Source organism: Dama dama, chromosome 14, assembly GCF_033118175.1.
Source record: "Dama dama isolate Ldn47 chromosome 14, ASM3311817v1, whole genome shotgun sequence".
NCBI lineage: Eukaryota > Metazoa > Chordata > Mammalia > Artiodactyla > Cervidae > Dama > Dama dama.
In genome coordinates this window covers 27,302,495-27,445,041 of record NC_083694.1, presented here as the reverse complement: position 1 = coordinate 27,445,041, position 142,547 = coordinate 27,302,495, and the positions used below count along the sequence as shown (strand labels likewise).

The window sequence follows — 142,547 nt, the reverse complement described above, 5'->3', positions numbered from 1 at the left end:
CTCTATGGACATGAGTTTGAGTAAGCTCCGGGAGTTGGTGATGGATGGGGAAGCCTGGCATGCTGCAGTCCATGGGGTCACAAAGAGTCGGACACAACTTAGAGACTGAAGTGAACTAATCCTACTAGAACTTTGGTGCTTATAGAGTTGGATTGTGATTTTTTAAAAAAAATGTGGCTGAAGAGCTACATCCTTGCCGCGTTTGTATTTGGATGCCTCCAGGGCAAAACTCAGGTTGCCTCTATAATCCTTCTACAAGTGCTTTGTCCTGCCCCGGGTCTTGGCTTTCAACACTCTGCATATCACACAGGAGCACCAGAAATAAACGTGTCAAATCACATACAGATGGCTTTGTCACTGGGATCTGGTGCTCAATGTGAGTACAGCGAGGTAAGTAACCCTAAACTCCCACTCTATGTACTAACACCATCAGGCCCCCCCCAAAAAAATGCTTCTCTACATCTCTTGCCCCATATTTTCAAAACAGAAAGTGACTACTTCTGAATGCAATGAGGTCTGTGGGTTGCCACTATTGGAGATGGACACTGTCTTTGGAGTGTGAAATGGTTGGAGCAGTGGAAGAATTTAGATAAAAGACAAATTAATTTACGAGTTTAAGTCCTCAGCGCAAATGCAATGGATTCTTGTGCAATGAATTTCTCAGTGGGGTCAAACACGTATTGTCTTACCTATCATTGGTTTCTCACTTGTGGTCCGGGAGGCCTGCAATAGTGCCGTGTCTGTTACAGTAGATGGGCCATCCTTGGAATACTTTGCAATATTAAACATCACTCTTAGATTTGGATATATATAGTCAATTCTTATTTGAAGTAATGTTCTATAAAATCATCACACACACTGATTTAATGAATACTGAACCACTGTTCCTATGAGAAATATAGGATCAGGCTCCTGTGAATCTCTGGTCACAACATTTTTGTCAATTGATTTACACATAACCTTGCTTTCTGTGTGTTTCTGTTTAAAGACACCTTACTTAAAATATACTGTTGATTCATTCACATTGAACTTATAACCACCAGTGCTGTAACTCATGCCCAAAGGAAACTTACATAACACACGTATCTCCTTCATAGGCCCAGCACAGTTTCTCGGATTTAGGACACTAGACAGCACTATAGCACTATGCAGGGGGCCATTCTGAAAATCAAAGTCACCCCAAAGACCTCCAAAAATTCAAAAAGTGTGGCTCCAAATAAACTGCAAAAACAAACAATTATTTACAGTATGAAACAAGAAGAAAGGGTGTAGCTTGTTCAACCTCAGCTGGAAACATGTATGTCACATGGCTCAAATTTTTCATCATAGTACCCAAATGATCTTAGAAGTCTTGGAAAGATTGATTTGAGGGTTATAAGTAAATTCTAGCAAGTAGGTGAATTCTTAAATACAGAATCCATGCATAAAGAGAGACAACTCTTATGTGATCTAGCTACAACCTATATGAATTAAGATACTAATTTTTTATATTATATTAGCTGGTTAGGCATGGAATGCCAAAATACAGACACTGTTATTTTTATAAAAGGATATAAAAAGATTTAATGAAACCTTAAATAAATAAATTTAAATTTCATTTTTATTTAAATAATTTTGATCAAAATATTCATATTCATTAATTATAATTTACAATTTGACTTTTACTTATAATAGATAAGCTAAAATATTTTTAAAGAAAGCCTCTAAGAAAGCATAACTTTAATTTATTGCATTTTCTTTTTTTTTTTTACTTTTATTTGCATTTATTTTCTGCGGCATTTATTCCCGGGCCATAAGTTTTTGTTTCTTCAGTTTCTTCTGGGATATCTTTTTCTTCTGTGCAACCTCCTCCTCTGGTTTAGGAACAATCTGTTCTTTTTCAGTAAGGATCATCTCAATGTGGCAGGGAGAGCTCATGTAGGGGTTGATCCGACCGTGAGCTCTGTAAGTCCTGCGCCTCATCTTGGGGGCTTTGTTCACTTGGATGTGCTCAATGACCAGAGAATCTACATCTAAGCCCTTAAGTTCAGCATCACTCTGCATTTTTGAGCATGTGTAGTAAAAATTCAGCACTCTTTTTGGGCCACCGACCCTGCGTCCAGCCCCACTGTTTGGCCTGTGCACACCTACCAACTCCACCATTGTAACGACGGAATGGCACACATTGCTTCTTTAAAGTGACATCCTTCAGATACTTGGTGGCTTTTCGGATATGCATACCCTTTATGGCCTGGGCAGTCTCACGAGTGTTCTTAAAGTGAACACGAAGATTTGAACCTCTTGATTTGCATGATTTTGTGGGGTTTTCTGGGTCTAGTGAATAACGCACCATTTTTAAGGGTCAGCTCAGGCCGCTTACTGGAAAAGCTGCATTTTCTTTATATTTTTGTGAAAACATTTTGAAACATACTTTGAATATGATTGCTTTTATTAGTTAATTCTTTAGATGATTACTGTTAAAGGAAAGCAAATTATCCAAATATCTTTCTAACAATAACATAATTAACAGTGTTGCTAAAACAAAGATAAGAAAAAATAATGTTATGGAGCAAATAATATGATAATATGTGAATTCTGTATGTTTTTTATTTTGTTACTCATCAAGATATTGCCAGTCTGTCAACTGGAGACCACACATATCCTATCAATAAATTTACATTTATATATAATAATCAGTTCAGTCACTAAGTCATGTCTGACTCTTTGCAACCTCTTGGACTGCAGCATGCCAGACTTCCCTGTCCTTAACCATTTCCCAAAGTTTGCTCAAACTCATGTCCATAGAGTCAGTAATGCCATCCAACCATCTCATCCTCTGTCGTCCCCTTCTCCTCCCACCTTCAGTGATTTCCAGCATCAGGGTCTCTTCAAATGAGACCCTGTTTTTCACATCGGGTGGCCAAAGTATTGGAGTTTCAGCTTTAGCACCAGTCCTTTCAATGAATAATCAGGACTGATTTTCTTTAGGATAGACTGGTTGGATCTCCTTGCAGTCCAAGGAACTTTCAAGAGTCTTCTCCAACACCACAGTTCAAAAGCATCAATTCATCGGCACTCAGCTTTCTTTATAGTCCAACTTTCACATTCATACATGACTACTGGAGAAACCATAGCTTTGACTAGATGAACCTTTGTCAGAAAAGTAATGTCTCTGCTTTTTAATATGCTGTCTAGGTTGGTGATATTTTTTCTTCCAAGGAGCAAGCATCTTTTAATTTCCTGGCTGCAGTCACCATCTGCAGTGATTTTGGAGCCCAAAATAATAAAGTCTCTCACTGTTTCCATTGTTTCCTCATCTGTTTGCCATGAAATGATGGGACTGGATGCCATGATCTTAGTTTCTGAATGTTGAGTTTTAAGACAACTTTTTTACTCTCCTCTTTCACTTTCATCAAGAGGCTCTTTAGTTTCTCTTCCCTTTCTGCCATAAGGGTGGTGCCATCTACATATCTGAGGTTATTGATATTTCTCCCGGCAATCTTGATTCCAGCTTGTGCTTCATCCAGCCCGGCATTTCACATGATGTATTCTGCATATACGTTAAATAAGCAGGGTGACAGTACGCAGCCTTGATGTACTCCTTTCCCGATTTGGAACCAGTCTGTTGTTCCATGTCCAGTTCTAACTGCTCCTTCTTGATCTGTATGCAGATTTCTCAGGAGGCAGGTGAGGTGGTCTGGTATTCCCATCTCTTGAAAAATTTTCCATAGTTTGTTGTGATCCACACAGTCAAAGGCTTTGGCATAGTCAATAAAGCAGAAGTAGATGTTTTACTAGAACTCTTGTGCTTTTTCAATATACATTTATATTTATATAATAAAATTCAGATTTCTTTGATATTTTGTTTACTTGCAATCACATAAAAGTCATAACAACACATATTTTTAAATTTTGTTGTTAAAAAAGTTTTTCAAGGTAGGAGGATGGAATATGTTTTAACAGTTTAGGGGTTTGCTTTATCGCTTCTTACTATGTAGACAGTGTATGTGGAGATCCATACGCTTGCCCTGTGGCCTGTTCACACTAAGGTGGGCCTGTTTCTGTGGAGATTGATGGGGTTAGGGGTGTTTAGGAATCTGCATTCAAGAGGAGCAGCAGCTCCACCTAGCAGGTATACTGATGTTCTGATCAGGCTTCACTGGGAATATCAGAACAAGAGATAGCAACAGCATCAAATCAAGCTAGAAACTCCCTAATAATAGCGCTAAACATTGTCCCAGGGTTGAAAAAGTCCACCCTGGCAGCCTGGAAGCCGGAAGTGGAGGGGATCTGAAAATGCAGAGTCAAGATGGCCACAGCAGGACCCTCAGAAGGTTGTTAGTTCTGCTGATTGGAACAAGCAATCAGTGACGTGACTGTCTGGCCCTGGAAGGCTTCTCCAATGGGGCCAAGACCTGGTCCAGCCAGAGCATGGAAGGTTCCAGGCAACAGAATTGTGTGTTGGGGCTCCTACCTCAGATTAGCCCCAAACCAACACTCCTTCAGAGCACATTTACAAGATACTAAAGATAAAATGCCACCTGTCCAGGTTAAAAATATCACCTTCAAGTGTTACAGTTGGGGCTGTAAATCGTCTGAGGGAAGGTTCAGCATATGCGAAACTTTAGGGGGACACAGAAAGTGACCTGGACTCTGCTTCCAGTTTCTAGTTTCAATACTAAGTATCTGTGCGACCTTGGGCAATGTCTTTAACCTCAGCAGGCCTGTTTCCTCATCTTGAAAACAAAAGCACAGTCTTAGCTGATTTTTAAGGTTCCTCTTGCTTTGCCATGCCAGGATTTCTCTGCCAGAGGGAGTCCTTCTGTGTGTCTTGGATGACGTCCAGTATCAGGATTACTTATTCCAAAAGGCAGTTGTTCTTTTGTTTGCTGTCCCCAGGGGGAACCCAGATATTTTATGACGTTATGGGGGAGCGAGGGCGGCAGTGAGTGACTGGCGTGTTTCCCTATGCCGCAGGGCCCCGGTCATTGGCATTAGGCCCTGCCTCTTTGGTGGAGGCCATCCCACCCTGTTATGCAGTCAGACTGGCTACCTTCAGGGAAGTACCCACAAGACAACAGATCCCTTTGACAGCTCCATGTCCTTTCAATCCTGAGAGACAGCCCTTGATGCTCTCTAACGGGGTTCAATTAGTAACTTCTTTATACCATAACTTATCTTTATTATCTTATTCAATGAATATTTATTTGGGGAGTAATAATATCTACCTCATACCGTTACTGCAAAGAGTAAACAAATTCATACAGAATGTTGGACAGTGCCTAATACATAATACATTTCAGTAAACATTAGCTGTTGAGTATCTACTACGTGCCTGGCATGGACTAGGCGCTGGAATGCCAAGAGGAACGAGACCAGCTCCTGGAGGTGGGCACAGCGCAAATGGACATGCACAGAACAAGAGCACATGGTGAGAAGTAACGCAACAGGAAGAAATGAAAGTTAAGGGAGTACAGACAGGGAGGACTCATTCTTTCTGGGGCAGAAAAGAAGAAAGGAAGGACGGCTTCTGTATACCCAGCATCACATCCCTCCCTTCCTCAGATAGGAGAAACCTATCTTACTCATGGGGAATGCCTTCCATGTAGTCAGGTAGGACGATGAGGGCAGGTGACCCAAGACGGGCCAATCAGAATATCAGTGTCCCTGATGACAGTCCTTGCTCAACGATGAGCGTGTGGCACACACGGGGACAATCAACTACTGAGGACTTTCACCAAACCTATTAGAAAACATTCATTCTCTCTTTGTCTGGGATCCTGTGCTTTAGGGATAATGCGTGCCTGCCTGGAGTTCTCAGTGACCATCTTTAACTTCAGATGGAGAGAAACTGAGGGGCTCAGTGGTCAAGAATCTGCGTGAAATGCAGGAGAGGTGGGTTCCATCCCTTGGTGGGGAAGATCCCGTGGAAAAGGGCATGACAATCCACTCCAGTATTCTTGCCTGGAGAATCCCATGGACAGAGGAGCCTGGTGGGATACAGTCCATGGGGTCTCAAAGAGTTGGACACAACTGAAGTGATGCAGCTTGCACACGTGGAGAGAAACTGAACTTAAGTCAGAGGAAAAACTCAGAGAGTGGGAGAGAGAGAGACAGAGAAAGAGAGCAATCGTGGCATGTTGAACCTCTAGATCCAGTTGAGCCTGAAGCTACTCCATCACATGAGCTAGTAAAGTACCCTTTTGTCTAAGTGTATTGGATTTCTGATATTTAAAATCATCAGCCTGAGCTAGTACAGAAAGGTGTCTTTTCCCCCAGTTTAAAGAAGAGGGGATATATGAGCTGAATTTGAAGAACATGTAGGAGTTCATCAGGCAAAAAAAGTGATATCAGTTTTGGGGATTCAGTAACAAATCATAATTCCCAGGAATTCTTGAGATTTACCCCAAATTATAAATTATTCTATATTTTTATAACATTTTATGTAGTTCTTTTCAAATAATAATGGGTGACCACAGTAATAAACTATGAATCATGTTTCTGCAGTAGGATTATAATAAGCATTTCAGAGGTTTTCCATTTTTAAAAAGGTATAATAGTAAATGCATAATTTGCTATTTTTATGAGGAAATATATAGTGCTTGTACATTGTTTAGTTCAGTAAACACAAATAATCTCTACCTGATATAGACATTTGAGAACAGAAAACATGAAAAATTATACCAAAATAATAGCAAAGTCATTAAAATTGAAAGATACTATCATAAATACTGAAAGTTATTGTTATTAAAATGAAATGTTTAAACACAAAGAGCATCAGTTGCCCTGAACAACGGTCTTGATCTTTGTTTCATGACAAATATTCCAGATAGAAAAAGACCTTTCATTTTGTGTCCACACAGGTTGAATTGTTCAGAATGCATCCAAAACCATCTTCAAGTTGGGCGGGAGAGTCCATATTGCTTCATGTAAACTCATTTCCTGTGTAATGAGGAAAACATTTTATCTCTCCGTCTTGATTTTGATTTTGTCTTTAGAATAAGCATCTCTTTTGCTAGTGCAGACTTTAGGCTGTGCCTGAATTTGTGTCGGAGGGGGGCTCCATAACCCCATCATCTTCTCATGGCGTTTCTTCTTTTCTAGCTGGGTACCCCCAGCTACTCAGCAGGGCTCGTCCATTCTGGCTCTGGGGAAGGCCAGCTGCTGGTGGTACTGCTTGGCTTCTGGGTCTTCAGGTAGTTTTCAGCCCTTTGTCCAGTCCTTGGCCAAGGACCACCACACTCAGAGCCCTGGGCTCCCTTCTCTCTGTTTAACCTCCCCACAAATTCCAGGGGCTTCAGCAAGACCACCTCTCTCTGCATCACCTTGCTGTTGTTCAGAGAATGCCCCCCAGAGCAGGAAGCTGGCTTGGATGCGGGGCCATCCGTGTGTATCTCAGTTCTGAAGGGTCACAGCCCTGAGTTGCTCACAGTCCAGTTCCTGGAAATAATTGTCTCTATTTTGCTCATTTTTCTAATCATTTTAGCAGGTGAGTATATCCAGTACCAGTTACTCCAATGTGGTCAGAAATGAAAGCTCATCCCTGATTTTCAATAGAAATTATGACTATGCTTATGATTATTATTACATCATCCAAGTTTATAGCATGTCCTGGTTTTGTGACCATAATTCCACTCCTTTCTTTTCTTTTTAGCTATAAAATTATATTTAAATAGATCCAATACTCTAATTCCCTAGTGTAATTTTTATAATTCTCTTTTAATTCTTGAGCTTTTCATTTGATTCATTCCCTTAAAGGTTTGATTTTAAAACAAAATAGGTGTTTCGGTTTTTTTGCTCAAAAAAAATAAAAACTTATAGGTGTTACATTCCTGAGCTCTTTCAAGTTTGGGAATGTCTGCTTTTTGTCTTTATAATGAAATAACATCTTATCTGGGCATCATTTTCCCAGCCATGCTTTCTTTATAGTGCTACATATTTGTCTTTATAGTGCTCTATTTTCTTCCTTAATTATTTTCCTAGTGAGTAAAAAGGTCTTTAAAAACGTCAAACAACAATAAGATATCATCCCACAACTGTGAGAGTGGCTACCATCAGGAAGCCTACAGATAACAAATGGTGAGGATGCAGAAAAAAGGGAGCCCTTGAACATTGTTGATGGGAATGTAAATTGGTGTAGCTACTATGGAAATCAGTATGGAGGGTTCTCAAAAAAGCTAAAAATAGAGCTACCATATGATCCAGCAATCCTACTCCTGGGTATATAGCGGGAAAAAATTGAAAACACTGATTTTAAAAAGGTACATGCAGCCCAGTGTTCATAATAGCACTATTTATTAATATAATACCTAAAATGTGAAAGCAACCCAAGTGCCCATCAACATAAGAATGGATAAAGATGTTGTGTATCTATCTATCTATCCATCTATCTATATGTATGTATGTGCCAAACAGAAACAGATTCACAGATATAGAAAATAAGCTAATGGTTAACAAAGGGAAGATGGAGAGGGGGAGAGACAGATTAGGGGTAGAGAGTTAAGAGATACAAACTGCTATGTATAAAATGGATAAGCCAACAAGGATATATCAGACAGTGCAAGGAATTATCCATTATCTTGTTATAACCTTTAATGGATATAATATAAATTCATTATATTAATCAATATTAATTAATTAACATTAATTTTTGAATGTCTAGAATTTTGTTTCCTTTTTACTTATGAAATACTGATACCTACTGTGGTGGTGGTTTAGTCTCTAAGTCCTGTCAGACTCTTTCGACCCCATGGACTGTAACCTGTCAGGCTACTCTGTCCATGAACTTTTCCAGGCAAGCATACTGGAGTGGGCTGCCATTTTCTTCTCCAGGGGATTTTCCCGACCTAGGGATTGAACCCAGGTCTCCTGCACTGCAGGTAGATTCTTTACTGGCTGAATTACCAGGAAAGCTCAATACCTACTAAAGAATGTTTATAACATTTATAACATTATAACCTATATATTAGAAATCATCATCATAAAATGAACATGTGTAAATTCATCAGCTAACCTCTTAATGGGTACATTATTGCTACTGGAAAAGCTTCCTTTAGGCACCTCCCCACACTGAGCTCTCCCCACAATCCCTCAGTTCGGTTCAGTTGCTCAGTCATGTCCGACTCTTTGCGACCCCATGGACTGCAGTATGCCAGCCTTCCCTGTCCGTCACCAACTACCGGAGCTACCTCAAACTCATGTCCATAGAGTCGATGATGCCATCTAACCATCTCATCCTCTGTTGTCCCCTTCTCCTCCCACCTTCAGTTATTCCCAGCATCAGGGTCTTTTCAGATGAGTCACTTCTTCAAATCAGGTGGCCAAAGTATTGGAGTTTCAGCTTCAGCGTCAGTCCTTCCAATGAAAATTCAGGACTGATGGCCTTTAGAATGGACTTGTTGAATCTCCTTGCTGTCCAAGGAACTCTCAAGAGTCTTTTCCAACACCACAGTTCAAAAGCATCAATTCTTTGGTGCTCAGCTTTCTTTATAGTCCAACTCTCACATTCATACATGACTACTGGAAAAACCATAGCTTTGGCTAGACGGACTTTGTTGGCAAAGTAACGTCTCTGCTTTTTAATATGCTGTCTAGGTTGGTGATATTTTTTCTTCCAAGGAGCAAGTATCTTCTAATTTCATGGCTGCAGTCAATATCTGCAGTGATTTTGGAGCCCAAAATATTAAAGTCTGTCACTGTTTCCATTGTTTTCCCATCTATTTGCCATGAAGTGATGGGACCAGATGCCATGATCTTAGTTTTCTGAATGTTGAGCTTTAGCCACCTTTTTCACTTTCCTCTTTCACTTTCATCAAGAGGCTCTTTAGTTCTTTTTCACTTTCTGCCATAAAGGTGGTGTCATTTGCATATCTGAGGTTATTGATATTTCTCCCGGCAATCTTGGTTCCAGCTTGTGCTTCCTCCAGCCCAGCATTTCTTATGATGTATTCTGCATATGAGTTAAATAAGCAGGGTGACAATATACAGCCTTGACGTACTCCTTTTCCTATTTGGAACCAGTCTGTTGTTCCATGTCCAGTTCTAACTGTTGCTTCCTGACCTATATACAGGTTTCTCAAGAGACAGGTCAGGCGGTCTGGTATTCCTGTCTCTTGAAGAATTTTCCACAGTTTGTTGTGATCCACATAGTCAAAGGCTTTGGCATAGTCAATAAAGCAGAAGTAGATATTTTTCTGGAACTCTCTTGCTTTTTCGATGATCCAACAGATGATGGCAATTTGATCTCTGGTTCCTCTGCCTATTCTAAATCCAACTTGAACATCTGGTTGGACAACAACCCTCAGAGGAAGTCATGATCCTAAATTTTCTATAAAGCTTATCAGGAAATTTTCCTTAAGTAATATAGTTTAACATGAAATATGCAGTCTGTTTCTTTTTTTTATTGGGGCAGTAGTTCTTGGGGTTGCAAAAGAGTTGGATGCAACTTAGTGACTAAACCAAAAAGAAGTTGCTTTACAGTCTGTTAGTTTCTGCTCTACAACAAAGTCAGTCGCTAGTTGTATACATATGTCCCCTCTCTCTGGAGCTACCCCCCTGCCCCTACCCACCATCTCACCTCTCTAGGCTATCACAGAGGGCTGAGCTGAGCTCCCTGTGCTAATAGTAACTTCCCACTAGCAATCTGCTTAACACATGATAATGTTTATAAGTTAAATATACTCTCACAAATTCATCCCACCTCCTCTCTCTCTCCTCCCTGTGTCCACACGCTTGTGCTCTACATCTGTGTCTCTATTTCTGTTCTGCAATAGGTTCATCTGTACCATTTTTCTAGATTACACATATATGTTAATGTATTTGTTTTTCTCTTTCAAACTTACTTCACTCTGGATAACAGACTCTAGGTCTATCCACAGCTCTGCAAGTGACCCATTCTCGTTCCTTTTTATGACAGGGGATCAAACCAGTCAATCCTAAAGGAAATCATCCCTGAATAGTCATTGGAAGGACTGATACTGAAGTCCTTCCAAATTCCAATACTTTGGCCACCTGATGCGAAGAACTGACTCGTTGGAGAAGACCCTGATGCTGGGAAAGATTGAAGGCCGGAGGAGAAGGGGATGACAGAGGATGAGATGGTTGGACGTCATCATTGACTGATGGACATGAGCTTGAGCAAGCTCTGGGAGTTGGTAATGGACAGGGAAGCCTGGCATGCTTCAGTCTATAGGGTTGCAAAGAGTCGGACACGACTGTGTGACTGAAGTGAACTGAAAATTCTATTGTATGTATACACCACATCTTCTTTATCCATTCATTTGTGGATGGACACAGGTTGTTTCCAGGTCTTGGCTATTGTAAATAGTGTGCAGTATGTTTCTTAAGATTTGGTCACATTAACATGTGTAGCTTCAGCTTGTTTATTATCACTGCAGGAAAGTATTCAATTTTATGAATATACTACAAGGTGTCTATTCTCTTGTCAATTGACTGGTTGTTTCTAGTTTTTTTTTTTTCTATTATGAGCAATACAGTTATGAACATTCTTGGGCTTGTCTCCTAGAATATTTACAGTAATTTTTGTAGGACATATGTTCAAGGGTGTAATGGGTATGATTATAGATGTGCATTTTCAGTTTTACAATCTAATGCCAAATAGAACAGTTAGACAAACATCCATGCCCACTGTCGGGGGCTGGTGCTGTCCTTGCCTGGTGGTTTGTCTCCACTCTCTCCAGCCCTTGAATGTCACTTGTGAAGAGGACTGAATCTTGCTGGTTTTTGCTCCTCTAGAATGATTTGCTTTTTCTGTCAAGATGCCTGAAGAATTTTTTTTCTTTATCATCAAAGTTCACTAGTTTAATTAGACTATATGTTGGTATGTAACACTCCACATCACGTTTTCTTGGAACATAGTGTATACTTCTTATTTATATGCTTCAGTCATGTTTGACTCTTTGAGACCCTATGGACTGTAGTTGGCCAGGCTTCTCTGTCCATGGGATTCTCCAGGCAGGAATACTAGAGTAGGTTGCCATGCCCTCCTCCAGGGAATCTTCTCCACCCAGGGATTGAACCTGAATCTCCTGCATCGGCAGGAGGATTCTTTATCACTGAGCCACCGGGGAAGATAGTTGGGCCCTCTACCTAAGGGCTTTGAGTAATCTTTATGTTCAATCATTATTTTTCTCTATTCCACATCCATTTCTCAGTCTCTCTCTTCCATACCTATTTCTTTCTCATTTACATTCACATGACTATCTTAAGCTTTTCTCCTGCATCATAATTCAAATTTCAACAGTATCTATTGAGTTTCTTCTTATTTTGTTCTTATTTTTAATCTATATTTTCATTCTGTAATAACATTGCCCTCTGTTTCCTTAAATCTGAAATCTTCCTTTTCTTCTCATTTCTGTTGTTTTACCATCTTCTTTGAGTTCTTTCACCAGATTCATGCTCTAATTAAACCATATAATGTGAAATTGGGAGGAATGTCCTTCTGTTGCTTGAGTTAAGATTTCGTCTCTTTCACAAGTTGCTTCTTCCCAACCCTCGCGCTGCAGTATGGTTTTATAGTTCTCATGCTTATGCTTTCATTTTGCTCACACATAGGGAACTATGTCTGTTTGGTTTACTTGCTCTGATAGAGTGTGGATGACTTGTGGACCCTCCCTGTTGTATCTGAGATCAGTTGATCTGAGATCACTATTTCATTGTGAGGATGGAGACAATTGTGGGGTGGTGGTGCCATCAGGGAAGCTCAGTGGGCAGAGTGTTGGTGGTTGGAATTCCTGAGCTCTGCTCTTTTTGCTGTGATCTTGGAACAGCATCAGGATTTAATCCTCAGGGTTGGCGTTGGATAGTACACACCATTTCTTGAGGGGGGCAGAACCTCAGGATTTCACTGTTGCCCAAATTCGGTTTGCTGCCCTGAAGCCTTTACTGAGGTCAGAATCAGTCCCGTTTTTCACTCCCGCTATTTTACCCATTTCTCCCCAAGAGCCGTTTCTACTACTTTTCAGTCAGTGGGGAAGTGGAAGTGGACACCTACATGCTTGACTTCTCTCGGCTTTGGGGATATTAGTGAGAATTCTCAGGACTTGGCAGATTCTCCACTGCAGCTCTCAGGACCCCAGGGACCAGGTTAGGAGTCAAGACCTGCTGGTTCTTCTCTATTCTACCCCAGCATCTTGTTTTCTTGGTTAATGGTTTTTGAAGATTATTGTACTGGGCGTGCCTCTTTCCTTATTTGTTTTTGGTGGATTTCTTCTGTTTATTTTCATATGGACCGTTTTTAAAGTCTTTACTGAACTGCTGCAATATTACTTCTGTTTCTTTCTGTTTTTTTGACCACAAAGCATGTGGGATCTTAGCTCCCCACCAGGAATCAAACCTGCACCCCCTGCATTGAAAGGTGAAGTCTTGATCACTGGACAGTCAGGAAAGTCCCTATTCTGTTTTTATTTCTTTATTCTTTTGGCTATTTTTGAGATATTGGCAGAACAAAGCTTTGAGAAAGTTTCAGTCTGCCATCTTAGTCTAGAAGTCCTTTATTTGTTGTGTGTTATCCGGTGACCCCATTGGAATGTAAATTCCAGAAAAACAGGGATCTTGTTAGGTTTATTCTTGTGTTCCCAAGTCCGAAACAGTGCTTGGCTTATAGTAGGGGATCAGTAAAAATTTATGTGCAGAATGGACAGACTAATGGAGGGATGGAGGGATGGAGAAACAAATCAACCAGAAGGCTATCACCTTAGTTTCATGCAGGGGTGAAGAGTGCCTGAGCAGTGGAGGCAGACATGGAATGGAAGGGGTGGATTTGAGTCACAAGTTGGAGTAGAATTGATCATGAAGGTGTGATCACTCCCACTCATCTAGAGCCGGATATCCTGGAATGTAAAGTCAGGTGGGCCTTAGGAAGCATCACTACGAACAAAGCTAGTGGAGGTGATAGAATTTCAGTTGAGCTATTTCAAATTCCAAAAGATGATGCTGTGAAAGTGCTGCACTCAATATGTCAGCAAATTTGGAAAACTCAACAGTCGCCACAGGACTGGAAAAGGTCAGTTTTCATTCCAATGCCAAGGAAAGGTAATGCCAAAGGATGCTCAAACTACCGCACAATTGCACTCATCTCACATGCTAGTAAAGTAATGCTCAAAATTCTCCAAGCCAAGCTTCAGCAATATGTGAACCGTGAACTTCCAGATGTTCAAGCTGGTTTTAGAAAAGGCAGAGGAACCAGAGATCAAATTGTCAACATCCACTGGATCATCGAAAAAGCAAGAGAGTTCCAGAAAAACATCTACTTCTGCATTATTGACTATGCCAAAGCCTTTCACTGTGTGGATCACAACAAACTGTGGAAAATTCTTCAAGAGATGGGAATACCAGACCACCTGTCCTGCCTCTTGAGAAACCTGTATGCAGGTCAGGAAGCAACAGTTAGAACTGGACATGGAACAACAGACTGGTTCCAAATAGGAAAAAGAGTACGTCAAGGCTGTATATTGTCACCCTGCTTATTTAACTCATATGCACAGTACATCATGAGAAATGCTGGGCTGGAGGAAGCACAAGCTGGAATCAAGATTGCTGGGACAAATATCAATAACCTCAAATATGTAGATGACACCACCCTTATGGCAGAAAGGGAAGAAGAACTAAAGAGCCTCTTGATGAAAGTGAAAGAGGAGAGTGAAAAAGTTGGTTTAAAGCTCAACATTCAGAAAACTAAGATCATGGCATCTGGTCCCATCACTTCATGGCAAACAGATGGGGAAACAATGGGAACAGTGGCTGACTTTATTCTTCCGGGCTCCAAAATCACTGCGGATGGTGATTGCAGCCATGAAATTAAAAGACGCTTGCTCCTTGGAAGGAAAGTTACGACCAACCTAGACAGCATATTAAAAAGCAGAGACATTACTTTGTCAACAAAGGTCTGTCTAGTCAAGGCTATGGTTTTTCCAGTAGTCATGTATGGATGTGAGAGTTGGACTATAAAGAAAGCTGAGTGCAGAAGAATTGATGCTTTTGAACTGTGGTGTTGGAGAAGACTTTTGAGAGTCCCTCGGACTGCAAGGAGATCCAACCAGTCCATCCTAAAGGAGATCAGTCCTGGGTGTTCATTGGAAGGACTGATGTTGAAGCTGAAACTCCAATACTTTAGCCACCTGATGCGAAGAGCTGAGTCATTTGAAAAGACCCTGATGCTGGGAAAGATTGAGGGCAGGAGGAGAAGAGGATGACAGAGGATGAGATGGTTGGATGGCATCACCGACACAATAGACATGGGTTTGGGTGGATTCCGGGAGTTGGTGATGGACAGGGAGGCCTGGTGTGCTGCGGTTCATGGGGTCGCAAGGAGTCGGACACGACTGAGTGACTGAACTGAACTGAACTCAGGTGGGATGAGGGGCAGTGAGTAAGAAGCCCTGTCAACCCCTTAAGGTAAACTGAAGACTCCAGGGTTTCTAGCTTGGATGGTGACATCATAGGTCCTTAACTGAGAGAGGAAGAACCAAAGGAGCAGAAGATACTGCTCACTGTGAGTTTAATTCCATCTGGCTTCCTTGGATACGAGGCTGATGTTGGGGAGAACACAGGGCTGAGCAGTCTGAGGTGTAATCAGCAGAGGTGGAGTTAGAGAAGGGAGCAGAGGAGAGAACAGCTTATCTTTATTTAAGGTGGGGGAGGGATGAGAGGCAAAGAAATCCAATTCATTAAGCTCCAGATCCTAGACAATGTTTCTAGAAATAGAAAAAATGATTATGCAGATGTATATCACATTTGTGCCCAATCTGACTTCCTCCAGAGTCTGCCTTCTCCCCCATTCTACCATCCTTCCGCCTCCATCAAGTGTTTCCAAGGTACCAAAAGAAGATGTAGATTTATATAATCTCAACAAGAGTGAAATCAGTGCATTTGGAACAGAAATGGTTTGCTTCTTTTTGCATTCACTGAAGGGCACAGTATGATGCATTTGAGATTCTGAAAATTCAGCAGAAACTGTGCATTTTAATAGTGTAATCAGTGGGGTGAAGAGGGATGGGGGTAGACAAACATCAGACAGGAGAGGCTGAAGGTCAGACCAGGGAAGATCCCAAGAAGGTTTACCTCTGGTGATGCCTCTGGGTCTGGAAACAGTGACGTCAGCACAAATAGCAGTGCTGTGATGGCGCCAGCTTGCCTCTGGCTTAGGTCGAGGACGCAGGGCTGGGGACACTTCCCATCGTCTCCTAGCCTACCTCGTCTCCCCTGTCCCTTCCCCCTTTATCCTACAGTGTATTTAGGGCTGGGGTGATGAGCCCAATCTCTGTGAGCTACGCCCAAAGCCATCCTGAGCAGTGTCATTCCTGACGCTCACAGAAATTGGATGCTGGGGATGTGGGTTGAAATGGAGTCTCCCTGGCTTCCCAGGGCTTTAGTTACTGAATTGCCACGTGCAGATCTGAGCCAGAAGGCATTGCTCTGTCAGGTAGAGAGGAGTTCCTGTTTTGCAAGTTTTCATCTTTCTTCCATCAAGTAGCTGAGACTTCAGAGTAGGGTTTATTGCCAACTGTCACAAAAATAAAATTATAATCATTAGTAATATAATTGGCTAGTTATTGCTAAATTAATATAATTTCCTATAGCTAATAATTATTCTCATTTATTATGGACTTAAAATGCTAGACTAATTAACTTCTATACATAAGCTCATCTACACTTCCTAACGACTTCTGAAGTACACATTACCAATTCTGTTTTATTACCGAGGAAACACATTCATTCATTTATTCGTTCAGCCAATGGTCAGGGATGCAAGGTGAATGTAACAAATGCTATTGATGGCTCACCGAGATCCCTTCACTGGGCCAGTGGGCCAGTCCCCAGTAGCTGTGTCCATTGGCTGCTAACGCCTCTCAGAATTGCCGTTGACAAAAAGGGAGACGCTTCACCTGGGAAGGTCTGCTCTCTCCTCTGCAGCCCATAGCCAATGACCCACCGGCACCAGAGGAACAAAAAGTTGGTTGTCTTCTTGGCTCAAGTCGTCTTCTTGGCTCAATTACACTTGGCTCCTCTGGATCTCTCAGGCAAGAATACTGGAATGTGTTGCTATTTCCTTCTCCAAGGGGTCTTTCTGATCCAGGGATCAAAACTGTCTCCTGCATTGCAGGAGTGGTAAGGGTGAATTCTTTACCGCTGAGCCACCAGGGAAGTCCAAGGAATTGGAGAATGTGCTAATTAATTCTTAGCTGTTATTCCTTGAATGCTCATATGTGCTCCTGCGTCAAACCCTTTGCTCAACCTGACTTCTGCGTCAGTGATCCTCCCCCCCAAGGAGCCTCCTGACTCTCCCCCTTCCTCCCTTCAGCTCTTTGCTCAGACGTCACCTTAGCAAGGCAGTCTTCCCTGATCTGGAGTCAGAAATGGCAACCCACTCCAGTATTCTTGCCTGGAAAATCCCATGGACAGATGAACCTGGTAGGTTACAGCCCAAGGGGCCACAAAGAGTCAGACATGACTGAGTACAAACACGTGCTTCTCTGATCAGTTCAGAAAGCAATATCTCTGACACTCTATGCCCCTCTTACCACTCTTGTTCTCCGAAGTACTTTGCAATACCACAAACACAGTCACACACTCAATACGTGCTTGTTACACTTGTATCTGACAAAAGTGTCATCTTTCCAAGGTCAGGGATTGTGTCTGTTCTGTCCTCACAGTCTAGAATTTGCCTGCTCAACAACATGGTTGGGAATAAATTTGTCTTCTCCTTTTTTTTACAGGTAACTGCTTTTTAATTATTTAAAGAGAGAAGGTTTTACGAGACCTGAAATAAACCCTGGGACTCCAGTGGACATGGACTAATTTTAGCTGCCCAGCCTCTGAGCCCCACATTCCAGCCTCCCTGCAGTAGGCACAGATCTTGACCAGGCTCAGCCTATCAGACACACCCACCAGATATGGACACAGAGAAGCAGGGCCCTGGCAGGGCCACCTTGGTGGTGATGGGGAAGCTGTGGTGGTTGCACCCAGGAGAAACCCACTGCACCACTCGCTGTGGACACGGCCGTGCCTGGCACTGGGCTAGCTCTCGGGCTCAGCACCTCCCCCTTTCCTGCCCCACTTCCTAAGCCTGATTTTCCAGCATTCTTAGTGATTTTATGAGCTCCCTAATATCCTTTACTATAAATTTATCTTCTGCTTATAAAGGTTAAACTCAAATTTCTGTTGCTTGCCATTAAGAACTCTGACTACTATGGGGCTCTGCCCTGTGCACCAGCATGAACAGAGGATGGGGACGTTCAGTGACCACAGAGAGCGGGGGGACCACTGGAAAAGCAGTAGCCTTGTACAAGCTTTCCTAACCTCTCACAATCTACCTGCTCAAATGTGAGCAATTTAGTATTCTTTGCATCTCACAGTTCACCTCTATCCTTTTTCAGAGTACCTGTGGTCTTTGCAACAGATGTCTATATTTGAAGTTCTTATGCATCTGGGCATTCTGGAGTCTTCATATGGATTTCCTGCACATGATGTGAGCTATCCAACTTGGTGGCAACTGCACCACATGGAGATGGAATTTAGATGGGAAGCTTTCAACCTGAACATTCATGCCCCAGGATTCCTCTGGGGAATATTCTTCTAGAGCCCCATTTCCAGGATATTTAATCACTGAAGCTGTCTCAGGAGTCCTGATGGAGGACAAGGCTCCCAGCCTATCCCCAGCTCCATCTTCTGAGCTCTGCCTTAGTTGGGAGCCACCCCACCCCACCCTGTTTACCCCAGCTTTCCTTCTTTAATCATGTGTCTTAGTTGAATTAGGTGCCTTCAGTTCAGTTCAGTTCAGTTCAGTCACTCAGTCGTGTCCGACTCTTTGCGGCCCCATGAATCGCAGCACGCCAGGCCTCCCTGTCCATCACCAAGTCCCGGAGTTAACTCAAACTCGTGTCCATTGAGTCGGTGATGCCACCCAGCCATCTCATCCTCTGTCGTCCCCTTCTCCTCCTGCCCCCAATCCCTCCCAGCATCAGGGTCTTTTCCAATGAGTTAGGTGCCTTAGCTAGGCACATAATAAGTAAAACTGAGGGATGCATGGAAGTCAAGTTCAATGTTGGAGGCTGTGGACTGTAGAACCTGAGATGGGGCAGTAGGCACTCATCAGTCATTTTGGTTACTATTATTTTGGGAAAGAAAGATGTAATTACCTTGAGGGATTTCTGCTGTCTCTTAAGTCCACCATATTGGACTTGGCTTCACATCCCAGTGAAGTGCCATGCCATCGAATGAATGCTGAACCTTAAGGGTGGAAGGAACTTGCCCATTTTAGGCTGGCAGAGCATCTGGAGAGGACATGGCCCGGGAGCCCACATCCTAGAGGGCAGTCAGCAAGTATTGATCAGGCAGTTATCAAATGGATGGAGTGTCCCTACTACCAGATGCAAGGGCCTCCTACTTTTACCACCAAGGTGACCTTGATGTTGGGTGTGTCTGTGACAGTCTTGATCACAGTCCTCTCAGGAGAAGCCTGGAGCCCAGGCTCTCTCATAGCTGGGGCTTGCTTTGTGCATGACCTTGAACAGGCCAAATGTCCGTCTGGTTCTGTGCTAGTGACCTTAGTTACTGGCTTAGCCTGGATGTGGCAGGGCCCGAGGTAGGTTCTTCTGTAGACGCCATCTCATTTAACCCCTCAAGAGCCTTGCAGGGTAAGCAACAGTATTCCTATTTTGTAAATTCGGAAGCTGATGCTCGGAGAAGATACCTAACTTCCAGATTCACACAGCTCTAAATGTCAGAGCAGGAATCCCAAACTGTGACCATTACAGATTTTTAAAACAAAGAATAAGAATAGAACAACAGGAAAAGATCAGATATTTGACATCTTATAGGCCCACAGCATTGGCTTCCTAATCAAGCTTCTCAAGGAAGCATCACCAGAGGAGCCAGACTGGTCCAGATAACCTCCCTTTGGATGCACACCCCCCCCCACCCCCCCACCCCCCCGGCCAAGAATACTCCTACCTTATTTTCTCCTGAATATTCTGAAATAGCTTAAGGTCTGTCTCCCTCCCTAGGTAGACTCTAAAATGACCCCAAAGTATTTCTGCCTGTCAGTGTTCATGCCCCTGTGTAATCCCCTCCCCTTGAGTGTAGGTGGGATCTGGAACTTGCTTCTAAGCAATAGAACATGAAGAAGATGATGAGCTGTGACTTCTGTGATATCTTAAGATCACCACTTCTGTCTTGCTAGCAGACTCGCTCTATTGTCTTCTCGGATCATGTGTTTTGATGAAGCCAGTGGCCATGCTGAGGGGGTCCACATGGCAAAGAATTGAGGGCTGCCACTGACCAAAGCCAGCAAGAAGCTGAATCCCACCATTGGCAACGTAAGCTTGGAAGCAGGTCCTTCCTCAGTTGAGCCTCAGATCAAACCTCAGCCCCGACAAACACCTTAACCGTGGCCTGAAGCAGAGGACCCAGGTAAGCCACATTGCATCTCACACAAACTCTGGGATAATAAATACCTGTTACAATAACTGTAAAGCAACTATCCTTCTATTAAAAATAAATAAATTTCAAAAAATAAAATAAATAAAATGAAAAATATGTGTTGTTTTAAGGCACTATGTTTCTGGTAATATTTTTTGAAATGTTTATTTGGCTGTGTCATATCTTAACTGTGGCACACAGGATCTTCCTTGCATCATGAAGGATCTTTTGTTGTGGTGCATGGACTTTCTAGCTGTGGTAAGCAGGCTTAGTTGCTCCTTGGAATGTGGGATCTTCGTTCCCCAACCAGGGATTGAATCCATGTCCCCTGCATTGGAATGCTGATTCTTTACCACTGAACCACCAGGGAAGTCCCCATTTCTGGTAATATTTATGGTGATAGATAATTGGTATACGCCCTCACTTGCAAGCTCCTGAAAGTCAGGGATGTCATTCTATTCATCTTTGAAGTCCTAGCACCCAGCACAGGTGCTCTGAGAACGTGGCCCCACTGCACTGGCCTCTGCCTCCCCTCTAATATATCCTCCACATTGCCTCAAGGAGATGGTTCTAAAATGCTAATGTAACTGTGTCACTTTCTGCTTCAAACTCCTCAGAGCCCCTTATTATTTTTAATAGAAATCCAAACTATTAGCATAGCAAACAGGGAACTTCACTGCATGTCCCCAAAGTGCTGTTTCAGGCTCTTCTCCCCCACTATTGACCCTCTCCCACACTATGCTCCAGCCACACCCACTTACCACTCTTTCACCTGCTCGTCGACGGCCCAGAGCCCTTATATGTGCTGGGCCTCTGCCTACAACACTCTTTCTTCTTTGCCCAGTGAGTTTCTGTGCTGTGCTTAGTCGCTCAGTCGTGTCTGACTCTTTGCGACCCCATGGACTATAGCCCACCAGGGTCCTCTATCTGTGGGATTCTCCAGGCAAGAGTACTAGAGTGGGTTGCCATGCCCTTCTCCAGGGAATCTTCGCAACCCAGGGATTGAACCCCGGTCTCCTGCATTGCAGTTGGTTTCTTTACCAGCTGAGCCACCAGGGAAGCCCTCCATACTTAGTCTTCATGACCCAGTTCAAACAGTGCCCTTTTCTAGGGCCTTCCCACCTCCTCCCCCAGCCCAAGGGCAGCCTGCCACTGTGCTCTCCAGGTGTTTGATTGCTGGGATTTTTGTTTTTGTTTTTGGCTGCACCATGCAACACATGGAATCTTACTTTCCTGACCATGGGATCGAACCTGAGCCTGCATTGGAAGAGCAGAGTCTTAACCGCTGGACCCCCAGGAAAGTCCCTGAATGCTGTTATAACACATATGGCAAGGAGTCATCATTGTTTTCAAGCTCGACTCCCCTTCTAGTCTGAGAGTTCTCTGAGGAATTTCCTAGACTTCTAGTCTTCTTCATATACCTCCTCTTGTCCTTCTCTCCCGGCCGCCATGCCCCCCAGCTCTGGCCTGGAAAACCTGAGAATGGTTTGATGAGTGAACAAATGACTTTAATTTGAATAATAATACCCAAGGCTGAAACAAGGTGCCCTGAGTCAAACAAGAGCTAAACAGGTTGTGTCCATGGGTCTACAGGGGAAGCTCTAGACACCTACAGTGTTGATGGTTTGCAAGCACTAGAGATATGATCTCATGTTGCTAATACTGTTCCTTTATTGTGAGGGACAGGAGAAATGGGAGGCCTAAGAAACTTCCTCTTTTTGCTGGAGATAGTTGTCTATTTTGTATTAGTACATTACACAGTGACCTTTTCTGAGACTCTGTCCTTAAAGACTCTGCGTGTAAACTTTACACTTCCTTCCTCTTCGTAAAATATTAGTTAAGGGGACAGGTTTGACTCAAAGGCCCTCTCTGGCCCTCTTGGGTTTGCCTGTTGAGATCACTCAAGCCCAAGGTAGACTATATCATAACTTCAAAGAAAATGTCTTATAAATGTCATGTAACTTACATGTCCTCCATGCTCTTTCTCATCACTTCTTTTTGTCCTGCGGGGTCCACAGATATCACACAAATCCAGTTATCTAGAGAAGTTGTCATGTAGATGCTGAGGCTGCTCCTCATTCCTTCACTTTTTAAACTTTACATTAAGAGCAGCCTCTTCAGTGACAAGCAGGCCCAGTGATGGGAGGGGATGCCTGGAGAGGGGGTGTTTGTGGTGCAGAACCATAGAGCCAGTATCTTAAACTGATAACAAACAACTTGGTCGAAATTTGAGTGAAGTCTTGGCACTGCATTTCAACTTGAATGTTTAAGTTGGCTAAGTTCGCAATTAGGTACGAAAAGCAGGAGCCCATCTTTTCAGTCCATCTCTTATGAGGTCATGGTTGCTTGCAGACAATGAAGAAAATGCATTTGTATATCTAAACCACTGACTCAGGTCATGGCAGATCCACGGCTTTTGCATGTCTGTGCCTGAATCAGATCTGCAACACAGCCAATGCAACTGTGCAGAAATCTGCTTTTCACGTGGGCGAAAATTCTATTTGAAATGAGGTAAGTGTTCCCCATGTAAATATAGGGTCTACCTTTGGATGCTTTGCTGCAGGAATAGATCCAACCAGCTTTGTTTTTCCCTTTCTAGCACCACCTCAAAACAGAAGGTCGAAAAATCCTTCTGTTTCTTGCCCATGCCTGGGGTGGAGATACTGATCATGCAACAAACATTGATCAAGAAAGTTTTCTCCATCAGGTCCTGCAGGTGTTGATGGAATGAAGCATTATAATTTCTTGCCTCAAAGAGAAGGAGACAAAGGGAGCCAATTACAACGGGTGTGTAGTGAGGGGTGTTTAGTAAATGATTGATGAATGACTGGAAGAAATGAAGAGTAAGCTCTCATAACACAAGGAAGAACTGATGCTGAGGGCTGGACCCAGGAAGACAAGGGGCCTGGGGGGACGGTCAAGAGGAAATTTTTCTTCTTCGTCTCAACCTAGAATCACAATCTGCACAATTTGCATTTTTCTCCTCCAGATTCTATCACCTACTACTAGTGGCAGAGGGCAGCAAGACTGTGTGTGTGTCTTTTTTAAAATAGCTTTTGTTTTTTTAGGCTAAGGAATTAATCATGAATAAATATTTATGTGTAAGGTAAGGTATTAGGTATCTGGGGGAGGGAGGGGTCATTCACAGAAATGCCACAGCTGATCACAAATCTAAGGGCAGACAGAATGTGCCAGCCTCTTCTCATGCTGCCAGCTGGTAAGCCAACTCCCTGCCTTTCTCTCTCCCTGGCTTTCATCAGGTGCTGTGGTTTCTCTTATCTCTGTACCTGTTCTGCACTCCCCACTCACCCAGGAACCCTTCCCTCATTCCTGGTTTCTCACCTACAGCTCTTGTATGTGCTACACTAGTCCCAAGTTTACCACATGAGCCTTCTGCTCGTTCCTGTAATAAGGATTCCTAAGTCCTGTGAGAGCAATCTGACTGACTACTTCACATTTTCATGCCAGGTCATTAGGCAGCCTGTGGATTTGCTGTCTTTGGGAGCTTTGTCCATCTTGGTCTAATTAGCTGTGGGTCCAGTGTGGCCCTTTGATAACCCAGCATTTCTAAGCCGGATCAGGCAGCCAGATTCACTTAGAAGGGGATGTGGGCTGGGAACAGGCATCTCTCATGTAGTTTCATGTGCCTGAATGTGAGCATAGGCAGCTAGATGTCATTAGACCTCAGAATTTCTCAAAATAGAGCAAAGAGAAACTGCCCAAACCTCTCCACCCTTAGTGCTGTCACCAGGAGTATGATCAGAGTAGTTGATCATAGGAAGGAAGGGTCTCTGGGTACTGAAGAATCTTATACTAGAAACAACTATTTACTATTGAGTACCTGCCATATATAAGGCAGATTCTTAGATCCACTAAGTCTTGGATCTTTCAGGTGCGATGGGCTAAAGGATTGAGAGGTACTTTTTAAGAAGGCATATCTTTTGGAGTGTTTCTCTGTGCATTATCCAATAGATCTTTACAAGAACACCATGGAGGAGGGTATTATAATGCTTTCAGTTTTATGGAGCTCAAAACTGAGGCTCAGAGAGTTTCAGTTACTTGCCTAAGGACACACAGCTATGGTAAATGAAGGAGCCTATAAGAACCTCAGATCTAACTGAGTTGTGTCTCCCTCCTACCCTCCTTGGCAGCGGCTGAAAGAAGCACACAGCCTGTTCTGGATGCCTTACTGGTCTCCCCCTAGACTCAGTGGCAGGGCTTATCTTCATCATCTTGGGTCTAGTAGCTGCTGCAGGCTTGATGCACAAGCTCCCACTCAGTAGTTCAATACCTGAAGGAAGGAGTGAGTTATCTACTGCCTTACCCAGATCAGGGAAGGTGAAGGAAACCAGTGAAGAAGGGACCAGAGGGTCCAGGGCGGAGGTGAAAGGCAACAGGAAACTGCTTCTTTGTGGCCTTGTTCTGTGCTGGGCAGGAGAGGAGCCTCAGCCATGCCTTGGGCTAATGGTGTTTTGGAAAATTTGTAACTAAGATTTCAAGGAAGGAGTGTAGGAGGAGGGGAAAAACTGATGGAGACCTCCATCATCACCCCCTCTATTGCCTGCTGGCAGCAGCCAAGTATGGCAGTGGGAAGTACTTCCTTCTGTCTGGGAAATAGGAGTGGGCAGCTTTCCTGATGTGCTGATTCCTTGGCCCTTTTGCATAGTGATATGATTGCTTAATTCCTCTATTTTTTAAAAAAATTTAAAAACATATAAGACTGGCACAACATTGCAAGTTAACTAAACTCAATTTAAAAAAAAAACATTAAAAATAAATAAATAAAAATGTAAAGATCCATTCTGTGTAGGGCTAAAACCTAAGGCTAGGAAAATAAATAAATCAGGGTCTTTTCCTTGAAGGGGCTTCCCTGGTGGCTCAGCTGGTAAAGAACCTGCCTGCAATGCAGGAGACCTGGGTTCGATCCCTGGGTTGGGAAGATCCCCTGGAGAAGGGAACAGTTACCCACTCCAGTATTCTGGCCTGGAGAATTCCATGGACTGTATAGTCCATAGGGTCACAAAGAGTCGAACGCAGTTGAGTGACTTTCACTTCCTTAAAGAGCTCACTATCTGGTAGGGAACAAAGAAAGGAAGACTGAAGATTTTTACAGTGTAGCCAATAACTTAACAAGAGGTATATATGATGGGAGGAGGGGGCACAGAGTTATTCCATGAAGTTCCTGAGTGAATTACCAAATGAATGATTTCATATTTTACCCGGAGATGATATTATGTGTCACGCACTGTGGCTGGTACTAGGATGGGGACCCATAACAGCCTTGTCAAAAGCTATATCTGTCCATAGCTATTTTTTAAAAAAATATTTATTAAGTTATAACTGATATGCAGTCCACTAAAGTGCACATATGTAACATTTTATAATTTGATGTAAACATTTCCTTACAATCAAGACAGTGAAAGTATCCATTACCTTCAAAAATTACCTCATGACCCTTTGTCTTCCATATCTCCCATACCTCCCCACAGCTCCCCATTTTTAGGCAGCAACCAATCTGCTTTTTGTTATTATAGATTAAGTTGTGTTTCCTAGAATTTTATGGAAAAGGAATTGTACAGTAAATATTCTTTTTAGTCTAGCTTCTTACACTCAGCATGATTACGCTGAGACTCATCCATGTTGTATGTATAGCAAGAGTTCATTTTTTTTTGTTGATGAATAGTGTTCAATTGTATAGACATAGCACAATTTGTTCATTCATATGTTGATGAACATTTGGGTTGTTTGCTGTTTATGGCTAATTCAAATAACGCTGCTGTGAACACTAGTGTATGTATATTGTATAGGCATATGCTTTCATTTCTTTAGGGTAAATACCTAGGAGTGGACTGCTTGGGTCTTACGATTTGTATGTTTAACTTTTTAAGAAACTGTTAAACTGTTTTCCAAAGTGGTTATATCATTTTACATTTCTACCAGCAGTGTATGAGAGCTTGGTTCCCCAACAACTTTTTCAACTAAGTTTTTATATTTGTAACCATTCTAAAAGGTGTTTAATGGTATTTAATTTGGTTTAGTTTGCGCTTCCCTACTGATGAATGATGTTGAACATCTTTTCATATACATATTTGTCACTCATACCTCCTTCAATGCCCATTTTTTATTGAGTTGTTCCCTTATTATTGAAGTTTAAGAGCTCTTTATCTCTTCTAGATACAAGTCCTTAATAAAATATACACTTTGCATGCATTTTCTTCTAGTCTGTAACTTGTCTTTTTATGCTTTTCAGAAGAGCAGAAGTTTTACATTTTAATATAGTTCAATTTGTCAAAATTTTTGTGGATCATGCTTTCAGTACTGTATCTAAGAAATAGCTGCTTAACCAAAGCCCCCAAAGATTTTCCCTTATGTTTTTGTATAAAAGTTTTATGGTTTTAGCTTCTACAATTAGACCTATTAGCCATAATGAGTTAGTTTTTTATATATGGTGTAAGATATGGGTTGAAATTCTTTTTTTTTATATGGATAGCCAATTGTTACAGGGCTATTTGTCAAAAACATTCCTTTCTCCACTTTTCTGCACCTGTATCAAAAATCAAATGTCCACACGTATATAATGGATCTATTCGTCTAACTTTATGCTAATACCACACATTCTTGATTATGATAGCTTTATGATAAAGATTTATCTTGAAATCGGATAGTGTCAGTCCTTTTACTTTGTTCTTTTTCAAAGCTGTTTTGGCTTTTCTAGATCTTTTATAGTTTCAAGTGAATTTAAAATGAGCTTGTCAACTTCTATAAAAATGAAAACTTGCTTTGATATTGATTTTGATTACATTGGCTCTACAGATACATTTGGGGAGAATTGACATCATAACAATATTGAGTCCTCCAATTCATGAACATGGTATATCTCTCCATTTATTTAGATCTTCTTTAATTTTTCTTAGTAGTGTTTTGTAGTTTTTATTCTGATTGTGTACATCTTTTGTTATGCTTATCCCTATGCATTTCATAGTTTTTGATGCTATTAAAATTTTCTACATGACTCAGGGAACTCAAACCAGGGCTCTGTAACCACCTAGAGGGGTGGGGTGGGGAGGGTGGTGGGAGAGATGTTCAAGAAGGAGGGGGCATAGGTATACCTCTGGCTGATTCATGCTGATGCCTGGCAGAGACAGACACAATACTGTAAAGCAATAATCTTTTGATTAAAAGTAAATAAATTTTTTAAATGTTATTTTTAAAGTTTTGATTTCTGACTATTCATTGCTAATATGTAGAAACTCAATTGATTATGGTATACTGGTATCCAGCAATCTTGTTGTTACGGCTGAATTGTGTACCCCAATATTTACATGTTGAAGTCTTAATTCCTAGTACCTCCAAATGACCATATTTTGAGATAGGGTCCTTAAAGAGATAATTTAGTTAAAATTAGGTGGGTCCTAATCCAATATGACTGATGTTTTTACAAGAGGAGGAAATTAGAACACAGATACACAGACAGAAGAACATGTGAAGGCATACAGGAAAACAGCCATCTAAAAGCCAAGGAGAGAGGCCTTATAAGAAACAAAACCTACTGACACTTTGATCTCAGACTTCTTTCCTCCTGAATTATGAGAAAATAAATTTCTATTGTCTAAGCCACTCAATCTATGGCACTTTGTTACAATAGTCCTAGCAACTAATACACTAAAAAGTTAAATTCACTTATTAGTTTTAGTAGCTTCTTTGTAGCCTCCATAGGATAGTCTACATAGGCAATCATGTTGTCAGTCAATACAGTTTTACTCCTTTCTTTCAAATCTGGATGCCTTTTACTTCTTTTTCTCATCTAATTGCACTGACTAAGACCTCCAGTACAATATTGAATAGATGTGGTAAATTGCTTACCACTTTGTGCTTTAATTTCTTCACATATAAAATGAGGATAATAATAGTATGTACCTCATAGGATTGTTATAAGGATTGAAATGTGTAAATATGTATAATGTACTTAAAACAGTTCCTGGATAATAATAAGTACTAAGTGCTATATAACTTTTTTTCTTTGTTCATGTAAAATCAAGGGAGGCTACTAGATTCTGCTTCAAGATGCAAGCCAACCACGCTGGCTTCCAGATACGGCTTTTGCTCCATCTTTCCCCTCATCTCTGTCACCCTTAGTGGCACAGTTAGAATTTTGGACTGGTAGAACGATCATTTAGTTCTACTGCCAGCCCGAGGCAGGAATTTCTTCAGCATGCCACACCTAACCAGTTGCTAGCTGCGTTTTAAGCAAGAACTCTTCAGGCTCATTGAACATTTAGGAAGCCCGGATTTCTCAATTCTAGGGAAGGTCAGTGAGATCTGGTGTGTGAGGTGACAGTGAGAGTTCCCAGAGGCTGGAAAGCTAAGATTTTGTGTTCACTGAATGCATTGTTAGGTCCTCCAGCTGTTTCCACCATAACACCTGACTGACATGGGTGTTTGCATCTCCCATGATAGAAATAAACTCCATGGAATGGGTCTCCTGAGAACTGGAAGCTCTTGTTTCTTGCCACTAGGGAACCGAATTAGGGACAAGGGTAGGGCTGACTTCTATGCCTTAGCAACTGCCCAAGTCCTGAGTCAACACCTGAATAAACTCTGGGATCTTTTTATTTAGCCCCATAGGGGATGTGGGCTTTCCTGCTGACTCAGATGGTAAAGCATCTGCCTGTAATGTGGGAGACCCAGGTTCAATCCCTGGGTTGGGAAGATCCCCTGGAGAAGGAAATGGCAACCCACTCCAGTACTCTTGCCTGGTAAATTCCATGGACTGGGGAGCCTGGTAGGCTACAGTCCATGGGGTTGCAAAGAGCCGGACACAACTGAGCAACTTCACTTCTTACTTCTATAGGGGATGGGACCTGGAAAAGGAAAAGGCTACCTACTATAGTATTCTGGCCTGGAGAATTCCATGGACTGTATAGTCCCTGGAGTCGCAAAGAGTCGGACTGGACTGAGTGACTTTCACTTCACCTCACTTCACACAGGGGATGAGAAAGGACTCAGGCTCTCAACACAACAACAAGTGGACTCATATTTCCCTGGTGGTCTAGTGGTTAAGAATCTGCCTTCCAATGCACGTGACACAAGTTCATTCCCTGGTCTGGGAAGATTTTACATGCCCCTGGGCAACTAAGCCATGCCACAATTATTGAAGCTCACTCGCCCTGGAGACCACACTCTGCAACAAGAGAAGTCACTGCAATGAGAAGCCTGCACACAGCAACTGGAGAAAGCCTGCTCACAGCCACTAAGACCCAGCACAGCAAAAAATCAATCAATCAATAAATTTAACCAAAAACAAGTAGAACTCAACATTGTCTCATTCCTGGGAATTCTTAGCTAGAAGATCTCTTGGTTTCAGATTTAAGATGAGTCCTTTCCTGATGGAGCAGCAGGCTGCTTTTGTAATAATCAAGAGACAGGTTTGCCACAAGCAAAGTCAAAATTTCTGTCTAAATTATAACTAATAGGAATATTAGGACTGATTCAGGCTTTAGTGTTTTACATTTCCTGAATCTGGCAGCCTGGTTTTTCCTCTTTCCACTAAATGCTATAGTTTAGGATTTAGGGAATTATGCAAAACACCCTTGCAGCACCAGAGCTTAAATGGGTAATATCCCTGGTGGGTAGTATTTGATAATGGTGGGGGAAAATGTCTTTGGAAAGTGATCCAGTTGCAGGAGACTGAGCAAGGGGTCCCAGGCCTTCTTAGTTCCAGGACTATCCTTCTTCTTAAAATAAGCTTGAGAATGAAATGCAAAAAATATGCCTATGTCACATTTGCTGAGTGCATTTAATAACAGAAAAATGTGCAATGCAAAGGCATGTTTATACAACTAGCAATTGCACTGCAAAACCATCAACAGCTCACAGCCCAACCAGTCTTCCAAAACACAACTGTGATGCATTTAAAATCTGCAACTCTGCAAGGAGGTGCCCACAAAGTACCTTCTTCGAATTTGCATATTTGTGTACAAGAACACAAACCGTTTACGTGAGGCTTTAGCCCGTTTAAAATGCTTAAAAAGGTCCTCATGATTTGCTCTGCTTAAAATGCACACTCAAACTTTATTAAGAACATTTTTCAAAAAAAAGTTTCATAAAGCTAGCCATCAGCGAGGCTCGATATAGGGGGTGGAAAATGGATCGTATATCTTTAACCCGCAGAAGTTAAAAGGTTTTTTTTTTGTTGTTAGCTAACAATGGAAACTTTTTTTTTTAAAGTGTTTCCCTCCCTCGGTCTTGCCAAGCAATAGAAAAAAAAAAAAAAAGAAGAAAAGAAAAACTTGTTCCGCTGAGTTCAACCCCAGACAGGCTCACAACTTCCTTCCTGCTTTCCTCCCCCAAGCCCCCGCCTTTCTCCCTCCTCCCTCCTCCACCCCCAATCCCCCACCCCCCCGCCCCAACTTTTTTTTTTAATCGCACATTGAACAAACACTGAAGTAGCCGGGAGCAGACACTGACAGGGTAGTATCTCCACGGCCCAGAAGGGCGTGCAGGGCCGGCTGGCGTCGCTACTGCCCGGATCTCCCACCCCTGCCGACCGGTTTCTCTTCTTTTCCCACTCCCCCCTTTTTTGTCTTCCAAACGAAGTGAGGAAATCGTTTCTGAGCTTTTTAAAAAAAAACTTTTAAAGTCATCTTTCACCTACGAGGTCTGCGTCCCTGGGTCATGTAGTCTGCACAGGACCCGGGAATCTGAGAAACTGCAGGTAAGCTTGGCGACTTTTTAATGGCTCTCGCCTCCTGAACCCTCTTTCCCCTCACTGTCTGGTCTGGAGCGAATCTGAGGAATCTGGGATCCGAAAAAGCGCGGAGAGGTGGGCCGGGGAGACGGGCAAGGGGAGGGCGGCGTGCAGAGGAGGGGGAGGCGAGTTTTCGCCGTCTCTTCTGCTCTTCCGGACCGCTGGCTCTCCGCCGCCTCCCCCGGCGCGCTGCAGGCATCCGCTGGCTCGGGCAGCCGGGCGGCCGGCTTGGCGCCGGGCGAGGGTGCCCTGGATGCGGAGAAGCCCTGCTCTCGGCCGCGCGGCCTCGAGGCTTAGAGCGGGACCCCGGGAGGTTTGCAGAGCCGGGGCTCCAGCCCTGCTGCAGCAACGCACACCCATCGGTGTGGGCGCGAGTCCCGAAGCCCGCAGAGGCAGCCGCGTCCTCGGGCACGGGATGAGTGTGGAGCGCGGACTCGTTGTCCCCACGCGTGCGCGCGCGTACACACACACACACGCCCCTCCACTGGGGAGACGGCGGGGTGGGGGTGGGGGGCGGCAGTATTGGTTCCGGTACAGGGGACGCGCAGCGCCTCGACACCGGGCGCGCGCAGACGCGCCCACACTCACAAAACACACTTGTTTGGGGACTGGCGACAAAGCCAGTGCTTAAAATGCCTCGGCTGCCGCCCTGCCGAGCGCCCAGGCCGTCGTAGGCCGAGGGACACAGCATCAAGGCCAGGGTCAGGAAGGTAAACGGCAGGCAAGCAGGGGTCGCCCCAGACCCGGGCACTAGCAGCGGCCGGGCAAAGCAGGTTCACATCAGCTTTCCTCCGAGTCGGTCCCTGATGGCCAGGAGAGGGTGGAGCGAGGACATCCTGAAGCCCAAGGTGGGGTGGGGGGGCGGGAGGGGGGGAGGGAGGAGGCGGAAAGCTGTCCCGTTATACCTGGTATAGCCAGTGTTTGCAAAGCCGAAGAGACCCCGAGACGGTGGAGAGGGTGTCCTCACTCTCAGAAAGCTCAGAATCTGCCGCGCCCCGCACATAGCATTCAAGTAGTTGTACATCGTTCCCCGCCCGTCCCGCGTGGCTCTGGAGACAACTCTTAGCGTTTGAAATTGGAAGGGACCTTCAAGCGTATCACACACAGCGCATCACATCACCACCGCGCTGGCGACCGAGGGGGGCCCTCCCCCAGGTTTGTGTCCTAGCCGTGCCGCACTGCCCCTGTAGATAAGACATCCAGTGGCACCGGATCCCCGACAGATTAGGGTTTCGCTGGCCGGGGACCGTCCTAATCCCCTAGCCGTCCCCCACACCCTCTTTCTGGGGTCCTGACTTGTTTCCTTGTATCTTCACAGCGGCGCTGTTGTTTATGGACCTCTGGGCGGGGGCTGAGCACGCTGTCTTGTCCCCCGCCCGCCGCCCAGGCCATGCCGCCCCATCTGCGCGCGGAGCCGCTGCCGCCGGGCCTCCGGGGCTGAGCCGGGAGCCGAGAGCCGCGGGAGGAGGAGACGCCGGCGGCAGAGCCGGAACGGGAGCGGCGGCGGCGGGCAGCGCGCAGGACCTAGTACTATGGCCATGTACTGCTATGCCCTCAACAGCCTGGTGATCATGAATAGCGCCAACCAGGTGAAGAGCGGCGGCGGCCCTCGGTCCAGCAGCAACGAGACGCCCCCGCCGCCAGGGAGGGCCGTGTTGAGCCCCGGCAGCGTTTTCAGCCCCGGGAGTGGCTCCTCTTTCCTCTTCCCCCCAGCTGAGTCGTTGTCACCGGAGGACCCCGGGAGCCCCCCGGGCTGGCGGAGTGGCCGGCGCAGGCTGAATAGCAGCAGCGGCAGCAGCGTGGGCAGTCCGGGCTGGGCCGGTCGTCGAAGAGGGGAAGGGCAGCAGGTGGTGACCGCCGGTACCCTCTCCCCGCCAGGGCCGGAGGAGGCCAAGAGGAAGCTTCGAATCCTGCAGCGTGAGCTGCAGAACGTGCAGGTGAACCAGAAAGTGGGCATGTTCGAGGCGCACATCCAGGCGCAAAGCTCCGCCACGCAGCCGCCCCGCAGCCCGCGTCTGGGCAGGGCTCGTTCGCCCTCCCCATGCCCCTTGCGCAGCGTCAGTCAGCCCCCAGGAAGGGTCCTGGTTCACAGTGAGGAGCGGAGGACCAAGTCCTGGGGGGAACAATGTCCGGAGACTTCCGAGCTCGAATCCGGGAGAAGAGGAGGCACGCCCAGCGTCCGCCTCTCCAGGGACATGCAGGGAGTAGTGGCACCTTTTCTCCGCCCTTCGGCGTCGTCAGGATCAGGGGCTCAGGGTCCCAGCGCTTCGGAGAGAATGGAGAAGGTGCTCCCCGCCAGACCCCACTGTGGCTCACCCACTGCCATGGAAGTTGATAAGAGGGGGTCTCCTCCGTTGGGAACTCAGAACTCCCAAGCTCCCTCGTTGGGACTGGTCAGAGTGAACTTAAGCGTGGACACAGATGTGGCAGCTCGAGCCACATCCACCGTTCCACAGCATCCACACGACCTTGCCCTCGTTGAGCCGTCTGAGAGGGCCCGTGAGCTTGGGGGTGCTCACCCCCTGGAGGCCCTGGCCCAGAGTCAGGGGCAGTCTCTTGGCAGTGAGACAAGCCTCGCCCCAGAGAGGGGCGGACCCCGCCGCGGAGAGCCCCCTGGGAAGGTGGGGAGAGGAACGCTGTCCGGTGGCATGCTGGGCTCCGGGGCGCCTGCAGCGGACCTGAGGCCGGAGGAGAGGGCTGGGAACGTGCAGTATCCGGCAGAGCTCTCTGAAGCTCCGACCTGGTTCAGGCAGGGCTCCAGAGGCTCTGAGGGGACACAGAGTGGGGCCCTAGTGGTCAGGGGGGCACCGCCGGCCTCTAACAGAGTGGATGAAGGGTTGGCGACGCTGGGCTTGCTTGGGGGCAGCTGCTCAGCACAACAAGGGACCCCGGAGGTGGAGGCTGGAGTTTCCTCTGGCGGAATGCTGGAGCCTTTGCCCCGCTGGGAAGCAGCAAAAGAACTGAAAGAACCCCAGTACTTTCCTGGGGACACGGTGGGCGTGCAGCCTGGGAGCTCCAGGGTTTGGCTGGGCCCCATGGAAGAAGCCTGTCTGGCCTGGACGTGTGGCACAGCGGTGCAATCCAAGGGGACTTGGGGAGGCCAGCCACAGGGCAGAGACGCCCACCTCAGCCCAGAGCGGCTCTCCCCAGCACAGAAGGACAAGCCTTCCCTGGGAGAGGCCTGCGGCCGAAACAGCATCCCTGCCGTCATCATCACAGACATGGGTACAGACGCCGATGCCCAGGAGGACAGGGCCTTGGAGGAGGCGCAGGGAAGCCCTCGGGGCAGCCTGCCACTGAGGAAACTCTCCTCTTCCTCTGCCTCCTCCACTGGCTTCTCCTCCTCCTATGAGGACTCGGAGGAGGACATCTCCAGTGACCCTGAGCGCTGCCTGGACCCCAACTCTGCCTTCCTGCATACCCTGGACCAGCAGAAGCCCAGAGTGGTATGTCTTGCCTTGAGATTTTTCTAGAACTTGTGCTGCTTTCATGCCCGTGTGTCCCTTTTTATTACTTTCTACTGAGTTGGGAAGACCCTGACCAGGGCCCTGGGGCACTCCCAACCTGTAATTCTCTCCAGGTGTATTTCCTGGGGAGGTGCCTAGGCCCTGGCCCTGCCCTTTGTAGCTTGGACAGCAAATTGGAGTCACTTCTGTTATTATTTCCATGTACATCTTAAAAGACATTTTTAAAGGTACCTCTGGTAGATCACCAGTCACTTCTTGGGAAGGTCATATTTATGAGTGTTCCCAAAGGCTTCCTGATTAATCTCCAGAGATAGAGAACAGAGCTGTAGCTTTTGTCTGATCAGGTGAAACACTTTAATTCTGTGATTCATTTAGGCAGAAGGGAAACTGACAAGGACGTCAGAAATTAACTCAGCCTGTACTAATAGGCCAGGAAAATGAGTGATGTGATTCTGTGACAGGTCCCTGAAACCTGTAGATAATGGCTGTGTCTATTGGGTGAAGAACCACCTCATCTCAGTAAATTGTCAGGATGTTGCAATATTTGTGGGGCCAACAGAAGTAAGATACAGTTTGCTGTATGATTTAAAATGAAAACCATGCTTTGAGGTAAGTTTGTTTAATGACAGAACATTACAGTAGGTTGAATTGTCTGAGATAAGCACCTGGGTGATACCCCCTAGGGTATATACCTCTTCATGGACATGCTTATTGTCTGATACAGGTACATTTCAAGTACAGTTCTAAGTGCATCTGTTGTGATTGAGCACACTGACATGTTCTGGCTATGGCGGTAGACAGGGGTTTATTTCTGTACACGGTTTATCTCAGTGCTAGGCTGTTTTCACTCTTAGGAGGATCAGAGCATCGTACGGAAGACGTAAGAGTTGAAGCTAGCGCTTCTGAAAAGGTCTGGACTTTCTCTAAGCTTTTCCAGAGTCTGGGGAATTTCCTAGTTCAGTGTGTGAGGGGGTTCTTGTGCTACCTTGGGGGAAAGTCTGCATTTTTATTTTAGTGGGTAGTCTTCCGACTTAATCTTAAATATCATGTACTATTCACTCAATATGTTAAGCCACAGCAGCTGAGAACTTTATATTTCTACGTTACATTCTTTTCTAAGGTATTTTGGACTCTGAAGCATATTTCTATCACACTCCCACTTCAGAAATCACAGTCTGAATCTTAGAAGACCAAGCGTTTCTTTTCATGAGACTCGGCTTTCTGCTGATGGTAGGGGGGCAAATGTATATGCAAAATGTGGTCCCCATCACCCTGGCATTTTGTGGCCAGCACAGGGCATCTGACATGGACACATTATTTAGAGGAGGGATGGTTCACCTGGAAGGGGATGGTGGTAAAGGGAAGGTGGAATATGCTTCTCATTGAAGGTATGGCCCAGATTTCTCTGCCCTCTTGCCCACAATTAAAGACCCATGAGATGGTCCTCTGTTCCTCTCCTCTCTCTGGCTTTTTAAACCCTGAAGCATAGCTGGCGCAGCCAAGTTTTTTTTCACTTGTTCTCCAACTTTCCATTTGCCCTTTCTAGTGGTGGATTAGCAGCTCCTATTGGCTGGCTCTCAAAGTATTTTGTGTGTCTTGATGTTTGAAAAGGGCTCTTGTCTGGAAGCGAGTTAAAGGGGAGATAAATAATGACAGGTGATCATTTTCTTTATTTTTTTTTTCATTTGCCAGAGGGATGCCAGCTGAGAAACCAGAGGGTTGAGTGGTGTCAAGTTAGCGAACAGGTCCAGAGGTGGAAATGAGGCCTGCCGGCTGTCCAGCTTACCTCCCTCCTTTAAATAAGGTTTCAGACACCCACAGAATAGGGCCAGGGAAAAAAAATCCCCCGCCAGCCTCGTTTTCTGAATCACATGAGGCTGAGGGTGAGTTGGGGGGGGGGCGGTGGAGGGAGGGAAGGGTGGGTAGCCAGCTGGAAATTATGGGATCCTAGGGACTTTTGAGTTTTCGGTTGAGTGATAAACTCAGTTTTCTTTTTTTGTACAGATTGTTATGGTGGAGCCTTATCAGTGACACCGCAACATCTGTTCCTTGGGTCAAAAATCACTTGATTACCTGAGATGGATATTTTGTCTACAGAAGGCCAGACAACTTGATTGACTGGGCCTCTCGGCTGGGCTGTTCAGTGTTTTACAGACAAAACCTGAGCTGGTGCTGTTTGAGGTTCAGTCAACACTCAGTCCCGTCTCTGGACTGTGCTGCTTCTGTCTACGCTGCTGCCCTTCACTCAGGGGCACACACATGCCCACACACACTCCCAACACCCGACTGGGACGCACAGGTGGGAAACTTGAGTGTTCAGCCTGGCGGTCACACAACCAACCCCTGACCCTCAGACCCATGCTGAGATCAATTTTTTTGTGCCACCCTGCCCTTCCACAGAGTTAAACCTTCTCATGCTTTTGTGGAGGGGTGACTGTGTGTGACGTTATATGTGAGGGGTGACTGTGTGTGATGTTGTGTGTGGGGGGGTGACTGTGTGTGACGTGTGTGGGGGTGACTCTGATGTGTGTGAGGGGTGACTGTGTGACATTGTGAGTGAGGGGTGACTCGGATGCGTGTGAGGGGTGACTGTGTGACATTGTGCATGAGGGGTGACTGTGTGTGACGTGTGTGAGGGTTGACTGACATTGTGCATGAGGGGTGACTGTGTGTGACGTGTGTGAGGGTTGACTGTGACATTGTGCATGAGGGATGACTGTGTGAGGGGTGACTGACATTGTGCGTGAGGGGTGACTGACGTGTGTGAGGGGTGAATGTGTGTGTCTCGTGTGAGGGGTGACTGTGACATTGTGCGTGAGGGGTTACTGTGTGTGATGTGTGTGAGGGGTGACTGTGACATTGTGCATGAGGGGTGACTGTGTGTGACGTGTGTGAGGGGTGACTGACATTGTGCGTGAGGGGTGATTGTGATGTGTGTGAGGGGTGACTGTGTGTGTCTCGTGTGAGGGGTGACTGTGACATTGTGCGTGAGGGGTGACTGTGTGTGACGCGTGTGAGGGGTGACTGTGTGTGACATGTCTGCCGGTGGAGGTGACAGTCCCGCAAAGCCTGGAGCCTGCCTGCCAGGTTAGCTCTCCTGCTCTCTGGCTTCTCTGCCTTCTCCCTGCCTGTGAGAAGCCCGAGCTTTCGGTTCAGGGGGATTCGAAGACGTCCTTGTACTTAAAAACAAAGTGAAAAGCAAGTCGTTTGGAAACACACTCTGAAACTTCTTTAGCCATTTAGATGATGCAAATTAGCAGAGGCCTTTTTACTGAACGGGTGTGTGGTGAGAACCTTCTCTGCTCATTTGCTTCCCTGGGTAGGAGCTGTAAAGACACCCTCAGAAACATGCAAAGTGCTTGAGGCCTTTCCTGGGCTTCAGGCTTCAGAGGAGCCTGACAGATATGCTTGTCTCGGAAATAGAATGTTCCATATTTTTGCACCTGTGTGTCTGTTTAGAAAGGATCAGACGCTTGAAATTTGCTCAGAAGTAGTTGTCGTACGTACTCTGTGTTCAATGGCTTAAATTCAGGCATGTTCGCATTTACTGTTTTCTGAGATCTGAAGAGAAGTGAATTGCCCTGAGGAAGAATGGTGTTCTCGCTTGTTCTTTAAGGCAACTAGAAATTAATCAACAGTTCTTGACTTCCTTCTGTTAATCCATTTAAAAGTAAGTGGGCCATTGAAATGCCAGGTTTAAAGCACTAAATTAAGAAAGCATGCTTTTTACTTTAAAAAATAGTTTTTTATTGATTTATTCCAAAATCGTACTATCAGTCATGTGCACAATAACGAAAACGAAATGTTGGTCTGATTATCTGGGGGTCATATAAAGAAGTATAATACAAAACCTTTGCCTTCTTGGTGCTTACTACTTTTTCAGGGCCTTTGAAATTTTGTTTCCTTTACTTTTTTTGTGTTAACTAGTTTTGTTGTCTTTTTTTTCAGGTTCAAAAAGCAAACTAATATACATGGTAAAAAATTTGAACATTTTAAAATGGTTTTATGTGGTTTTTAAAAGTGTGAAATTTTTCCAATTAAAATTTAAAAGTCTTAGAGGGATCTTTGGGGGGGAAATGAATCTAGTGGTAAGTTCTTTTAAGTGGAAAATTCTGGAAGAGAATATTGAAGGCCCAGATTTATGGGGTAAAGAGTTCAGGTTACATATGTTGTTTTCCTAAGATGGGGCACCCTTCCACCTCAGGTGTGTGGCAAGGGTCTTTCTGGAAAGGGCTGAGGACCGTTGAGATCTGAGAGAACCCCAAGTCATTTATGTGAGGTTCTGACTGTTACCCTGATCTGTTTAGGGAGGAGACCAAGACTCAGAGAGGGAAAGGAACCTAAAGACTGCAGCTCTGGCTCAGATTCCTCCTTTTAAAATATGCACTCTGCTTGTGAATGATCTCACGGGGACCTGTAGAGTTTTAACTCTGTGTGACTATGTAATTTTAGAGATTGGATTCAAAACTTGCTGTTTATGAAATAGGTATCAGAGTGTCTGGAAAAGTGACAAGATTTCTGTGGTGAGGACCTCAGGCAGTTGAGTCTGAAACAGACTGTGTGCTTTCCTTTCAGACCCATTCATTGATCTGTTTCTCTTGCTTCTCTTACCTGGAAGAGTAGTTCTTTATAATTTCACATTGAAAAAGCCTCATCAAAATAAATCCTCACTATACCCAAGATTCTTGTTAATGATTAGACTGATATTAGAGGCTGTGCTGGTAGGATGCCAGCATGCTAACCTGAAAAGTGAAAAATGCATCCTGTTATCTGAGGGCTTTGGCCTCCTCAGATATTTAAGTTTGGAAATTGAGGCTTTGCCTGTGCAGAGCCGAAATATCACTTTAAAGAACTCGTTTTATCAAAGATGAAAGTATAATTCATCCAGCTTAAAATCCTTCAAGTAAAGTTGGGACAGAGAAACAGAGATGGGTATTTAGGCATCACAGAAACACACCTCAAGATTTACCAGGCTTTTAGGTTTAACAACAACAAAAAAACCCTCCAACATTAAACTGGACAGTTTGTGCTTTTAGAGAAATGTATTTCAGGTGTTACATAAAGCATTTTCAGAACTTTTGTTTTTAGTGATGAGTTACTACTGAGTCCCTTTTCTGATTTTTGTTGGCACATACCAGGTAAATGTAGTTACAGATTAGATTAGTCCTCTGTAGTTTATTTATATTCCTAGGAGCATTGATAACATTGTTTAGGCTTATTATATTTTGTGAGGTTTCAATTTAGTTATCTAAAGGTAGAATTTAAAGCAGTTAATGGAAATAATTTTATGCCTTGGTTGAACAAACTTTGTAGACTTCAGATAATCAGAGATGCAGGATTAACTCATGAACTCTTCTATGTTGTGCTGCGGGCACACCCTCAGCATGGAAGGGTCTATAGATTTTTTTTTTTTTATCTTTATTCAATTTGTTATAATACTGCTTCTGTTTTATGTTTTGTTATTTTGGCTGGAAGCCTTGTGGGATCTTAGCTTTTGGACTAGGGGTCGAACCTGCATCCCCTGCATTGGAAGGCAAAGTCTTAACCATGGGACTGTCAGAGAATTCCCATCTATGGGTTTTGTTAAGAGACGAAATACAGGCATGGTAGGTTATGTATGTCGTGTCCCCTGGTCCATGACAAATGTGTCTTGTAATTATTTTTTTCCTGACTAGGTGGAATTGACATTGTGAATGATTTATTTTTCATGAATCGGGGAGCTCATTGTTTACAAAATCACAGCAAACCCAACTGTGAACTTGTTGGTAACATGAAAAGCCATTTAGAGTGCCAGTGGCCATTGTCTCATTGGAATATTTGGGATTTTGTAAGTCCAGTTCTCCTGAGACTGTGTGTCATTCCGTGGTTGCATACTGTTAACTTAGTTAACTAAGGATTGTGGCGCTATAGGTGACCTCAACAACATAGAAACACTCAGCCTTATAGCATTCCCTCAAACCAATGGGTCCAGTCTGCTTGACTGTGGAGGCCACTGGGGGGCTGGAAGAATCTACCAACCTGGTCCTATGACCCTGTAGTCAAACTCATCTTGCTGTAGTTGTGCCCTCAACTCTCTCATTGTGGTCCCGCCAGATACCTGGGCATTCATTTTTCCAGAGGTGAATTATTATTTTAAAGACAACTCAGTTCTCCTAGGCTAAAAGACAATATATGTATAAATATGATCTCATTAGGGAGGTAGGCCTCTGTTCTTAGAATTTAAAAAAATAACAAAACTTTTTCTATGACCTGCATATTTGTCATAATATAAATCTGACTCTGGGATAGGCTTTAGAGCTCCTTTCCTCCAATATCCACGTTTTACAGATGAGAAAGTTTAGGCCAGAGAGTATTCAATACAGTCAGGTTTACATTTTTCTTTTCACTTACGAAACTTCATTAGTGGATAGACTCCTTACTCACCTGGGAAGATCCACCTTGGCTTTAAACATAGGACATGTTTTTAAAATGTTGGTTAATGGGATGGATGAATGCATGAATGACAGACAGTGGCTCTTCTGCATTGTCTCCCTGAAGAAGAACTGTTGAGTCATCTGCAAGAGGAGGGACAAAGAAAGGGGGGAAAGAACAATGAAGGCAAGCTCATTGTTCATTCCCGAGACCTTTCTGCCACAGGAGTAGGGGTGCCTGACTGAGGTTTCGGAGAACTGGGTGAAATCCAAGAATGCATGTGCCTGCAAACCCTCTGAAAAATGGGGAGAGGAGGCCTGACCTTGCAGGGTAGGGGATGAGAGTTCAGGGGTGCCGTGATTTGAAAGTGCCTTAGATGGTTCCCGGAATGTAGTAGAGGCTCAGGTGACTTTAGTGGAGGTGGAGTTAGGAGACATCTTGAGTAGTATTGTCTGGAAAATCCACTGGGCCTCTTGGAAGAAATGCTTGGTAGCAGCTTAAGATTTTGTTTAGGTACTACATTCACCCAGTACAATCCTAGAAAATGATTCTGCCTCACCCAATAAGGCTAGATTGAAATTGATTTCTCAAAACCCAGTGTTTACAGTCTACTTGTGAATTCACCAGACTTCCCTGGTGGCTCAGATGGTAAAGTGTCTGCAGGAGACAGGAGACCTGGGTTCGATCCCTAGGTTGGGAAGATTCCCTGAAGAAGGAAATGGCAACCCGCTCCAGTAATCTTGCCTGGAAAATTCCATGGACGGAGGAGCCTGGTAGGCTACAGTCCATGGGATGGCAAAGAGTCGGACACGACTGAGCAACTTCACACTCTCTGTGTGTATTCACATGCTACTGTGGGACCACAGCAGCTTCTTGAAGTGGAGTTCATAGAAGAGTGAGAAGGCTGGTCTTACCTTCTGCCTCTGTCTTCTAGTGTAGTTTCCTTTGATTCAGTGATGGGGTTGGGGATTAAAGACCAGCACAGGTCTCAGGGAACAAGATCTCCCAGAATGTCTGAGCAGGGAAGACCACTCTGATGATTCTCACGGGAAGGCAGGGCCCTCCAAGCTTTCTCTGATTGAGGAATGACGTATGATCATCATTTCACTGGTAAGCCAACACGCAGGCTTTTGACTAACTTGTCTGGAGTGTTTCTAAAACAGTTTCATTAAGAATTCATTCTTAGAGATCTGATCTTTCCCCTCTGTTGGGTTTTACTTGGGCATTTTACTGACTTGATATTACTTAATAGAAACCCATTCAACAAAAGATATCTCTTCAGGCCACTAGCCAGTACTACATGTTTAATTTGCCAAAAATTTTTCTTCTGTTTTGCTCCAAACCAGCTGTTAAGTTTTATAAGTAACCAAAAAGGAGGAGGTACTGACAGTAAGCAAGCAGAATGAATCTTTGCAGTTCATATTTATGTAGGATTTAAAGGGGGAGGGGTGGAACATGGAGGGGGAGGATACATTTTTATTTTCCCATCGTAGAATAAGTAGAAAAAAAACTCATTTGATCTGGTGGTGACAAATATTGGACTGAAGAGATCCCACCCTCTTGAAAATCACTATTATTCTGTTAGTCTAGCTTTTTACCTTTGTGGTAAGGTTCTGGGTGGAAAGGGAAAATAAAATGATGCAGCATGTCAAACAAAGGCATTGAGATCATTTCCATTGACCTGGTAACTAAGATTAGGGTTTGCCTAACCCAGAGATGGGGCTTCCCTGGTGGCTCAGTGGTAAAGAATCCGCCTGCCAATGCAGGAGACACGGGTTCCATCCCTGGAAAAGGAAGATCCCCTGGAGAAGGAAATGGCAACCCACCCTGGTATTCTTGACTGGGAAATGCCAACCATGGACACAGGTGCCTGGTGGCTGCAGTCCATGGTGTTGCAAAAGAGGCAGACACGACTTAGCAACTGAACAACAACAACCCAGAGATGATATAAGCATTATGATGCAGGGTAAGCCCTTTCCTTGGCCAGGCAGGACCTGGTCCATTTGTGCATGTTTATAAAACTGATCTTAATGCGTCCAGAAGGCAGGAACGAGGTACTTTTTGCTTTGGGCTTTTGGAAATGTGACAGCAGTTTTCTTTCTTTACCCGTCTCAATGGGTCCTCTGCTTCCTACTCCCCCCACCATCCATTTAATCAGGATGAATAAACTGATTGTACTGTTTCCCAAGAAGAAGCTGTAATACATTTTATATTAACAGCGCTTAATGTTTTCATTCACTATGGGGAGTCTTCATCGTGCCTCAGAATGGAGGGATTTGGTTCCCCGGTGACCAGCCATCCACCAGCTCACCCCGCAATCTCTCTTGGTATGCTGTGAGTTTGTGGGACCCCGGCAGTTACTGGGGAGGTCCCTGCACCCCCAGGCAGTTCCCAGCGAGTGTTTTTCCAATTTCGCTGACATTCTTTCCAGGCTCAGCTCAATTTGTTTTCTTCTTCTCTATGGCAATTGATGACTGAGTCGTAAAATGTATAATTCAGCAGGATCTCGTGTTAAGTGCTTCTTCCACAGTTGTGTAGCATCTGGTGATTGGCTAGTCCTCTGCCATGCATGGGTGTGTAAGGTTTTCTTTTTGCAAGTTAGCTATCTGAAGAGTAGGTTTAAGAAAATACACCTCAAAAAAAAAGAAAATACACCTCATAACTTTGGGGAAAGGATACCGGCTGGGGTACAGAGAGGAACTCAGGGAGTATCACTTCTGTAATCCTTATCTAACCTGAATCTATTAGCAGGAAACTGAAAAGGCCTGTGTATGACAATGAGATAAACAGTTTAATCTGTTAACAATGTCAAGTGGAAAATCCAACCGCAGCCAATAGCTTAAGAAATGGCTCTTAAGAAATGGCTAGGAGGTTTTGTTGGGACGGCAGATCCTGAGACCCAGGTTGCTGACCCAAGCATAGGAAAATGGGTTGCTGTGTGTTCAAGCTGGGAGGTTGGGAAGACACTGGTTTGAGAGACTTCTGGAAAATCCTTACAGGTAGAAAAATGTGCTGACGTACGGGACATTTTGAATGCGTTGTAACTGGATATTTTAGTCTGTATGAGACCATCGAAACCTTTTCCTCCTCTTCACCGTTGTCATCATCTTTGTCACGGCATTAAGTACTCATTAGTATTCAGCATTTAGCTAATTCCAGTAATTTAGGACACACAAGACGTTCTCTAAGAAGGTCTTGCTCCAGGAGTGCAGTGTTCTGGAAAGACTAGGATGCTCAGATTCAGTCCTTGGCTTCTTTGGGTTTGGTGACGTCATTTGTAAAATGGGTATATCGATCATCTTCCGATCTCATGTGGTCTTTGTGAGTCTCAAATGACATTGTGTTTGTAGAGTCATTTTGAGAGTGTATGCTTTCCCGCCTAAGTTTTTTATTATGAATACTATGATGTTGCTTTTCCCCCCCCAAGTTTTCTCCTTATTTCTCCAGTACTCATTTCTGTTATGCATACTCTTACGTATACTTGTTTTTCTCATAAACAGTGATCTGTATTATTTTTTAAAGTTGACATATAGTTACCTTACAGTATCATATTACTTTCAGGTGTAGAAATGTGATGTTGTTTTTTAAATCTTTCCAAAAGTGGGTGGATGAGGGCAAGCACTGTACCAATGCAAGATACGCCCACGTCTGTGTTGCTGGAGGAGAAATTGCTAAGGACTATGTCAGAGACAACCTTTATGTCGATAGCAAGAGCCAGTTCTGACATGGGCGTGACGGTGGGGCTGGGGAGCAGGATGAGCAGACACTCGGAATTGCATCCTAGTCCCACCCCAGCTGCCCAGTAGAGCCTCTTCCTGCCTGAGTGGCCATCGCGGCCAGTGCACTTTATGCTTCTGTGGTTTGCTAATCCTGCGAATGTCATGGACACGAGGAACGGCTGGCGATAGAGCAGGGGTCTGATGTACCTGGAGCAGGGCTGTCAGCTCCTGAATAACTGAAAGCGGACCACAACTCCATCTGGAGTCCAGGGATGCTTAATGGGGGCATTGATTTTTCCAGTACCAAATGGTGGTTTTCTCTTGTGTCCTAGGAAGTGAAAGAGAAGAATTCAGCAAAATCTTGAGTCTTTAAAGCAGACATTTCATTCGGTAGTTAGATGCTGGGCACTTCTGAAGTATGGCTGGGCCCTGGCTAGATCCTGAAACCCGTGCCCAGAGCTGGACCTCCCTTCCGGTGACTGCCCATGTTGAGAGGCAGAGGTAGCACCCCCGTGGCTGCCCAAACAACAGGCATTGGTCTACCATCTCTGTCTGCAGTTACCTCTGCTGAGGAGAATGGCTCAATTGATGTGATCCCTGTCCTTGGGTATGTGCCCTCTAAAGCGAAGTGGGTGCCAACAGACGTACTTGAGATTTGTGAAACGCAAGAACAAGTTGTCTAGCCATTAAACAAGCACAGTCATTAAATATGAGTTAATAAATAATGAATTGGTGTTGGCATGGAAAATGCAGGAAGCTTCAGTGCGTGTCATGGAACCAGAAATAGAGGAATTGAATCTGGGCAGCAGCCACTGAAGACAGTCAAGGCCTTGAAGGGTTTGCTATCTCTGTTAAAAGTGGGCAAGCAAAGACACTATTCTGGATCCAAAGGCTCTTGGAGGTTGGAGAGGATGGGGGCACCCATCTTAATGCAATACCTAAATGACTGTGCTGTAAATGTGCGCTTGTGAGGCTAAGATGGGGTCTTGGGGGACCCCTCCATCCTCACCCCAGTCAACCAGAGGGACATGGTCAGGAAAACTTGGGAGGGGCTCCTGCTTAGTATCTGTGCTGTGCTTAGTCGCTCAGTCGTGTCTGACTTTTTGCGATCCCATGCACTGTAGCTCGCCAGGCTTCTCTGTCCAGGGGGATTCTCCAGGCCAGAATACTGGAGTGAGTTGCCATGCCCTTCTCCAGGGGATCTTCCCAATCCAGGGATTGAACCCATGTCTCCTGCATTACAGGTAGATTCTTTACTGTTTGAGCTACCAGAGAAGCTTGAGTCTGAATCTTTGGAAGAGTTCTGGGGAGGCTGGCTGGGTTAGGGGCTTGTGTAGACCCTTCCAGGGAGAGAGCCCTGGTGTGGAGTCAGGACAGTCCTGGGTTTGAGTCTAAGCTCTGCCACCTCCTGACTGTGTGACCCGAGAGAAATGTCTTACTTTTCTTTTTCTGTTCCTCAGTTTCAACATCTGTGCAGTGGGGCTGATAATACCAGCCTTAAGGTTGTGAGCCTTAAATGAGGCCATGTGTGAAGTGCCTGGCACCGTGTCTAGACGTATGAAATGCTCAGCAGACAGCAAGCTGGGAGGGCTCAGAGGTAGCCATGCTCTCGTTCCTGAGCATATTAAGCTGAACTTCCAGTGTCCACCATTCTCTTTGTTTAGGTGAAAGTGATGAGGGTACCCAAGGAAATACTGCCTGCTGGTGCCCTTCTTCCCCTAGAAGAAAACATGGGGCCTGAGGTCTCTTGGATGCTGAGGTTAGTGGGAGGTGTAGGGAAGAAGTTAAGGGGGTCTGCTGGAGAAGAGGGCTCCGGCCAACCACAGGTGAAGTCACACCTTCACTCTGTCCCAGAACTTGGCAAGAACTTCACCTCTCTGAGGCTTGGTTTCCTCATCTCCCAAGTGAGGATGACCACCCATCCTCATGGGCTCTGGTGCTGATGAGCTGAGATTGTGTGTCTCAAGGTCCTGACACAGAACAGGCAGGGATAGAGGCAGCGCATCTATGGCCCTTCGTCCCCAGCCAGGACACTAATTTGCCTTCACGGAGTGGTCCTGGCCACCTCACCCCAAAGTGCCGTTAGTTGTGAAGGATGGTGACAAAATAGGTGGCAGGATTTATTTTTCCAAGAAGGTTTCTCAGTTGTAGGAGAGGCCTCGCTTTGTCACCAGGGCTCAGAGCTTCAAGTGTAGAAAACAATCCATTAGATCCAGCTGCTGGGCAAGAGGTGTCAGGTTACTCACCTGGGACCTGCCTCTTTTCCTTCTGTTTGGGATGTGGAAACTGGCTGAGGTCACCCAGGCAGGGGAGGCCCAGCCTTCTGGGGGTGAGGAACTCTCCACCTCCTCTCTCCCCTCCCCTCACTCCTCGGCTTTCTTGCTGCATCTTTTAGAGTCACCATCACACATAAGAGAGAGGATGGAGTGTGTGTGTGTGCCTGTGTGTATGTAAGAAACACCACCACTTTGTCAAGCTGTGGCTCTTCCCACCAGGGAGGTCTTTGAACTTGTGTGTGGTTTGACTGGCCTTCATTGCTTCCCTGTACCCTGTCTGCTGGTGGGCTGGGCACATGCTTATTAAGACAGGATCTTTCTTAGGGCTTCCCTGCCAGTCCAGTAGTGAAGACTTCGCCTTTCAATGCAGGGAGTGAAGGTTCCACCCCTGGGGGAATTAAGATGCCTCACAGCCAAAAAACCGAAACATGAAACAGTATTGTAACAAATTCAATAAAGACTTAAAAAAAAAAGGAGAAGACAGGATCTTTCTTAGGTGGCTCAGAGGGTAAAGAATCTGCAATGCAGGGGACCCAGGTTCCATTCCCGGGTTGGGAAGATCCCCTGGAGGAGGAAATGGCAACCTACTCCAGTATTCTTGCCTGGAGAATCCCATGGACGGAGGCTACAGTCCATGGTGTCGAAAAGAGCTGGACACAACTGAGAGACTAACACTTGCACTTTTTTCACTTTTTCTTAGATTTAAGAGATGCTTTCTTCCACTGCAGACCCAGTGGAGGCTTTGGGGCCCAGGCTGGGTCTCTGCAGCCCGCTTTGCACACCCCAAAGGAGAGTGGGCACAGGAGAGCTTGCCCAGCATTTCCCAGCCCCACAGCTGCTTTTTGCCGTTGTCCTGGCTCAGCAGACCCTGGGCCTGCTGGGCTGCTCTTGGGGCCGGGAGGGCGGAGGGTGGTGTGGTGGCAGAACACAGTCAGGTGGCCGGGCTGAGCTGGACCGCCCGGGGCACACCAGCACACTTTGGCGTTGCAGGAGGGCATGTAGGAGCCTGTGTAGACTCTCCCAGGAGCTGGGGCTGTGTGGGTCCCCTCCCCCAACCCACCGAGCAGCACAGACTGTTCTGGGGCCACACATCACCACCGTCTTGGGCACCCTGCTTGCCCAACACGGGCCTCTCCTCTGCTATACTGCCAATGTGGAAATCCCCCTTTCCTTCTTGACTATAATACGGGGTGACGGCCTGTGGTGTGATTTCTCGGGGTTCACATCTTTCCTGCCTGCCTCTGGTCCACACTCACCTTCTCACCCCCAGGTCGGCCACTCGCTCACCCCCAGGTCGGCCACTCGATGTCCGGGCAGAGTTTCTAGGCCCTGAACTGTTGAGTCCTTCCTGTGACGTTACTGGACCACATACCCTTCCAGAGAGATGGGTCTCAGGGCTGGCCTGTGATAACATCCCCCTGAGCCCCAGTCTCCTTCTGCTTTTTGCACGATGGAGGGGCTGACGTCTGGGAGGAATGAAACCACGAAAAGAACTTGTTAGCATGTGGCAGCCTTGACCTCAGAGGCGGTCTGGATGGTGAGTGTGCTGGACAGTAGCTCCCTTATTGCTCCGACCTGGAAATGTACACAGGACAGTAATTAGTTTCCATCCCAGGCTAAGGCCATATGGAGCAGTGTCTGGGACGCTGTTTACCTTGCGGTATCACACTGTACATTAAGCATCAGCCCACTCCCTCCAGGGAACCGCCTCCAGCCTCACTGCGGGCTGCTGGTTCACGCTGAGAAACTGAACCAACTCTTGCAGGTCAGAGGTTCTTCCTGGCATCCTTTCTTTGGCATTCTGGACTAGCCTAGATTTTCTGGTCTGTCACCATTGGCCTCAAATACCACATCCCCAGAGGAAGGCAGTGAGTCTCACCAGGAGGTGCAGAGGAAGGGAGCTGGCCCTAAAGGTCGGTGTGGGTTAGCTTGATGGGAAGTGCCCTCAATGTCCCAGGTGGCACATTGCTGGGGATTATTAGTCTGGGGGCTTCTGACTGTGGCTTGCAGACATGTGACCTTGGAAAGAAGATTTCAAGAACTTCAGAAAATAGTTCAGTATGACTCCATGACCCGGTATTGTAAAAGAGAATGTAAGGTCTTTGGTGGCTTGGGTAAAGAAAATCTGCCTGCCAATGCAGGAGACACTGGTTCGATCCTGGTCCCAGAAGATCCCCTGTGCACCACAACTATTGAGTCTGTGCCTTTGAGCCTGGGAACCACAACAGCTGAAACCCCCATGCGCTGGAGCCGTGCTCTGCAACAAGAGAAGCCACCGCAGTGAGAAGCCCACGTACTGCAACTCGAGAGTAGCCCCTGCTCTCCAAACTAGAAAAAAGCCCACACACTGATGAAGACCCAGCACAGCCAAAAATAATGAATAAATAAAATTCTAAAAACAAAAGAATGTAAGTCCTGAATAGAAGTTTTACAAAGTCAACTGCACAAAGGATGGATGGCAGGGACCTGGCTCAGAAATTTTTCTTTTGATGTTCACCAGGAGTTATAATGTCAACAGATGTTCAGCACGTACTAGTTGGTGGCACGTCTGTTACAAATGCAGTCAGGTTACACAGTAATGATGAAGTAACAGCAGCTGTGATTTTTGAAGTTTATGTTATGTACCAGGCATGTTCCATAAGTTACTTCATTTAATTTCTTCAAGGCGTCTGTTAGTTTTCTCCTTTTACAGCGAGCAGACTAGGGATCAGGCAGAGGAGGTTGCCAGTTCCAAGGACACAGCTGGTCAGTGGCAGGGCTGGGATTTGAACCTATCAGTGTCTCCCAGGTCCCTGCTCCTTCCGTTGTATGTTACCTGGAGGAAAGACGAAGCGGGTGGAGCTCCATGCAGAGGGTTGCTGAGCTTATTTCCAGGCCTCATGCTTTTGGAAGATGAGGACTAACTGTACTGAATGCAGAGGAAGATGGGTTTCCCCCATGGCTTAGTGGTAAAGAGTCAGCCTGCAATGCAGGAGATGCAAGTTCAATCCCTGGGTTGGGAAGACCCCCTGGAGAAGGAAGTGGCTACCCACTCCAGTATTCTTGCCTGGGAAATCCCATGGACAGAGCAGCCTGGTGGGCTATTGTCATGCGGTTACAAAGAGTCAGACCTAGCTACCAAACATCAAAGCAGAGGAAGATGCTGGGCTGATGAGAGGTTTGAACCACAGGTGGAGGGAACTAGAGTTGCTTGCTGCCTTGGACTTATTCCACCTGGGAGGCAAGAGAGTTGTCTTCACACAGGCGCATTGGAGTAGCGCTTTAGTCTGTTTGAGATAAGTTTTCTGTTCACAGAGGTGGAACTAAGGAGTCTTTTTCTTCTAATGAATAGGCTTTTGTGCAGAAACAGATGGGTTGATGGAACTGTAGCAGAAGTGAGCTTCTGGAGCCGTGTGTCTGCCCCTGGCCTGAGGGAGGGGAAAAGTGAAGAACTCCTAACCCAAAAGGGCAATAAAAAGTGAAAAAACTGCTCACTGCTCAGCCGGTGAACCTCTGACCATGGCGAGAGGGGAGGGCATCAGGCCTTGGTTCATGCAGCCTGGGATCTCTCCTCCCTCCTCCCATAGGGGAGAGAGGGCACTGCTGCCAGAGGGCAGGGGTCCTGCAGGTACAGAGCTCTGATCTCTAGTGTCCCGGTTCCTCAGGCCACCCAGCGCAGGTGTCACGGGCCTCTCCATTTCAATGGTTCTTGGATTGATTACACTGCACAGCCCCAGGCTTTCTGGCTCCTTTCAAACGGCGCAGGTAAAAGCCTGGCCGGGGTTTATATTTCAAACATAACATTAGCACCTAAACTAGAAGTGGGTGCATCAGGTTGCATCACCTGCCTACAGACTTCAGTTAAATTAGGAGACACCGGATGAGCAGAGGGAAGAAGTTTATTCCAAAGGGGCAGGTGGCCAGGAGGCCCCAGCTTTCCACAGATGTTGCCTCGGGGTTGCTGACCTACAGGAAGGGACCTCTTTGTTGGTATAGCCTCAGTGGGCAGAGCTGAGACCAGAGGGCGTGAGCTCTGAGCGCCTTCTTGGAGAGGAGCCCAGCACTGTCACCAGTGAAGGTGGCACTGTATAGGGGCCACGTGGGGCAGTGGGCGGCCGCCACAGGTCAAAGGCGAGGGGTGGAGTGAGCGCCACGCTGTCAGGGGTCCCTTAGCTTGGCAGTTGGAATTCTCACCCTCGATGTGGCTTCTGAGACGTTGAAGGAACTCTCACTTTTAGGAGGGGACATCTGGGTGGTTTCCATCATTTGGCAATTTAGATAGAGCTGACGTGAACCTTCATGTACAGGTTATTTTTGTGGCCTTAAGCTTTTATTTCTCTGCATTGAATGTCTAGGAATGCAGTCTCTGGGGCCTAGACTATTGCTTGTTTATTAAGTTCTCAAAGAAACTGCCGAACTGTTTCCAGCATGCCCTCACTCTTGTGTGTTCCTACCAGCAGTGATCCAGTTTCTCTGCATCCTTGCCAACACATGGTGGTGTTACTCTTTTTTTCTAGCCACTCTGATAGCCAGGCAGGGCTGTCTCATGGTGGTTGTGTTTTTCCCTAATGGTGGGCTGCCCAGGTGACGCAGTGGTTAAGAATCTAGTTGGCAATGGGGGTTCGATCCCTAGGTTGGGAAGATCCCCTGGAGAAGGAAATGGCAACCCACTCCAGTATTCTTGCCTGGGAAGTCCTGTGGACCGAGGAACCTGGCGAGCTGCAGTTCATGGGGGCGCAAAAGAGTCAGACACAACTTAGCGACCAAACAACAACAAATGGTGTTGAACATCTTTCCATGTGCTTAGCTGCCATCTGTATATCTTCTTTGCTGAAATGATCTGGCTTTGAAAGAAAATTCCACAGAGATGCTGTCAAATAAGAGTCAAAAGCCCTGGGCACTGGTCCCGCACCCTGGTGTAAGCTTCCTCTCTTAGGACTTTGGTGGGGGGCGGGGGGTGGTGCTTGGTCATCTCTGAGGTCCCTTCCTGCCCCAGCCATCTCTTGATTCCAAAAAAAGCGTGGTGACTCGGAGCAGCCGCCTCCATGGCGGGACCGCGGTGTGCAGGAGACCCAGGGCGCCCCTACCCACACAGCTCTGTCTCCTTAGGATCCCACCCAGGCTGACTCAGCGGGTGCTGTATTTAGGGAAAGGTGTTGTCGGGCCTGGAAAAACAAAGGAAGAACTGCCGAGTGTCTCCGCCGCCTCCCTGGCCTCCGTGGGCCTCCTGGAAGGCTGGGGCTCAGCAGGCCCCCCTACCTGAGACGCTTCTTCATTCTTTGTCTCTTTGGTGGCGCCTGTTCTGCGTGGTTTAGTTTTGTACCACGGTCATCCTGAAGGTCCCAGATATGCTTCCCTTTTTATATTAATTAAACAAACAGAGAAAAGTGTGTGTATCATTTAAAACCGTTGAAGACAGTGGCGACCGCAGTCATTTTTCAGGGTGCCCTGAATGGCATCCTCTCACCCTCACCTGCTTGGAAGTGTTGTTGATGTTTTGTCTTCTGCCTCCTGGGGGGCAGGGGTGGTGGCAGGAAGTGGTCCTGAGTGTTGATGGGATTGCTGCCAGTTTGAGGACCCGCAGGGGTGGTTGATCTCCCCTGGGAGGCAGGGTAGATGACTGAAGAATGCATTTATTTTTGTGTTTCTGCCTAATGATGTATACGCGACTTCACAGCACGTGAAATAAGCATCCTTAATCTTCACGTCAGTGAGTCATAAGAAATGAAAGGACATGGTTGTTTCGCCCTTGGTCTAATGAAGTATAATATTTGCAAAATCTCCTTTGGAGAATGTGCACAAACAATCTATTACAAAGAAGGAATTGTTTTCTACGTGGCCTTAGAGGAGTTTTGGAAAACGAACAGAGGATTTTTACACGTGTCCCTTGAGCCCAACCCAGGCAGTGAAGACAGTTGATGGTCACAGGCTTTCCACACAGTCACTGGGGCCCATTAGAATATTCCAGCACATTTCAGCGAGTCATTTGATTGGGCCTGAGATCAAAGATGGAGCTGAAACACATGATGGTTTGGTCCAAAATGTTTTTCTCATTTGGTACTTTTTGAAAATCTAGGTTTATGTCTTGTTGAACTTGTTCAATAGAGTTAAGAAAGGGAAAAACCCCTCTTGTTACATTCCTGGTTCAAATTAAAAGTTGATATTTGCCCTTGGTTTGAGTTTGAATAAATAAAAAGTATTATGGCTGTTGGTGAGAAGTTCATTTTAATTCAAGTCACTTCTCCAGATAGCATCACTGTTATAAAACTCATATCCCATGAACTTGCATTCTTCCAGGATGGTGTGTGTGTTGATCTCATTTCTTAAATATTCTGGTTAATGAGAGCTACTATACTTGCAATAGTACTCTGCAGTGAACTAGAAGTAATAAAATACTTGGCATAAAAACCAGCAGCGGTTTTGCTAAATGCATAGACTTTGTCTTCTTGGGACCAGGTGAAGGGTTTTATCTACTATTTGCAACTTGCTAACTTTCAGGGAAGGGTGAACTCTTAATAACTCTTTATTCATACAGCTCACAGTATTTATTGTGTGCTGACTGCATCCAGGTTGTCCTGGCAGATATGGATCTGTGTATTAGTGAACCTTAGTTCCTTCCCTCTAGGAATTTTCAGTTCAATCAAGGATACAAATGACAATATGTAACACCTATTATGCAATAATTTATTTTAGTCCTTTTTTTTTTCCCTCACACTCATGACTTGTGTGATCTTAGTTCTCTGACCAGGATCGAACCCACAGTCCCTGTGGAGAAACAGAATCTTAACCACCGGACCGCTAGGGAAGTTATTAACTATGCTTTTATTATGTGGTCAGCATTGAATGAGGAGTTAATCTGCCTAAAATCACAGTAATCAAAGAGTCAGAATATGAATATGAATCCAGCTCTAGAATAGGTTTTCTCAACTTTGACAGTATTGACATTTTGGGCCATAATATATATATTGTTTGGGGGGCTGTTCTGTGCACTGTAGGGGGTTTATCAGCATCCCTGACCAGTTGCACCTTCCCCAGATTATGACAACCAAAAATATGTTCAGGCGTTGCCAAATGTCTCCTGAGGGGCAGATCACCTCTGGTTGAGTCACCGCTCTAGAGCTTGTCCTAGTAACCATGGCGCCATACTGCCTGCCCTGGTAATAGTGTTCAGCACAGTATCTGTGTGTTTAGAGTCATAAGTCCATTTGGAGTCCTGCTGGAAGCAGAGGACAGATGCCACTCCATCTGGGAGTGGTGGGAAAAGAAATCTCTGAGATGGTGCTGTTTGAGTTAAATTTTGGAGGAATTCACTTAGGCAGAAAAAGGGGAAGGATATTTGGAGTAGAAGGACCCCCTTGCACAAAAGCATGAAACGTGGGAAAACAAATCTGGCTTATGGGATGACAGATCATTCCCTCTGGACCCTTCACTTCCCTCTCTGTTGCTGTTTTCTTGTCTTAGCAGCAAGCTTGGTTCACAGCAGCCATATAATTTTTACTTTCAATCAAAGGTGTTGTATTAGTCAGGATGAGCTAGGTTTTATTGCATAACAAATAGCCCCTAAAACAACAAAGGTGTGTGTCTTGCTCATGCTGCCTACCTGACCTGGGTCAGCTGTGGGCTCTGCTGTTTGTTGTGCTAACCCTGTGACCCAGGCCGGTGGTGCTACCACTGTCTGGAGCTCCGCTGGGCACCAGGACAGAGCGAATGAGAATGTGGCAGATCCTGTCCTGGCTTGTAAAGGTTCAGCCCAGAAGTAGCACCTGCCACTTGTGTTTATAGTTGGCCAAGAAAGTTTCATGCCCTCACCTAACTTTAAAGGACAGAGGACTTAAGGCCTACCACGTGCCCGGGAGAAGAACTGGAAATGTGCTGGAGACAGCACTCACGCCTCCCACAGATGTCAGAGGCCCACACCTGGGATGTGTGAGCATGGACACCTCATCCTCTTCCCCGAGGGCCTCCTACTTGGCTTTCAACGACGGCCTACTGCCACAGCCACTGTGAAATCGCTGAGCAAAAAGAGAAAGTTAGACAATCAAGAGTCCAAAAAGTTTTAATTCTCTGAGTAAGTCAGAGAGGTCTTTGTGGGTTAGGACCAAGTCACAGGCCCTCATTTTAGAGTTAGGATGTCGAGGGGTGAGATGGGGAGAAAGGATTCCAGTAAGTATGGCCTGGATGCAGTAGGTTGTTTTATGGAAGTGGGTGTAGGTGTTCAGGATGCACACAGGTAGTTGTCTTCAACATTCAGGATGCTGGCTGTCTCTATAGTAAGTAAGTAGAAGAGCTTTCAAGCCTGAGTTAAGTAGAAAGATGGTCTCCTTCATGGGCTGTTCTGAGATAGAAGGAAGCATTGAATGAGGGCAGGAGCCACCAAGAGCATTTGGGATGATTTTAGAAAGTCTCTGCCGGTGCCTTATAAATAACCCAGGAGAAATTTTCCTTGTTGGAAACTCACTCAGACCGCGCCTCTGTCCTGAGCCCTGGGGCGAGGAGATAGACACAGAGACAGGCTGCCGTGGATCTAAAATGGGAAAAGAACGGAAATCTGCGGGGAGGATGCAGTCCTTGTCACCCCTAGGCAGAGGGGGCACAGAGGTCTTAGAAAAATAGAAATAAATATAGCAGTTGTTGGCCACTTCCCTCCCCAGTGAAGCGCTCTTTCCAAACCTGGTTTCCCCTGTTTCCGAGCTATTTCTCATCGTGGTGTGTTTAGGGAGCCAGGGCAAGAGGGGTGGAGAGAAATGGTGGGGGACGGCGGGGGAACTCACAGGCATCGACTCACGGGGAGACAGGATTAGTCACAGTCTGGGAACTTGGTGGAGGGGGCCTCCAGAGACCAGAAGAGTGTAGGATAGCCAGCTAGGCCCAGAGTCTCTTCACCTCTGGGGTCTTGGTGGAGCATCTCGCTGCATGGCTGTAGGCGTGCACGTGGGGGCCTGTGCCTGAGGGAGGGGTGCCACATCAGGTGTGCAATGGGGGAGCACTCCCGACAGGCCTGTGGGTTGCTGACAGCTGCCTAACCTGGGCTGTGTTAGCTTCCTCCCTCTGCTGTAGTCAGGTACACCAGGGTGCTCCACGATGCACCAGGGCTCCCTCACATTTTTCAAAGCCCCAGCCTTTCCTGTTCTTCCTCCCTCGGGGAGCATCAAGGTCTGCAGTGCCCTTTAGCAGGTTAGGCAGGACCAGAGGGGGACAGACAGGTGGGCCTGCTGAGTGCAGGGCCAGGGCCCAGCCAGCCCTCTCTCCTCCCAGGCCCTGCTCCCCCCACCAGGACCACTGTCCCTTCAACACCTTTTTCTCAGCTGTAAAGTGGTCATGTGGCAGACAGCTGAGCAGTAACTGTGTGCAAGTGCATGGGCTCTAGGGATCTGTTCAGGCAGAGGAGGCCGGTAGCCCAGCTGCCCCTCACCATCTTTCTCAATTGCCCACGTAGTGTGGGGAGTCTTGCTCACCCATCACTCGTCCTCAGACTGGCCCTGCGCCCACAGTGGCCAGGAGGGCAGGGGACCCAGGCTCTGTGCCCCTCCCAAGGGCCCGACCCTTCCCAGCAGGGCTCCGAGAAGGTAGGTCTCTGCTTCCCGGTGAGCCCTGCCCGCCCCTGGGGAGGCGCGAGGTGGTTAAACATGCCCTTCCCCGCTCTGAGGTCTCCGGAAGACACAGGTGCTATATATAAAACTGGGCGATTATCTCACGCTTGCTAAGTTTCCACCCTGGTGGCTCACTGCAGCCACCGCAGGGAGATTTCCTGAAGCCCTCCTCCCAGCCCTGGGCATCCGTGGGACCCTCCCCCATCCCTCCCAGGGCAGCCCTAGTAGGGCTTGCTTGGGAGGAGGAGGAGAGAGGAGGGCAATGAAGGGCATCTAGAAAAATGACCAACCTCACACTCCAGCTCCTGCATGGTCCCAACCTACAGTGAAACTCCTCTTTCTTCTCTTTCTTGCCTTTTAACGTGGGGCCTCGGGGCCAGGGATGGGCATGGTGGGTGAGGGGTGCTCAGCACTGGCAGACGCCCCAGCAGGTTCAGCGCAGAACTTGAGGGGACAACAGGCAGGACTCCAGAGGGATTTCTGTTGTCGCCTCCACAACAAAGGAGAGGAGGAGGCCCTGACGGGCAGGTTTCCACTGAAGCTTCGGTGGCTTGAAATTCCCCTGTGTGGTTTTTCTAAGTGGGTGTCACTGCTGTGCTGGGGGGACCTGTCTCATGGTTTGGGACTGCCCAGCACACTACCGGTCATCTAATACCTTCTGCCCTTTTGCCTGTAGTGATCCCCTTGTCCACTGTGCACCCCCTTCCAGATATCCACTGGGCCCAGCCAGGTATTGCTGCTGGTTAGGAACCAGTGAAAGGAATCATTTACTTGGGCAGCATCTCAGGAGGATATCAAATGGAGCCAGAGGATTTTAGGGGCAGTGGGGAGGAGACAGGGGTAGGGTGTTAAGTGGAGAAGTGCCTTGTTACCTTGGGCCAGGTACGGGCCCAATTTTTTTTGAAGTGATCAAGTTTAATTTTTCATCCTGTTTATGAGCACTGGGCACCCTCTGTTAGCTGGAGGATCTTTTGTGTCTGTTTTCTTTTGTTTCATTGCATCCTCTCTTAATCTGCACTGTGACTTCAGGGCCGGCTTCCTGAGTGCACGACCAGTGCAATCACACAGGGCCCCCTCTCTCTCCCCCACCCTTGGGTTTAATGCTCTGCAGTCACCATCTTGAAATTCTTAATAATTCTGTCTTTGAGTTGTGTTTTGTAAGTGAAGTCCGGGGAGACTGGGTCCCCTGGACTGGGGCTCCATCTGCCTCCTCTCCCCACCCCACACCCCAGCAACTGATGACGTCCCAGCGGGGGCCTGGGGGAGGGCTCAGAGAGGGCCAGGGTCTGTGCCACTGGTGGGGCGTGGCGGCCATCCCACCCCAGGCTGGCAGCGCCACAAAGCGATGACTCAGCGGGGTCGAGTCTCCCACTCACTCCCCATCCAGGTACCAAGTGTGTCCCATGGGGAGGTTCTGATCCTGTGGATGCTCCTCTCCTGGGGCGGGCCTGTGGGGGGAGGAGACCTCCCTGACCTGGTGGCTGATGGGAGGGGACCCAGCAGCCCCCTTGAGTGGCCAGAGTCATAGGGCGAGACCCCTGGGTCCCCTGAGAGTCTGCCCGAGCCTAGAGATGTTTAGACAGCAGAGATCGACACTGTTTCAGGTAGAGAAAGAGAGACTGTGAAATAGAGGAAAAAAATTTTCTATTTTACTGCCATTCCTGGCCCTATTCCCCGCCTTTTGAATACAAGGTGCAGCTGTTTTCACTTTGCACTGGGCCTTGCAAATAATACAGCATTTTTACCTGCCATTTCTGTTTAGTTCTCCTTCCTGTTTCTGGGAAGATAAAAGGGGTCACTATGAATGCAGGAGATTCCATTCGTTTTCTCTCTTCTGTCCTTCTGAAGTTCGTGGTCACCAGCCCCAAACTTTTCCGAAGATACCTTGTTGGCATAGGCCCTTCTACAAGAGGCAGCAAGCCTGGGACCAGGAGAGAGGGGCCGGGGAAGGGAAATCTGTCGCATCACTGAACCACGGCTGGAGTTTTTGGTCAGGTCTTCCTTAGTCTGTGAGATGTTTTTTTCACAGGCACTTACTGTGTGCCAGTTCTGGGCCAGTGCTGGCCTGGGCAGGACACTGGAGGGATACCAGACAGGAACCATAAAGCCAGGTTCCAGGAAATGAGGCTCTGCTCTCATGGGCCAGCTATATTAAGGGATAGTTTGTGAGCAGGTGTAGACAGCGTCACACCAAGCAAATTACACACACCTTGTCCTCGGCCTGGGGGGTGGTGCCGTAAGACATGATCTGCTGGACAGAGACCATGCTGCCGTCATGACCACAGATGAGGTGAGTCTACAGACAGTGGACCAGAGTCAGGGGACTCACGTTCAGACAGAACAGGCTAGGGGAACCATCTCTTCTGCTTCATCAATGAAGTTCTTATGGGGGAAGTTGGAAGTCAGGAGCCACTGTGCTCCCCCAAGTCCTCCACCGCCTGCTGCCTAGCTGCCCACCTCCCAAGACTAGAGCGATGCCTGCCCCACCCCTGCCTTTTAAGCATCAGCCACTTCTTGTCTGTTCCTCTAACATGTGAACCAGACCTTCCTAGACTCATTGGAGACCTCGTGAGGCCAGACGCTGGCCATCCTCCTGCCTCTGGGCCAGACCCACTTAGGGATGCCCAGATGATGAGCAGGGGGCAGGGAGGTCATCTCCGTGTCCAGTGTGCAGGCAGAGGCCTGTGTCCTGAGTCTGGCACTAGCAGAGAGGGGAGAGCTGGAGCAGAGGCATGGAAGCCTCACATGTGGGATATACTCAGAGCAAAAAGTTACTGTATCTGACTCAGACTTAACTGGGTGTCCTGTGCATTTCCTGGCAGCCCTACTCCAGAGGACAGTTTTGTCACAGGCTTTGTGAAACATGTGAATCCAGAAATGAACACTGGAGTCCAGGAGGCCTCTGCCGGTCCCTTCTTAAGGGACTAGACGTTGGGAGCTCGGCCGCCCAGTGCTGTCACCTGCTTGCTGCACCATCTGGAGTTGTCCTTAGGCCAGGGTAGGATGTCCTTAGGCTGGGTAAAAGCCCAAGTTGTCCTTAGATCTTCTGTAGGATGGAGATAGAAGAGCCACTGCCTTTTCTCCTTCCACCCTGAGCGGTCTCCAGGATGGGATCCAGCGAGGCCTCCTGCAGAATCCACAGGGCGCAGGGCTTTGAGGGGCTGCCAGGCCGCCATCAGAAGGCTGCTCATGCTCCCTGCCCTATCAGTGAAGATGCTCTTGCTGCAAGTAACAGGAAACTGCAACTCTGCCGGCTTGAACATAAGGAAAATGTATTTTGTTGCTGTTGTGGTATACTCGTTAAGTCATGTCTGACTCTTTTGTGACCCCATTGTGACCCCGTGGTCTGTAGCCCACCAGGCTCCTCTGTCCATGGGATTTCCCAGGCAGGAATACTGGAGTGGGTTGCCATTTCCTTCTTCAGGAGATCTTCCAGACCCAGAGATTGAACCTGCATCTCCTGCATGGCAGGCGGATTCTTTACCACTGATCCACCTGGGAAGATCATGAGGAAAAGGTCTTCTTTCACCTTAATTCACAGGCCCCAGCATAGGCAGCTGTGGCCTTGGGTAATTCCTTAGAGCAGCAGAGTCACTCCTGTCCCTTGCATCAGTCTGCCGCGTCCCCAGAGCATGGTGACGCCCCTCTTCTCTGGGATGACGGAACAGCTGCCGCAGGTCCAGGTGTCCCGCGTGGAGGGGAAAGGGGGTGATTCTTCTCTGTGTCTGAGGCACCTTTCTCAAAAGGCACCAGCAGATATCCCCAATGTCTCACTGACCAGAATGTGTCGCCCAAGTCCGCCTCTGGTGTGAGAGGAACTTAATTAGTACGAGGTTACTCCTGGGGAGCTCCACCCAGCACACTTGCTGCTGGGTTCCCTGGCAGTGTAGACACCCAGACAGTATCAGGTGTCTATTTCTGTTCCCTGCATCATCCTGCCAAAGGTTTGAGGCAGTGTTGATTATTTTCTTTATTCTTTTCAATTTTTAACATAAACATTACAGAGAGAGTCTTAACAATAACAAGCAATTTAACTTTTTATTCTCAGTGGACTTTGATAAGCTGCATAACTTTGTTTTACATACTTATAATCCGATTGTAGTAGTTTTATCTTTTGACTTTATCATTTGAATGTCATCCCACGTTGTCAGGAATGGACATGGGGTCATCTGCGTGTCATTTTAAGTGAATTTTTAAAAGAAAAAAATTTTAATTTATTTATTTGACTGCACCAGGTCTTAGTTGCAGCTTGTGGGATCTTTAGTTATGGCATGTGGGATCTAGTTCCCTGACCAGGGATTGAACCTGGGCCCCTTGCATTGGGAACATGGAGTCTTAGCCACTGAACCACCAAGGAAGTCCTCTTTGTAAGTGAATATATAATAATAATAGCACCTAACTTTTATCAAGCACTTACTGTAGAACAGGCACTGTTTTAAGTGTTTTCCATGGATTATTTTACTTAATCCTCAAAGCAGCCCATTTTCAGGTGAGGAAATGGAGGCACAGAGTATCTAGAAAGGGACTGCAGCCTCAATCTTGAGTCTCAGCTTTGAACCACTACATAATTTATGTGGTCATGCCTTTACTGTAGCTGTTGCTATACGCGGCAATGAGCATTTTCTTAAAGATTACCTTTTCTCTACTCCTGTTAGTTACTAACTTGGGAAATGTTCTTCTTAGTGGCATTGTTGGTCAGAGCCCAAGAAGAACATATGACTGTGTCATTGTCCCACCTTACCCTCTGGAAAAACTGAACCAATTTAGGGTCATCTGCAAGGTCTAAATGCTCTGGCTTCCCTACCACCACTGGGTTTTCTTTCTAGTCTGGTATTGTCTAATTGTCCTTTAATTTTTTTTCCCTTAAGAGTTTTAATTTGTAATTCTTTAAGTGAGACTCTACACGTTTCCTTGTGATGATGGCCTTTAATTACTTATGTGCAAACCGACTGTCTAGCCCCATTGAGCAACCATGTAATTAGACTGCAGTGTTCATGGCCCATGTTGATAGCGCTTGAAGCTATTAGTTCCGTAATTACAAATATATTTCTATTCCATGATTTTCTCTGAAAAAAGAGAAAGTATTTCATTCTAATTTATTTTAATCAATCTCTATTTGCCCCCTGGTGAAATTGTTCTTAATTGTCTTGGCCTGGAAATAGGGACCACCTGGTACTTGAAGGCAGTGGTTTTTACTGATTTTGCTTATGCAACCAACCTTTGTGATGGGTCCTTAGAGGACTGAACTGTGCCTCACCCTGTGAAAACTGGGTTTTTTGAAAACCCCCTTTTGAGCTTCCAGGAAGCAGTGTAATGTAAGCTGGTGCCCGGGTGCTAGCTAGCTGGCAACTGGCCACATCCAGCCACCCCCAGTCCCCTGGCCATCTGTACACCTTGGCAGCCAAGTGATGACCGACACACCCAGGCCCAGAAAGCCAGACAGAGTGGCGGCTGGAGACTTCATGGAATCCTTGTAATTAGAAAGGGAAAGAGCCTGTTAGTGCATGCGGTGTCCTCCCCTCCCACGGGCCCAGCCAGCTTTGGAAGGTGGCATGTAATCTGCTCTGTCACCTGGAGCACTCACTTGAGTTTCTTAGCCTTATCTCTGAAGCCCGAGAGTTGGACTAGATCGATGGTTTTTAACCCTGTTTTGGACCTTGTGTTTTGGAAAGGGGTTGAAAGTAGCACGTCCTTTCCCTGGAAAAGTGCACATTTCACAAATCATTGTGTATGCTCTTTCAGGACATTTATAGCTAGAAGCCCATCTCCACTTCAGTCCACAGTCTGCAGGTGTAGAACCCAAAGACCTGTTGATCTCTGAGGTCCCTTTTTAACTCAGAAAGCCCAAGTCTAGAAAGTTTCTGGTCAAGGAACCTGGGATTGGAAGTGGGCAAAAAGGAGCCTCGTGTACTTACTTGGAGAAAGCAACTATCCAGCCCAGAGTTTTACTATCTGGGTTTTTGGTTGGTTGGTTTTGTGGTGTTTGTTATTTTCCAGGGTTGAGTTCAACTCTGTTATATTTCCCTGTATCTTATTCTTTGAAAATTTTGTACTGCCTCCGAAACCATTGAAATCTTTCAAGTGTATGCAGTGGAGATGGGTTCCAAATGCTTTTTGACATTCCTATCACAGGAATGGGGAGGGGAACATCTGCCCAGATGTCCCTGGCAACTCCCAGCAGCCCTTACCCTTGCCTGCTGACCCTTGGCTTTTAAAAGCCTGGGACATGAGAGAATGGGCTGGTTGTGTTGTTTTTGTGAACAGATGGGTCCTTGGGAGTTGGAAGAGAGGGAGGAAAATTTCTTCTGGTTGATCAGAGTGCTTTCCCAGCACCTCTGGGCTTACTTGGTTAAGAAGCTTTGCTCCAGTTCCCAGGGACTTTTCTAATTCCTCAAATGACCTGCCTGAGAAGGAGCTGAAAGGAATGACTCGGGCCTCAAAATGTGTCGTCAGGAGAAAAGTCCCAGTATCATTTGGTATTAGCTGGAGGGAAGATGCCCATGGTCCCCAACTGGGCCTCCAGCTGTCCAGGCCAGCTCAGCCTCCTGCAATAGGGTGGAGACAGTCACAAATCCTTCTGGTGGGAGGTTAAAGGTATGTGTGCATATATGTGTGCATCGCTGCTTCTCAATACTTGGATATGACCCAGGAAGTCAACAGGAGTTGGGGCAGAAGGGAGAGAATCAGAATCTTCAACCCCGACTTTATGTTTCTGGGATCTCTTCTTTCCCTCTGGCCATTGGAACGTTTCTGTAAATTGGAGGGCAAGTGATAAAGGCATTAGCCCCTAAATATTAGGATGATTTCACTGTGTAGGACAGTGGCCTGAGTGTGGGGAACCTATGGATCTGGTTCAACCATACCGCTGATGCTGTTCTTGTTTCCTGCCTCTTCTAGAACTCATCTCTGAACATTTAGCACCTCTGACCAAGCAGGAGCAATGCAGTGATTCTTCTAAAAAGCACACCAACAATTTTGCCAGTAGTTCTCCCTCCCAGTTCTAAACTTGGAGAAGTTTTTTTCACAGTGTAAAGGAGCCTACAACTAAGAAAATTCAGTCCAGCTCAAGAATTCAAAAGTTGAAGTTGTGTTAAGTCACAGGTTTTCCTGTGTCAGCTGCGGAGCCGAAAGCCTCTTATTCCTAGACTGGGCACTGCATTGTTGAACTTCTATTTCTTACTGTTTAAGTAGCCAGTGATCCCTGAAAAAAGCCTGGCTGTAAAGTTGCCAAAATGATGCACTGCTTTGTTTCAATCCACCGTAAACTCTTTCTCCACAGTCATTTTTATCTCCAGTGCTTTTGTCTAGGTCTTTCTATTTGTTTCCGTAGAATGCGAAAACGTTGCATTCCCCAGAAAGACAGTTTTCAATGTGGTCTGCTCATTCAGTTCTTCATAATGACCCAGGAAAGAAACTAGATGGGTCTTTTTTCCCCCCTACAGTCTCATACATTTTCATCAGCACACACAAGCTTTATACAGGGAATTCTCACAACTTTGATCAGTTATATTTGTTTTGGGGGGGGGGGGGGTTGGCTAGCCTAGATTATACAGCAATTTTTAAAAAGATAAGTTGTTTTATTACTTTCTTAGTCATGTACAGTTACACTGGGGATCTAATTTAATAAGTTAATAATTTGTAACTGATATTTTAGAGAATGCTAAATACACTTTTCTTAAGTGCTTGTACTGTTAATGTTTATTCTAAATTCTGAGTTTAGCAGCCTCTATTTTTCATACTCCAAAGTATATTGAATTCAGCCTAAGACTGAATTATTCAAAGTTCTCTGGGCTGTGAACAAATAGTATTAGGGCCTGATCCTCTCAGTGTTTGAGGTCTTGGGAAGCGTAAGTCTGCTGGGTTTGGGTGCAGAACTTGTCAGTATCCTTCACAAGGTGTCCGAGGAGTTGGGCACTGTTTTCTGAAGAAATGAAGGTTTTTGTTTACTTGTGGCATTTTTTTGAGTATCAGCCTTACACAAAGTTAACTAACAGACCAAAAGCTCCTGGGGGTAAGAGGGATGGGGGAAGACATAGTTACTCAGTCGTGTCTGACTCTTTGTGACCCCATGGACCGTAGCCGACTGCAGTCAATGAAATTCTCCAGGGAAAAATACTGGAGTGGGGTTGACATTTCCTTTTCCAGGGCATCTTCCTGACCCAGGGATTGAACCCAAGTCTCGCTGCACTGCAAGTACACTCTTTACCAACTGAGCCACCAGGGAAGACATAAAAGCTGATAATTTCGGGAATTCAGTCTAGGCTGAATTCAACATACTTGGCGATATGAAAAATGGAGGCTGCTCAACTAATGAGTGGTATAAATATTAACAGTACAAATACTCCAGAATAAACCCGTTTAGCGTGCCATAAAATATCAATCACAAGTTATTGCTAACTCAGTACATTAGGTCAGCACACTTAGACTGTCCCTTTCGTTTCTCACAAAATCCCTACAAAAGAGCTATTGTACCCATTTTACAAATGCGGAAACTGAGACTTCTGTAAGTTCTCGAAAAGACCGCGGAGCTGGCAAAGAGCGGCGCAGGGATTCCTTCTGAAACCGTGCAGTGGAGGCCCGCAGGTCTTTACCACCGCCGAGGAAGCAAGCAAATGAGCAGAATAGCATCTCCGGCTCGGTTCACCCCGCCGCGGCCGCCGCGTGCAGAAGCGCGGGCCCGCCCCTGCCGTCACGTGACCACCACGGGCGCGCGCCCCGCCGCCGAGCATGCTGGGAGGCGGCGACCCCTCCCCGGCGCGGGCTTCCGCGCGTGGGCGGCGGGCGGGGCGCCCGGGAGGAGTCCGCGCTGGGGGGTTGGGGCTGGGAGCCCGGAGCAACCGCGAAGCGGTGAGCCCCTCCGAGAGCCGGCCCTCCGCAGACCTCTCTGGTGGGGCGAACCCTAACGGAGGCCGGAAGGCCCGCCGCTCTGTCGGTTAATTGTAAACAACTCAAGTGGGAAATGAAGTCAGGCCGGGTCTCCTGGGTCCCCGGTGCAGGCTTCGTTGGTTTCAGGCGAGGCTCAGCCCTAAACACCCAGGGGTACTGACCCTCGCTTTTTCTCATGCTTAGGCGATGGAACTTTAGAGTGCAATCTCATTTTTCTAGCAATATCTGCACCTCTTTCCCCTTCACCTACTCAGACATTCCCATTTTTCTTCATAATCACTTTCTCCTACTTAAACATACACACTTGGCCCTTGGCAAGCGAAGTGGAATCTTGGGTCCTTCTCAGACCTCAATGTTTAAGCTGCTAAAACACAGGGCATATTTGGTTTAGATATTTTACTGTTGTGAAAATAAACCACCTCCTGCAGTTACACCAGCTCAGATTTTTTCCTCGATAGGGTCAATGTAGATTATCTACTGGAGGAAAAAATGTTTAATTAGAAAGGAATGAAATTAACTCCTGGTTCCTTGATATTGCTGGGAGATGGGGCAAGGAACAATTCTATAGATCAGTACAAAACATACTAGAGACTAAAGAAAACCCTTTGAAATGTTGGTTCCTGGTGATGACCCTCCTTTAAATTCTCTTTCTTGCTCTTAGCACACGAACGGAGGTTCCTTGATTCTGAGTTTCCTGGTTCTGACTCCACTCTAGACTGAAGACTTGAGTTCTAGACGGATGAAGTAGGGAAGAGCCCTGTTAGTGAAACCGCGTTAACACTTGCCCATTAAAGAAACAGTGAGGAGTTGTTCCATGGGTTTCTCAGGGCCAAATGATTTGACTTAAGTCTACACTCTTACCCTGCAAGTGTAGTCGGCTCAGTTCATGTCTCTCTAGCCGTGGTGCCTACTGTGTCCTGCCGTTTTAACAGAGATACAGTGAGGCCCTAGGAAGAACATAGGCAGCCCAGCAGAAGATTAGTAATTCCTTCTTGGTGCTTCATTGTGTTGAGATCAAGGGGGAGTCTTAAGTTGATTTTTCTGTTGGGGAAACAGTTGCCCTTCTAGACAAATAGCTGGTGTTTTTTTTTTTTTTTTTGGGTCTCTTTCTGTTCTCTGATATTTTCTCCGGTCTTAGGCAAGCATTTCCTGCCTTTTCTGATCCTCTCAGTGTGTGTGTGCACACGGGTGTTAGAGGAGGAAGGAGGAGGAAGCTTTCTGATAAGGGAGCAATTGGTGAGCAGGAAATGGCTATTTGGTACTGGTTGTTCTGCAGAAGTAGGGATGTTTATGGTGCTGATGCTGTGTGAGGTCAGTGAGGAGCATTCAGTGCATAAGGAAGGAGGAGGCTTCCCGTCACAAGCAGCTGGGTTAGTGAGTGTCGCTAAAGTGTGCTCTTTTCAGGTCTGGGGAACAGTGGGAGGACTCACCACCTCTCTTACTCCCTGCCATGCTGACAGTTCACTGAGCAAGTCTTCATGTATCTGCCGCACTTAAGAGATGAGGTCCTTAGAGAAAATGGGGAAGGTCAGGTTTTTGAAGTACGACAATTGTTAGAAGATGTTAGAATCCTCAGAGACTTACAGGAATTCTCCTTTGGGGATTGTACTCTCTGTTCTGTAGAAGTGGTACTTCTTCCAAAAGCAGGAAGTTCCTGGCTAGTATAGCAGGGAGCCTCGCCTGCAGCTCCCACCGATCCTGTGTGGCTGGCTTCTGATCAGAGTGCCAAGAGCATTTGAAGTTCTTGGGAGTGTGTTCACACGAAGACTCCAAGGTGCTGTGAGCAGCACCCTGTGCAGTCGGAATTCCAGAGTCAAAGGGAAAGCAGCAGATGATGACAAACTCAGGTCCAGAGAAGGACACGGGCTTTGACAAGATAGTGAATTTCTTCTGAAGTCTGCAGCATCTCTTTTTGTATTCTTGCGCTCTCTTATTTGACTGCTGTTTGGGCTCCTGCTGCTGTCTCGCTCTGTGCGGAGCAGGTGGTAGTCAGCAGTCAGGCAGTGTAGCCTGTGGCTCTGGGGTCAGAGGCTGAGTTTCAATCCCAGCTGGCCAATTACTAGTATCATCTTAGGCAAGATAGTTATCGTCTGTCAGAATACTTCCTGCATTGGGTTTATGTGGGGACTGAGTGATGTAAATCCCCATGATGCATACGTGGTAAATGGTACTGATTGTTTTGTTTCACACTGATGAGGCCATGCTGGGTGCTGTGGAGAATATCTGAGTAAGGACTGCTCTCAGAAAGTTGGCAGTAAAGATGCTGGTAGTTAACTCTTGTGGAACAACATCAGGCGTTCTTGGTGCTTTCAATATCCTGGCTTATTTAATCCTCATAATGGGCCTGTGAGGTCAGGCTGTTAATATATCTATTTTGGAGATGATGAAACTGAGACACAGGTTAAGTAACTTCTCAAGTGTCAGGGAAAGTTCTAGTGTGTGAACATAGGCAGCCTGGCTCTGGAGTCTGGGGTCAGAACTACTGTGTTCTCCCCGCCTCTCAGTGCAGACTGCAGACTAGGGAATCAGTGTTGTCAGCAGCTAGGGGTGCCTGGTGGTGCTGAGACCCTCAGAGGTCATCCCCCAGGCATCCTGCCCTTGCACCTTTCTTTCTCTGTTTCACAGCTGCTGTGACCAGAAGGCTGCTTATTCGGCCTTCCTATTGAGTCAACGGCCCACTGAATACTCCCCTTTGGGCTGAGACCTTTCCCTCTCTCTTGGCCTGATAGGTCTTTATTATCAGTGTGTTAGAAAGTCAAGGCTGCTCTTTATGGGAGATGGCGGTGGGGCGGGGTGGGGGGGCGGGAGTGGAGGCCACAGGGCCATGGAGAGTTCAAGGAACCCGAGGAAAACTTAAGGCATTGTTCCTTGCCCATCAGCTCCTCTCTGGTCCTCCCCAGCAGTATGTTTGAGTTTCCACGCGACCTTGGTTTGATACTGGTTTTCCAGCTCTTTCTTGAGCTGCCAGGCTCAGCCTTCTTCAGTTTAAGCAAGTAAGTGCAGCACTTTGGAGGGGGCACCAGCCTGCGCCATGACCGGAGTAATAGAGCTGGTGCGGCTGGGTGCTCTTCCTGGAGCCCAGCGCCAGGCCTGTGAGTGCTGAGTCACCGGGACAGGAGGAGAGGCCAGGTGCAGAGCTGGGCTCTAGCTCCGTGGCCTGATGAGGAGAGGGTTGCCCCATCGGGGTGCAGCCTTCCAGAACCTTCTGCAGATGATGCCTCTCCTTTTCCTGATGCCCTGATCTTGGCCAGGGGCTCCCTGGCTTTGGGATCAGCCACCTGCAGGAGGAGCGTGTCTTTTCCATTTGTCTCCAGCTGCTGGAGTGACAGAGTCATGACCCATTCAAACGTGAGTGAACCGTACCTGTCCCCTGGCCTCTGTCTTTCCAGATGTGGTTTAGGTGGGCCCTGCTCTGCGTCTGGGAAGAAGCAAAATGAAATGTGAAGGCACGCACTCTCCAGCCTTATGATTCTGAAAAGCTCTCCTCCTCTCATTAGCTCAGAGCATCCGTGTCTCGGTTAAGAGAGGTTTCTCATCACCCATGGGCTCAGCATTCCTAGCCCTGCCCCTCTGCCCTGAGGTCAGCCCTGTTCAGTCCAGAAATGAGCTGTAACTGCCACATTAGAGGCCTTAACAACTCAATGACCTTTCTCGTCTTGCACATCAACAGAGATTTCCTGAACATCTACCCTGTTTTCCAGGCACCATGCTAGGTGCTGCAGAAACACAAATTCAGCACAACTTCTGGCCTTAGGAAATGGTCCATTGTGGGTCCTCTTGGCCCTTGAGAGTCATACCCATGACATTTAGGGAACAGAAAATGAGATTTGATCTGGTTGAGCAGACAAACCCCAAGCTGCCTTTCAGCCTGTGGTACCATCCTGCCATGGGGCAGTGCCCCTGCCCCCGATCTGTCTGGAGAGGGCAGCGTGACACATGTGTCTGGGTTTGGTGGCCGTGAGCAGTGCTGCCCCAGGAGTCCATTCATTCCTTTCTGGGGCCCTTTACTTGCAGATGTAAAGTCACCTGTGTGGCTGGCTGTTCTTGCTCCTTCTGACAGGACCGATCCCTGGAACGATCTCTGAGAAGATGGTTTAGCCTTCATGCACAAGGAAAGGCACTTCTCAGGGATAATGTGTAGCAGAGGACTGGACGCATCACCACAGTCTGCTATCCCTTTAGAGTTCAGTTTTGGCAATTATATTTTCCCCTTGAGGGCTTGGCTTGGGAAAGGCAGACTTGGGAGCTCGTCGCCCCTCAGGCCTGCACTCACCTTGGTGAGGTCTCCCAGGAGAAACCACCAACCCTAGCTAAGGGCCCTGGCCTGGGACCTGGCTGGGGCCCAGGGTGCCAGGAGAGGACAGAGAACCTTGCAGGGGCAGCCCTGTCGTGGAGAGCTCAGGGCTCTGTGCAGAGATGCTGAGAGCTCTGTCTCTCTCACTTCCCGGAGCGGGGTGCCAGTGTCTTCCCCTGTAGTCACCTGCCTCTAGCTCCCACAGTCATGTCAAGAAGTGAGTGAGTGCGGGGAACCGCGTGCAGACCCTCCTCACGAGAGATACGCTGCATTTCAGCGCTTCTTCCTCAGTGTAGAAGCGGCGCGACATCATTTGCAGACAACCAGAGCGAAGGGAACCCCTCCCCGAGGCCCATACAGTGACGGTGCCGAGAAGAGGAACCAGCGCCCTCACTGGCCCGTGCCAGGGCTCCATCTGCCACGCTCACTTACTTGTCTCTAGGTCAGGGATTCTATTCCTGTGTTCGCTGTACTGTGTGTTTGTGAACTTTTCCGATTTGCTTATTTGTGAAGAAAGGGGCAAGAAACTTAACCTCTGTTGAATATTTGCTAAACACCGCACGGGGCCCTTAAATGCGTCATGCCTTCATCATGCCCCATGATGATTATTTCTGCCATCTCTCAGCCAAGGAAACAGATGCAGAAAGGTTAACCACCTGGTGACGGGCACATTTAATCAGTGGATCTCTTCCTGGACCTCCAGCTGGTAATTGACGCTTGCCTGTGTTTTCTGGTTTGGTGAACTGTGTGGCATTATTCTCAGATAATGACACCTCCAGATTCAAGTGAACCAGTTTGTTTAGTGGTTTCTGGTATGATTTATTCCCAAGAAGGCCAGGTGAATGAACGTCAGGGTGTGTCCTCTTTAATTAAGGACACTCTGTCTGTCCTTATGTAGGAAGTTGGTATCCCTAAGTGTGATCCGTGGTGCGTGTTTCCCGGGAGTGGGGACTGGTTGTGCTGAGCCCCCGGCAGCCCCTAGGAGGGTGGGAGGTACTCAGGCCTGCGGGGGAGTCTGGGACCATGTCACTTCTGCAGTGTCTCAGCTCTAAGGTTCTGTGACTTCAGTAAGTGTGATGAAGCACTTAGACACTACGCAGAGCCCTCACTGGATATCAAGGCATGGCGTGTTGTCTTTCTCATTGTTAATACCAACAGTGGCTTTTTTTGGAGAAAATCAGTCACCTCAGTGGGCACTTTGTCTCTGAAGGGACCCTGAGAAGTAGGAGCAGTTAATGCTCCAACAAGAAGACAATGTCCTCAGGAAACAGAGGAGAAAGTGCAGGGCCAGGCCCGCCCCTGTTTCATCTCTTAGCCGTGGCCTCGTCAGAGGTGGGAGCTGGCCTTCGGGGCCGTAGAATAAGGTTACTCTCTGCCTGCCAGGGGTGTCCATTACATCTCATTCTAGCTACAGGGAGCACTTTCTGTGTGCCAGCTTAGTTCTCACTTAATCTCAGAGCAAAGCTATTATCCCCATTTCACAGATACGGAAACTAAGGCTTAGAGAGAGGCTAGTAATTGGTAAAGCCAGGATTTTAACCAAGTGTGTTGAATTCCAGAGACTCCCAGGTAGGGGCATTATGAGTGGGTAGTGGGTGAAGCTGGCTGTCTTGGGTGAGGGGCCAGGCAGAGGCTGGGGGACGAGGGAAAATGATGAAAGTGGGAATGACATTGGAGGGCTGAGGAGGAGGCCTAGGGTACACGCTCCACCTTACTGTCTTCTCTTCCTGGTCCTAGACTTGGGGCCCCCCCAGCCCCTCCCTCCTCACCCTCCTGCGATGCCCCCACCTGCGGTTCACTGTGGTGTTGCTGGCCTCGCCATGGTTTCTGCGTGCCCCACCTCCTCTTCTCCCAGCCGTTTCCTCTCTCTTCCTTCTTGCCATCTGTCTGCTGGTTTCACTGCATACCAGACTCCTCGGAAGGGCAGGGCGCGGATGGGGAGGTGGCAAGTTCAGGGGCAGTGTGCGCTCTGCGGTGTCTCGGGGTCCGCTGCCGCGGGGGAGGGGAGGGGAGAGAGGACCACAGGGCAGTGCTGGGGCCGTGGAGGGTGGGAGGGTGGGAGACACCTGCGTTGCTGTTGACACACTTGGCCCCCCGCCCCTGGATCTGCTATAGATAACCGCTGTGAAACCAGCACCCACCTCACTATATAGGGAGTATCTTCAACACCAAAATGTAGAACCTCCATTTTCTTTTATTATTGGTTTTGACCTAGCATTTTGCTCAAGATAATTCTGACTCCTGATTTCTGTGTTTTATCATACTCACTGTCCATCCCAGCTTTTTGAGAGGGTAAGAAGGAGAACTACAGACACCGCTGTTGTGTGGGTGGAGGTCAGGGATGCCGCGCGACACCTGCAGTGCACAACAAAGCCAAGAATTACTCCATCTGAGCCGTGAACATGGCAGAGGTGGAGAAACCCTGGTGGATGAGTCTGAGCTTCTTCAACTGCAAAATTAACGTCATGATCCCAGGCTCCCTCACCGGGCGCGGGGGGCGGGGGTGCTCCAATGAGATATAATATGTGAAGGTACTTGATAAAACTTGTCAAGTACAATATTAGGTGTCCAGTTCATTTGTTTATTGATTATGATTGAGGCCACTCTAGACCAGTTAGTCCTGCTGTATTCACCAGTTAAAAAAGTCATTGATCAACAGGTTGCCTGGGACTTCCCTGATGGTCCAGTTGTTAAGAACCTGCTGCCACTGCAGGGGACACGGGTTTGATACCTGGTCTGGGAGGATCCCACATGCCGCAGAGCAGCTAAGCCCGTGTGCTGCAACTGCTGAGTCCAAGCACCTGGAGCCAGTGCTCTGCAATGAATAGTAGCCCCGGCTTGCTGCAACTGGAGAAAGTCGGTGTGCAGAACACCCAACACAGCCAAAACTAAATAATAAGTATATAAATAAAAATAAAGAAAAGAAAAGGTTGCCTAGGATTCGACTTAAGAAGGAACCCTCTGGGGCCTTAACAGAAGCGTTCCTTGAGGTTAAATTTCTGCTGTCAGTAGCCCCAGGATATAATTCAAACAGCTTCAGAATAATTACCCACTGTCTAGTACAGATTCTATTTCTCTGTTTTTTCATGCAACTTGAGATATAAACTCGTTCTGTGTAGCATTCTTCCATTCTAGCCTGCATCCACAGAAGAGATGAGAGTGGTTTGCTGAGATTTTTTTTTCTTGCTGAACCCATTAGAGTGGTAGTGATGTCTACTTTTCTCTGTAAATGCTTACAACTCACTTGTTCTATAAACCAGCCCTATTTTTGCCAGTTGGAAGCTTCCAGAATCCAGTTTGGCAGAACAGTAGGCAAATATTGACCTGTCTTTAGTCCTCTGACCCTTCTCCTATTCTCTGTGCTGTCTTAAAGGTTACTAGCAACGGTTCTGTGAACACGTAGTTGAGTTCTTTGGGGCTGTCCCTGAAGACAAGGATAGTCAGCAATGTGTGCTGGGATATCCCCCGTGACTGGGGCCTTTGGATAACTTGAATTTTCCTAAAAGCACCGGCGTGAGGCTTTGTGGGGAAGTTGGAGTTATCCAGGAAAGAGGAATAAGGTACAGATGAGCCCCCTGATGTAGACCTTCCATCTGACCCATGGTGTCGGAATGTGAGGCCTGCCTTCTGTGAACCACAGCGGTTTTAGAACTACAGATCATGACCTCGGTGGGGGTTGGCATAGATGGTTGCAACCAACATGTTTTAATGAATAGAGTCGAATAGAGACGTCAGAAAAGCATCACACAAAGCGGTGGTATGTTTTGTGAGACGTCAGTTTTCAGGTGTGTGTGTGTTTTGCGAAACGTCTGTTTTCTAGTTTGTGTGTGTGTGTTTGTGAGGGATGCATTGAGGCATGCTGTAAATTTGATGGCCCCAAAAGGGTCACAATGAAAAGTTTGGTCAAGCAGCAGGCAGTGGTCTCTAGACGCACATAGGAAGTGGTGCTAGAGTCTAGAAATTAAATTCTAAAACCATGACTCTTGGACAAGGGTTTCCCTGATCTCTTTGTATAAAGAGATTTTCAGCATTGCTTGATGGTTATTTGGTTTAGACCAGTGAGGAAGAGGCAGGAGAGGAGGAAGAGGGTGATGGACTCCATCACTCCATCACCCTGACTCCATTAAGAAGCCCAAGGCATTCCTAGCTCAATGTCTTCTGTGCTCTTCTGCTCTTGGGCTCCTGGGCCTCCCCGTCCCCAGTAGGAACTTGAGTTCAGCTTCTGGAAAAGTAAGGCTCTGCACTGTCTGCTCCTAGCAGTTGACTGGAGGATTTATTGGAACAGTTGCCTTGAAGGGCTCTTTGGTCTCCAGATTAAAGAAGCAGACTGGATCGAAATGCCTGCTTCGTACCGTGACCAGTGAGCTCTGTTCTACTCGGGTCTGAAGCAGTTCCAGGGTCAGGAGACTAAAGCCATGGACTTCGGGCCAGATATTGAGAGTGTGTTGTCTGCTGGTTGTTGGTACACGTGAGGAGAAGAAGAGAAGGAGAAATGAGAGACAGCATTTGCATTGGCAGAAGTATTTCTACAGAGTAGTGTCACTTGGTGTGCTGGTCTTTTTCTTTCTTTCTTTCCATTTTTTTAAGAAGTTGGCATCTTTCTCAAACCTGAGTATTTATATTCTGGGCATTAACAGTTTTGCAGGTGAAGGCTGTCTCTAGAATGCCACACACCCTCCAGCTCTTTTTTTGGGAATAAGCTAGGTGCTGGTGTGATGTGTCTTTTCCTTATAGTGGTGGCTCAGAATTAGCCACAATGGCCCAGACCCCCAGGCTCTCTGGAGGCCAAGTTCAGCCTCTGGGGGCGGGTAGGGTGAAGATCAGCCCTGGGATTCCAGGGCTGCAGTAGGGAGGTACTTTCTTTAGAAACTTACCCCTTTAAAAATAATTTCCACTTTCCTATTTATTTAAAGAGGCTTTTGGACTTGTGTTTATAAAATCTCTTCCCGCCATTTCATGTGACTTGGGACACAGCAGCTGGGATGATGTTCTTTTTACCCAAATGGAAAGTTGGACTGGGTTGGGGCCTACAGAAAACTTGGGAAAGCAGAGCAGCCAGTCAAGTGAGATTTAAAAAAAATAAAATAAAAGTCATTCTGAAAGGCAGCCGAGCGTAATGGAAAGAGTGTAAACCCTGGAGTCAGATGACTTGGAATTGAGTTCTAGCTCTGCTCCTTGGGTGGACTGCAGAATTTCTTCCCTTTCATTAAACTGGACAATTACAGGGCTGTGATGGCTCATGAAAAATAAAGGCCTAGCCCCTTGCACATAGTAGGCTCTTGATAAATACTGATTCCCTCCCAGGACTTTTATCCTTCTTTTTCCAGACCAGTTATGTTTTACTGTGACCCGTCATAGGTCACCCATTTGGGCTCCAGCTGGTACCTGGGAACCCAGGACAAAGAGTGCCCAGTCTGGACTTGGGTGGGTCCTGGTTAGGGCTCCTGGGACCCACTGAAATCTGCCTTCAGGATTAGAGCTGGTACAACCTAGTGCTGCTCCCAGAGCCCTTCCATGTTTATTTTTCATTTGGGGGTCATTTAAAATTGAACCCATCATGTGCAAAGACTCGATGGGGAGAGATGGAAGCAACACAGAAGGACCATTTGGAAGCAGAGTGCATAGCTGCTGCGGTGACAGGGCAGGCTGCTGGGCATTACCGCATTATTATTTATTAGGGAAAGTTGAACTTGGTCAGAGAACAAAGTTTTCCTTAACACATCAGTCTTAATACCAGAAGTCTCTTTTCATTGTTCCTGTGTTGAAATTATTTGCTGTGCTTTCTACTGGGCCAAATATACAAGCCAAAGTACTGCTTTGCAAATTGGGAAGGGGTGTATGTCTGCTAATTTTAGGTCCTTCCTTTCCTCCTGTTGATTCAGGCTTGGGCTAAGGCATTTATATATATTTGGGGGATTTTTCTGGGGCTGATTTTAGAATGTCTGATGACTGTACAGTCACATTTGGCCACAACCAGTCTCATGCTGCTGTTACTGGAAGCCTTATGGCCTGAGGTTGGGAAGAGAATAGAAGAAACTGATCTTATGAACAGTTTATTACTGTATAAATAGCTATATAGTTATATACTATATATAGACACATATACACACATTATATATTCTTTTTATTATGGGTTATTATAAGAAATTGAATATAGTTCCCTGTACTATACAGTAGGTCCTTGTTGGTTTCTGGTCTATATATAATAGTTTGTTAATCTCAGACTCCTAATTTATCCCTCCCCCACTGCCTTTCCCCTGTGGTAACCATAAATTTGTTTTCCATGTCTGTGAATCTATTTCTGTTTTGTAAATAAGTCCACTTGTATCATGTTTTAGATTCCATGTTTAAGTGATATCATATATTTGTCTTTCTCTGATTTCACTTATTATGATAATCTCTAGGTCCATCCGTGTTGCTGCAAATGGCATTATTTCATTCTTTTTATGGCTGAGTAATAGTCCATTGTATATATGCACCACACCTTTATCCATTCATATGTTAATAGACATTTAGGTTTCTTCCATGCCTTGGCTGTTGTAAATAGTGCTGCGGTGAACATTGGTGTGCATGTATCTTTATGATTTAGAGTTTTCCCTGGATATAGGCCTAGGAGTGGGATTGCTAGATCATATGATAACTCTCTTTTTAGTTTTTTGAGGCACCTCCATACTGTTTCTCAGAGTGACTACATCAGTTTACATTCCCACCAAAAGTGTAGGAGGGTTCTCTTTTCTCCACGTCCTCTTCAGCATAAAATTTACCATCTTAACTGTTTTAAAGTATGCATTTCTGTGGCGTTAACTACATTCACATTGCTGTGTAACCAATACCAGAACTACCCATATTCAGAACTTTTTCATCTTCTCAAACTCAAATTCTGTACCCATTAAATACCAACTCCCCATCCTCCCTCCTAGCCCCTGGCAACCACCATTCTACTTTCTGTCTCTATGAATTGGACTGTTCTAGATCCCTCACATCAGTGGAGTCATTTAGTATTTGTCTTTTTGTGACCGGCTTATTTCACTTAGCATAATGTCTTCAAGGTTCTTCCATGTTTCAGAATTCTCTTCCTGTTTAGGGCTGAATAATATTCCATTGTACATGTAGAATACATTTCATTCATGCATTCATCCATCGATGGACACTTGGATGGTTTCCACCTTTTGGCTATTGTAATATAATAGTTTTGATGTGTTGGGATGAAGGCCTGCTTTCCCTGCCTTCTTGTGAGGTTGACAAGTTGCATGGACAGTACTCTGTGTGAGTGAGACACGTCTGGATGTGTTTGGAAGTCTGTCTGTCTATGTTTACATAAATAGTTAGGAGATAAACCTCCTGGCTCAGTGGTAAAGAATCTGCCTGCAATGCAGGAGACTTGGTCTACATCCCTGGGTCAGGAAGATCCCTTGGAAAAGGAAATGGCAACCCTCTCCAGTATTCTTGCCTGGGAAATCCCACCGACAGAGGAACCTGGTGGGCTACAGTCCATGGGGTCGCAGAGTCAGACGTGACTTAGCGACTAACCAACACCACGTCCTATTTTATATCTGGAAAAACTCTTCCTGCCCACCTGACTTGTCTAAGACCCTTTATGAAAGGGTAAACAGTAGACACGTGCGAGGCCAGCTCCTGATGCAAGAGGAGACAGACATGACAAGCTCCTCCCTCAGGTCCTGGGTGCTCAGATCAAGTTTCCCTGCTCTGAGCAGTCTCTGCCAACCTGCCCTATCCCACTTCGCCTTCTTTGCTTTCTAGTGCACACATGCTCAGTCATGTCCGACTCTGGCGACCCCGTGGACTGTAGCCCACAAGACTCCTCTGTCTGTGGAATTTTCCAGGCAAGGATACTGGAGCATGTTGCCATTTCTTAGTCTAGGGGATCTTCCTGATCCAGGGATTGAACCTGCCTCTCTTATGTCTCCCTGCACTGGCAGAGTGGTTCTTTACCACTAGCGCCACCTGGGAAGCCTCGTGTACTAGGATGGCCTGTATACTGCTGGGTGCTACAGGGGTGGGAAATCCTAGCTGGGAGCCTGACAGCCTGGGGCCAGCACCAGTCCTGCAGTTCCTGGGTTGTATGACATTGGCTAAATCACTGAACCTCGCTCAGTCTCAGTCTTTGCATTTAAGAAGACTTTTCTTTTTTTTCTGGTGTGCGTATTAAAGGCAATGTATCAGAAGCTGTTAGCACAGAATCTGGCTTATGGTATACAGTTTCCAAAAAATCTTTGTTCCCTTTCTCCTCCCTTTTCCACCAGGTGCACACCTGGCCAGGACAGGCCTTGTTTTACTTACCTGTTTGGCCTCGAAGCCTAAACAGTGCAGAGCTCACTGCAGTGGCTGCTAGTTCAGTGCTTACTAATAATATGCTGGACTATATGCAAAACAAAGGCTCTGCTACAACCAGGCTTTCCAAAAGTGTTCTGAACAAACACAGCACCAGTGGAATGAGGGCAGGGCCTCCTAAGGAGGATACTTTGAAGAAATATTATTTAGATGGGTAGATTCTGGCCGGATTAAAAACCAAAAACCTGATATTGGTCTTGTTGCTTTTTTGGTCGTCGCCTCCTTGGCTATGTGTAGAGCACTTCTCAAAGATTATTAGTTGGGATTTTAAAAATAGGCCAGTTGTCAGATGTCTTGGCAAGAAAACATATCCCAATAGCTTTAGGTATTTTCATAAAGCTAAACATCTCTCCTTGGAGAGAGCTGTTTTGATGAAAAGTCACTAAATACTCTGTGGAGGTCAGAGAACAAATTCAACCCCTCCCCAGCTAGTGGCGTGGAATCTGAAGGTCAGTCAAGCTGGGAGGGCTTGTGTGTTGGGGGTGGAGATGGATGGATTGGTGATGGGGAACAGAAGGGGTTCTGATCATTCTTTCCAGACCACCACCCTCACCCCCACCCCCACTAAGGGCATCTGTCTTTGGTTTGACCAATGCATCATACCAGCCTCTGTGGATGGTTTGTGGCTTGGGCAGAGAAGAGGATGCAAGGGTTGTTGGTGGGGTTCCAGGAGCCAGGTAGAAGGCAGAGGAGAAAGTTCTAGCATAAAAGCTCTGTCCTGCACTGGACAGGCTGCTCCCACTCATGGGAATGTTGTACTAGCTCTGAGATCCATCTGGTGGCTCTGAGCCTTCTGCTCATGGCAATGGTCCTTGTTAGCATCAGCAGCATCTCTGCCATCAGGGTTGCTTTGGTGACAAGACTTCCCTTCCTCCTTTCTCCTCGTGGCCTTCATGTAATGCCAGATGTAGCAGGATGGCATGGCTCTTCTCTATCTCTTACGGGAGACCCTAAACAGATGGGACCGTCCTGCAGTGCCGGGGGTTTGCATGCTGGGTCTCCAGGAGCAGCTGTGCACAGCATAGCATGTGTCCCCTATAGGACTGATTAAGGGGGCACTCTTCTTTTCTCTCCCTGGTAGCTCAGATGGTAAAGAATTTGTGTGCAATGCAGGAGACTCAGGTTCCATACCTGGGTCGGGAAGATCTCCTGGAGAAGGAAATGGCAACCCACTCCAGTATTCTTGCCTGGAGAATCCCATGGGCAGAAGTGCCTGGTGGGCTGCAGTCCATGGAGGTCACAGAGTCAGACATCAGACACGACTGAGTGACTTAACGCACTAACCCTTCTTTTCTGAGGCCTCAGGGCTGTAAGGATCTTCTTTACAGTGATATCACTAGTCTGATTTGTCGTTTCAGAGGGACTCAGAATTGGTGCTACCATTTAATGGGTTAAACCCAGTTTGTTTGTTTTTTTCCTTGCTTTGGATTTGGGGCAGGTTAGTGTATGAGCTTCCACTTTTCTTTATCCTCAGGGAAATTTATGGAGATTGGTGTTTTCTCCTGTATCTTGTTTAGAAAAAAGGGTAGGGGAGGTGGTTGTTGCAGACTGGTCTGGTTGCAGACCCTTGACTGGTCCTTGATCTTGGGAGCAGCTCTTTTCTCTCCCTAGATGCCCAGGGGAGCTGGTGAGGTCCTCAAAGAGGTGGAGGGATGGTGTCTTTTGAGCTCAGCCTCCGTTGCCTCACTGAGGGCCATGTGTAAGGGGCCCTGGAAACTGAGGAGCGATCCCAGAGCTGCGCAGGCTCCCGCTGGCCTCTGCTTGCTGTGTCTACTCCAGGCCGAGCCACAGGAGGCACCGATCTCTGGGTGAGTGGAGCTGCCAGGGCAAGACTTCAGGGATCTCATTGGTTTCACTGACTTCACATCTGCAAGTTCAGGAGCAGGCTTCGTGTCAGCGCTCGCTCACGTTCCTTTTCAGTCTGGGAAGCTGTTTCCTGGGCTGACCCCTGAACTGGAGAACAAAAACCAGGGAGCTGCGAGGGACACAGGCCATGGCAGGTGGCAGCTGAGACCCTCAAATGACCCCTTTTTAAGCCCACTTTGGGCAGCTCGGTGTGGGCAGTGGGTGAGGTTTTTGTTTCCATCCCAGGATGGGAGCTGTAGACTCTTGACTGCGAAAGAGCTCTCTTCGCAGATAATTTATGGTCCTGTAGCTCATGGTCTATTTGGCGGCATTCCTGTTTCCTGTTCCTCTGTGCTGTTTCTGCCTTCTCCTCTTGACCAGAATTTATGTTCTTCCACCCTGAACTTATTTCAGTCCACGTGTAAATTACACTATAGGAAGATTCCTTTTTAAGGTATTCCTTCTTGCTCACTGACTGTAGAACTGGAAATGCAAGGCAGCAGATGACTTGAGCCGCATCAGTGAGGCAGGAGTTGGTCCAAGGCCACAGTGCTCCTTGGGTGCATCCAGTCTGGCGAGCGCTCCGGGGGCGTTTGTTGTTACACAGTCAGATCCTGCTGACCAGCACCTTTCTTCTCCCCACGTGTCCGTCTGCACCTCTGCTCCTCTTCAGCCCCTCCCATCACCATAAGCCAGCCACAAGCGGCCCCCTGGGTACAGTGGCCAGTTCATACTTGCCATATAGAACAACCTTTAAGAAGACTGGATATACAGCCAAACCCTTTGAGTGCCCTTTTCCAACATCGTACATTTTTAATAGTATATTTCAGAAAGAAATTGTAGGTAGGCAGGAGGGACATTTAACACTGGGTTGGCCTGTATTGGGTGTTGGCCTGTATTGGGTGGAGGGTGCTCACAGCTCAGGCTGGAGGAGACTGGGCTCTCTCAGAGGCTGAGGAAGGGCTGGGTGTAAGGAAACTTGAACGGGCTGATCTTTTTAAATTTCTCCCATTTTTCCCAAAGCCCGGGGCTTCTTTGGCTCAGATGGTAAAGACTCCGCCTGGAATGTAGGGGACCCGGATGGATTCAATCTCTGGGTTGGGAAGATTCCCTGGAGAAGAAAATGGCTCCCCACTCCAGTATTCTTGCCATGGACTGAGGATCCTGGTGAGCTACAGTCCATGGGGTCGCGAAGAGTCGGAGAAGGCTGAGCAACTAACACTTTCACTCTTATTGCAAAACACAAGGTGGATCCCCAGCTCTGGCCTGCAAAATGCTGGCGAGGACCTGAGTCCAGTAATGCTATCCCTGTGAAGCTGAGGGAATTTTTCCATGTCCATTAGTAACTAAACATGACCTCGTTTTCCATCAGTACCAAGCATGACCAGAGGTGAAATTAGATCCAGTGGGTGGCTAAAGAATTAGAGATATTCTCCAGCCACTGGAGACTCACTGCTCATCTAAGGGGCAAATGCTTCCGTGACCTGCCCCCCTGCTCACCTACCTCCACTGCCTCATTACAGCAGACAAAACCGGTTCAAAAGCCTGCTGGCCCACATGGCTTTCCCATGGGTTCTCCTAAAGTTCCCTGTGGGCATGGGCCTTATCTACCATGCTGGAGGAGCTCTTTGCTTTCTGGTGGCGGCTGGTCCTGTTCATCAGGGGTGGATATCTTTATCCTCCCCCAGCTTATCTTTGCCCAGCTGCCACAGAGTTGTCATCAGCTCCCATGTTGCTCTGCATTTACCAGCTCAGGGAAAGTCTCTGCCTAAAGACTGCCCGTCAGTCCCTTGCCCTTCTGGCACCCAGAAGAAGCCACTTCACTTCCCTAAGTCTAGAGCTTTGTAATCAAGAAAGGGGATTTTTTTTTCCCCCCTCTACAGTGCGTTTGGACTTTTCATTAGTTCATTTTATAAACACTGAACTAAACACCTGTTACATGCTAAACATTCCAGCTGAGTGAGGCCCTGGAGGAACTGGAGATGTAGCTGGTCTCAGGTCCAATCAGATCAGGAGCCTGGGAGTGGCAGGGCAGGGCTGTGGGGCATGCTGGGAAACCTCCAGCCCAGAGCCATCCCCGAAGGCTCCCTGGACGTGGTGACCGTGGAGCCGCGTCTTCAGTGGTGAGCTGGACATCAGTGCCTGGACAGGCGAGGGAAGTCGGATTCCATGTCGAACGATTCAACAGCCAAGAAAGCTGAGAGAATGTGGCAGGAGCGGGAAATGGTGAGTGAGTGAGTATCCCGGGACTGGGGGGCAGGGGTGGGGAACAGCTGGAGTGTCTGTGCTGCCGTGCCAGGGGTACTGAATACCAAGCTGCTGAGGAGCTGCGCTTTGGCAGGCTACACTCTCAGGAGATTAAGATATCCTGTGGGTGATGAGAGAACATGTCAAGTTTGGGGAACATCATCAATGTATCTGAGTGTAGAGAGGCCACCCTGTGTTGTTCCTGTAGAAGACTGTTTCCTCATGGTACATGGGAACCTCACCTTGGTTTCAATGGACCAGGAATCAGTCTGATCCTGAGTTCTGTATTCTCTTGCCCCGGGAATGCTGACCCATGGGCGTGAGTGGCAGAGGGCAGGAGGCAGGTGCCAGGATGGAGGAGCAAGCTCATGGCCTCTGAACCCACCTGGGTGTCCTTCTGGACAAGTCGTTTCAGCCCCTGTGCCTTGGTTTTCTTCTCTGAGGATGTGAATGACTGCCTCCTTTCTGGATTCTCCCTCAACAGCAGATGATACCCCAGAACGTGTTCATTTGCAGCCCTGTAGTGGCCCTCCCAAGGGCTTACACCAGTTTCCTCCATTGTGGAAAGAACATTCTGCCCCAGGAGAAGGGCTCTTAGAGACCCCAGCTCTAGGCCAAGTATGATTTCGGGTTTGCGTGGACTGTACCTATGGGTCTCCCTTTTTGGTTTAAGAAAAAAAAAATGCTACCTTTTTTCCACTCTTGCCCCCTCATTGACAGACTGTGTGAATACAAGTGTAGGCATTCCACACAGGGTTTCAAGAAAGATTGGCTCCCTGGCTGGTGTGGCTCTCCTGGAAGCCTCGTGCCAGGAGGGTGGGTTGGAGAGAAGCTGGTTGTAGACGAGCAGAAATTTCTCCTTCCCTGAGTTCTTTGGGGGCGAGTCTGCTGTTCTCCCTCATTTCCTTCTGCTAATGCTTGTGCTGGTTCCATTTCTTCCCCTTGGTTTTGTTCCTAATAGCCCAGTATCCGTACTTGATGCTAAGGGTGAGAGTTCCATTGATGAGACTTGGGTGCTGCACAGGAGCTATTTTTCTACTAGTTTAAATTCATTTACTCTTTGTATTGGACATTTCCCTGAGACCGGGAAAGCCAGATGGTTTGTCAATACAGAGCACGCCTTGGGGAATTAGCAGGATATCTGTGCCTTCTGCAGCTGGAACTTAACATTTCCCGCTTTGGGCCAGCAACTAATAAAATCTCTTTGCAAAATACCTTGCACTATCCTCATTTCCTTAGTTTTTTTGTTCTTTTTTTTTTTTTTGACCGTGCTGCACGGCATGTGTGCTCTTGGTTTCCCAGCCAGGGATTGACTCTGTGTCCCCTGCACTGGAAGTGCAGGAAGTCTTAACCACTGGACAGCTCGGGAAGTCCCTCATTTCCTTGATTTTTTAAAATGACGTTTGGTAAGATTAAAGCTCTGTTCTGGGGGGCATAGACCTTGTAAGGGGCTTGGAGTTTGGTTTTTTTTTGGTCCTCCTTTAATCTGGCCTTGCATTGGTAGCCTTGCCATATCTCAGATGAGGATAGGAGAGAGGGAATGATGTGTTGCTTAAACTTACAATTTCGGAATTGAAAATCAAACCAGCTACCACTCCTCACCCTCCTCTCCCCACCATTTCACAATTGACTTATACTGCACAGCAAGTGGGAGGGCTTTTGAAATGGGTACGGGCAAGGGGACATAGCATGGTGGAGAGAAATGGGTTCTCAGTACACAGGCATGGATTCAAGTCCTGGTTCCACCCCCAATAAGTTCTGTGAACTTGAGCAAATCATGGGATCTGCTGAGCTTCTACTTTCTTATCGGTGAATGGGGGGTAATTTAGTCCCTGCATCTCCTGCCTCCCACAGCTGTTTTGAGCTTCACAGGATATAATATATGCAAAAAGCCCAATCAACTCTGCGGATGGGGAGGAGGGAAAGGAGAGGAAAGGAGAAACAATTATGTTGGAAGCAGGATCTTTTATACTGGGCTGCTCAGAGCATGAATTGGCAACTGTTGTTCCAGAGTTGGGACTCCCCCTTGTCCCTGCCTTGGGACACCTGACACAGATGGCCAAGCTCTGCCTCCTCCACCCAGGTGTGCACACATTTGCACAGAACAGGGGCCAGGTTGCAGTGGTTTGGCTGCCCCCTGGGACCTGGCTTTCCTTAGAGCATCATGGCATCATAGCCTAAAGTAGGAGAGAGGGAGGAGGTGTGGGTCCTTGGGCGGACACACCTGTCCTGAGCAGAGCTGCCATGCGTGGGTGACATAACCGAGGGTTACATAATCCAGTCTGATGGCCACCCACTTTGGGAGGTACAGCTGTAGCCAGATGCTTTTGGACTCTCTCCCTAAGTTGCCACCTCCCTTTAAGGCTGAACTTGGAAGTGAAAAGGGGACTGGACATGGGCAACCAAAATGGGACGTGTCCTGGAGACTTGGAAGGTTGTCCTGCCTGTCTCCCACGCCACTTTCAGCTTCATGGGGTTCCTCCCCAAAGAAGTATGACTCTCACTCACTCAAGAGGGCCCCTCTTAAGGGTACTCTCTGCCCACCACATCCCTTCTCTTCATGCTAACTGCAAGTTAATCCCAGGTAGTTTGTTAACAGTCACAGGCATCACCTACTGAGGACCTAGTACGTGCCACACAATGTCCTAGTACAGCTAGTTCTTAACATAGTCCTGTGAGGGAGGTATTATTATCACTCCCATTTTATAGACCAGGAAACTAAGGCTCAGAACCATGAAGTGGCTTGGCCTAGGTCACACAGTGGGCTAAATGCTGGAGTTAGGGTTCAGATTTCTGCTTGCTTGGCTCCAAAACCTACCCTCTACACCTCTTCACTGCCTGTCAGCAGAAGTCCTCAAGAACCCTGAATGGCTTGCTTCATGAATGTTACTTCCATTTTCCCGGCTCTTTGGGGCCACTATGACCAAACACTAGCCCCAACGTTCTTCCCTAGGCTGCACATTGGAAATGTGGGAGCATTAACCAATCCTGATGCCAAACCACAGTCCAAACCGAGTAAGTCAGCGTCTCTGGGAGGGGGACCCAGGCAACAATGGTTGTAAAGTTCCCAGGTGATGTTGTGCAGCCAAGGATAAAGAATGTTGCACTTGTCCACCAGGCCTCCAGCTGGTGGTGCTTCTTTGAGTAAATGAGGTGAAAGGTGACTGGGATCCTTCAGGAGGCTGAGAAATTCTTCAGCCCTTTAGGTGACCTACCTCGATGGCGGTACCACTCTTTCTAGATAGCTCTGCCACTGCCTTGTTATTTAATGGTGTCAATCAGCCTATAAACTTTCTAAGCAGCATCTGGAACTCCCAGCTTGGGCTTCTCAAGACAGATGTGGGAGTGCAGGTATTTGTTTTGAAGGGGGAGGTACAGTATTGTCCAGGAGAGCTGTGTCCTGCAGGGGAGCCAGAAGACCTGTATTCACTCCCTTTTTCAGCACTCAGGTTGAGGCATGTAAATGTCATTGCAGGTGGGACAGGGTAAGCACAGATCCAAATCTGTACAATGCAAAGATATGCAAATTGGGTTTTAAAATAAAAGACTAATTTTTAAATCAAATCTTCTGCCTTAATGTAGGTGTTCCAAGCAATTGAAGGAAGGCAAGCTGACATCTAGCAGACCTGGGTTAGATCTTGACTCTGGATTTATCAAAATTTCTGCACTTACCCACTCTGTGCCCTTGCCACAGTGGCTGATAGGACTGAGGGAATAGACACAGTGCCTCTCGCACAGGGCCAGGCAACAGTGCACACCCAACACATGAGTTCTTTCCCTTTCCTTCTCTGCCCAGTGGGGCAAGATGGGTAAAGATGAGGTTCACTAGTCTACAATAGTAAACCTGCTGGTCAACCCCATGGTAAGTGAAGTAAGACCCCTCAAGAGCAGAAGGGGCTGGTCTAGACAAGATCCACAGGCTGGGAAGAAAGGTGCCAACAGCCCACCACCTGGTGTTCGATCTTCTTTCAAGACCTCCAGGTCTGACTTGGTAAAAGGAGGCAGATGGTTAATTTTCTGACCAAGGTGCTCAGCTGAAAGGCCACCTGAAGTGGCACTAATAATTTTGCCATCCCTGGTGAATTTTAGTTTCAGAGGACAGTGCCTTTCAAAGGCACCCTCAGGCACAATGACGTCACCTCACAGGCTGACCATTTCCTATGTGGGGACTTTCTCTCAGCATATGAAGAAACACTCACACACACCTAGCTTATCCACAAGGTATGTGTGTGTGGTGGGATGGGGTATGGTCTTGCATTCACCCAGCATGAGGTGGAACATTCTTCCCTGTTTATCGCAGGGACAGGCTAGCTGTCTTGTGTCCAGTGGGCTTCGAGGCAAGAGGGCAGCATAAAGCCCTGTGCTGAGAGAAGACACTTAAAAATGTATCCCGGACAACAGGGCACTCCTGGCTTATTGCCCTTGCTCTGACTTTTCTTTAGTTTGAGTTGCATCCTAACTAAGCTGAAAAGCCTGGGTCCCCCTTTTTGCTTCCTCCGCAAATTGTGAGACTTGGCTTTCCTTTTCAATAAAAATCGTGGGCAACTTAATACAGTTGATCACGGTGAAGTCACCAGTCCAGGAACTCTCAGTCCACCCGCTGATCTTAGACAAGGACCCTGACACATTCAGCCTTATCCCCTTAGAGGACGAATTTCTGTTCCTCCTGTCTGGTACTCAGCTGCCCTCGGGATTTTTTGCCTTCCGCCTCGCGGCCAAAAGGGGTTGAGAACCTCGGTGCTGCCTTTCAAACCTCAAAGGAATGAGAATTAAAATTTGCAGCAGCCGGGGGCTCTTTCGGAGTCACGCTGTTTCGGGCGGCTAGTTGCACTCCGGCCCCGCCCCCTCCGCCCCGCCCCCCCCTGCGCTCCGCCGGAGCCTCCGGTGCCGCGGCTCCAAAAGGTAGGGGCGGAGCCGCGCTCAAGTGGTTGTTCCGAGGCCTAGAGGCCCCGCCCTCTGACTTCTGTTAAATTTCAGCCCCTCTGCTGGATCTAGGGAGGCCAAGGAGTTGACCAGCACTCCTGAGATCTGTCTTAGGCTTGGAGGTGGTCTCTGTAGGCAGGTTAGAAGCGCAGACATGGGGCCAGGGTGTCCCAAACAATAGCAAAACAGATTTTGGGGGACTTTTCGCATTTCCCTTTCTCCCACGCCTGGCATCACTTTAATTCTCCGGTTTCTGCCTTGTTGCGCGAGTGACGGCAGCTTACATTGGTAAAGAGGGGATTTCTTAAGTCGAATTCTTAACCCTGTCTCCGGCACTTAGTAACGTAAAACGTTATACGTCTATTGTAGACAATTGGATAAATCCAGGAAACTGTAAAGAAATAAAAATCATCTGTACTCATCGTGGTAGACACTTTAAAGCGTTTTTTGAAAAATTGCTTTCATACTGTCAAAATACAGTTTAAAGTATATGCTTCGAGTTACTCTTATAAGGTAGAAAATTGCCATATTCTTATCTGCTTTCTCCCTTAAAAACCACTTTAAAAGGGAAGCAGAATATTAACGCAGATCAGTAACCACAATTCATCCTTTTTTGAGAGTATCCCAAGACCACGGAATTTCAGAGCCAGCTATTATTTTTGAGTTTATATGGTGAATTCTTCTGTTTTATGGACTGAGGCTCAGAAGTGACATGACTTGCTTGGGGTTGCCAAATTAGCTCCCCAGACTCTTAAGAGCACAGAATAGGGCAACTCATTTTCAGGTTGGAGATTTAAAAAAAAAAAGGCTGAGAAGGGTAGAGGTGAGGTAGGCAGTCACATTAAAAAGGGACAGTTTTCTTTGGAATTTTGATGCATTCTTTTTTTTTTTTTTTAACAAATGGAGTTTAAGTGACATATTCGAAAATTCTAAATATTGATAGACATTATCCCTCCGTGGAAGAAAACAAGGAGACAGATACATAGAGAGGCAGAGAGTGCTGTCTTAGAGAGCACGCATTTCTTTGGGATACATGGACCAATCTATGAAGAAGTCAGTCCCAATCTCCTCTAGCCTAAGACTTTTTTTAAAAAATTAATTTATTTTAATTGGAGGATAATTACTTTACAGTATTGTGATGGTTTTTTGCCATGTATCAGTATGAATCAACCATAGGTATACATGTGTCTCCTCCCTCCTGAACTCCCCTCCTACCTTCCTCCCCAACCCATCCCTCCAGGTTGTCACAGAGCACTGGCTGTGGGTGCCCTGCTTCGTGCATCAAACTGGCACCGATTGTCTGTTTTACATATGGTAATGTATGTGTTTCAGTGCTGTTCTCTCAGATCATCCCATCCTCTCCTCCTCCCACAGAGGCCGAAAGTCTGTTCTGTAAGTCTTGACAATGCCTTCTGCTGGGCAGCTGCCATTCTTCCTTCCTCCATTTTTGGTACCTCCACTAGGACTGCTCCTCGGCAGCTGCCCTGGGGCCTGCCCCCCCCCCCCCCCCCCCCCCCCCCCCCCCCCCCGTTTCTCCTGCTGGGAGTGTTAATTGACGACTCCTTGTCACTTCCTGGGAGGCCTGCTCTTCACACGGGAAACCTCTTTCCTGACAGCAGCCTAGAGTAAGCCTAATGTGAGTAGGGTTGTCAAGACCATGTGAAAACCTGACCAAAGCCCAAAGTTGCTTTTTTTGGAATAGATAACTCACTCTTTTTCTCCCAGACTGGGACTGTAGTGAACACCTAAGAGACAGGAAGGAAGGGGGCAAAGCACAAGGATAAAAAAAATGACACAACCATTAAGAAGAACAGGATACCACAAAAACTGGTTAGAACCTCCTAGGCCCAAGATGGTGGACGATTCGCTTTCCAGTGGACCTTGAGCCTCATTATATGCTCAGTATAATATATTAGCATATACTAAATGACTCGTTAGAATATTCCTCCCACTCATGAGCCTGTGAAATTACCCAGCCCATAAAAACTTACCACCCCCACACATCAGGGCCTTTTAAGACAGACCAGACAGCATTCTGTCTATGGAATGTGTTTCTCCCAGTGCCTTTTGAGAGGCCTGGACCCACTATCCTGGGGCTACAGCTCTTGCCTTCTGTGGTGGCCCATTCTCTCTCTATGGAGTGGGTATCTCACTAAATAAGACTGTTTTCCCTTTACTGTGGGTCACTCTTAAATTTTTTCCTGCACGAAGCCAAAAGAGACTGCACTTGGAGTCCCATGCCGAGGACTCACATGAGACCTGGAACGTGACAATCGTCTCGTGCCTTGTTTTTTCCTACAACACCTAGAGAGCGTTTAATGCTATTTGACCATGTCCCAAGCTCATTTCACAGATAAAGCAATGGATGAGGCACAGACAGGCTTACCTGAAGTCATAGAGCTAGTGAATGGCAGAGCCAGAGTTCACATGGCTGGCTCCAGAGATGGTATTTCTAGCCACTAGACTAGGCGAATTGATTTCCTTTATGGGCTCAGCCCTTTCCCCAAGGGGCAGTATGTTAGAAGAGGTCTCAACCAGCTGCACAGGGATTTTCTTTTCTTCTTTCCTGAGCCAGACTCTGTGGTCTTTCGAACACTAAGTTAGAAGCCTTTGTTCCTATGCCCTGTCCTAAGTTTACATGGCAGCAGTTTTCATTTTGTGTCATTTTGTTTTCTTTTCCATAGGATGTTTATGTCATGTTTAAGAACTGATTTGTCACTGAGTAACTTTTCATACCAATAATGTTAGAAAAATAATCTTCGTTAGCTTCCATGTCCTGGTTTGGGTTTGGACAAGTGCAAATGTGTGACCAGAGAGAGTGTATTATGGGATTGGACAGATCTGTTCAAATATAAATCCTACCAGTGACCAGCAACATATCTTTTTAAAAAATTCCTTCGTTTGATGTTTTTCATACTGTTCAAATAATGCTTATACAAGCTTGATATAGCTTGTGAAATAAGTGAAATACCCATACAGGTGGGATAATACAAGATGTAGAGAAGTGAAGTTGGTCATCTCCTGCTTCAGCTCTGTCCCTCTTAATCACTGTTAGATACTTTCTTCTACTGGGCAGTTTACTTGGCCTCTCCAAGCTTGTTTTCTTGTCAGTAACACAAGGATGATGCCCCATTTTGTAGAGGACTGAGCGTAATTTATGTAGAAGGTTCTCTTTAAATGGTAGTTGTTTGCGGAACCTAAAAGAAGGATACAAAGGATCTTATTTACAAAACAGAAATAGACTCACAGACATAGAAAACAAATTTATGATTACCCCAGGGGAAAACAGGCTTCTCTGGTGTCACAGACAGTAAAGAATCTGCCTGCAATGAAGGAGACCTAGGTTTGATCCCTGGGTGGGGAAGATCCCCTGGAGAAGGAAATGGAAACCCACTCCAGTATTCTTACCTGGAGAATTCTATGGACAGAAGAGTCTGGTGGTCTGCAGTCCACAGGGTCGTAAACAGTTGGACACGACTGAGCGACTAATACACATTGAAAAGTGGGGTGAAAGTGGGGGTAAGGGGGATAAATTAGGAGTTTGGGATTAGCAGATACAATCTACTATATATAAAATAGATAGCAAGGACCTATTGTATAGTTCAGGGAACTATAATCAATATCTTCTAATAACCTATAACGGAAAAGAGTGTGAAAAGGAAATTATATATATGTGTGTGTGTATAACTGAATCACTTTGTTGTGCACCTGAAACATTGTAAGTCAACTATACTTCAATGACATAAGCAAATAAAATGGTAGTTATTATGTGTTGGGAACATATGTCTGTTCGGGCTGCAGTAAGTTGCGTTTTTGCCATGGAAAGAAGGGTTCATCAACTTTCCTGCTCGCTCAGTTTCTCCAGTCTCCTCTGTCTTGCAGCCTGTGGTACAGCCCAGAGCTCGAGTGGGCAGCTGCTCCTGGGAACCCCCAGCCAGGCCAGAAGGCAGGTGGAGCTCTCTTCCCCAACCATGAGCAGTAGTCAGAGTGAGTCTGGGTCTGAGTTCCAGGCCTTCTGATCCTGGGGCTGCGCTTGTGTGAGATTCAAATGAAGTTAGAGGACTGAAGAGGAAGGAGAGACTGCCGTAACCCCCCCTCCCTCCCCCTTAAACCTCAGACAGCTCCTTGTGCTTCCTCCTGCACATGCACCTCTTCCTGCCTTCTCCACCTGGATGCACAGGTCTCTCCCCAGCCAGGTGGCGTCTTGCCTGGGTGCTAATAATAGACAGGAGTAAGTCTGCCAGGCAGTGCATTCAGGAGACTGTCCCAGCTCTGCTCTTTCACCTTGATCCTGGCCAACGGGCAGGGCTGACTTGGTAAATAGCCCTTGTAAGCAGAATAAGCCTTTGTGTGTCCTAGAAACTTCTGCCATCCCTCCCTGAGGGCAGCACCCTCCTGGAAGGGTGATGGGGATGCCTTTGGCCTGGAAATCTTAGGGAAACCTGGTTTCCAACAGCCCTAGACTTCCAGGCCATCTGGGGGCTGGGAAGGGACACTGCAAGATGGCTACTCATCTTAGATCTACCTATAAGGCAACTCAATATGCTTATCCTTTTTGAGGCTCCAGAGCAGAAATCAGAGTGAAAGAAGAAAAGTAAAAGATCTACAGTTTTCCTATTAAAAAAAAAATAAGAATCCCCAAAGCCTACCTACCCAATGCAGTAGATAGTTCTTGTAACTTGCTTGTATAAACTTCTTTAGAAATTGTTTCAGCACCCCTCTGGGCAACTACCTTAAAATCTTTTTAAATTTCAAGGTAGGATATCTGTCCATTAATGGAATAAATGAAACACTTCCAGACTTGGGGGTTATTCTCCAGGCACTTTTGCTAGATACCTTGCACTTGGATGATGTTTTGTGGTTTGCAAAGCACTTTCACATCTGTTTTCTCACTTAGCTGTCACAATAACCTTGGGAACCAGGCAGGGCATGTCTTGTTATTATCCTTGTTTCACAGATGAGGAAGCCATGGTTTTGGAAGGTTGAGTGGCCTGCTCAGGGTCACACGGGGGTGGAGAGGGCCCTAGAGCTCAGACTTCTCCTAATTGGCCTGCTTCCCACTGAGATGAAATAGCAGGACGGTTCCTGGGGCCCAAGATCTGGGGTGGCGGGGGGATGGAGTTAGGGGGAATGTTCTTAGATTAAGTTAATTCATAGTTCTTCTTTATGAGCGGGTGGACTCGCTGGTTGTGGCTACTTTTTTGCTTCATTAGAATTTGCAGGTAAGCCAAGATGGCTGACTCTGTGTCAGACCGTGCACAATGGCATGAATTAGCATGGGCGTGTCCATGATTCTCCTTTCTGCATTGCTTTACACATCAAAATTGCCCGGCAGGTAATCGTGAATTAAAAGATGGTACACAAAAGGCATCAGGCAGCAGCCAGATGTTCATTTTAATAAATGGAAAATATGACTCAGAACTGGGGCCACTCTGACCCTCCAGGCAGGCAAATTAGCCCTTGAGGGTAAAGTCTTTGTCTTTGGATCGATTGTAGAGGATGTGGGAGCCAGGGGGCCCAGGGTCAGGTAGTTTTGTTTATTTCTCCCCACTTCTTCTGTTTGGTCTTGCTTAGATTCCTCTGGCCAGACTTTACAGAATATTCTACCAAAATCCTGCAGAACTGTGGGCAGTAATAATAAACAAGGCTCAGAAGGATGAGTTGGGGAAGTACTCAAGTGGAAATGTAGCTAAGGGGATAAACTGGAGCAGCCAGAGTTCAGTGCTCAAGAAAGCTTTGTAAGGACTTGATTTTTGTTGATGGTAAAAGCCCGCATTTGCATGGCACTTTGGAGTGTCCTGAGAACCTTCACCTTTATGACTTATTCTGTATCACTCTCACAACCTAAGATGTGAGCAGAGCAGTTAATAATATCCCCGTTTTATAGGGGAAGTAGAAAGCGAGAAGCAGGAAGGTTGAGTAATTTGCCCAAAGTTCCACAGCTAGTAAATGGCAGAGCCAGGCCCAGAGCCCAGGTTGTCCGACCCTTGCTCCGTTGAGTATTTTTTCCAATCCACCACCTAGCCTTCTTCCCCCTCTTCCTCCCCTGAGCTGCTCAGGGGCTCCTGACCATCTATCTGCTTAGAGGTAAGGGAAGCGATAGTGAGAAGTTTTCCAATGCTGAGATGTTTCTGGAAAGGAGTGGACCTGTATCTGGATCCTGATCTGTGCTTTTTGGGGGTAATGGGGCTGAGCTCTAGACGCTCTTCTCCGGAGAGTGCTGTGCAAGCATTTCCAAGTGTGGCCGGGCTTCTTGCACACTGCTAGTGGAAAGTAGTAAGAGTTCCATTTTCCTGTTTCAAGCGAGCATTTCCCCCTTGGGGTTATAGTAACCACTTCCTTCTCAGCACCCAGTGGAACGTGGTAAACACCAGTTACAGCAGAGCATTCCCTTCTGAGAGCCGGGTTCCTTTTTTCCCTCTTGTCTTGAAATACACACAGGGTCTGAAGGATAGGTCTCCTTCCCCTCTGATACAGGGCTTGGGGAGTACAGAAAACCCACATGCAGGTCAACGGCAGGTCTCCCAAGGCGCTTTGTCATCCTGCTTCCTTTTGGAGGAAACTGGGTTGGCGTTCCACCTAGTAGGAATACGGAGCCGTTAATTATCAGGAGTTGGGGGGAGCACACTGCATCAGGTTGCTAGGAATGAAAAGGAACAGACCCTGCAGGGGTTTGTTTGAAGACTTTCAGGGGAGTAGAGCAGGACTTGGTGGTTAGGTAACGATGAAAAGGAAGCAAATAGGGATTCTAGAGAAATGAAAAGAGTGTGGGGGATATAAGGAAAGGATCAGTAAAGAATGAGTAAGATGTTTGAAGAGGGGCTGTTGATTTTAGACATTTTAAAACTAATACTTAAAAATATATATTTATAATTGCTGGTTTGCCATACACTTGGTACAAGAACTTCTGAATCCACCCCAGTGCTTCGTAGAACCTTGAAGACCATGGAATCCCACCCCCAGAAAATACTCGTGATGTAGAGCTGATCATGCCGACTTTGGAGGGTGGCAGCTGAGGTGGAGTGGCATGTGGGTGAGCTTGAGGCATGTTTGAACCATAATACCTCCTGACTCTGTCCTCCAGTTATGCAGTGACTGAGCCAAAGAAGGGGAAAAAGTAAAACCACTCTTTGTGAACTTGTGCTTAATCTTTATGCATTATTAAACAGAACAATAAAAGAGCAGGTCTCTGAGCCTATCTGGAAGAGAGATCTCAGCAGAACAAGCGGGAGCTTCCTGCAACTCTGGAGGGTTTGCAGGACAGTCCAGATATAGAAACTTAAATTGCACACAGGCTTGTAATATTTCCCACTTTGTGCAGATAGATAAAAAAGCCGAAAGGCCAAGAAATAGAAATATATGACATACATCTCATGTATATGACGTGCATTATGTATCAGTCTGTGCTGTGCTATATTCTGTACTCTATAGGCACCAAAGATCTATCAAAATTTCCATACATCTTGAGAATTTAGAAGGATCCCTTGATAGGTAAGAGTTGAGACTCCAGCTGCAGGTTGGGAGTTGGCTGGAGTCACAGTTCCTGTGACTGTGTTTAGACTGCCAAGGTCTCTGTGTTGGTCTTCTTCATGTCATCCCTGCTCCTCAACAAGACTGAAGGTGTTTTCACAATTGCTCCAGTGCTTCCCTTTTTTAAAACAGGAATATCTAGAAAAACATTCTTGCCATACACTTGGCACAATTTAAAGCACATTCTCCATGTTCTCCACTTGTCAGAAGCAGGTTTCTGGTGAGCAAGGACCAGTGTCCTGAGGGTAGTGGGTATTTCTAATCAGTGGAATTGGGGGGCAGAAACCAAGTGCAAGCTCTGTCCCCCAGACCGTCTTCCTGTTTGTCTGCCCGAGTTCACACCTCTCATTAGGAGCTGCAGTCTGGAGCGAGATATCTACAAAGTGAAAGTGAAGTCGCTCAGTCGTGTCCGACTCTTGGCGACCCCATGGACTGTAGCCTACCAGGCTCCTCCGTCCATGGGATTTTCCAGGCAAGAATACTGGAGTGGGTTACCATTTCCTTCTCCAGGAGATCTTCCTCCTGGAGAGATCTTCCCGAGCTAGGGTTTGAACCTGGGTCTCCTGCGTTGTAGACAGACGCTTTACCGTCTGAGCCACCAGGGATATCTACTCCCCCTCATCAAACCTGAAATTCCTTTCACCTCCCTCAGAGGCACACCCAGGGCAGCGCACCCCTCATCAGCCCACAGACAGGTTCTTATCTCTGGTCCAGAATTCCTTCCAGTTTCTCTGTTATCAGGATCCCAAGGCCTTTGCAAGCACCTCCTGTGAACAGGGATCTTGCCTCCAGGCTGGAGTGGGCATGTGAAAGAGTCGTGCTCTCTTACCCAGAGATAAAACAGTCATGGTCCAAAGCAGAGAGCTGTTGGGTGTTTGTTTTTTAGTCCATCTTCCTCTCTTACCTGGACGATCACACAACCTCAAAACTGATCTCTCTTCTCTGCCCTGCTTTCTCTTCCCCAGGTCTGCTCTTCACACAGGCTGAATGAGATCTTTAAAACCCAAAGCTGATCACAATGCTCCTCTCCCAGAACCCCCACTGCCTTCCCATATCTCTCAAGTAGAAGCCAAGATCCTCAAGGCAGGCTGAGGAGTGCTGCCCGAATGGACCTGGTTTCTTTTGCCATTCCCCCTTTGCTCGTTCCATTCGGCCGCTTGTAGCTCTTGCTGACCTTCGATCCTGCCCAGCTCACTGTGTTTCAGGCCCCTGAACTCGGCTGCTCTCTTGACCTTGGCCAGGACCAGGCCGTATGCAGGGCTCAGCTCCTCACTTCCTGCAGGAAGGCCTTCCCTGAGCGCCTGGCCCAGATAGCAAACCCTCCCCCTGCCCTGAGCCACACCCTTTCCTCTGCCTCCCTTTATCTTTCTTCAAAACACTCACTGCCATCCGATGTACCCGGTATTTATTTATATGATGTACCCTTTACATATTTATGCCTTTTTCCACTGGGAAGGGAGGGGCTCTGCTGTGTTCACTGCTGTGGCCTCTATGCCTCGGACACAGCATGTGGCAGATACTCTATAAATACTTGTCCAAAGGTCAGCAGAGAAATGAACCCACCAGCAGCAGCATTTATTGAGCTCTTGATTGGGCACCGTGTTTGTAGCAAGGGGTACAAAGATGACTCTCATGGTCCTGCTTGCACCATCTTGATCTCTTCTCTGTGGGACACATAACTCTGTCCCTCACTACTGTCCCTAGTGCACTTTCTGAGTATAGGAAAGGCCACTCACCCTGTTACTCTAGCTGTTATCCTCCTCTAATGTTCCTGGGCTTCCAGAGTTCCATGGGGCCCCATTCAGGGAACAGTATCCAGTCTGGACCTTGAGAAGCCTACCCAGAGGGGAAGAAAGGCTGCTTCTCCCTCAGATGAAGGGGCATTTTGGAGGCGGCTGTGTTCTTGGATCAACTGCGAGGAGAAGCACTGAAGGTGCTGGAGGAGACAGGACAGCAGGGTGTGCATGTCACCTGTTGTGTGTGTGTGTGTCATCTGGGCTTCCCAAGTGGTACTAGTGGTAAACAACCTGCCTGCCAATGCAGGAGACGTGAGACGCGGGTTTGATCCCTGGATTGGGAAGATCCGCTGGAGAAGGTGCATGGCAACCTACTCTAGTATTCTTGCCTGGAGAATCCTATGGACAGAGGAAGCCTGGCGGGCTGCAGTCCATGGGGTCGCAGAGAGTCAGATACGACTTAGCTTGCTTGTGATCTGTACATTTTTAAAATTGTAAAAGCCAACTAACTGTATCACAGACATTTTAGAAATAAAGTAAAAGAACCTATCTATAACCCTGATATCATCATAACCCTAAAATTTTAACTAAGTCTATTGATTTGTTGATTATTAATTAATTGATTAATTTATATTCCATCTTCTTTTTTAAAAGCAATTTATTTAGCTGCATCAGGTCTTAGTTGGGGCTTACCTTTGGGGCAACTTAGCATGTGGACTTAGCTGCCCCAAGGTATATTGGATCTTAGTTCCCTGCCCAGGCCCCAAGGTATGTGGGATCTTAGTTCCCTGCCCAGGCTCCAGGGTATGTAGGATCTTAGTTCCCTGCCCAGGGATCAAGCCAGTGTCCCCTGCACGGCAAGGTGGATTCTTAACCACTGGACCAAAAGGCAGATCCCTGTATTTCATCTTAATTCGAAGAGGTTTGAGGATGCTTATAAGCTTATATGTAGTACAATAAAATATAATAAATAACTAAGAAATCAGAACAAAGGCTTAAATAGGTTTACGGAAGTCAATATAAACAATATGCAGAAATGCATATTAATGTAACTATTCATGTAAATTCATGTATTTCCTCCTGGCCTTTTAATTATGCACATTCTTCATAGACTCTTCTGCTTTCCCTCCTGCCACCACTTAACACTATACCAAATTTTCCATGTTTCCTTTTAACTGTTATTGTTCAACATGGAATGATGAATCCCAAGGACGTACCCCTAATTTATTTAATCATTCCTCTATTGTTAGATCTTGGGTTATTTTCAATGCTATTGTTAAATAAACAATGGCCTAATTAACATCTTTGTGCTTGTAAGTTTTTCCATATTTTAGAGTATTTCCTTAAGTAGATTTCCAGAGGCAAAATAACTAATGAAAGCTTCAGACGTTTTTATGGCTTCAAACATATTCGTGAACTGATTTCCCTCAAGATCCTACACACTTGGGGTGTCTCCAGCAGCCTTCCACTGTGCACTGCTCCTCACAAGCACTTGTATTGATTATGTCTCTGTTTTTTGCTAATTTACTGGGGAAATCTTATATTGTTTTTTTCATTATGTGCTGGTTGAATTTATGTTGCCAAGTTATCTATTGGCATCTTAGAGGTTTTTTTCACCTATTTCTGTGAGTTCTTTATGTACAAAATGTGTTAACCCTTCCATCATAATGTATTCTGTAAAATATTATTTCCATTTGACTTTTACTTACATTTGGGGGTTGCTTTGCTCTTAATACTTGGAAGTCTTATATTTGGGATAGTCAAAGCTCTTGTTAATTTCCTCTGTCATTTCTACCCATTTCCCTAGAGACTATAGTCCAAGTTCATTAGCCCAGCAGTCCAGGTCTTAGTGATCTTGGCTTGGTTTTACTCTCCCAAAGCCTCACTTTCTCTTCTCCTCTTGAAACTGTCTTATCAGAAAGCTGAACCAGTGGCATATCTAGCATAGTTGGCATCTGGCATGGATTTTTTTTTTAAACACTCTTCTGTATGACAAAGTTATTTTCAGTGATAATAAAGAAATAAATAATAAAAATGGCCAGGAAAGATTTGCAGACAATAAAACTTTTCTATTATTGAATTTTGTATATATGATCATGCCAGTCAATAAAAACTCTGTGTGGTGGTGGTGGTGGTGGTGGGTCGGAGGGTAGAGGCAGAGATGAGTAGTGGATTTAATACTTGTTAAAGACATTAATGCATCCTTTGGGGAAAAGGGAAAATTTGCACTTACATATTGGTCTGTAGCTGTAATGACTAATAACATTATAGCTTCTATTTCTGTTGCTGTTGTTGTTTAGTTGCTAAGTCGTATCCGACTCTTTTGCGACCTCATGGACTGTAGCCCGCCAGGTTCCTCTGTCTCTGGTATTCCCCAGGCAAGAATACTGGAGTGGGTTGCCTTTTGCTTCTTCAGGGGACCTTCCCGACCCAGGGACTGAACCCTCATCTCCTGCACTGGCGGGTGGATTTTTTATCTCTGAGCTACCGGGGAAGTCTTCTATTTCTGAGGCTTGTATAAATTTGTCAGACTTCATAAAAACTGACCTCCTTTGCATATTCATGTTAGGTAGACAGAGCCAGATTTCTTCATCTGTCTTTGCTTGTAGTTGGTTGTAGAGAACTTTATTCATTTAAATTTTGAAAGTTTTTTCAATTGAAATGTCAGGTATACAAAAATCTTAAACATAAAGATATGTTTGGCAGAAATTCACCAATTTCCCATTTCACAGTAAATCCAGAAACTGTAACACTGTCCTATCTTTGGGGTTGATTGTATGTCTCTGCTGTTGAAAAAATTTAAACATTAAAAAAAAAAAAACCTCCACAGGTGGTCTTAACAGAATGACAGGATGCAGGTAGCCCAGGTTCTATTTCTTTATCTCTTTCCTGTGCTACCATCATTGATTTCTGAGCTGCTCTTGGCGTTCAGGAACCTGTAGTTCCACAGGATTTGGGGACACAAACTGTGTCCCACACTGAGCTGGAATGATTCTGAATCCTGTGAACTTGCCGTTGGAATGTGTGTTGAGGCTGACTATGTAACTATGAGTTCTCTGATTTAACTTCTGTGTGCGCTAGTTGCTCTGTTGTGCTCAACTCTTTGTTACCGTACGGACTGTAACCTGCCAGGCTCCTCTGTCCATGGGATTCTCCAGGCAAGAATACTGGAGTGGGTTGCCATTCCCTTCTCCAGGGGATCTTCCTGACCCAGGGATGGAACCTGGGTCTCCTGCACTGCAGGCAGATTCCTTACCATCCGAGTCACAAGGAAGCCAACTTCTGTGTAGAATACAATAAATTTGTTAAAGGATAAGTAATGGGCTTCCCTGGTGCCTCAGACAGTAAAGAATCTGCCTGCAGTGTGGAAGACCCAGGTTCGATCCCCTGGGTCAGGACGATCCCCTGGAGAAGGGAATGGCTACCTACTCCAGGATTCTTGGGGCTTGCTTGGTGGCTCAGAGGGTAAAGGATAAGTAATAAATCGGTGAATTTGAAGCTTACATATGTTATTAAAAATTAAACGGTCATGTGCTCAGTTGTTTAGAGTTAGATAAGAGGCTTGGAGGAATTAGACAAAATGTTAGGTTAGGAATATGTTCAATCAGAATTGCCAGCTTGTGGTGATAATAAAAAGCTGATCAGTTTTATTATTGTTGTAAATTCCCAGCAGACCGTTAACCCTCTTAATTGCTTGCCTCTGAGGCAAACTGCCCCCGTTCGCCTGGGCTTGGTGCTGAACTAAGCTGCTTGCTGTTCTGTATGTGCTTTTATTTCTCTGTTTTGCTTATGTTTTTCCCAGGGCTGAAATCTTACCTGAAACACACACACACCCTCTGCCCCATCCTCCTCTTCCAGGATGTAGCCTAAATGCCACCTTTCCTATAGAGCTTCCTTAATGTATTTCCCCTGATTCCCAACTAAGCTAACTTCCTATAGCCCATATCTGAACCTCTGTAAAATCACCAACATTTTCTACCCTCTAATGTAGTTTTTTATCCCCCATAAAGGACTCAGCACTGAACCTAGGACATACTATAAGGGTTGGTGTACCTTGCTGAATTGGAATGGGTACAAACTGTCCTGGGTGGTAGAGGGCAAAACGAGGAGGGATAGGCAGGAGAGATCACGGGATTTTGGATTTCACAAGCAGGGGAGGTGAGTGGAAGCTGTTTTTTGTCAGGACAGGGCCAAGGAGAGAGCAAAGCTGGACTGTTTGCTCTCAGTCAGGATAGAAGCTTCTGGAGAGGACAGCCGACAAAGGGAGGGGGCACTCTTGTGGAACCAGCTTTGGCCTGGGTTTGTAGAAACCTGGATTCTTCTCTGTTGAGCTTGGGATCTGGGCAGGTCCCTTCGCTCTGGGCATTCTCTGCAGTGAGGGGCCTGCACAGAGTGGCCTGAACTCTAGCTGCTTCTTGCGCCAGCGTTCACAAGGTGAACTTTAGGTGTCTTTAGGGGCTCCTAAAGGGTTTAGGGTTCACACAAGGTGCCTTTAGGGGCTCCGCCTCCCTTTTGTGTCCAGGTCCCTGGCCAGCCGTGCTCTGGGTCTGTGGGAGGAAGCCGACCCCTTCTGGGAGTTGTGTGCAGTCTGGACCAGCCTCTGATGGGGATGGGAGAGGCCAGGGAGCCCGCTCAGGGTGACCTGCTTGGGTCCTGGGTCTGGGGTTCTCCCTGAGGGGCTGGCCCTGGCGGCAGGACCTCATGAAGGCCTCAGAGGCTGCCACCTCTGGATCTTGACTTCTGGGTGTGTGTGAGGCTCCTCCTCCTGCTTCCAGAATCACAGCTTTCAGCCAGACTCCACAGTGAGGACTGGGGCTTCTGGAGGAGTCCCCCTCTTGCCTTCCCAAGCAGCCTCTGAGTCTCGGAGGGCACTAGCCCTTTAGTGTAATGGGTACTGATTGCTTCTTGACTCTGGGAAAAGTCATGAGCTAGGGCCTAGGCTTTCAGCCGTTCTCTGACCTCACGGATTGCTCGCTGTAGCTTGAGTGACACCCATGGTACAACCAGATAATTTGATTGTACTCTAAAGGGAGCCGCAAATGAATGTGCAGGGTGTGGAGGAGCAGTTCTCCAGGGAAGGAAGCAATGAGCTTCTTCATGTGTTGGGCAAGGGGACGTGGGGTCTGGGGAAGGGCAGAGAGGAGGTGATAAGTGAGCAGGGTTTGAGAGAATAGAGACCAGCTCTCTGGGCAAGTTAGGAGGGTGGCTCTCCAGCCAGAGGGAACAGCATGAAAGACTCAGAAGCGTGAAGCCACATGATGTGTCTTGGTGGAAAGGTCAGATTTTCTTCTTCAGCACAGGGGGTGAAGGGGCGTGGCCGGGCCAGAGCTCTCAAGAGCCCCTCTGAAGGAGTTTGGTCTCTGTTCTGAAGACTTTGGGGAAGCTGTTGGGGGTTTAAAGCAGGCAGGGGTCTGCTGAAATTGGCGAGATGAGCTTTACATTGTAGAAAGAGATGCAGAGGGGGAATTGGAGGAAGGCACACCTGGAGAAAGGGAAGGCTGTCTAATCCAGGTAAGATGGGAGAAGCACAGGGTGGTGCAGATAAGGATGGGAGAGCTGTAAGGGAGATAAAATCGGGGGCCTTGGACCATCTGCTGAATGTCCTGAAAACATCAGGCCAGAGTCTCCTTAGCTCCCCTGAGGGGAGATCCCCAGGTCTCCCACATAGTTTGTGATCCTCATTAGCTCCTGGCAGGCCTGCTGAACGGGTGTCAGGACAGGACTCTGCCCAAAGCCCCTTAAGTCCCCAGCCACCAGGAAACCAGTTAGGTATGTGGGCAAACAGTGGGACTCCTGTCTTCTTGATGCTCTCTGAAGGAGCTGGTTGTCTTGGAAGCAGTGAGCAATTGGGCTCTGGCTTCTGAGAGTCTCTGGCTTTGGGGGAGGCACCCTGATTGGGTGGCTTGGTCACCTCACATCCCCAGCCCCCAGCCATAGGCGCTCTGGCCACAGGATCCCACCCGGTGGTCCCTGTTCTTCTCGTTTCATAGCTGGTCTCTCACCAGCCTTCCCTGCAGATAGCCTGTGCTTTATGCATCGCCTTCGGGAGGACTGCAGGGTGGACATGAGACCAAGGCATTTATCACTCACACCTCTGCTTGTCCAGGAGAAGCCCCTTGGTTGCTGGCCCTCTACCATCCAGTTTATCATTTTATTCTCATTTTCACCAGGTTTAGGGGAAGAGAGAGAGGTTGGGCAGGACCTTTGGCTCTGGTGTGGGTCTACACCTAAAAGTTCAGCTGGCACTGCCTTGTGAAATACTCAGAGTCCATGGGACCCTCTGGTTTCTCCTAGCATTCTTTTTTTAAAAATTTAATTGGAGTATCTATGTGTGCATTAGTTCCTGAACCTAGATCTCCTGCATTGCAGATTTACCGTCTGAGCCACCAGGGACGCCCATACTTAATCAGAATATAGTTGCTTTCATTTCAGTTCAGTCGCTCAGTTGTGTCTGACTCTTTGTGACCCCACGGACTGCAGCATTCCAGGCTTCCCTGTCCATCACCAACTCCTAGAGCTTACTCAGACTCATGTCCATCGAGTCAGTGATGCCATCCAACCATCTCATCCTCTGTTGTCCCCTTCTCCTCCCACCTTCAATCTTTCCCAGCATCAGGGCCTTTTCCAGTGAGTCAGTTCTTCACATCAGGTGGCCAAAGTATTGAAGTTTCAGCTTCAGCATCAGCCCTTCCAGTGAATATTTAGGACTGATTTCCTTTAGGATGGACTGGTTGGATTTCCTTGCAGTCCAAGGGACTCTCAAGAGTCTTCTCCAACACCACAGTTCAAAAGCTTTACAAAGTTGTGTTACTTTCTACTGTACAGCAAAGTGAATCAGCTATACATATATCCCCACTTTTTTGGATTCCCCTAGCATTTTGAGTGTTAAGTTTTGTGGCTAAGACATTAAGCTTCCTCCTGACCCACTGTGGTGATGCCATGGTGAACGTCTCCTCCCCGAGGCTGGGCCATAGCTGGCAATCCCAAGTGCTGGTCACCCCTAGTTCTAAATTCTGCTCTGATTTGAAGCCCATCAGAGCCTGTTCTTTTCAGCCATGACCCAGTGATGTCGCACCTCTCTGGTGAGGAGGCTGGGCCTGGTTGTGTGGCTCAGAAGTCTTGGGTTCTCCTTCAGCTTCCCTAAGTAACCACTGAGCCACCTCTTGCCTCCCTCTCCCCGGCTACTAATCTAATCAGAGAGGGCACCTTTCTTTGAGTGTTTTATTTTATCCTTTAGACGTAAATGGCCATGTCTCACCTTGCCTGTGGGATGGGCAGGTGTTCAAAGCATTCCCCTCAGTCGCCCACATCATCCTCCCTACAGTCTGAGAGGCAGGGTGGTGCTCTGCACTGTCTGCAGAAGGAGAAATAGACACTCAGGGGAGTAGGTGACTTGACCATGTTACATGGCAGTGAGTAGTTCTCTTACAACTAGTTAAGGTCCTAAGGCTCTTTGGAGCCTGATCCCCTTTGTCTGTCATCCAGAAACTCAGCTTGAATGCTGTCGGAGGCCAGGCAGGTAACGCAGGTGAACACCCAGTGACGGGTGACAGAAGGCCCATCTCAAGGTGTAAAGTTTAGCTCCTGCCCACAGATGGTCATCACCCCAAATTGGGGCGGAGGGTGGGGGCGCGGTGTGAAGCACAGTATTTCAAAGAAAGCTGGAAATCTGGATGTTTGTGTGAAATGTCCTGATTTTTAAATGTTGGCAGCTAGTTTCGAACAAAACAAATTGTTGGCAAAGAAAGCGAGTCTGCTGGCCACTGGCTGGAAGCTCGGTCCTGCGTCCTCCAGCTGCTTTCCTCCAGTGGCTTTCCTCTGGGTCTGATTTGGGGCTGAGGGGGAACTCCGCCGCCTGACTTCCCCAGCCAAGGGTTTGGGAAGTTGGGGAAGAGGAAACCGTCCCAGGAGCTGCCGGTCCATCCGCGCCCTGCTGGCCAAGCACCCTGTAAATAGCTCATCCGCTTGCATTCCCAGGGCAAATACTTTCCATTTTCCTCTTGGGTCACCATGAATTCTGGGGTTCTCTGGCAGTTTATTGCCTCGCTTCCTTTTCCAAAGATTGAAATGACGGCGGCTTGAAAATATTTTCTCCATTTGGGTTTTTCCTTGGTGACCTCACTCGGAGACAGATGTGCCCTAATAATAGCATCGAAAGTCGAGGGGGATAGATGAGCCAGCTGGTTCTGTTCCCTAGAAGTTATGTTACAGTTCCCAAATGTGGGCTGTCCCCAGGGACCTGGGGTGGAGGCAGAGCCTGTGACAGGGCCGGGGTAACCGTTAAACTCCGGCGTGCCCCCCTCTCGGATGGAGTCCCTGCGACTGTGTTTACCCTGGAGGGAAGCTCTCACGCCTAGTCCAGGCACCCAGCTCAGCTGCTGGGCTCCCGGCACATGACAGGTGGACGGTGCAAAGGAGGTTTGCACTTGGCGTGGATTGGCAGACAAAGCGCTTTCTCAACTCCTGCCTTTTCCCTGTGCCCAGAGGCTTGGAACTTGGCGAGACCTAAGCCCAGTCTGTCTGGAGCAGCCAGTCTTCCAAGGGTCTCTCTGATTGCTTTGGCTCAGGCCCGCTGGCTGGAAGGACCCTCGGTCATTAAGCCTGTTCCTCAGCTTCTGCCATCTGAGAATACGTTTTCCAGACAACCCACTTGCATCTCTCAATAACGTTTCACTTCCCCCGACTTAGTTGGAAGGGGCTGGAAACACGTCTAAGGGAATCAGAAGCATTCTGTAAGCCATGTGGGCAAGAGGGGGGAGTTTTGTAGGTCAGGCTTTGAGGCAGAGGGTGGGGTGTCCCTTATGTAGAAAACCCTTCACCGTCCATATGCAGGTGCTGATGCTGGGTTGTGGGTTAGCTCCTCTATACATCTGAGGGAGAAGCTGGGAGAGACTGTGGCAGAAGTTGGCTTTCAGTTCAGTTCAGTCACTCAGTTGTGTCCGACCCTTTGGGACCCCATGGACTCCAGCACACCTGGTTTCCCTGTCCATCACCAACTGCCCGTGTCTTAACACGGGAGATCCCCAAGGCGGTGTTAGGATCCGTTCCCTGAGTAATTTAATTATCCCAAGAGCTGCTGAAAATACTTCAGTGTGAGATAAACATTTTAATGCATTGTAGCCTAAAGCAGAAAAGTGAAGGAAATGGTCGTGGGGTGTGTGGGAGACCCCCCTGCAGTTGGGCATGTGGGCTGCCAGGGATGGGAGTTGGGACAGGAGCTCCAGGTCTGTCCCCTGATTGGGATCCAAGCCTGGCTGAACCCCTTGGCCCCTGGGGGCTGCTCAGGGAATGAGAGGTGCCCTGGGAGGCCCCTGCTGTGCAGTAAAATGCCAAGTAAGCACTCAGGGCCCCAGTTGACAGAGAGGCATGGGGACGGGCGATGAGTCAATCTGTTTATGAAAATCACACATACCGACAGACGTCAGGATGACCCGGGGGACAGCTGCACCTCTGATAGCTGACAAGTCTTGCTCATACTTGGGGGTTCACTGGTGTGTCTTTCTGGCAACCCATTTCCTGTGCCTCCAGCAGTCTGCACGTGAACAAATGCATGACTGCCTCACTGAGACAGGCCTCTACCCAGAACAGCCCTGGTCGGGAGAGGCAGGCTGGGTGACTCAGAGCTCTGCCTCAGCTCTGGTGGGCAGGGCCGCCGCAGTTGAGTTCCGAGCCTCTGCAAGCCCGCCTTCCTATTTGCTGAGCGCCGTTCAGCCACAGGCAAATCAGTGTCATCTGTCAGAAACATGAATTGCACCCGTGTGTCTTGCTTGGAAATATTTTCTAAATATAACTAAATATTTGATACTGCACATGATTTGTTCTCATGTGGCATTCATGCTCTTCCTGAAAAGTTTCCTTGTTAGAAATGCCTTCGGTGGGAGTTCCCCCAAAATCTGACTTTGGAGTCAGTCCAGAGTATCCTCTTTTTTACCAACACCCTTACAAGTGCTTTCTAGGGTCTCAGAAACTATGTAAACGGTAGTTTTTAATTTGTGAATGTTCTTCCCTAGAGAAGAAAACTTTTATCAAGCCGAGGAGGAAGGAGTTCTTGTCTCTTCTATTAATACTGTGTACACAGTAGGATCCTCGGGTTCTTAAGTTTATAACCAGAAGATTTCAGTCTCAGAGCATCTTTGAGAAAATACAGGGAAAATCTGAGCTGCTGACGCAGGAGAAGCTTGTTTCCATAAGCAGTGCTGTTGTGCTTGTGAGTTCTGGAGGGAGAGAAGAGGACATTCTCCATTCTTCCACATTTTGCAGAAAACTTCCTTTCAGATTCCTGGCCTTTTAAATGTCATCTTCTAGAAAGGAGAAGGGGCTTCCCAGGTGGCGCTAGTGGTAAAGAACCCGCCTGCTAATGCAGAAGACCTAAGAGACTCAGGTTCGATCCCTGGATTGGGAAGATCCCCTGGAGGAGGGCATGGCAATCCACTTCAGTGTTTTTGCCTGGAGAGATCCCATGGACAGAGGAGCCTGCTAGGCTACAGTCCACAGGGTCACACAGAGTCGGACATGACTGCAGTGACGTAGCACGCAGAAAGGAGAAGGGGGCAACCGAGGATGAGATGGTTAGATGGCATCATTGACTCAATGGACATGAATCTGAGCAAACTCTGGGAGATAGTGAAGAATAGGGGAGCCTGGTGTGCTTTAGTCCATGGGTTGCAAAGAGTCAAACACGACTTAGCAACGGAACAACAAAGCATGGGGTGAAGAAGTCTTGTTTCCACATGGGCCACCTGTCAGAGCTGCCTGGGGCCTGTTGCCTGGGAACAGGCAGAGTGACTTCTTTCACACCTTGGGTCCCTGGGGGAAGACTGGGGTGGTGGGAGGGGAGGGTCAGCAGTAAATAGAGGAACTGCTGGTGGTTGCTGGGCAAGGCTGCCTCTCATACCTGTCCTAGAAGGGCTCCTGGGAGTTCTGGACTTCCAGGAAGTCTCTGCTTAAGGAAAGAGTCGACCTGTTCCTGGGGACCCACTGCCTGATGTCTGTGGCCTTCACCCTCTGCACTTTCCTCTTGGAAAGGTGGCTTCCGAAGGCCAGGGCTGGGGTAGAGAAGGAGGTGATCAGACCCTGCTGAGCCAGTGCAGAACCCCCTTCCGTGTGCTTCATCCCATGGACGGGCTCCTGTCCTCAGGAGGCTTACAGACCAGACTGGACACACGAGAGGTCTGCAGTACTTACCTCTGCCGAGGACTTCTTCTGTCGCAGGCACCGCGTAGAGAGACTTTAATCCTGAAAATAACCCTGCCGGTAGGTGGTATTCCCATTTTACAAATGAGGAGGCAACTGAAACTCAGAGAGGTTTGATAACTGGCCTAATACCCCCAGCCAGGAATAACAGGATCTAAACCTGGGTTTATCTGGCCATAATGGTACATGTTACAGATGACCAATGAGGCAGCCTAGCAGAGGGGTGGACAGCTTGGACCCTGAAGCCAGACTGCCTGCGTTTCAAATTTTAGCTTTGCCAATTACCATTTGTAATTGGGCCAGTTGCAGTCTTGGGCAAGTTGCTTAATCTCTGTTTCTCAGTTTCCCCAACTGTAAAATGGGCTAATGAAATGACCTAGGTGACAGGTTGAGATACACGTATTATGTATACACAATACTTACGAAGCACTTAGCAGTGTGTCTAGCTGTAGTAAACACTCATGCATGCATGCTCAGTCATATCCGACCCTTTGCGACCCCATGGACTGTAGCCCACCAGCCTCCTCTGTCCACGGGATTTTCTGGGGAAGAGGACTAGAGTGGGTTGCCATTTCCCCCTCCAGGGGATCTTCTCCACCCAGGGATCGAACTAGCATCTCCTGTGTCTCCCGCATTGGCAGGAGGATTCTTTTACCACTGAGCCACCTGGGAAGCCTAAACACTGGAGACATACCACGTATTTATGTGTGCTCTTGGCTCCACCCCACTGCCTGCCCAACCTTACATCCCAGAAGCTGAGAAGGAGGGACTGGGCTGAAGGAGGTGTGTTGGAGCTTGCGGTTGTCCTAACTGGTCCCTGTGAGGAAGTGGCTCTGGGAGGGTCACTGGGGGTGCTCAGCCTTCAGTGCCAATTGTCTGTTGACCAGTAAAGACCTCAGTAAATTTCCACCCTCTGCAACTTGTTTTTTGCATTTTAACCAAAGTAAAAATAAAAATCTCTGGGGAGGGGTGGACGAGGCGACGGGAGGGAAGGGACCTGGTGTGTGTTGAGGGGCGGCCCCCACCAGCTGGGCAGGGCCCCGGGTGCCCTTTCCCAGAGGAAAGGCTGAACCTTTCTGTCCTGTGAGCTTTGTCCATTAGGAAGTCAGCTGCTAGAAGCTGCTACCCCCACCCCCAGGGCTCTTCCCCTGCCCCCTGACCACTCCCTGTTTCCTGCAATTGTTGGCTCCCCCCCAGCCTCTGCTCCTGCGGCCCCAGCAGGCTCCTGGTGGGAGAGGTGGGCTAGGCCCTTGTGCACCAAAGCATTTCCTATGCTTTCAGCTGCTTCCCCCGTCTAGCCTCTTTCCTCTAGCGCTCCATTATTTTTAGTTCTTAAGAGGATGAAGTCCAGGAGGGAGGAGGAAGGAGGAGCCAAGCCCGTGACCTTCTCTATCAGAGATAGAGCATTTGCCGGGGCTGCCTGGTAGGGAGTGTTCGGAGCATTTCCATTTTGGGTGAAGGATACCTCCATTCCTGGATAACAAAAAAAAACAAAAGCTGGTTTGGCAGGATTGTGAGCCCCTTGATTGCCAGCTCCTGTAAAGTTAGGAAGAGGGGAAGACGATGGATCTGGAAGAATTATTGGTAGAAGTTCTTCACGAACCAGAGTGAAAGAACAGCCTGCAGACCCTCAGGAGTGCATGTGAAAAGGCCCCTGGGGCTGGGTCTGCCGTTCTGGAGCCCAGCAGTGTGTGGTGAACCCCAGGCAGATTGGACAGGAAATCCCCACAAGTATGCCCCCTGGAGATGTCTCTGGGAAGATCCAAGCTCAAGCACATGAGTGTAGAGAGGTAGGAGCTGGTTTAGGTCTGTTTCAGCTCCTATGGGACTTCCCCAGTCGTTAAGTCGTTTACCACTTACCCCAGTGGTAAAGAATCTGCCTGCAGTGCAGGAGACACAGGAGACGCAAATTCGATCCCTGGGTCGGGAAGATCCCATGGAGGAGGGCACAGCAACCCACTCCAGTATTCTTGCTGGGAGTATCCCATGGACAGAGGAGCCTGGCGGGCTACAGTCCATAGGGTTGCAAAGAATCGGACATGACTGAAGTGACTTAGCATGCATGCATGTAGTTTCTAGGAGGTAGGATGTAGCAGAGCCTCAGCCCTTGCCGTGTGGCTGGGTCTGTAAGCTTTTCTCATCAGTCACATGGTTGGTTGTATTGTACTCCACTCTGTCTAGCCTGGGGGCTGTCTAGCAGTGTGAGGACACACTCCCGGTTCTCCAGAAGCGTACCCTCTGATACCCTCTGTACAGCCCACAAGAATCCCGAAGCTCTCAAAACCTATCCTGCTAGGGAAAGGCTTCCTGGAATAGTATGTGGCTGGTCTGAGAAGCTTTATGGAGAAGATAAAGCCGGCTCACAGATTCTAGCACTGTCGGCTGGAGCCAGAGGTCAAATGTGGATCAAGGAAAGGAGGGCAGAGGGCTTTGCAGGCGGAGCACCTGCATGAGCGAGGACCTGGGGGTGGAGCGGTCGTGGGACGAGAAGATGGCCCTGGGGAATCAGAGAGGGCGGCGAAGAGCGTGAGTGTGGGCAAGGAGGGCGCTCAGGTGTCTGGGGCGGCCGCGTGTGCCTGTGGGGCCTGGATCCTGCCTGCAGGTGTTCAGGGAGCGCTCGGTGGGACTTGCCGTGGCCAGCTGGGCCTGGGCAGCCTCCTCGGGCAGGGACTCTGGGTGATGCTCGAGGAGGGAGAGTGGCTGTGAGGGAGGACCCCTGTGTGCCAGACCAGGTGCTACCCTCGTCCCCAGATCTGGGCTTCCGGTTGCAACAAGACAGAGGCCGTTGCTCAGGAGAGAACAGCTGGGCCACTGCTCAGGGTTTTCCTGGCTTTGGCCAGAACGTGCTGCTAGGAGTTGACCGACGGAGGTGGACCTCCCTCAGGGAGGGCCAGGCTGAGCTGCACACTCCTGTCAGGAGCTCTGGGTCCTGAGCAGGTCCTGCCCTCCAGACCCGGAGCAGAGCAGCCCTCGAATCCGACCAGGAGTGGAGAGGACAGAGCACTCCCCCTGAGAACACGGAGCCAGAGCCTGCCTCTCGGGCTCGCCGGAGCTGAGGGGTCCGGGCCTGCTGGGGCTGGCGAGGGCCGGCTGTTCTCGTCCTCCGCCCTAGAGCAGCCGTTGGTTCTGGGGGAGGTCCTCCACCCACCCCACCCCTCAGCGTGATTCTCGCCCTCTGCCGTGGGCTTTTTGCGGGACAGGTGAGGAAACAGCGTGCCAGGCATAGACCCTGTGAAAGGTGTTCTGAACCACCCAGCTTGTAGGGGCAGGAGGAGGGCGTACAGCTTAAACTCAACACTACTCCGATCTTTCTCAAAAAGTGTTTTTGCACTTGGCTTTTAGGGGAGTTGTCTTGTTTGTTAAAGGAGGAAGACGGTGAGTCTTCAAATGCAGATCCTTATTTTTGGCGGGAGCTACCTGCCCTGCCAAGTTCTTGGGCTTCATTTTTCCGATCCTTGGTGTCTAGGTTTTGAAAGGCCTTCCCTCCTCCCCTCCAGGCTCCCAGCTCCCTTTGGCGCAGGGGCGGGTTTTGCTTTTGGCCCCAGTCAGGTTTCTAACCAGGGCTTCAGGACGGAGCTATTGAGCCAGGGGCCCCTACCTGCCTGGGCCTGCACCCAGCTGCCGTCACAGGCAGGCTCTGCCAGGCGAGTACAATGAACAAAGTTGGCTGGCCTCAGCTCTGCCGCCTGGGAGAAGCACAGGCTTTTCCCCAGCGGAGGAAAGAATGATCACTAGGGAAACCCAAGCTGCTTTTTTAGAAAGACCAAAAGAAGAAAGAAGAAAAAAGCATTTTTTCCAAACATGGACAACTCAATGCCTTTCACTCAGACTTCTGCAAGAGCAGAACAAAGGCCCTGACACAGAACGAACCTCCCGGGGCAGGGGCGTCTTCACCCACTTTCAGCGCTTTGTCACTGTGCCTTCCCTCAGTGTGTGTCAGGGAGGCTGTGCTGGGAACAGCTTGGAAAGGAGGGCAAGGCAGGTCTTTATTCAGACCTGCTCCATCTGAAAGGTCACTCTTCTGACAAAGCACTTGCTGTTTATCCGAGACTGTTTTTTAACTGGAGGAGAGACGATGGGGGCCCAGTTATCCTGTTGGCTGAAACAAAGCAAGATCCTTAGAGCACACCGGGAAGCTGTGTGACCTTGGGCAAGTTACTTAACCTCTCTTAACATGTTGCACCATTTGCAGAATGGAGATAACTAGATGCAAGTAGTGAGTGAGGATTACATGAAATATGAGCATGGTACCTAATGACATCTTAGGCATTTAATAGGTGATTTCTCTGCCTCTTTTCCCGGACAAGCCAGGTTATCCTCACTGACCAACACACATATGCACAGGCATACTTGCATGCACACGTGTGCAGCAAGGCAAAGGATTCTAGCAGTATTGCTTTGGAGAGTCATGGGGTACAGAGATAATTTCCCTTTTCTGATATTTTAGAGATTTCCCTTCATCTCTTTCACTCAGGAGAAAAAAAAGGATACTCTTTATAATTGTCTGAAAATAAAAATTAGCCAAGTGATCTACTTAACTGGAAAGGGAAGTGCTGGAGGAAAGAGTAGACTATTGAGGGTACAACTCAGTTGGGAAAGGGGTTAAACAGAGTGTGTAAACCCCAGTATAAAATGAAATCCATTCAGCAGTCTCACTGTTTATTATTTTCTCCACTGGAGCCTGGCAGAGTTACACATGTGTGAAGTGGGGTTCTTTGGGAAGCTCTTCTTTCTCTTTTTAGCAATGTTACTGACTTTCTGAACCAGAAACTGGTGTCAAGACACCTGGGCGCTGGCCGCCTCTGCCCCCCCTGAGTCATGGAGCTCAGAGGCCCCGGGAGCCGCCCTGCGGGTTCCCAGCTACCTCGAACAGCCAAAGGGAAGCATTGTAAGCAATTAATCACGCAGTTAGCTCGTCTTTTTGCCACTGGCAATGATTGACTCTCTAGAAGTGCCCAGTGGATTTTCTTCCAGTCTCTTATGCCTCGGAGGAGAAAACCATTCATTTTTTTTTTAAAAAAGGAAAGAAAGAAAAAAGCTTGTACACAGAAGTACAAACAAAGTGAATATCTAAGGTTCACCTGTTCGATGACAATATACAGAGCACCCATGTGTATGTGTTACTGCTTCATCAGTTCTCTCTCTAACCTGGTGGGGTGGCCAGTGGGAGGTTATCATGCCCAGTTTACAGATGAGAACACTGAGGCAGGGGAGGTTTGAAGACTTGCTCACAGCTGCAGCTGGGAAGCGGCAGAGAAGGGATCATTCTAGCTCCAAAACCTAGGTCGTGTGCCTTTTGGAAACAAAATCCAATGCTGTGGCCTGCCTCAGAGGCAGAGAGGACTTAGGACAGACTCAAGGTGGAGGAGGGGAGTACAGAGAATCTGCGGGGCGGAAACAGCGGCAGGCCTAGCAGGGCCAACGGGAAGGGAAGCTGCAGGAAGGCCAGCTGCCGTGGATGAAGTGGGGTTGTGAGGAGCTGTCTTCAGGAGGCCTGCTTGTCTGAGACAGTCCAGGCTCCGCTGCGGCTATCAGGAGGGGAGCAGAGCGCTCAGCAGCCTGCAAATTCATCTTGCTTCGAGCGACTTTGACTAGGTTTCTGATGGGTGACGTTGGATGTGGTCACCCTCCTCCTGAGCCATGGGGGACCTCTCGCAGCCGCAGGCCTAGCTAATGGTGGTGCCCTCTCCGGGGACCAGCTCAGCAAGCACTGGCTGAGTATCTGGTGGAGCTAGGTGCAGGGGCTCCTGGGTCTCTGGAGGGTTACACTCACCCAGAGGAAAAGTGGGGAGCGGGTGTGCCCAGGGCACCTTGGGAACACCCCACTCAGAGGAACGGCTTCTGGGGAAAGGGTCTCTGACCTGCCTAGGTGTTAGCGGAATCCTTTGCTTCTGCACCCATGCTTGTGAAAAATCCCTGGTGGCTGAAAGTGTTGAGGGCGGGTGGGGAGGGATTTATGGAGCAGGAGTTGCCTGCAGAATCTCACAGTCCTGAGAGAAGGTGTGTTTGTGTATGTGTATGTTTAGTGACTCAGTTGTGTCTGACTCTTTGTGACCCTATGACTATAGCCCACCAGGCTCCTCTGTCTGGGATTTTCCAGGTAACTGGAGTGGGTTGCCATTCCCCTCTCCAGGGGATCTTCCCAACCCAGGGATGGAATCCAGGTCTCCTGCATTGCAGATTATTTACCATCTGAGCCACCAGCAAAGCCTGAAGCTGTTTAGTGACCTGCAGATACCCTCCGTGTGTGAGTGGGGGAGGGGCACCAGGCCTGGAAACCTCCTGCTACGTGTGAGGCAGCCCTCTAGCAAAAGGGCATCTGCTCCCCCAGGTCGCTACCCTGTTTTCCTCCACCCACCCCGACTTCTGTGGAGAGACACAGCCTTGGTTTGGAGGGGCAGGCGGTGGCTCGAAAGAAGACAGGAAGCAGGCCCCAGAGGGCAATGTGGGTCGAGCTGAGGAGAAGATGGTGTTGACCCTGGGCAGCCCGCCCTCCTGTAGCCGGCGCTGGACTGGAACTCGGCTCCGACGCCACTGCCGGGCCCACTCCCCCCTCAGTGGACGAGAAAGAGGCCACGAGGAAGGAGAGAGCAAGGCCAGGCCCTGAGGAATGTGCAGAGGGTGAATGAAGGGGGAGCTGAGGATATCATTCCCCTTCTGAGATTTTTGGGGTGTACTGCTGGGAGCCCCCCAAGGAGAACCTTAGGCACCGTTAATCTCCAGCCCTCCCCTCCCAGCAGTCTGTGGTCATCGGCAGAGAGGAGCAGGTCAGGAGCTGGAAGGCCTTGTAAGCCCCAAGTCACCTGTTGCCGCCTAACAGCAGGGGTGTTTTCCACTCCAGGAGGCAGGGCCGGCTTCCCGGGAGGAGTGAGAGCTGCAGTCCCCGAGGGCCTTCAAAGGGGCCCCACGCTTGCTACATGCTCTGCCTCCCCATCCTGATATTCTTAACAAGTTCTGGACCCAGGGCCCGAATTTTACTTTGCACTGAACCCTGTGTATCATACAGCTGATCTTGACAGCAGCTGTGGGTGGGGTGGCCAGAGGCCCCCTCATCCCCTAGCCTTGGCTCTGGGTCCCTGCTTTCCCGTTTTCATCTTCCTCCTCGTCTCCACCAGTCCTTTTTGCCTGTTTGATGGCCCGGCTTTGAGGTCATCCCGTTTAGCCCTTTTATTTGTCTTACGGCAATGTTCCATGCAGCACAAGGCGGATAACTGGCTGGGGGAACCAGCCAGAGGGCAGCGTTTGCCCAGGAGCCATTAGCATCACTGGGAAGCTTGGAGTCTGGTTAAGATAAACACAGAATCAGAGACGCTGCCCAGGCTTCCTCCCTGGGGCCCCAGCAGCCCCACCGGCCAGTGGATCGTTTCCGCACTGGGCTCTCAAGGGCTCCGGGTGATGCGAATCCAGGCCAGAGTGGGGGTGAGGAGCAGCTTTCCTGGCCAAGGCTGCCCCGGGTGCTCTGAGGCTCCGTGTGTTGGGTGGAGGGGTCACTTATAGGGAGTAAACTCACATCTGCCCTGAGGCCTGGAATCTTTGGGCAAAGATGCAGAGGGAAAAGTGAGACAGAATGTGTTAGGCCCCGAGCCTTCCAAAGGCACCTAGTGGCTGGAGAGGGCTTGGTGCGTGTCTGCCAGGTTCTGAAACTCTTTCCGGGTGACTTCTGACACCTCAAGCTTGAAGAGGGTTGGGGTTTTGTTGTTGTTGGGTTTTTTTTTCTCCCGCTGCAAATCCCTCTCCACATTCTCTGAATATTTGAGCTCCTGTCAAGTCAGGTATGAAGGGAGGGAACTGGCCAGAGCAGTGTCAGAGCACCACACATCTCTTGAGTCTTAAAGGACCAGTGTCTGCCCGCTGGAGCTGGCCGTTTCCCGATCCTTCTGGACTTCTCTGAGTGCATTAGGGTTCCATGCCTTTTCCCGTGCAGCCAGAGTAGAGAACAAAACCCCACCTCTCACAGAGCGAGGTCAGGGCTGTAGCAAACATCAGCGGAAGGCCTTCCTGCCCTGCACACAGGTAAGAAAACAGAGCAAAACCCAGACCAGTGCTGATTTAGCTCAGGCATGCAGGCAGTCATCTAGGGATTTGTGGAGCCAGGTTGTCCAAGCCTACGAAAAACCTTACTTCCATTCTGCAGTTGACTTACATACAGCACAGAATCAAGGTGAGAGATGTGCACCTCTGCGCCCCCCCCCCCTCCTCACTCCCCTGCCACCCTGCTTGACAGGCCATCAGCTTTGTGGGGCTTAATTTCCCCTTGGAATGCCACCCAAGAACACCCCAAGTACAGAATCCTAGCCACAGTCTAGGAATGATTAGCCGGTCTGATCTGACTCATGGGCGAGCCCCGGGTCACCTGCTGGCTGAGCTGGAAGTGGCCGCTGCCCAGCTCCGGAATGAGACCTGTCCGGGGTTTTGGTGGCCGGTCGTGGAGCATCTCCCAAACACTCTGGGCCCCTCTGTTGAAGAAGCATCCTGAACAACCCTTCCCCCTGAGCAGTCTTGTGCCTTGGCTACCCAGGGGAACCACCGTGTAGAAATCTTGTCCTTCCTGCCCAGTTTTCTATCCCTGTCACCTTGTCCAGCGTGCTCTGGGCTGGAAGGGGCCCTGCTTGTGGGTAGACACCGCTGTTGTTAGCTTGGTGTGAGGTTCCCAGGGTGAACTGGCACCTGTGGGCTGGGAGGAAAATGGAATGACTGGGAAACAATTCAACTAGTAAGATTCTTCATCTTCCAGAGGAAAGACTCCTGTCCACCATGGGGTGGTTTGAAGATGAGAAATGAGGCCATAAAGTGCCCGGCCCAGCTCCTGTCACATAGTGAGAGCCCATAAGTGATGAGTCAGGAGTGCGCACACCAGGCCCAGTGCTGGGGGAGCTGGCGCCCATCCTGTTGCACGTCTAGGGAAATGAGCCCTCCTGGTGAGGTGACAGACGATGCCAGCTTGCAGGCAGTTTCTGAGAGCCGTCCCCTTTGCTCTGTCATGCTCAGCAGACTGGCGAGGAACATCCGGGCTTATCCGTTTAGTTAAGCCAGTTCCAGATCCGCTTGTGAGTAAGGAGTACATTAGAGCTGAGCTTGCCTGAGTCAGCTAGCGGACTCCTCAGATTGACATATGAGGACCCTGCCGCCCAGAGAGGTCAGGGGGCGTGTCAGGCAGGTGGAGCTTTGGGGGTGTTCCAGGGAGGGTCAGCAGAGGGTGTCCAGATAGTCCTGGTGACTGGGAGGTGATGGAGGACCGGGACCAGCAAGATGAGCAGGCAGCCAGCGCTGCCCTGGAGGAGGGACCAGGCACCCTTGGCCACACCACCTTCAAGGCCTGTGAGGGCTGCCTGTGTGTCTGACAAAGCTGGGCTCAAGAAACTTGAGACCTGGGGCTGTGGTCTGATTCCAGCGACGGATGCTCTTGAGGCTCTCCCCGGAGAGAAAAGGTGATCAACTCCTCGAGATGAAATTCTTCCAGATTGTCAGGCTGTTCTCCTGTCTTGCTGGCCTCCTGTCTTGGTTTGGGGGAGAGGCCTGGCGTCCACTTCTGAGGACTGTGGCTTCCTCCAGCAAGGGGCTCGGAGGGAGACTGCTAGCCCCCCGCCTGCCTTCTGGAACTGGCTGCCTGGGACATGGCTTCTACCTGGAGCAGGTGGTTCCTGGATGGGTGCTGGGCTCTCTGGCATCATCGTAGGGGAACCGATTCTCTGCGACCTCCCACCTTTCTGTTCTCTCCACTCCTATGGGCTGGGGGTGGGGGGCGCCATGATCACCCTGCAGCCTCCTTTCCTGGGCCTGGACCGGGATCTGCTTTTCTGTTTAATGTTTGGCAGCGACCTTAGGCACGGCCTGGGTGCTGCTATTTAAAACCACAGGAAAATCCCCTGCGTGCTGCTGCCAGCGCAGTTGAGAAATCCCCTGGTGTGCACACCCGGCCCAGTGGAATATTCCACCTTGGAAGGGGCGGGCTCTCTGGCCTTGGCCACGTGGGGCCCATTTTCACGTTGAAGAATTGCTTCCTTGTGGAGGAGGTGTGGGAAAAGGGAAGCTACCCAGAAAAACGCCCCATTTACTCAGAGCTCAGTCATGCTGGGAGGCTCTTGGGTCCCATAAGCCGTCAGAGGACCCCTGCCCTGGAGCACCCTTCTCCTTTTTGGACCCCTGGACGTAGAGGATTCACAGCTCAGATGCCCCTGCTGGGCCAGAGCCTGGCTTTTCTCAGCCAGCATCAGTTCCCTCCTGTCTCCTGCGTCCCAGGCCCACTGCCTGGTGGGTCCCAGTGGGTCCCCAAAGAGCTGCCTCCCAACAGATTGGGTCTGGCCCAGCCCCAGCTCCATGGCCTTTATTCTTTAGTAAACTTAGCTCCAGACGGACTATTCCTGGGGTGACTTCCAGGACACTCTTCCTTGAACTCAGACCGCTAAGACTCTTCCACAAACACCTCTGTGCCTGTGAACTCCTAATGGCTTTACCTCCTGGGATCAGAGGAAGCTATGTGTTATTCCCATTTTACAGGTGAGATAATAGGGCCTCAGGGAGGGTCCAGAACATGTCCCAGGTCAGTGAGGACTGGATGGAGCCAGGACTCAGGCCCAGGGCAGCCTGTCTCCCCCATACCACAGTCCCCTGAGTCCAACCATCTCAGCCCCTACTCATGCTTATCAACCACTGCTTCCAGCTCTCGTTCCCAGCACACGTGGCCCAGTTGCTCTAAATCTTGATCCTGGGCCTCTGTTCCCACAGGCCCTGCTGCCTGCAGGAGTCTTCTGCCCCCCTCGAGTCTGCCCCTAGACCGCCTCTGGGGGTCAGCCTCCATCACAGCCTTCCTTCCCAGCAGACCTCAGTCTTTGCATCACCCCACCTCCAGCCCCACCCTGGCAGCTGACAGTCCTCCCTGGGTCCTCTACTATCACCACATCTGCAAATCTAGTATGAGATGACACGCTGCAGTGGGGTGATCGGGGCCTCTCGTCTTCCTCTGAGGGGCCCTTGATCTTGGGATGTGAGTGGGGTCATTTTTCAGAGAATTACTAGAGTGTCCACAGGACCAAAGAGCATGGGGGACCAGTTGTCCATCTCTCCCTAGACAGATGAGAAAACTGAGGCCCCAAGAGGGTTTGTGAAGAAGGGCAATGTGGGGGGACTTCCCTGGTGGTCCAGTGGTTAAGAACCCAACTCTCAGTATGAGAGATGCAGGTTCGATCCCTGGTCAGGGAACTAAGATCCCACATGCCATGGAGCAACTAAGCCCTCAAGGCCAAAAAAGAAAAAGGTCAGTGCGGGTTTAGTTGACCCCTTATGAGTGAGTGGTGTGGGATGGGGTCAGCTCAGCCCTGGATGGAGAACACTCTACCTTCCCCTGCCTCCGACCTGGCTCTGAACCTGTGGGACCCTCGTCCCCTCTGAGCTTTGTTGCAGGAGAGTGACCAGAGGATGGTGATCACTTGCACTTTTCTTTTGGACCCACCTAAATGTCTTCCCCCTGGGTCAAACAGGCCATCACTTGGTTGGTTGTCTCATGTAACTAGATTTTACCATTGCTGCCCTCATGCATTGTCTGCCCTGAGTACTTAAGCAGCCTTCTGGGTGCTTAGATAAGAAACACTTAATTTCCCTAGCCTTCTTCGGTGATCTCCATCAAAAGGATCTAGGAAAAACATCCTTGTCAATGAGCCCAGCCCTCTGTCATGTGGCATGGCAGAGCACTGCCCTCACTTAAGGATAGAGTAGGTCTTGACGGTAGAGCGATAGTTTCTGGGATGGGGCAAACATTGCCAGGTTCACATAGAGAAGAATTTTTCTCCTTAAACAGATTTCAACTTGAAAACTTGATGACAGAAGTAGCTGACTCTCACCATGGAGGAAAAAAACAAAGAAGACCAATTTAACCTTGATTTAACCTTGGGGAGTCCGTTCAGCATCCTCTGGGCGGCTGCTGGCAGACGGTATAGGACGGGGAAGGAGGAGCTGCCTCTCCAGGGTACCCTGTCCAGGCAGGACCCCCTCTTCTGCAGAATTCCCAGCTTCCCCTTCCCAGCACAGAGTCTTGGGGGTTTACTCTCTGTGGTTTTGCTGGTTCAGGGATCCGCTTCTCAGGAACTTGAAATGTTTCTCATCACCCTCTTCAGGGGCTCGAGTCTGGGGACACTTGATCTTCAGGTCTACAACCCATTCTTATTAAAGTTCATTTAGAGATATTTTTATACAGAGAAATGTTTATTGATGGGGATAAAAATGATTTTTTAAAAAAAAGTAGTCCTATATAGGTGAGGGTTTAAATGCTGCTGTGTTACTTACTTGTCTGAGGCTGGGGTTCTGCAAATCGAAATGACAATGATTACCATGCTTGCTGAGAAAATAAAATAAGGTGCTCAATAAAGGTTAGTTCTCTTTTCTGCCCAAAGAGCCCCTCCTATACACACACACACACACACACAGAGACACACACACAGTTTTCATTTAAGAAACGTCCTGAGAAGGAGAAGTACGGTGGAGAAGGAGTCTCACGGGCTTGCTCACCCCGGTGTGCACCAGAGCCTTGGTGGCACTGCAGTCCCGGGGAATTCCCTTTAAAGTCGCCTCATACTTCTCACAGGCGAGAGCTGCCTTTGCTGCCGCCGCCTGTGCCAGTGCGGAGTGAGATGGCATGCTGCCGCGGGGCGACCACAGCCTCACTGGTCTTCCCCTTACGAGCCCTTGCTGTTGGGATGAGAGAGGTCATTTTCCAGAGTCCTAGAGTGTCCACTGATCCAAAGAGCCTGGGGAGCAACTAAACCCTCCCTAGACAGATGAAGAAACTGAAGCCCCGAGAGGGGCACAAAGAAGGGCAGTATTGGTTTAGTTGTCCCCTGATAGGAGACTGGCATGGGATGGGGTCAGCCCTGGATGGAGAATCTCTGCCCTCCCTGTCCTCTGTTCTCACAGTGCGTCAGAGCCTGTCCCCTTGATTCGGGGCGTTTTGCTCATCCCGTTTGTACAAGGGGGCAAAGCCCCCTAGATATATGCCACATAGATGTTGGAGGTTAGGTCCTCAGAGCTGCCTGCTTTGGGGTGTGGCACTCACCTCTCGTCCTGTGGCCAGAGCTTACCTGGCTTTGAATTCATCCTCACCAGAAAGTAGTAGTTCTGCTTCTAACATAGAGTTTTTTGTTTGCTTGTTTCTAGAGCAAATCATGGAGGAAAATAAAAAACATGGTGCACTGGTCTCCCTTTGTCATGTCCTTCAAGAAGAAGTACCCCTGGATCCAGCTGGCAGGACACGCAGGTAGCTGCAGCTCTCCCGGGACGTCTGGCTCTCTGGGGAGGCGACCAACACGTGTTGGGGGTGGCCCTGGATATTCCGGGAGTTCAAGGTTCCGAACAGAGATGCTCTCCAAGAGAAGGGCCCTAACACTGCCTTGAAAATGCACATGACAATCGCCCTCTCCATAGTCTGCATCACCCCTTCACAGATCACACATCTCTCCCTTCAGACTCTGTCTCTTTCAATCTCTTTCTCTCAATCTCGCTTTCATTTTAACTCAATAAAACAAAGTCATCCATCTTTTTAGCTCGCCTGCCATTTGTCACCCTGGGCAAAGAGACAAAGCTAAGTGCTTCCCTGAGTGCCTGTTGTATGCTCACCTCACTGTGCTCCTCGGGATAACAGCGCGAATGCAGATATAGTGTCTGCCCCAGAGACTTGTAGCTGGTGGGAGAGACGGGCAGGTCACTCCACGAGTATTAAGACGGTGTGGAGTGCTGGTTGCAGTGGCCAGGCCCTGGGCTAGCTGTGAGGTCTCCAGGTGGCCCTCAGTGACAAGGGAGGACATCTAGAGCTGTCTAGCCCACTAGCCGTGGCCCTTTGTCATGCATCATCCTTTGTAATGATGATTCATCCATCATCAGGGGAGTTTTCAGCGGCTGCCTTTGGGCTTCAGAGCAGCGCAAGGTCTGACATTTTTTTTATATCCTCAACCACGTTGGCCTAGCTCAAGGCAGGCCAATGGACATCCTTCCTCAATATTTGCCTGAGGGTGTGGCTCAGAAATGTGGAGTCCCCAGGTTTTCTCCCTGTCCTGGCACTAAGTCCCATCCTATCAGGGCTTCTCCACTGAGAGTGGAGACACCTTCGTGGCTGGTAAGGGTTGATGGTGGGGTGGGGGGTAGAAATTGCATAGAGTGGGGTGCGTAGGTCCTGCCCAGAACCTCTGCTAGTCTTGCTCACCCTCCAGCTGTGAGCACTGCTCTGCTTCCAACTTCAGAGGAGGAGCCTGGGGTCTGGGAAGTCGGGGAACCAGCCCAGAGTTGCCGTCTGGGTGTGGGGGTGACTGGGACTTGCCCCCAGTCCCCTTAAAGGGCTCGTTCCGCCAGCGGGGACCTGGGCACACCCTGAGCCCTATGCTTAGCCAACCCTGCAGCATCCCCTGTGATGGAGGAGTGTGTGTGCCACAGGGGGAGGTCAGGGCGGGGAGGGCCCGGGCCAGAGACCCAGGGTCTCCTCCACCTCGCTCCGCAGGGAGCTTCAAGGCGGCTGCCAACGGCAGGATCCTGAAGAAGCACTGCGAGTCGGAGCAGCGTTGCCTGGACAGGCTGATGGGCGATGTGCTGAAGCCCTTCGTGCCTGCCTACCACGGGGACGTGGTCAAGGACGGGGAGCGCTACAACCAGATGGACGACCTGCTGGCTGACTTCGACTCGCCGTGTGTGATGGACTGCAAGATGGGCGTCAGGTGAGCCAGGCTTCTGGGACGGGGCCCGCCCGCTCCTCGGCACCCAGCTGGCCGGGCAGCAGATCCTGGGCACGGCGGCGCTCAGGGATCCCAGGAGGCGGAGGCTTTCTGGGTGGTCCCTGAGGCCTCGTGTGCGAGGAGGGGCCAGGGGTCTGGGTGGACCCCAACCCCGGTCATTTTGCATATGTGCGGAGGGGACAGGGAGGCTGGCTCTGCCCAGGACGACCCCTTTCCTTCTCCAGGGAGCCAGGGGCCGAGGGGACCTGGAGGAGTGCGGAGCCTCCCCACGGAGAGGGCTGCCTGTTTGGTCAGGCGGGATTGCTGGGGCGAGCAGGGGGGCGGCTTCCTGTTACACGGGCTACAAGAGGGGCGACGGGAGGGAGGCTCTTCTTATCCCATTCTCCCGCCCCGCCCCCCGACAGCAGGCACCAGCTTGCTGCCTTCTGGACTGGGGCTGGTGGTGGCCCCAGTCTGGCAGCTGCGTGTTCCCGGGTCAGGGGCAGGACACATGGCCAGATGTGTATGTGGGCAGCCTGTGTGTGGAATTGGGGCCCCCCACCCCACCCCAGACTCTGCCCAGACAGGACCCAGGAGGGAAGGAGACAGGAGGAGTGGGCTGGAGGAGACAGGGTGGTGAGCAGAGCCCAGAGGGCCTGAGACCCGGCCGCCGTCCCCGCTTTGCTGGTCGGGTTTTCTCATCTCTCAGACTCTGACCATCTCACCTCAGGAGTCACAGGGTAACTCCTTCTCCCCAGCAGGGCAGCGGGTGGGGAAGTCCCCGCAGGCCTCGGAGAGCCGCCCCGCTGCAGGTGCCGAGAGGAGGCGGCCAGACGCCGGCTCCTCCATCCCACCCGCTGCCCGCTGGGGAGACCAGGCTCCCAGCCGCAGAGCTCACAGCTGGAGCCTGTGTTTGCTTTGGATGGTTTAAGCAGTTTTATTTCTTAAAAGAGGAGATTGAGAAAGAGGAGTGTGTGTGAGAGTGTGTGCATGCGTGCGTGTGTGTGTCCGTACAGGAGAGAAGCAGGCAGGCTGGTCAGTTTTCTTTCCCTCTTCATTCCTCCTGGGAGTTGTGTCATAAAATCAGACCCTGCAAGCTGGCCCGCTGTGTCCCCTTGGCATTGCCCCGAGGGCAGGGACGAAGGGGTGGGTAAGTATAGGTCCCAGTCTTTGCTCTGGCACTGTCCCCAGCCTTCTCCTCCCTCCATCCAGGGGTCTCACCATCTCCAGCCCACCAGGGAGGAGACAGAACGTCCCTCCAGCCACCACTTGGCCACTGCTCTTCCATCCCACCCGCTGTACAGTCAGACTACGGCCAAAAAAAGTACACCCCGTGGGAAGAATGCCTGGCCAGTCAGTTCCGAAAGGCTGCCGGTGTGCCCGTCTTGTTCCCTGGCAGGCTGGGGGGACAGGAGCCTCCCCTCTCACCAAGGCTGCCCCTTCCCCCTGCCACCTGGAGCCTCTGTCCCATTGTACCCAGGGCTCTCGGGAGCCCCCAGCAGGGCTGAGACACAGTTAGCTCAGTCCTGGGCAGAGCTTGGAGACTGAAAGTGTGGGCAAGTGAGGGCCTGAGTGGAGGGAAAGGGATAAGTCTCCCCCAAACCAGTCCCCCTCCAGCCCCACCTTCCCTGTCTCCTGGGTCCTGAGCGTGGAGGGCCCTTCTGTGCTCCGAGTGTTGGGGACTTCTTCCAGCCGTCCTGGCAGATGGGCCTCAGGCCAGTCTGGGGCAGGAGGCCTCGGCCACCAGTGGCTTAAGGGACTCACCAGGGCCACGAAGCCAGACAGACACACCGCCCACCTCTGCAGCCGGCCTCTGACTGCCAGTCTAGCCTGGGCTGCAGCTTGGCCCTTCCCAGGGGCTCTGTGGTTGTCAGAGGGAGGAGACCGGAGCCGGGGCCACCACAGACCCTGCATCCCAAGCAGGAGGGGTTGAGATTCGTCACAGACTCGTCACTGTGGTGGAAGGGCTGGTCAGCAGACTGAGCCTCAGCCACAGTGGGGCCTGAGGAGAGGGTGATGGAGGCACCTGTGGTGTCCTAACGAGGGGCATTCTTGGGACCCCGGTTCCACAAGGACATCAGCCCGCTTTGCTCTAGGGAGTTTTCTTCGATTTAACCTGTAACTCTGTGTCTAGAGAATCAGGAGTGTCTTCCTGACGTTCGGGCCAGGGGCTGGCAGGCAGAGACCGAGCTGCCTTAGCACCTCTGCCCTTGTGGAAGCAGGTTGGGGAGGGTGGTGAGCATGGGTGGCTTTGGTGTGTCACCTGTTGGCTCCCCATGAACCAGCTGCCTTCCTAAGAGGCGCCCTCCCTCTGTTTCATCTTGTGACTTTGCCCCTGGGCCTCTGCTCCTCCTCCACATGATATGGAGGCGTGACGTTCCCACAGGGGTGGACGAGGTGGGCTGGGCAAGTGTCAGGACACCTCCCAGTGGACCCCTGACCCCACCATCCAGCTCGTGACCCTTGTAGGCATCTGCCCAGCCCCTTTCCTCCCTGAAAGGTGAGCAACTCTGCCCAAACTGAGCTACGCGGGCCCCTTTTTGGAGAAAGCCCCATGTGGAGAGGGATTTGACATTGAGGCTTGCTTCCTGTTTAAGGAGCTACTGAGAAACCTTTGCAGAAGTGCATCCACCCACCCGCCCTGCAGGCCTCTGCAGTGCACTCAGGAGCATTGGGATGGCAGCCACTTCCACACCACACACACAAATACGCACACGGGCCAGCATGACGCAAGTCCACGCAGAAGCCGCCTGCCCACAGCCTCTGCCCTGAAGCTGTCATCATCACTGACCTGGCTCTGCACACGGTGGTGTTTGTGTACACGGGCGTACATATAGTGGTGTGTGCATGTATGTGTGTGTGTGTATAGACAACACAACCAAGGCAGACCGCCTCCTTCTGGTCATCATTCCCTGTGCTGTGCTGCGCTTAGTCGCTCAGTCGTGTCCGACTTTCTGCGACCCCATGGACTGTAGCCCGCCAGGCTCCTCCGTGCATGGGATTCTCCAGGCAAGAATTCTGGAGTGGATTGCCATGCTCTCCTCCAGGGGATCTTCCCACCCCAGGGATCAAACCCAGGTCTCCCACATTGCAGTGACTTCTTTACCGTCTGAGCCACCTGGGAAGCCCAAGAATACTAGAGTGGGTAGCCCATCCCTTCTCCAGAGGAACTTCCTGACCCAAGAATCGAACCGGGCTCTCCTGCATTGCAGGCGGGTTCTTTACCAGCGGAGCTACCTAGGAAGCCCTCATCACTCCCTGGAAGGTCCTAAATGACCAGGCCCAAGTTCACACCCAAAGATTTGCTTTTTTCTTGTTAAGAGTTGGTCCAGTGGTTCTGGAAACTTTTTAATAGATGTAGATTTGACTAGTGTGTTCTGAGTCCCACACTGGCCGGTTGGAGGTGTGGTGGGTGTCAGTGGAGCAAAGCCCCTGGGGACAGATGGCAGGTGGAAGCCAGGCCGGTTGTCACAGGCCACTGTGTGGGCAATGCCCACCCACACCGGCCCGGGGAGAAAACTTCCGTCTACTTAACTGACGCTGCAGATTTCTGTATCAGGAAGGGTCACAGACAGCTGCTGAACTCATTGTCGGGGGTGATGGGGAGTTTGAAATAGTAGCAGGGAGGAGGGTGGGCGTCTGATATGCAGCAGGGGAGTTGACTCACCCCGTTGGCCCTGGGGTGTACAGCAGGGGGGTGACTCACCCCATTGGCCCTGGGGGTCAGGGAGGCAGCCTGGGGCCAGGAATTCAGTGCCAGGCTGCTCAGAGTCTGTACTGTCCCTGCTTCTGTAACGTCCGCTGATTTCTAGGGAACCCCTGCCAGTTGGGCCTGCAGGCTCCGCCCCCCCCCCCACGCCGCCCTGCCCCCAACACCTGTGCAGAGGGCGCGGCGGCAAACAGTTTGTTTGACTGCATCTTCTCGAGGCCTGGTATCCGAGAGGCAGGAAGAGCCCAGCATGTCTCTTCTGTAGCAAAAGGAGCCCCGAGGCTCCCCTCTCCTCCCCTCCATCATGCTTCTCCCTCCAGCACTGTGGCTCCTTCAGAGACCGCCTTCTGGCCTGGCCTTTTTACTCAAGAAGGTGTTCTCTCTTCAGAGAGAGCCCTCAGGAGCACCAGGGAGATGGGCAGGGTAGAGGGACAGAACATGCTCCCAGACCCACACAGGTGCTGGCTTCCGAAGCCCTCGCTTCTTGGGAGCGTCCCAGGCAGCCATGGGGGGCGGGGAGGCTGGGCCCTGAATGGACCTGCCCTCAGCCCCCTCCCCATCCTCCCCCCAGCAGGACGAGCTCCCAAGCTGCCCTGGCTCCTCCTCCCCTGCTGGTCCTGTGAGCTTCCCCGAGAAGGAAGAGCTCCTTGGGCTTTGTCAGGCCTTCCCAGTGGTCTCAGAATAAAGTTGCCCCCATTAGGCAAGGCTGCCCTGGTCTCTGTAAAGAGCCAGGCCCAGCCCAACCCAACGTGTGCCCGCCCTGGGTGAGCCTGGCTTGGCCAAGCTGACTGCAGCCCTCGGGCAAGGCGCCAGTGGGCCTCGGTCCAGCCAGTGGCCCTCATGAGGCCTCCCTTCCCTCGCAGGACCTACCTGGAGGAAGAGCTCACCAAGGCCCGGAAGAAGCCCAGCCTCCGGAAGGACATGTACCAGAAGATGATTGAGGTGGACCCAGAGGCCCCGACCGAGGAGGAGAAAGCCCAGCGGGCCGTGACCAAGCCGCGGTACATGCAGTGGAGGGAAACCATCAGCTCCACGGCCACCCTCGGGTTCAGGATCGAGGGCATCAAGGTGAGGACGGCCAGGTGGGGCCTGAAGCTGCCTGAGCCGCCCAGCTCCTGGATGGGAAAGGACTGGGTCCTTGGATTCCACCAACATTCACCCCAGGGGTCCTTCAGAGGCTGTAAGATTCCTCCCAGTATAGACCAGGGCATGGGCAGCCAGCCCCAGGGGCAGACGTTTGGGGAGATTGGCCTACTCCTTGATCTGAGTCCGGGTAGGATGGCCATGGAGGGGGCTGGGGCCTTGGAGCAGGGGTAGCTTCTAGCCCTGCCCAGCAGTAAGCTCTCTGCCAATGACCCTGCCTTCAGTCTAGACCATGCCCAGCACTGAGTACCCACCCAGGAGGCCCCTGCCTGGATGCCAGGGCTGACAGCTGGCTCATTCTGCCCAGGGTCCCAAAAGGAGGACTTAGAGTGAGATGCCGGCAAGGGAGGGAGCCTGCTAGCTGCTTTGACATCCGAGTCGTCTGCCCAGGTGGGCAGGACTAGGCACTGCTCCATCCGAGTCACCAAACACCTCTGGGGAGCCTGCACCGAGGCCACCCCCCAACTTCCGAGCCACCTCATTCTCCTTTCTTTCCCCTTCACTCATCTGAGTAGGGCCTGAGAATGCTTTCCCCAGACCCCGGCTCCTAGACACTGCCCTTACTGTTGGATCTGGCGGTCAGCTCAGACGTGCGTTTCGCCTCAAGCAGCATGGTGTGAGGTGCTGGCGCCTCGGTCTCAGGCAGCCATCCCTCTCAGTGGAGGACAGTCCCTGAGCGTTCTTGGGTATCTCTGCTCTGTCCATTCTTGGCTCATGTTGGCCAGCCCTTGCCCAGAGTAGGGCATGAATCCCGAGCAAGTGAAACCAGGGCAGCTTCCTTGCAGATGGCATTGGGTGGAAGTTTCTGCTGGGCAGTGGCCCCCGGGACAGCTGCTTTACGAGCTGAGAAAGCCGCTTGCCCCTCCCCTGTCTTCTGAAAGCAGCTTTTGCTGTGTTCTGCGTCCAGTGTTGTTATATGCACATCCTCTCCCTCTCAGCACTCCTTTTCCTTTCTGAATCTGTCTGAGGCAGTCTGCTTTCCCCTTCACCTCTCTCTATCTCAAGCTGGATCTTCTGGTCTCTGTTGTCCAGCTGTTTGGGAGCAGCCCACAGCCCGTCTTCTCGGGCTCTGAGAGAAGCCAGCTGCCTTCACCAGCTCTCCACCAGCCTCTCCCCTCCCTTAGTCCAGGAGAGGGCCCCCGCAGAGACCCTCTGTGGGGTGGGGAAGGCCCAGCCCACAGCTCTCTCACGCTGCCCAGGGTCCTGCCCGTTCTTGCAGAGGGAGCCACAGTGCCTTAAGCTCAGCTCCCGGGGTGCACAGACCCACGTCTGGGGGCTCCTAGGAGAGCCATCAGAGATCACGCTTTGATCTTAAAGAACAGATTTCCTTATGGAGGTGCTAAATAAGCCCCACGTGTTGCCTGGTCTGCCTGGAACAGACTTAGCACCGGGCTCAGAAAATGGACCCATTTTGTGTGCTGGGCGGGGCTGGGAGCCGGGTGGGCTGTTAAACCTCAGCTCTCAGGGAACCTAAGTCAGATACCTGTAATTACAAAGGGAATCTGAACGTGGGGCAAGGGGCGCCTCTCTCCTGTGGTGAGCAAGGGCGTCCCTGGGCAGCAGGGACCTTCTGGCACCCCGGTTCCAGGATCCGGGCCTCTAGGGGTAGCGGAGGCCCGTGCAGCTCCTTCAGAACCCCGCTGCTCACACTCGGGATCCTCAGGACGGGCAGCTGTCATGGCCTTGCTCCCCCACCTTGGCCCAGGCGCCCCTCAGGCCTCCAGGCCTTCCTAATGCTCTTCCTCTGCCTGAGACGCGGGTGCCATCCGCTCCTTCTCCTCAGCCAGGGCCCAGGCCAGGCGCCCTCTGCTGTGCGTCCGATTAACCACCCCGTGCCCGGTCAGTCCGGCGCCTGCCTCCTGGTGCTGCACGCGGGCACCTCACTGCCTGGGGGTCAGTTTGGGGCTCCTGGCTCTGAAGCACGGGGTGGGGGAATGAGTGCAGTGCCCACCTGTGGGCTGTCTGCTGACCTGCCTCCCGGGTGGGTGTCGTTCTCCTCAGAAAGAAGATGGCTCTGTGAACCGGGACTTCAAGAAGACCAAAACGAGGGAGCAGGTGATTGAGGCCTTCAGAGAATTCACTAAAGGAAACCCAAACATCCTGGTGAGTCAGGTGCCCCCCGCAAAGGGGGGCACGGCCCTCTCTGGGGGTTCTTGCCCAGCCCAACACTGACCCGTGGTACCCATGCAGAAAACCCTGGCCTCAAACTTCTGCTTGGAAGGTGGAGAGGGAGGTGATGTGGTTGTCAGCCTGTCGGCGGGTGAACATGTGCTCGTTTTTTCCCTTTGCCAGAAATTCAGCTCCCCAAAACGTCTCCATCCCCTTCAGAGCAGTCCTTTCCAACGCTGTGTTCCTCTAGCCTCCCCCCTGCCCCCTGCCCACTGTCTGCCAAGTATTACGCCAAGTGCTCACCACACCCTCACAGTAGCCGCCTGCAGCGGCTCGGCATCCTTGTCCCCATTTTACAGATGAGGAGACTGAGTGGTCAAGGGCACGCAGCTAGGAAAGCGGGGGAGCTGGGGCTCACAGCCAGTGGGCCGGCAGCCTGCTGGTCCCTGCACTTCTAGGCCTGGCCAGCCCTCCACCAGGCTGAGACGGAGTGACGGAAGTGTGCGGGGGTTGGGGCTGAGGTGTCACATTGCCCTCCCCTGCAAGAACTGACGGGCTCTCTGCGCCTGGAGGTGTGGGTGGCAGAAGTTCGTGACAGATGACTTCATTTGCTGTAGGCAGGCTGGACAGATGCTCTGAGCACTGGGATCATGTGAGATAGGGCATGTTGAGCCCCCACACCCCAATTACAGGGCACCCTGTGACTGTCAAGGACTTGACTACACCAGGGAGGTGGGCCCTGGATCCCGCTTGAGAGGTGCCCTCTCCTGCACGGGCTCCCCAGGACTGCTGAACTAGAGGGCTGGACCCAGACAGCCCTTCTCCAAGGAGACTCGGCACCAGCTGGTACTGGGGAGTCTCCCTCTCGCCTTTTCCAGCCGAGAGACTTTGGCCTGTGGTAAGAGCTGAGGCTTCAGGCGTGGGACAGGTGCCCTAGCTCAGCAGAGCTGCTACAGAGTGCACGGTGCCTGCGCCTGGACAAGAGGGGTTTATTGCTGGCACTGAGCCCCAGGCTGGCGCTGCTCCACATGGGCGTCGAGGGGACCCTAAGTGCTTGTGTGCAATGGGCTTTCTTTCTTGCAGCCCCCCAGGAGGGTGGACACCCCAGGGCCAGCACAGCTCTGCGGAGAAGCCACTGGAAGAGGGATTTGTGGCTTTGGCTCTTTTATGCTGTTCTTTTCAAAAGTTCAGGGCACTTAAGTTTGTGTCAGGAAGTTCGCACCATGGCAACCGGGCTCTCTGGGTGCTGCCTCCACACTGCTGGCATTCCAGAATAGACTTAACCCCTGTGCGAGGGGCGTCTGGAGCTGACTCCCCTCCACCCCGGCACCTCCTGTCACGAGGCAGTGTGGAGTAGAGGGAGCGTGGGATCAGGGCCCCAGCTGCCCTGCCCTCATGGCGCCTCAGTTTCTTCATTTCTAGATGAGGAGGTTGAAATAATCAGAGTGTGAGGACCCTCTCATGCTGACGTCAGCGACTCTTAACGGACTAAATGACACCTAGCCACCACACCCCCCGCCCCACCCCGATATATTTAAAAATCTGGGCATCTTTCTGTTCCCAGATTGCCTACCGGGACCGGCTGAAGGACATCCGGGCCACCCTGGAAATCTCTCCCTTCTTCAAGTGCCACGAGGTAGGTGTCAGGCGTTTGTCCCCAGGGGCGGAGACCTGTGCTCTGTGTGGTGGGCCATGACCTCGGGGCACACCTGCCTGAGTTGTGGGCCTGCCCCCCGTGCCAGCAGACCTGCTCCCGAAGCCCGGGGGCCGTCTTTAGGCTGACTGCAGCCGGGTCAGGCCCCTCACTCCATGCAGGAACCACACTGCAGCCATCTGCCAGGGTCCCCGGGACGGCCACGAGGACTGTGAGCTGTGGTCCCATCGCCCTCTCCTCCCTCTCCCTCCCGGCCACGGGGGCTCCTCCGTTCTGAGTGGCTGTGGCAGACTTGTGTCTCCCACACCTGAGGCCCCCTGAGCCTCTGGAGTAGCTAAGTAGCCCTCCACCACCACCCCGAGATCTTCAGGAAGGGCAGGCAGGTCTCAGGGTACCACTCCAGAGCAGGGCTCCTGCCTTCCTCTGCGGGCAGAGGGCAGCACGCAAGGAGCCTGAGAGAGAGAGGATTTGGGGGTTGACAGCAGTACCCAGAGGGGCTCATAAGACCCTGACTTGCTGGGGAGCCCAGGCCCACGTGCGAACATGCACACACACGCACAGGGCCTGCCACCCTGGACATTCCTTCCTGGCTCTGTTCACACTGGGTGGTCGTGTTCTGGATCCCGTGTACTCTGCCCTGGGCATGGCCACCCTCCTGGGCTCTGCTGCCCAGGAGAGAATGGGGGAATGGAGCCGTGGGCTCTGGGCCTCACCTGAGTGTAGCTCTGCCCACTTCACACTGAGGTCTCTGGCTTTCCCAAGCCTGGTCTGCAGCAGGGGGAGGTCAGGGCGGGGCCTGGCCCTTCCCGGTCTCATCTCCCTGCTCCCCTCCAGGTCATCGGCAGCTCCCTCCTCTTCATCCACGACAAGAAGGAACAGGCCAAGGTGTGGATGATCGACTTTGGGAAAACCACGCCCCTGCCCGAGGGCCAGACCCTGCAGCACGACGTCCCGTGGCAGGAAGGGAACCGGGAGGACGGTTACCTCTCGGGCCTGAACAACCTCATCGACATCCTGACGGAAATGTGCCCCAGTGCCCCGCTCGCCTGAGGTCACCCTCCGCCCCGCCTCACCACCGCCCTGGCCTCTTTGCCCCCTTGCTTTCCTTCTCCTTCTGAATTTTCCCTTCACTCCCCCGCTGGGTGGAAGCCCCAGCACTGACCCTCCTGATCGATCGGCACTACAAGACACTTTGTAGAAGAGATGAGATTTTCTAGTTACTTCCTTATTGAAGGGCTTGGAGCTGGGGTTTCCACTTTCTTTGTCAGTAGGGTCTCCTACTAGCAGAGAAATGCCCAAACCCAGGCTTGGCTGCCTGCTGGGAGGCCAGTAGGGTCTAGAGCTGGAGGGAGGCTCAGGCAGCCATGGGGTTCCTGGCTCCAGAGGGGACCCTAGCAGAAGAGCCCCCCCCAGCCTCTGGGCCCCGTTACCTGTGGGGGCCTGCTGCCCCCTGGTGGCTGGTGCCTGTGATGGCACTGTTAGGTGTAGCCCGCTTCTGCCTTACCCTTTTGGGGATGGGTCCACTGTTTCTCTGGACGTGGCGACCTGCTGCCAGGCTTTCTGGTATTTGGGGCACAAAACTACTGGGAACAGAATGTCGGCCATGAATAAAAGATGCTCTGTTTATCAGCCGAGGGACTCCCAGAGATGCCCTGGTGGCCTTTGTAGGTCTGCCAAAGCAGGGACCCCTCCCATTGGGTATTGAAACGCCCCAGCACTGGGATAGACCCAGGATCCAAAGGTCCCAGATCCCACTTGACTGTGCTCTCTGACATTGACCTTCCCGGGAGGGCGCAGGCAGGAGCTTTGTTCTTCCTTCTGTGGTCTTGGCATGAATTCAGGGGGACACTCTGCAAACCTGAGCTTTCAGAGATGTCCCCTGACCCCCGGGGCCTTCCATCTGTGCCTCCCACCTGTGTCTCCCACTTCCCCCCTCACTTTGAGAGGTCCTGAGGGCTGGATGGCAGCGGGCCAGGGCCCAGGCAGCGTCAAGGGGAGAAAGAACCTGCAGAGGACACTCCTCTCCTGTCCTCTCACCTCCCCACTTCCTAGTGCCAGCTGGTCCCCCTGATGCACACCTGGGTCTCTCATGAAACCCAGACTGCCCAGCAGTTAGGGGGCAGAGCCTCGGGCCAGTGCTGAGCAAGGAGGAAGCAGGACATTGGCTCACTGGCATCATTTTCCCCCTGAAATACTCTTAGTAGCCTGGAGGGCTTAGACCCATTTCCCAAATGTGGTGGGGGCAACTTCCGGAATATGTGGAAGGTGCCAGGCATCTCTTCCTGGGGTTTCTAGGTTGCTTGAAGATTCATAGGGTTAGGGTTAGGGCTGTAAGCCTTATTTTAGTTGTAAAGCAAGTAGGTGTGTATTATTGAGAAGGATGTAGATCTCACATGACTTTTAAAGAACAAAACTCCAGCTCTGTGGCCATTTGGTGCTGTGCCCCAGGTGCTCACCTATGCTGCAGGAGGTTGGGCCCATTGCTCTGCAGGGAGATGCTCCGGGGACATGTGGAGTGGATGTGTCCCCAGGTGTGTGTGCCTGGAGGACCAGTCCACAGGGAGGGCTTCCTGGGCTGCCCCCTGCCACCCCAGGGTCTCTGGGGGAACTGTCAACTTGCCCGCATGACTTACATTTCCCTTTTCATCCTGGGTGAGTGACAGTTGGTGGGGGTGGAGGGTGGGACACACGAGGATGTGTAAGTACAGATTTTAAAAAAGGAAATCACTTTTCAACTTCCTGGCTCTTGTTCAAAACAGCAGTGAGCTCCAGTGTGGGCTGACTTGCTAAAGGTCACACCCCCGCCTGGCTGAGCACTGGAGAGCTCGTGACACCACGTGACCCTAGAAGGCAGAAGCGCCAAAGTCAGCTTGGGGTCTGGGAGCTGTGGTCAGCTGGGTCAGAAGGCACCCCGGGGGTCTGTGCTGCAACTGTCTGGGGTGGGGGGGGGCCTGGGACGTCATGAATTCAGATGTAAAGCGCCACTAGGGGCTGGCCGAGTTACCCTCATTCTATCTAAGAAAAAAAGTTTGCTAAAGCAAAATAATGCCATGAACAAAAATTACAGGGGACCAGCTTAGCCAATTGAAGAGAACAAACTTTCCGAGCACTTTAAGCAGACACCAGTTGTTTGCAAACAACGTGCTAATATACAACTGATTTGTTCATTAAAGGTGCCCCAGAGGGCCTCCTCTTGGCAATTCTTTGCTTTGGGTTACAAGCATATATGTGAATGGTAGAAAGTGGTATCTCTGTGGGGTTATTCTATTACTTAGGGGTTTGAGGGTTTTGTATTTCCCATGCTAGTTGTCCTGCACACCTCCTCTCTCGCACTCCATTCTCCCCGCTGTCCCCCACTCTTCCGTTGTCCAAGTGGGATGGATGGATCCTGGAATGGGATTCAGGCAGTCTGGAAACCTCCCCCAGCCAGCCCGGTCCAGGCCGGGACCCCCTGGGTCCTGGCCCTGCAGGTGTCAGGAGGGAGGGATGAGGTGTGCACACCTGCACGCAAGTGAGTGGGTGGCCCTGTGGGGCCCCGGGGCTCCTGGGGCTCAGCACTGCTCAGCAGTGGAGGGGGGTTCTCAACTGCTTGTCCCAAATGTGCTTTTAGTGTCATGTAAGAGGTTTTTAAGTTATATTTATTTTGTGGGTTTTTCAATTGCACAAAACACTAAGTCTGAGAGGCTGGATGCTACTTCTCCTTAAAGCTCTGCCTTCTTTCTGAGCGCCTTTTCCCACCCAGTGGAAAGAGCCCGGGTGTAGCCGTGGCCACCGTCCCCCTCCCCTCCCCACTCCCTATGGACTCTTTCCACCGTTAGCTGTATTTAGCTTTGAGTTTCTCTGCGTCTGGTCAACCCCCGTGTGTATATAACCCAGGCCCTTGCTTGGGAAGAGGCGAGGTGCTCACCCCCTGCCAGTGCCTTTTTCTGGAGAAGACGACTCCCCCGGGTGTTCTCCTTCCCTCTGCACCCCTCTCTTAGCCACACCTTTGGAGAAAAGTGAGCTGTTACAGACCCCCGCACCGTGCCTGTCACACAGACTTCACACGCTCTGTACCTTCCTGAATAAAGGCCCTGGAGACCATGGTGCTGGGTGCTGTGTGTGCTGTCCTTCCCTCCCCACGTCCTTGAGGGGTGTCTGCGGGCGGGGGCAAGGGCATCTTTGTAAGTTGGAGGATCCAGTGGGGCTTCATTCTGACGAAGAAGCAGAAAACACACCTCCTCCTCAGGCTTTGCTCCCCGGGGAACCTCAGCAGCGATGCCACCCTTTAGCTCTTGACTCCCATGTTAACTCCTCGGAAAAGTCTCTGAACCCCTGGCTAAAGCAAGCGTACCCCAGCCACACTCATCTTCCGCACGCTGCGCAGTGCTCCAGACCGTCTACAGGACTTGGGGTCTGTCTCCTCCATTCCGAGAGTGGAGACTTGACCTGTTAATGACGTTTTGCAGGGCCAGACACAGGGCAGGTGCTCGGGCAATGTTGATGGGGTCCCTGAGCACCCCCAGTAACCATGGCTGTCGGGCACACAGATGCCCCTCCTTGGGCAGGAGAAGAGCTGCTCCCAACTGGCATGGATTACCTGGCCTCCACCCTCTCCTGCCTTCTTGTCTGTGCCTCTTTCAGCCATCCGTTCTCAGTGTCTTTCTCTAGATTTTGCCGTTGCCAATAATTGCCCGGTAGAGGCACTCATGGAGAATACTCCAGTGTTCTTGCCTGGGAAGTCCCATGGACAGAGAGGAGCCTGGCTGGCTCTAGTCCATGGGGTTGCAAAGAGTTGGACACGACTGAGAGACTAAAGAACAACGAAGGCCCTCAACAAGCACTTTCTGGGACGGATGAGTGTTACTCCCTCTCCTCACCGTCATCACCCCTCCCCCCACCAGGCTTTGCGATCACTCCCAACCCATATGCAGCTCCTGTGGCCGTGAAACCCTGGCCTTTTGTGTCCACCTGGTCTCCCTACTCAGCCTCCTGTGTCTCCTGCATAGACTGATGGAGACATTGCTACAACCCACCAGAGGTGCTATCTCTACCCTCTGCCTGGGACCTGGGCCACCCACTCGACCGGGGCTCCTCTCCAGCTCTGCAGTCAGGGGACCAGGAGCATCCAGGCCTTCTCAGCTTCTGCACTCCTCATCCTGCTGACTTGGAGTGGACCCTGCATGTCCCCTAGAGGCTTGGGCCACAGAGAAAGGACCAGACCCCAGGCCGTGGGGACACTCTTAGACGAGCATGGGTACCACAGGGTACATGTGCCCCTGGATGGGGAATAGCCATCCTCTGACTCAGTTAATGGGATCTTGGGTCTTTCTGCCTGCTTCAGACAAACTTCAGTGGCCAAGGTGGCCGGTCAAACCCTGCCTGCCCTGGGGAAGGAGAGTTAGCACGTGAACCAGTGGAGCTCAGGGACCCTGCTGCCTACAGGTCACACACTTCGTAGGTGGAGACAGGATGAGGCGGCAGGGGGGTGGCGGGGGTCACTCCAGTGCCTCAGAAGGGTTTGACCTTGGCGCAGTGGGTAAATGCGGATCCTTCCAGAACTAAGTCAGCTCATGTACCTCGGCCAGTCACAGGGGCCTGCCCCTGCTCACCTTCCACCCGCACTCCACTCCACCGGAACAAAGCGGGAGAGCCCTGGGCACAGACATGGCCTGGTGGGCAAGCTGATATCACCACCCCACCCTGAGGTTCTGCTTCCTAAGGGGGACCAGCTGTCGGGGACCTGTGTGGTGGGGAACTGGAAGGTCAGTCACCCTGCCACTTCCCAGAACCACTTGTGATACCAGCTGCCTTGGCTGGCTTCCCTGAAACACAGACGCCAAGGTAAAGGCTGATGTGCTAACACTTCATTGGGAAGAGTAGTCCCTGAGGGCAAAGGTGGGGGTGGGGTAATCAAGGCAGGAATGAGGGCAACTGAACAGGAGGGAAGCTTACAGAGGCCTTCACACTAGGGTCAGGGGTCGGTCCTAGGGGGCAGGGAGGAATGGACATTCCCACTGGTTATCCGTGTGCATCTCTGGAGTGACATTCCAGCTCCTTCAACAACCTGAGCACAGGTGCCCGTGCTGGGTCAGCGCTGGGTAGGAGTGGGAGGCGGGGGACGTTGTGGCTCTTGGACTGTGGGGGGGCAACACAGGACTTTGCTGGGTTGCTCCAGTTTCTGGGGTGCTGTGGGAACTAAGTATGGTGAGGAGCTTTTTTTCCATAGACACCAGCAGGGCAGCTCCCATCTGATAGTTCTCTCTTCTTTCTCTTGCATTTCCCTGACTGAGGGACTTACCCCCACACCCAGCTGGGCAGGAAGCTGGACATGTCAAACCGCCCTGCAGGTGTTCCAGGTCTGGGGAGGCGAGAGAGGTTGAAAAGAACAGAGCTCTCTGAGAGTCTACAGAGGACCGGCTGGAGAGTTTTCAGCTGTCTGGACAACATGGAGGCTGTCTCTGCCCCAGGGGCCAGCAGGACACCTCCTTGAGATAGTATGAGGCCCAGCGGTTAGGGGAAGTCCTTGGTGGGTGTGGGCAGAAGGTACAGGGAACCCTCTACCTGCCCCCTAAGCAGATGTGGCCTGCTTAGCCAAGGGACCTCTCTTCCCACATCTGACATGGCCCTGGGGTCTCCCCAAGAATGCCACTGAAATCAGGGGACTCCTGTGGCTTAACACAGTGGCTTTTCACCTTTTGAGGATCATGGATGCCTGAGATAATCTAGAGCAGTGGACTCTTAATGTTTTTGGCACCAGGGACCAGTTTTTGTGGAAGACAATTTTTCCAGGGACTTGGGGTGCGGTTGGACTTCGGGGGTGGTGTTTCAGGATGATTCAAGTGCGCTGCTTTATTGTGCACTTTAATCTAATGCCGCCACTGATCTAACAGGAGGTAAGGGTCTATGGCCCAGAGGTTAGGGACTCCTGATCTAGAGGGAGCTATGGACCCTCTTCTCAGAAAAATGTCCATAAGCAAACGCACAGACAAATTTATATATGAATGCAGGGACTTCTACACTCCACAAAGCCCCTTGAAAAATTCTCAGATAGTATGTGGGCCCTGGCTTAAGAACTCTTGCATTGTAATTGCCCTTCCCAACAATACATCATGGACATGTATCCCACCCCTCCCCTCACTGCAAGGACGTCTCTGCATGGGAGACTTGCCCAGCCTCTGTACCCCCTCCATCCTCTCCTCTAACCAGGCGACCTTCTAAACAGGCGTCATCTTAGAACTGCAGCCCATCTGTCTCTAAGCAGAGCTTTATGGGAAACAGCCATGCCCATTTCTTCATGTACTGCATATGGCTGCTTTCGTACCAAACAGCAGAGTTGAGTAGTTGCCAGAGACTGAACAGCTGCAAAACCTAAAATATTTACTATCTGGCCCTTCACCAAAATGTCCTCCAACGCTTGTGGTGAAAAATTGCTACCTGTCAGGCGCCATATCAGGTGACTTAAGGCTACATAAAAACTTATAAAAACTTCACAAAATGGGCTTTGTTAACCCCATTTTGTACACAAGAGGCACAGAGAGGGTGGATAACTTACCTAAGGTCATGCAGTTGAATCAGCCTTTGAACTAAAGCTCTAGATCTTTCCATGACCCTACATGACTGAGCCTCCCAAGCAGCCACGTTTGTCCCCACACTGGCTGCATCACAGGATTGCTGGGATGGCTTGTTGTCAAGCCGTGAGTCCTGGTTTCGGTGACTATAAACCTGACCAGGCCCTGGGGATGTTCATCCCAAGCATTGCTTCTCCTAGAGGGTGGGTGCTGAGCTGCAGAGCCCCCAAGACCAAGAGGCTGCACCTGGTCTCCAGCCAGCCTTGAGGGGTTGGCGGGGGGACCCTGGATCAGGAGCTGTCTGATGAAGCACTGTTTGTTCTAGACTCGAAGTGACCCTTCAGGGAAGTGCAGCCTATGCAGCACCATGACATCACTGCTCGGCCCACCCCACCCCAGCAGCCTGTGCAGGGCCAAGGGCATGTGCTGGCTCACAGCGGGTCTTTCCGCAGAAAAACAGAAAATGCATCCTAACTTTTGAAAACACCAGGACACCGCTCATGTGTCATTTTTTTCTCTTTACTGTGATGGCTTTGGCCCGCTCCTGGCTTCAGCGTGACACACGGAGGCCTGAGATGATATATTCAGCCAAGAAATCAGGGAGGGAGTGGAAAGTGCTGAGTGAGAAGAGGGCTTTCACACTTTAGCAAAAGGTGAGGGCTTGAGGTTATCTTTTTCTAATGAGAAAATAACTAGCTTGAAATAATACCAACAACAATGATAACATAAGAAAGGGAAGGGCTTCCCTGCGTAGGTGCCTGTCTCAAAACATAACCCAAAGCCATACACTGGGCAGCTTCAACAACAGGAGTTTATCCAAGTTCTGGAAGTCCTGGATGAAGGTCTGGCAGGGACTGGTTTCTGGGGTGAGCTCTCTTCCTGGCTTGCAGACAGCTGCCTTCTCTCTGTGTCCTCACCCGAGCAGCGGGTGGGGAGGAGTCAGCTCTTGTGTCTCTTTCTCATCTTCTAAAGGCACCAACCCTATCTGATGAGGTCCCCACCATTATGACCTCACATAACCTTTATCAGGTCCTCACAGGCCCCATTTCCAAATACAGTCACATTGGGGGTTAGGGCTTCAGCATATAAATGGGGTGGGGTGGGGGTGCTGTGAGAGGGGGTGTGGGGGGTGGGAACACACAAACATTCAATCCATAACAGAGCCCCTGTGCTACCTAACATCTGGGGCTATTTCCAACTCCACCTTCCAGTCCCGAACCTTCCAAACTCGTGAATGATGAATAAAGCAGTTTGAGGGGTAGTGACTGGGCATGCAATGCTAATTTCTGTGGTTTGCAATGTGGCAACATGTATTTGGGTTATTTTAAAAATAGTTTCTGCAAATCATGGACAGGCAGTATCTTACTGAGACAATTTGCTGTTGACAGCAGCCCTGTTTTATTTCAATGGGTGAAAATGCCCAAGTTTAGTCATGCTTTAGAGAACACGTGCTGGAGTGAAATCAAGACTGCAGCCTACAGAGTCTCCTGAAGTAGAGAGCAGTCAGGGGAGGGTGCCCCCTTCTGGACAGATGTGTGCATTACAATGTACAGGAAGAAATGGAGATGATGGGAGATGGGTGGGGAGTTCACTTAACCTACAGGTCTGGGAGCCCAGCTGCTCAGCGAGCCTCCTTCCTCTCCTGTCCTCCAGGAATGCCCTGGAGAAGAGAAAGTTCCCTTCCTTTCATGGCTTCTTCCAGCCTTAGTTCAGTTCAGTTGCTCAGTCGTGCTGAGCTCTTTGTGACCCCATGGACTGCAGCGCACCAGGCTTCCCCATCCATTATCAACTCCCGGAGCTTGCTCAAACTCATGTCCATTGAGTCAGTGATGCCATACAACCATCTCATCCTCTGTTGTCCCCTTCGCCTCCTGCTTTCAATCTTTTCCAGCATCAGGGTCTTTTCCAATGAGTCAGCTCTTCACATCAGGTGGCCAAAGTATTGGAGTTTCAGCTTCAACATCAGTCCTTCCAATGAACACCCAGGGCTGATCTCCTTTAGGATGGACTGGTTGGATCTCCTTGCAGTCCAAGGGCCTCTCAAGAGTCTCCTCCAACACCACAGTTCAAAAGCATCAATTCTTTGGCGCTCAGCTTTCTTTATGGTCCAACTCTCATATCCATGCATGACTACTGGAAAAACCATAGCTTTGCCTAGATGGACTTTTTTTTTTAATATATATTTTTTTATATTGGGGGGAGGGAGTAGGAAACCAAGTAGCCCATATACTGGGCCCTATTCATAGTCTGAGGCAAGATGGAGGGTGTGAGGGGCATTCACACTTCACTTCATCCCTTCTACCCATCACAACATACAAAGCAACTACACCTGGATTTTTCCAAACAACTTTTATTTCCTCAAAGTCTTCCTTAACCCTATGGAACAAGAAGCTGCCACTGAATAGATGGACTTTTGTTGGCAAAGTAATGTCTCTGCTTTCTAATACGCTGTCTAGGTTGGTCATAGCTTTTCTTCCAAGGAGCAAGCATTTTTTAATTTCGTGGTTGCAGTCACCATCTGCAGTGATTTTGGAGCCCAAGAAAATAAAGTCTCTCACTGTTTTCATTATTCTTCCAGCCTAGTTATGTCTTTAACTAACGCGGACACAGTGGCCATGGCAGTGATGAAGGAATCACCAGTGGCCATTACAGAGGGTTTGCTGGGGCCGGTTGGGGGGCATGATGGTGAGCACGGTATATACATTACCTCACTTAATCCCTGCAACACCCAGCTGAGGGAGGTACTATTAGTATTATTGCCCATGTTGTCTAAGTTAGAAAACTGAGGCTTAAGAGAAGCTAGATAATTTGACCAAGATTATATGGCAAGAAAATACCAGAGCCAGGTGTAAAGCGAGGTATGGAGGTGGGCAGATGAGCAGGCACATGCAATGCAGTGTGAAGAGGGCCGTGCAGGGGAACACATGGGGCTCTGCAGGCACACAGAGAGGGTACCTGCTCCAGGAGAGGGGCAAGAAGGCCGCAGGACAGAGGCTTTGCAGAGGAGGTGCCACCCAAGGTCGGTTGACAGACCTAGTAGGAATTATCCGGAAGGCTTGGGGGCAGATAGAGGGAATAGAACCTGCAGAGCCACGAGGCACACAGGAGGACACGGGTCAGCTGTCACTCCAGGCGGCAGGAGCAGAGGGTCTGTGTGGAGCCGGGGGTTGGGGTGGGGGGAACACAAGGGGATAGGATGGGGAGAAGGGCAGGGCCCAGGCACACCTCTGGTGCGGTGTGTGGGCTTTCTCCCACCGACTAGAGGCTTTTATGCCAGGACGTGATGAGATCACACTTGTAGTGGTAGATGGCTCTGGCTGCCTGTGCCTTGGGGATGAGTGGAGGGGACAGACGAGGTGAGGGAACTCAGTAGGAGGTTAGGATAAGCCAGAGGGTCCTGAAAAGAGGTGGAGACCATGGACTGAAGAAATGTGAGAGGCATAGTGTGGGTGCCCCTCACACCTGGCTGCGGGAGGGCTGGGCCTGGGTGCCCAAGGGCGACCAGCTGGTAGACTGGGGCAGGGGAAAGGCCTCAGGGGAAAGGCAGGAGGAGAAGCGGGATGGGGGTGGGTGAGGAGGGGAGATGGTGAGCTTAGTTTGGATGACTTGAGGCAGAGGTAACTGGGCGACATACGCAGGTGGAGCCGTCGGCCGGCAGCTGGGCCCACGGGCCTGGAGTTCAAGAGCAGGCCTGGGTAGGGAACGGGCTTCTGGAGTCATGAGAATAGACTGTGGGCTTCCCCAGGGAGGCTTGAGCGGGGAGAACGTTCACAATATCGTGTTAAGTGACAAAAGCAGAATTCAGAATTGTACATGCTATTTGGCCCGAGTTTTAGAGTTAAAAGGAAAACCTCAGATTACTCACAGTGCTTTTTTTGAGTGATGGGATTGTGAGTGTTTTGTATTTCCTTCCTTACAGTTTTCAGTTTAATCAAAAATTTCCCAGCAGACATAATTTGCTTTCAAAATCAAAAATAAGTACGTGTGTACGTATTTTGGGGTCACAAAGAACTGGACACAACTTAGCGAATGAACAACAATGTGTTTTGTTTTTAGTCACTACCTCTGAAACCAAAATG

At 49.2% G+C, this 142,547-nt stretch overlaps 1 protein-coding gene across 2 annotated transcripts; it reads left to right on the top strand.

The window, feature by feature from the left end:
* Positions 1 to 30,854: 30,854 nt before the first annotated feature.
* Positions 30,855 to 135,003, top strand: ITPKB (inositol-trisphosphate 3-kinase B). Of its 2 annotated transcripts, XM_061160170.1 has the most exons (8): positions 30,855 to 31,132; positions 32,484 to 34,611; positions 120,760 to 120,859; positions 122,093 to 122,306; positions 126,876 to 127,080; positions 129,157 to 129,258; positions 130,829 to 130,900; positions 131,753 to 135,003. In XM_061160170.1, the coding sequence occupies exons 2-8, from the start codon at positions 32,698 to 32,700 to the stop codon at positions 131,966 to 131,968; spliced, it is 2,823 nt and encodes a 940-aa protein (XP_061016153.1). In that variant the 5' UTR covers positions 30,855 to 31,132; positions 32,484 to 32,697; the 3' UTR covers positions 131,969 to 135,003. The 2 variants fall into 2 exon arrangements, with proteins under 2 accessions (XP_061016153.1, XP_061016154.1); XM_061160171.1 differs by lacking the exons at positions 120,760 to 120,859; positions 122,093 to 122,306; positions 126,876 to 127,080; ... (1 more) ...; positions 130,829 to 130,900; positions 131,753 to 135,003 and adding an exon at positions 36,637 to 38,579.
* The last annotated feature ends 7,544 nt before the right edge of the window (positions 135,004 to 142,547 follow it).

Excerpts from the sequence above, each read along its gene's own strand:
- ITPKB (XM_061160170.1), top strand. The coding sequence starts at position 32,698 with ATGGCCATGTACTGCTATGCCCTCAACAGCCTGGTGATCATGAATAGC. Across the intron at positions 34,612-120,759 it reads ACCAGCAGAAGCCCAGAGTG|AGCAAATCATGGAGGAAAAT; the intron begins GTATGTCTTGCC and ends GCTTGTTTCTAG. Across the intron at positions 120,860-122,092 it reads CCAGCTGGCAGGACACGCAG|GGAGCTTCAAGGCGGCTGCC; the intron begins GTAGCTGCAGCT and ends CTCGCTCCGCAG.